Source organism: Lactuca virosa, chromosome 2 (assembly GCF_052849685.1).
Source record: "Lactuca virosa cultivar CGN04683 chromosome 2, Lactuca_virosa_CGN04683_v6, whole genome shotgun sequence".
NCBI classification, from domain to species: Eukaryota; Viridiplantae; Streptophyta; class Magnoliopsida; order Asterales; family Asteraceae; genus Lactuca; species Lactuca virosa.
Genome location: NC_136427.1, coordinates 295,125,334 through 295,269,512, shown reverse-complemented (window position 1 = coordinate 295,269,512; position 144,179 = coordinate 295,125,334).

Below are 144,179 nucleotides of genomic sequence, written 5' to 3'. Positions count from 1 at the left end.
CCGCATAGGGTTGTTGGATTTCAGAAGTACTATATGCCAAAATGGTCCTGCCCTCCGGTGTTTTATCTCTGGCCCCTGTCTGTACATAGTGGTTGGAAAATATTGTTTAAACGCTTATATAATAATAATAATAATAATGCTAAGACTAATAATTAGTCACGGAAATTTTAGACTAAAATTTAGCGATAATAATGCTAGGTTTCGTCGAAGGAAAATAGAATCGTTAAAAGTGAAGCGCTACCCGAGTTTGGAATCATCACTTTAACAAGTGAGTGCATAGTTAATTTCATCTTACACATAGATATGAAGTATTTTATATAAATTACGTGCTATGTGTGCATATTGTCTGAATACTTGTTGTCTATGCTGGATGAACGATTTTATACATGTTTTGAATGATTTAAACTGTATATGTATTTTATATCTACAAAATATGTTAGGTAAAACATGGGTAGATGAAATATGAGTCGGATGAAGAGGTGAGGGGTGAAATAGACTATGAGGTGAGGGTGATAAGTGAACGATGTGAGAAGCCTTTTACCCAAATGCTGGCCCCTTCATTTAGCAGAGTATGGATGACAACCACAGACTATTCTAGACAGTCCAGTGGAACACTAGCAGGCTCACAACCTGTAGGTGTTGTGAACGATGCGTTCACCGGTGTACTCTAAAAACCCATTGACATGTATTGCGATTGGACTCTCGAAAATGATACTGTCAATAAATGAGATAACCCTAGCAACTGTGCCCGAAGGACAATACCGGCAGCTGTGCCTCATAGAGAATGTCACAATTCTGGCAGCTGCGCCTAAAGGATAGAACTAGCAGATGTGCTTGACAGCCGTGTCATAGGCAAACGATGGACTTCATGCCTACTCCTTAGGATAATCCCTAGGAATAAATGAACGAGAAATTGCTGAGTCTTAGGGTGGATCCTTAAGAGTAAAGAAGATAATGGGGATGGGTAATTGGGTTGATTGTTTGATGTTTAAACATAATAATTATATTATTGTGGGTTGAAAACCCTATGTACTCACCAGGTTTCCCAACCTGACCCACTCAGTTTATTTGTATCACAGGTGTCTATATGAAGTTACATTACACTGAGAGATTAAGGAGATGTAAATCACTAGTGATAATGAAAGTAAGTTATGTTTATGCTTGTGTTTCTGTATTGACGATGACACCCCAATGTTTAAAAATTAATAAAACACATTTCTTCGGAAATGCTTGATAACGTATTTATCATGTTTTTCTGGGAACAAATATCGCAACACTTTTATTTAAAAGGTTACTCTGATTTTCATAATAAAGCATAAACAAATCGGTCTTTTCTAGCCGTGAAAATGGGGATGTCACAAAACACTAGAGCTCAACCCGAGGAGGAAACTCCTGTTGAACCAATTGACGAGTTCGTACCTCTGATACGTTCCAGTAGAGTTAGTGTTCCACCTGTGTTATATGGTTTCCATATTACTACTCAAGGTGATACGTTTATCAGTGATAGTACACTGGTAAATTTGGATGAACCTAACAACTACAAGGAAGCCATGGTAGGCCCCGAGTCTGCAAAATGGAAAGAGGCTATGGTAGCGAGATTCAGTCCATGTGTAACAATCAGGTTTGAAACTTGGTTGACAATGTAACAGGTCGCAAGACAGTCGAGTGCAAAATGGATCTTCAAGAAGAAGACCGACATGGATGGGAAAGTACACACATATAAGGCACGACTGGTTGCGAAAGGCTTTACTCAAACTCATGGAGTTGACTATGTTGAGACCTTCTCACCAGTAGCGAAGATTAAATCTATAAGGGTTATGTTAGCCATAGCTGCATTTCATGATTATGAAATATGGCAAATGGATGTCAAAATCGCTTTCCTTAATGGAAAGTTGGCTGAAGATGTTTACATGTGTCAGCCAAAGGGTTTTGTCAATGCAAAGTACCCTAATAGAGTGTGTAAGTTTGAGAAATCCATCTATGGATTGAAACAAGCATTTCACAGATGGAATCTTTGTTCTGATGAGAAAGTCAAAGAGTTTGGATTTTCAAGAAGCGAAGATGAGTCTTGTGTATATGTCAAAGCTAGTGGGGGTATAGTTAGCTTTCTGGTATTGTATATAGATGATATACTGCTCATAGGAAACGACATCCCAACCTTACTGGAGGTGAAGTACTGGCTTGAGAAGTGTTTCGCTACGAAGGACCTTGGGGAAGCTGCTTACATTCTAGGGATAAGGATATTGAGAAACATGAGTAAAAGACTAATATGACTTAGTCAAAGTACCTACTTGGATAAGGTGTTGAAACGTTTCAACATGGAGAATTCTAAGAAAGGTGCCTTACCTATCCAGAGCAATACAAAAACTGAGCAAGGCTCAGAGTCCGCTAACTGTTGAGAAGATAGCGGATATGAGTCAAGTGCCATATGCCACCACTGTTGGATCAATCATGTACGCTATGACGTGTACTCACCCTGATGTGGCTTTTCCTTTAAGCATGGTTATTCGATATCAAGGGAACCCTGGTAGAGCTCACTGGACTGCAGTAAAGAACATTCTTAAGTACCTGCGGAGGACTAAGGACTGGGTCATTACCCTCGGTGGGAGTGATGACTTGAGAGTGACAGGGTATCGTGACGCCATTTTTCAGACCGACAGAGATAATTTACGCTCTTAGTCGGGCTGGGTGTTTACCCTAAATGGAGGAGCAGTAACATGGAAAAGTTCCAAGCATGAGACTGTAGCTGATTCAATGTGTGAATCAGAGTACATAGGAGCGAGTGAAGCATCGAAAGAGGCGATATGGTTGAAAAACTTCATCGGACACCTTGGAGTTGTACCATCCATAAAGGAGCCTGTGGAGATTTTCTGCGATAATGAAGGGGCGGTCGTCTTAATCAAGGAACCGAGAGATCATGGAAGATCCAGGCATATCGAAAGAAAGTACCACTTCATAAGACATCGAGTAGAAGAAGGACTCCTCTTAGTTAAGAGGGTATCGTCGGAGGATAACCCAACAGATTCGCTTACGAAGGTACTGAGTAGGGTTAAGCACTTGCAGCATGCTAAGAGTATTGGAATGAAGGACGATATTAGTTTTAATGATTAGATAAATATTTAGAAACTTGTAATAGCTAAAATGTAATTGAAATTTTATGATTGAATAAAATGAGTTTTATTTATAAGTAAAGTTACTATCTTGTGTCAATTGTTTACTATTGTTTCACTTTTGCATGTTTTGACTTCCGGGATAATAAGATTATTCAAACTATCCACATTCGATCATACTTTGGGAGTAGGTTATGAGGCTAGACTGTCATGAATTGACTTGTAGATTGTCTAAGGTGTTAGACATAGAAAAAGTTTGTTACAACATTCATGAGTGCTCTTGAAATAAGATTTGAGTATTGGATTAAACCCACGCTCACATGAATCACTTCATGGAATTTATCACGAGTGATTATCAGACGATAATATCATATAGTCTTCAAACCAAGATATATGAGTTGTTGACTACGAGTTGGTTGTGCATTGATGGTATGAAAACGCATCAGTAACTTGATGTTATAAAACGTATCGTTGTGCATGATTTAACGAGTAGTTAGTACAAGCATATAAATCGAAGTTTATCTGTTCCTTTTATCCTAAGAGGATTAAAAGCGATATCTTGGGCCCCTCGATGATTTTGTTTTGGCTTATGTGTCGGGCCCGGTCAGGACTCAATTGATGTGTTCAATTATGTTCTATGTCAAACAAATCAGAAATCGGGAAACAAACTACAGGACAATAAGTATGACTATGTTGCATGTATTTGTCCGCATGATATCTTGAAGAACATAGGATTATATGATCCCTTATCTAAAGGACGCGTCACTGACTAGGTCAGAGTTCGACAACGGCTTTTGAGAGTTACGATTGCTAATCAGATTTTGAAGTTTCATTGGCAGTTATAGTTATTAGACTTATCCAAGTGGGAGACTGTTGGATTAGGTGTCTAAGCCCATAACTATAACTGATATGTATGTGACCCGATAGTAGCATGGTCCTTTTGGGTTGCCTTCACCAGAACAATTTGATAGGATGGACTTTTGAGAAAGAGGTTATTTGTGATTTATTAATATATTATAAGTATAATATATTAATTGAGAAATCATATTATTTAACTAGTATTGATCAAGAATTAATTTGGAATTAATTTAGTGATCAAAAGAGACTGATTAAATTTACGGGGACTGATTAAGTAAATCAATGATACTTATAGTATGGGCTAATGATCCATGGTTGATTAGGATGGGCTAAACCTATATAATAGCCCATGAAGGTTTAACCCATGGGGCCTAAGAAATAAGAAGGGTCATGGTGTATTAGGGTTTGCATGGATGAAACCCTAGTCTTTGCCACACGATAAAAGCAACCCCTTAACCCCTAAAATCGGCCCCATGCATTCTTGTGAAGAGTCATAACCGATTTTGTGCTATCTAGCCACTTCTCATAAGCCTCCTCTTGCATTTGGTGTTTATGACACATTAGAGGCATCACATTTGAGGTGCTAAAGCTTTTGAAGGCCAAGAACTACAAGCTACACTAAGAGGTATTCATCTAACTTTGTTTTATGTTGTATATCTTCAATTGTATGCTAGTTAGGGTGTGTGCTTTGGAAAAATGAAATTGCATGTATAATTAGAGAAAACTTAGATCCAAAGCATCTATGGTTGCATGTGCACCATAGGAGTGTTATATTGCTTAAAACCCAACACATAACATCCCTAATTCCATCTTAGATATATGATTCCCTTTGTCTAGATGATGATTGTTTAACAGTTTCATGAAATTTAATTTGATTTGATTTTTTTAATTTGTTGTTTAGATGATGATCATGAAGTTAAAGCTCACGTGTCCTACTGGAACTGGTACTGCATACCTTATCAACATCTTTCATACTCCCAAAGGTGCAAAATTCCCTGGTGATATTAGGTATGTTTCTATGCATTTAATCAATTTTCTATTGATATTGCAGTAGACATAAGAATCTAGCAGAAAAGGGATGGTGGGATATAGCTGAGATGATGGTAAAATCTGATAGGCAACTTCTTGAATATTTGGTAGGCGACTTCAAGTGTTTGTCATGTTTTTATCGTGTAAATAAACTTTTTATTGACAATTTGTTTCTCTTATAATAATCTGTTGAAGGTTTATGTTGGAACAAAGTTCTAGTAGGATCGATAGATTCTAAGCAGAAAAACAATAAATAACGTAATAAAGAATACAGGAATGGTTTAACTGATGTCGAATGATTAAAATTTAACACATCAAAAGAGCTCGATTAAGAACTTCGACTGTAGTGGTGTTTAGGGTTACAAAAGCAATAATGATCAATAATCACGTTAGTATCTAAGGCATACATGCATGCACTATTTATAGCTTAACCCTAATTAATAATCACGGATGGACAGGCCCAGTCCGGATATACAAAACTAAGCCCATGACGCAACATAGAATACCCAACAATCTCCCCCTTTGCGTCAATGGAGCCGAAAGCTCAGTTCGGTTGAGCTATAGAAGACTTCTTGACAGTCTTGAACATCTTCGGTATAATGGCCAGTAGATTATGACGAAAAGTAATGTACCACCGAAGCATGTCCGTGAAGTTCTTCTTGTCTGCCTCAGTGTTCTGCTTGCATCGATGGATGATATTAATTATATGCTCCAAGCAGTCCGTTGAGAATAGATGCTTATCAACAAGAGCGAAAAGAAATCTTTTAGCTTCGCCTCTTGTGAACATCACCGTGAGATGTGTAGAATCAATTTGACCCATCTTCATCTTGTTCACATCTCCTGGTTTTGCAGTTGGCTTAACAGTTGGTTTCTTGTTCAAAACTCTAGCAATCTCTTGATCCATTGCAGCAACTTCATGGACGTAAGAAGCCAACATCCTCTTCAGATGATCTAGGATCAGCTCATACTCCTTCTCATTAGTGAGTAAGATGTTGAACAACAAGATCCAATCATGAGGATTCAAGTTAGGAAGATCTGCCAGGGATATCACAGAGACCGAGTTGTCTGAACCTCGGGTTATCTTGAAATTAACATTGACAAACTTCCCTGCAGGCGAAGGTTTCAGCACCTTGACAATTATAATCTTCTGTGCACTCCAAGTCAGGTACTGAGGCTGACCGAACTTGAGATAAAAATCGATAAGTTCACGATCAACTTGAGGGTGAAGTGAGGGAACTTGAACAGTTGAATCAAAGCAGTGAAAAGTAAATGCCTTTCGTGTTATAGGCATATCAAACTGTGAGTCCCTCGTATTCTCACAATCAAATGAAGCCACAGGTTCCAGCCAGCACATGCTTGGAAACTCTATCGCTTCTTTGATGAGCATCTCCCTGGTCCAAGGAGGAAACAAGGCCTTTTTGCAAATTAAGGCATCTTGCCTTTCCTTGTTCTTTCGCTCCCTCTCTTCAGCTTCCTTTGCAACACAAAGAGTTTTATCTAACTCCTTATCCCTTTTCTTTCGTTTCAGGGCCTCAACAATTGTTTCTTCTTCATCACTATCATCAGCAAATCCCTTCTTCTTATTTTGATTACCAGAACCCGAAGCTTCATTACCCTTCGGTTCTGTTTTGACAGTGACCTTCGGTTGAGTTGTCTGAGCACCTTCTCCCCCTTGTTTTGGAGGTACGAACCGCTCCGAAACACCCTTCATTTCATGTAAAAGTGCAAGGGTAGGAAGAAGCTTGGAAGTCAGATGATACCGGATGGTCAGGGTAAGAATCAGATCATGAGCACTAAGAACATTGTTTAGTATATTCTGAACATCCCCAGCACAACTCCGGAAAACAGCACGCTCAGCCTTTAACAATGAAATCTCCCTTTCAGCTTGAGCCAATTGAACCTTCTGGACTTCAATGGTAGAGGTTTGTCGTGCAAGATCCTCCCTTAAGGCGCTCTCCTTTGATAAATCAGCATGGAGTGTTTCAAGCCGAGAATTCATTGAGCTAAGAAGAGAAGTGTTCTCAGCTTGAATTGAAGAACGAACATTCTCAAATTTGGCTTGCTCCGCTTGAAGTGATTTTGATAAAGAGTCAACTGAAGCATTCACTTTAGCAGCATTTGAATCAGCATGACCCTTAAGGGATTCAAGAAAAATCTTGGAACTGTGAATAAGTTCTGCAACTTCAGTTGTAGCCTTCTGGCAAGAAGATGTTGATGCTTCAACCGCCTGTGTGGATTTGTCAATAGCTCCTGTATACTGCTCAAAAGCGGTGTCCAGAAAAGCCTTGAGCACAACATCGTTGTATGTCCTAGTAGAGGCGAGCAATTGATCAAGCTTGGCATCTAGACTCTGCACTTGTTGTCTGGTGACAGGAGCCTCTTCATCTTCATCAGTGGGAAGTCGATAAGGACTGTAATAAGTCGAGTCAAACTCAACATTGTCACCAACGAGAGTATTACTAGAATCAATGGAAGGTGAGGGTGAAAGAGGGTTGGATGTAACAGGAGGTTCGGTTTCAGTATTGGCCCCCGTATCAGATACGTTGACATTTACTGGAGGTTCGGTTGTTGTGGTGGTAGGAAGAGTTGTGGTAGTTGTTTGTAAAAAGATGGGAGGAGGTAAAGAAGTTGTAGAGATTGGTACGGTACTAACTGGTGGTACAGAAGTTGTGGTTTGAGATGTAGAAGGTGGAGGAATTGGAGCAACCGAAACTGGAACAGTAGATTTCAGTGGAGATGGAGGAGGTGTTGGAATCTTGTCATGAAGTTGGTCAGTAGGAGTTGGAGAAAGAGGAGGTGTATTACCACTTGGTGAACCATGATGCTAAACTTCTTCTTCCTCATCTGCCGATCGCTCCTCATCATGTTCTGAGCTTGAATGAGAAGGACTTTTGGATTTCCTTGCCATCTTCTTGACTTTCTTTGGAGCTGAAGAATCAGGCTTTTCAGCCTTTCGCTTTTTAGACTTGACAGGCTTAGACGAAGGACCTTCGGTTGCAACCTTCTTGGTATCTGTCCTTTTTCCTCGCTTGGCTGGCTTCTCCACAATATCTAAAGCAGCTTGTTGTTCAGGAGTCAGTTCTCTTGGTCCTTTGGGAGGAAGCTTTTGGTAGTCAGCCATCAATGTACTTTCGGTTGTCACTCCCCTGTACATCGTCTCAGGTATTGAACGAGCGTGAGAGAACTTGGTGGCATCTGAGAAGATGATCTTCTTTGTATGAAAAGCAGCCACAGAAGAGACCAATGCATCTTTCATGACTGGAATCTGTAAAGTATCAATGGCCCGCCTGGTGACGATGGTCCAGAAACGACCACAAGAAATCTCGGAATGTCTCGTTGATGTGTTGAGACTTTGCACCAGTTGCGACCAAATAATCGAGCCATAATCGAGGTTAATGCCATTATAGAGACCATAGAGAATGGTCAGAAAACCTTTACTTGTACCATCTGACCCAGCAATCCGTTCCGCCAAACCCTTGTTTATAAGAGTAAGCAACCCATTCCACTGTGGCGGCAAACACAATTTCTTAACCTTCATCACGGTGGTAAGAACATCAGTGTACCCCATCTCATAAAGCATCGTAAACAGTTGGGTTGTGGTTATGAAATTATGAGAGATAACAGAGGCATCGACGGCAAGCTGTAGCAGGGAACATAATCGCCCTTTAGAAATTGATGCCTTGTGAGAAAAGATTTCAAAATAGATCCTCTACTTGTTCTTATCATAGGATGCAGTAGAATAGACTTGGGATAGTAGAGACATTGGAACAGATTCCATCTTCGTGAGTGCAACAACCAGAGGAGAGTACTTGAGACATTCGACAACTTGGAGCATGTATGAATCATACAGAAAGGGGTTTAGTTGAATGAGCATATTCTGATTGGGTTTGATCACAAGCAAAGAAGAGGAAGCTGTTTGATCTTGAACAGATGATGATTCCGCCATTGTTGATGTAAAGAAGAAGATGAACAGTGGCAGATCGTCTTGTGTATTTGAGAGAGGTTGCAGAATGTAAGAAGGTATAATTCGTGCGAGAAACCCTTTATATATCGTTGCCAGGAGAGAGAAAGAATCTTCGTGATAATGATGCGATCACTGAAACGTCGCCTGAAAAAGCGCGATGTGACAGGTTGGTTGCTCTAGATAGACGTCATCAAGCGTGGGTTTAGGAACCGTTCAAATTCACGCGCCTAAAATCTTATCCACATATCGTCGTTTGAAATTCATCTTCGCTCCAGATGGTAAAATAACCATTTTCGCGCCTAAAAGAAACTTTAAACAAGCCATAAGGAACATCAACCAGATTTTTGGAAAATCACAAAGTATTTTCGTGTAAGAGTGTGCGAAAAATAAAGAAATAAAGCAAAATGTGTATAGGATGTGAGTGATGTCTTGAAGAAGACATAAAGCAGACGATTCCGGGCAAGAATCTCTTCCTTCAAAGTCAAGAGAGACTTGAAGTGCTTGTGTGGTTCCCCGAGAAAATACGATCGAGTGTTTGTAAACAAACATCGAAAGGCTTCTTTTCAAATAATGGCTCTAAAAGGGTGGCTTATCTTCAACCGAACATCGATACTTAACATAAGACCGAAAGTTGGATGAAGTACTTGTGAGACCGATATGGTCTGTTGAACAAGTAGGTTGGATAGAATTTGGTGTGACTGAGGATATCATAGAAATCTCTAAAACAAAAATCAAATTGGATCTTTTTGGGAAGAAATGCCATGGTGTTAGACAATGTCATAAAGACCACGCAAAAATAAAATAAAATGAGATTTCGTTAGGTAACAAGTGAGATCTTGAATAAAATAAGATTTCCACCGGTACGCCTAAGTGTTTTGCGGCAAAATAAATGTGTGGCTGAGAATGATTCCCTCATTTTCAACTTTTTTTTTCTCAATTGAACCCTCATATATATATATATATATATATATATATATATATATATATATATATATATATATATATATATATAGAGAGAGAGAGAGAGAGAGAGAGAGAGAGAGAGAGAGAGAGGTAAGTTCAATTGAGAAAATAAAAAAGGTTGAGAATGGGGGAATCATTCTTAGCCACTCATTTAATCTAAGCATAAAAAGACATGGTGACAAACTTGTAAATATGATAATAACCTTCAATCTCAAATATGTAACTGTAGAGAATTAGATAACAGTTCGTTCATCATCAAAATTTCTCCTCCAACCTTCAACAATCATCCAGATTTCTTCAATTAAACCATCATCAATGTCATCCAGTGTTAATCAATCATCGATCTTCGTGGCTGGGAGGTTCGCCGTTCAAGACAGATTCGCAACCCAAATTCATCAATTTCATCGATTTCTTTGTTGAATACTTCGAATGTTCGTAGCTTGCAAGCATTTGTTAAAGTTCGGATTTGGAATTGGAATTTCCCAGATTTGCAAACGAACTCAGTTGGAATCGGAATTTCTTCGCTGTTCATGAAATTGGAATCGGAGTTCTGGACTCGCAGTCACAGTCGACATTGAAGGACTCAGAATCGGTACTCACAGGTTCCCAATCGGATTTTCGGAAATCAAAATCAAAATGAGAAATCGATCAGACATAGGATGTTGCATATGAAGTCGAAATCGGAAGTATATGATGATTTGGAATTGATAACTTGAATCGGAAGTATCATGTTTTTAACATTTTTAAAATAGTTAACTTGTATGCACTCCAACTGTTTGATGAAATGCATAAACTAAATTACCACGTTATATTCACATATGAATATGTTTTCTCACCTGAATCAATATATGATTATTAAAAACACAAAATAAATATGCAAGTTTGTATGTTATTCATATATGAATAACATATAAAAATTATATATATTTGTGAAAATACCTTGCAATATTCATATGTGAATATACTGTGTAATATTTATAAGTGAATATATCATCTAATATTCACAAGTGAATATACTATGTAATATCCACATGTGATATACTATGTAATACTATGTAATATTCACATATGAAAATATCATTTAATATTCATAAGTGAATATACCATCTAATATTCACAAGTGAATATACTATGTTAATATTCACAAGTAAATGCATCGTCTAATATTTAAATATGAATATACTATGTTTATTATATGCTATATTCTTATATGAATGATACTTAAATTGTAAAAAAAATTAATCATATTTTTTATGTATAAGTGAATAACGAATGTACTGTAATAAAAACCTGATGCATTTTTATTCACTTATGAATAACGATAGCTGAAAATATAATTTTTTTTTTATTTTATCTTAAAACTATATCAATATGGATGTCTATTTGTAGTAGGGATGAGTATATGGACCGGGGAACCGGTACCGAAACCGGAACCGGCACCGGAACCGGTACCCGATGGAACCGGTCGGGCCGGGACCAGGACGTTATTTATGTGGATTTTTGGAACCGGGAACCGGTAGGAACCGGAACCGATATAACCGGAACCGGTAGAACCGGCAAAAACCGGAACCGTATGATGCTATTTTTCGAGGACCGGTTCCAACATTTGAAGACACGACAAGAACCGGTAGGAACTGGGAACCGGTAGAACCGCCGGGCCGGTTCGGTTCTTGATTTTGGCCGAAGCCGGTTCCCGGGTCGGGTCCGGTTCGGGCCGGTTCCGACCAGTTCGGTCCTTTTGCTCATCCCTAATTTGTAGAGAATAAAAAATCATGAATTTTGGTATATTTAAAATCATTTTTCGATAAAAATAGCTTCTTAAAAATTAAAAAAAAAAACAAAAAAACTATGTTTTTTGTATATATTAAGGTAATGATTAACATAGTTTAAGGAAACATGTTTTGTTGGAAAACACATGTCTATTCCTTTCTCATTTCTGCTGCTACAACGGAGGCTTTTGCGGCAAAAATAAATGGGTGGCTGAGAATTATTCCCCCATTCTCAACCTTTTTTTTTCTCAATTGAACTCTCTCTCTCTCTGTCTATATATATATATATATATATATATATATATATATATATATATATATATATATATATATATATATATATTAGTAAGTTCAAATAAAAACAGTAAATAGTGTGAGAAAACGTAAAAACACTATGTTTATGTTATTATTTTGTAATGAATGTTGTATATGTATATTGTTGAAGTAATTCTAATATGAATATTAACGTTTGATTATTCATATATTCAATAAAATGTTATTATTCTATTATAAATTATAAATTTATGTATGTTTATTTTTGTAGTTAATTCTAATTTTAGTTTTAACATGCGACTATTCATTTATTTATCGCTGAATAATGACATAAAGCTGTGAATATAAAATTCATTGCATAATAATAACATAACAATAATGTTTTTACGTTCTCACACTATTTACTGTTTTTTGTTTGAACTATCCCCGTATATATATGAATTTTAAGAATTGTGCTTGTACCTATCATAAAGTTTAAGTATATTGTGGGGATCCTGGAAACATAACTAGGTATGTTATGTCAGTCGGAGGAATAAAGAAAACTTTCAAGTTTGAACGTCCTTTTCTTTCTATTTCATTTTTCTATCAATCTATAATATTTTGGAAGTAATAAAATATAATAGATTTTTGCTTTTTCTCATGAACAGCAAAACTTTACAAACCACAGAGCTAGCCGGCAACTCACAAAAACAAAACACAAAGAAAACCAAACTAAAGTCCCACAATAAAAAATAAAACCATTAGCCTTTGATATAAAATTCTTACGTCCATTCACATGAAAAACTAGCTTTAGCTTATAAACTACTAGTATATAAGTAAGTTACTTCAAACAAAATTTTCAAACTAAATTATAAACTCTTTATAAGCTATGATAAACTATTTTGTAATTTTATCAAACATTAAATTGCAATAAATTAATCTATGAACTAACATATTTTTGTCAAATAAAGCACCACCTAGAATTCCAAAAATGTCTCCCAAGGTTGAGAAGATATACCATGATAAGCATCCGTAACAGATATGTACAACATCCAAATCAATCATTCAAAAGATAGAATTCGAACAAATTAAATCCATTTATTGTTAGCTTTCACCATTGAAATGAAGAGAGAAAACTTGGAAGAGATGATAGAGTGCAAACTTTCTCATCAACCAAAAATGAATATAAAGAAGAGAAGTTATACAACGACAATAATTAACCGTCTCTAACTAACACTCTATGTAACACCCCCTTTCTGGTATGTAAATTTAATTAAAGTACCTTCTTTTCTTAAAGGGTACTCGACGAGTCTGTAGCCCGACTCGTCGAGTAGAAGCGGGATGATCACACGATTTAAGTTGGCTACTCGGCGAGTCCATATGTTGGGACTCGGCGAGTCTGCCTGTCTGGATGAAACCCTAAATCCCAGGGTTTGTACCCTATTTAAACGTCATTATAGCCTCCCACCCCAGCCTCCAGCACCTTTAGAGCATTTCCCCTGTAAACCCTAGCCCCCATTGTTGAGCTTGAGTGTGTTTGTGCTAGTTTGGAAGCTTTGGAAGAGAAGGAAGGGAAGAAGGTCCATAGAAGAGAAAGGAGATACAAGAGTTAGCTTCCATTTGTTTCTCATTTAGGTAATAAAGTTATTACCTTGTGTATTCCTCCATTAAACCCTCTTTTATGATTGTTATGTCTCTTTTGGAGCCTTATATGATTCAAAAATCGAGATATGGACTCCCCTTTGGATGGAAACCTTAGATCTGGACGTTATTGAACTCCAGGAGCTCAATATAGCCACCTTTATGCAAGCATGGCCTTGTTCCAAACCCTAAGTGCTTAGTATTTGATGATTTTGGTATTTTAGCCTCATACTCTTGTGCATGCACGTAAAGTTGGAAACTTTACGTGTAAAACCAGTCCTAGAAGCTCAGATCTATGATTTGGAAGCACTGAAATCGATTAGAATCGACTGTATAGTAATAGCATGCTCGGGACTCGGCGAGTTGTTCTTCAGACTCGACGAGTTGTTCTTACGACTCGGCGAGTCACAGACTGGACGTGTTCATATGATGAAGGAGAACTCGACGAGTTGTTCATACAACTCGGTGAGTCGGATGAAGTTAGAATCGATGTTAGTATCGAAGAAGAACTCGTCGAGTCTTTGCCAAACTCAACGAGTAGAAGCGGGTAGAGGATTAGAATGGATGATAGGGACTCGGCGAGTTGGCGGCCCAACTCGGCGAGTCCGGTTAACTGGAAGTTGACTTTGACCAGGAAGTTGAATTGACCAGGGGTAAATAGTCATTTTACCCTGAGATTAGTTATCAGTATTTGATTTAGTGTTTATGGGATTTGTAGCCGGGGAGTTCCGGAACAACAGTCAGGCAGTTTCAGATTTAGCATCTCGGCAGCCAGCGTTACGAGGTGAGTTTCCTTCTAGTAGGAACGGGTCTACGGTCACAATGCTGACCCGTCTAGTTAGCAGTAGTTCCGGACTTCGGTCCGATGCAGTAGTTCAGTGTGCTTGATGTCTTTGTGATTCAAGCCTGTCTTTGTGTTATGTGTTTCGGGCTTGGGTCCGATGCAGTATGCAGTATATGTGTTTATGCTAGTAGTTATGATTATGCTATGCTATGTTCAATCAGATTCCGTACTTCGGTCCGATGCAGAGGGCAAGGCCCTGGTTAGTTCCGGACTTCGGTCTGATGCAGTTTCCGGACTTCGGTCTGATGCAGAGGGCAAGGCCCTAGTTAGTTCCGGACTCCGGTCCGATGCAGTTTCCGGACTTCGGTCTGATGCAGTAGGCAAGGCCCAATATGTGTCTATATGTTGTTGTAAGGTATGTGGTAGTTTGGGGGAGCTCACTAAGCTTCGTGCTTACAGTTTCAGTTTTGGTTTCAGGTACTTCCGCTAGCAAAGGGAAGAGCTCGGGTTGATGGCATCGCACCCACCACAGCTTTAGTTTTATCCTGGGAGTTTTATTCAGATATCTTGTTATGATTGATACAGTTTTGTTTTGACACAGTTACTATGACTTTTGAGTACTCATTCCATGGTTCTTATTATATATGACATTGGATGATGTGACTTTTAGTAATATTAAAACAAAAATTTTTGGGTCGTGTTTTGGGTCGTTACAAGTTGGTATCAGAGCCTTGGTTTGAGGGATTCAGGCATACTTTCGAGTGTGTCTGAACTCAAACTAAGGAAATGGTGAAAGATTTTTAAAAGAGAAACGTTTTCGAAAAGAAATTTTGAAAAGAACTTAGAAAGAAAAAGAGTCTTCTTAAAAAGGGGTGTGGTGCATGCGATCAGCCGAGCTCAAGTAAGTACTCCCAAATTACCCATACAAGCTTATGTTATGATTATCAGTTTCAGTTTCATTAGAACAACATGCTAGAATAGGACTAAGGATCTAGGAGGATGCCTTATGTGCCTGTTATATGTGTTTCAGCTTTATGAGAATTGCATGCTAGTATTGAGTAGACAGCAGTAGGATAGCCTGTTTAGGTTATGCCTTATAGTATGAGCTTAGCATTGTATGCTAGTACAGTTTCTAGTTATGATGATAGAAATTTTTTAGTAGTTCCCGGATCCGAATGATGCTTGCTTTGTGCTCTGTGGGACTCTGAGTGATGGGAGTTAGCCATTAGGTGAATACGTCACATCACATGGGATCGGGGTTGAATAATCTCAGAATGCTGGATTTGGCCTTATTGCGCAACTCTTGTTTGAGTCCAACCGTTGTAGGGACGAGTCTTTTACTCGAAGGATTATCTGAGCCTCGTCATATGTGATGGTATTCAGGTGATGATTAATTGGCATTATAAGGAGGCCTTCAGCAGCTGAGGACTGGATTTGATTGAGTCAGGGATTTCCCTAGGGCAAGCCTAGGATGAGAGTAGCAGAGATCAGTAGCAATAGTAGTGACTTGGTGGAGTTGAGGCAGTTCTTGAGGAAAGTACGGATAGATGTGGAAGGTAGTAGGGGCCCATACTACTGAAAGCAGAGGATCTGTACTTGAATCAAGGAAGGCCAAGGCGAAACCAGGAAACTTGTAGTAATAGTGATCCCTCGAGATATATATCAGTATTTCTGACGTTGTCGCTATGTGTTTCAGAATGGTGGTTTTACGCCCTAGACCAGCAGTCGGCAGTTCAGGTGCCGGTGAGGGATCAGGACCAGGCTCGGGAGCCGAGCATTTGGATGATCAGACTAGGGAGTTTCTCTCTTCAGAGATTACTCGCATCATACTCGAGCAGACTCCTGTGATCTTTGGTTCGATCAAGGAGGGTATTTTGGAGCTGATGGATGAGAGGTTGAGCACCTTTCGTGCTGAGGTGGCGACCATGATGGGGTCGCGCACGCTCACCTTCAGGGAGTTCAGAGCTTATGGAGCTCCTGACTATCATGGGGCACGGGACCCCATAGCGAGTACCAGGTGGTTGGCGGATGTCGCCAATGCTTTCCGCACCAGCAGATGTCCCGAGGGGGACAAGGTCAGACTAGCATCCTGTCTTCTGAAGGACAGGGCACGAGATTGGTGGGAGGAGACCGGGCATGTCATCGGGGATGACACAGCACTTGATGCGATGACTTGGGCTGATTTTACTACCAGGTTCAAAGCCGAGTTTGCACCGGTTATCGAGGTGCAGCAGTTAGCCAGGGAGTTTCAGGATCTCACCCAGACTACCGAGACAGTGGCGGAGATTACCGCCAAGTTCAGGGAGAAGGCTCTTCTCGTTCCTCAGTACGCAGCTGATGAGGAAATGAAGAAGGCCCGTTATCATGAGATGTTGCGGAGTGATATTCGCCAGTTTGTGAGCAGGTCCAGCTGTAAAACACTGGACGAAATGATTGCTAGGGCTCGTGAGAGAGAGATTGATCTAGAGATGGAGAAGAAGAGGAAGCCAGAGGCGGTATCTGGCACTGGGATTTCGGGCAAAAAGCCCAAGGTATCAGATCACAGATCTAGAGGTCAGCAGAGCCACGGTCGGTGTGGCAAGTGTGGGAGATTGCACGATGGGGCGTGCAAGGCAGGGAGTCCCGGTTGCTACAAGTGCGGCCGGACCGGGCATATGAGCAGAGATTGTACAGCTACTCCCACCGTTACCGCGGTATCTGATCTGATTTGCTTCCATTGCAATCAGAGGGGACATAAAAAGTCCCAGTGTCCGAGTTTGACAGCATCAGCAGCAGGGAAGGTGGCAGCACCTGCCCCTGCAACATTGAGGATTACAGACGGCTGGCAGGGCCGAAGTGAGGCGCCAGTGGCGAAGAGTAGGGCTTTTCAGATGACAGCAGAGGAGGCACGAGCGACTCCTGATGTGGTGACGGGTATGTATCTTCCCTTCATCTCTTTATTAATTTTGATTGTTTCTTATGGTTATATGTTTTTATATAGGGTCGTTCTTAGTGAACGGCATATCAGCTACAGTATTGTTTGATTCGGGGGCTACCCGATCATTTGTTTCACTTGCGCTTAGCAAGAGGTTCAGCAGAGCTCCGAGGGAGCTGGACTGTCTACTTGAGGTTGAGATAGCTGATGACAGGACCGTCAGGGTCGCGAGAGTACATAGGGCTTGTTCGCTGCAGTTATTTGATGAGCAGTTTTCAGTGGACTTGGTTCCCATTCCCCTGCGAGGGAATTGTTGGATTAGGTGTCTAAGCCCATAACTATAATTGGTATGTACTTGAATTGATAGCAGCACAGTCCTTTTGGGTTGCCCTCAACCTAGCAACTGGACAAGGAAATTATGAAAGGAGAGATATTAATTTATAAGATTAATAAATTAATATATATATAAATGATTTATTAATATGTTAATGGATTAATATATTAATTAGAAATCATTATGTTTAATTAATTGTTAGCCAGAAATTAATCAGAATTGATTTTGGGGTTAAAAGAATTAATTATAAGGTGCAGGGACTAGTTTGCAATTATCTAATAGTTGAGTGGAAGGCTCTAGAACCCCCTTGGAAGAGGGTGGACGAAATCTTTAGGGGAAACCCTAATAATTTCGTCCATAGGGGCTTGGATAAGGCCCTTGGGTTTGCTTAGGCCCTAAGCAAAGGATAACTAGGGTTTCCCTTAAACCCTAGATCCCTCAGCTATATAAGGAGCCTCCTGGTTCATGTTTTTGGTCACTCTTTCTTTTGAAGAAACCCTAAGGCCGAGATTTTGCATACTCCCTCTCCCCTCTCTCTTCTACTTTCCTTCTTGCTAGTTTGGGTGTGATTCCATTAGAGGCATTACACTTGTGGTGCTAAAGCTTCCAAGAAGATCAAGATCAAGATCAAGGGAATATCAATTGTTTGCTATAACAATTGAAAGGTATGTAAACCCTAAACCCTAGTTTGTTAATTTCGAAATTAGCCTCTCTCCTCTAGGGTTCTTGTTTTGCAATTCAAAGTTGTATGTTCAATAGTTAAAATATAGATCCAAAGTAGGTTGCATGTGAACTTAGGAATTGTTTTCTAGTTTATTTGTTGTACCTAAAACCCATCAGTGGTATCAGAGACATTGTTGTTTTAAATTGAATTGCTACAATTGTTGAATTGCAAATTAGGGTTTATAGCTATTAAACCCTAAAGGCCAAATTTTCGATTTCTAGGGTTTTGGATCAAAGGGTTTTTTCGAAAACCCTAGCCTCCAAAGAACCCTAATCGAAATTAGGGTTAGGGTTTTGAAAACCCTAGCCTCCTCCCTTATGAATTTCGAAATATGCTAAGAGGATAACTAGGGTTTCTTGTTTTTGGATAATTGTTACTTAATTAGATTAATTGGATAATTATCCTTACCCTATTTTTCGAAATTAGAGGGATAAGGATTAGGATTAAATTAATTGATTAATTTAATTAGATAATCCTTACAAGATTTAATAATTTGATTAATAGTTAATTAATAGATAAATATTAAATCTAGTTAATTGGTTTATTTAAATTTGAATTTAACAGCTTAAATTTCGAAATTTATATAAACCCTTGAAGTTTTAAAAAGTTTTAAAACACACCTTATATATATATTATAATTAAAGGTTTAATATTATATGTATAAGAATATGGTCAGTCAAATCGCTAGTATGCCTCATTCACGAAGCTAATCTATAAGGGGGGTATAAGGAAACTGCCTATAAAATGGTAGTTGAATGGGTGTCCACTCTCACCCACCGCTTCCTTGATTAGTGGAGGGTCGTTAGCAGAATGGATTTGATAGGACAACTACTTCTCATTAAAAGTATAATGATATTAAAAGTACTAGAACATTATTTTCAAAAATCCCAACTCTAGTTACTTTAGGAAAAATGTGAAAAGTATGCTAATCCATGAAATTGCACATTATGCTTTATTGGTCGTTAGTGGAGCGTGTGTGGTTAACCAGCACACTAAAAGGCACTAATAAAGAGTAGTAATGGGTATCTCATAATTGTCATTTTGATGGAGCGTGTGTGGTTTACCAGCACATCAATAGTTAATGATAAAGACAATGAGGTTACCAAGCACATTTGCATGGTTATTCACATCTTGTTTGTGATCCTCGGCATCTCAGTCACAAATAGAAGAGCATAATCTGAGATTAAAACATGCCATTGAATAGTTTCAATGTATCTCAAAAGAATTAGGAATTTCACTTCGTTTGTTTCGTCTAATGGTGGAATTGGTGAATCGTCATTCGCCTACCTTTATGAAATTTGCACTTGGATCTCGGCATCCCATTTCTGAGTTGTGAATCTTCATAGTTGGATCCTAACCTTGATATTATATCTTTGGGTTATTCTATTAAGGTATCTTGAAATCTAACTAAAACTTTCTTTCTTTTCAGATGTCTACTCCTGGAAACACTTCTACTTCATCCTCCTCCAACCAGAACTTCTCCTTGCTCAATATATGCTCCAAAGTCGTTATGGATGGCTCAAACTATAACGATTGGATGCGCAACATCAAGATGGCTCTTCGTTTCGAGAACAAAGAATATGTTCTTGAAAAGGAGCTCAAAGAGCTTGATGAGAATGAAGCTACTCCTGAAGATCTTGCTGCCTACAAGAAACATTACGATGATGCTACCAAAGTGGCATGCATCATGGTGGCAACTATGTCCCCAGAACTGCAAAGGTACTATGAGGACTACTGGCCTTTCGAGATGAACAAGGACCTTATGGAAAAGTACCATAAGCGAGCTCGTCAAGAAAAGTTCGAAGTAGTCAAGTCACTCATGGCTTGCAAGATGAAAGATGGGGAGTCGGTTGTGTCACATGTGCAAAGAATGCAACGCTACATAGAGCGTTTGGTCAAGCTCAATATTCACTTTGATGAGGAATTGGCCATTGACATGGTCTTGAACTCACTTCCTGAATGTTATGGTCAGTTTATTCTAACTTACCATTTGAACAATACAGAGCAGACCTTGGCCCAATTGCACAACCTGTTGCAGACAGCTGAGGCAGGGATGAAGGGTAAAAGTATACCCTCCACACCTACGAGTGCCCCTGTTTTGGCTATTGGACAGGGAAAGGGGAAAAAGAGGAAAGGTCCTCCCAAGCAAAACTGGAAGAGCAAGGCTCAAGCTGGGTCATCTAGTAATGGCCCAAAGGCTAAGCCCAATGGTTCCACTCCCCATGTTTCTGATCCAAAAGAGGCAGTTTGCTTTTACTGCAACCAAAAGGGGCATTGGAAGAGATCTTGCCCACAATATCTGCAAGATATCAAGGATGGCAAAGTGAAGCCATCTTCGGCAGGTATTTACACTATTTATGCTAATAACTCATTATCTTCTCGTTCATGGGTCCTTGATACAGGATGTGGTTTTCATATCTGTTCTGATTTGCAGGGTCTAAAGGAAAGTGAGGAGATAGAGCGAGGAAGGATAAACCTGATCATGGGAAACAGAAAGTCTTCACCAGTAACCAAGATCGGAGTTTATCAGCTTCTGCTTAGTAATGATGTTAGATTAGATTTAATAAATTGTTGCTATTCGTCTGAGATGACGAGAAACATTATTTCATTTCATGCATTGTTCAGACAAGGTTTTACATATTCTTTTAATGATTTGAATGGTTCAATTTCTGTTTATAAGAATGGTGTTTTTATGTTTGAAGATTTGCCTTGTAATGGTGTGTATGAAATAGTGACTTGTGTTGATAGCCTAGGAAATAGTGTACTTAATATCGACTTGTCTAATAGTGTAGACAAGGCATGCTTGTGGCATTGTCGTCTTGGACACATTAACAAGAAACGCATAGCCCAACTCCAAAAGGATGGAGTGTTGGAATCATTTGACCTAAAGTCAGATGATATGTGTGAATCTTGTCTTTTGGGAAAGATGACAAAATCACCATTCACAGGGTCTTGTGAAAGAGGTGAAGGTCTGTTGGATCTCATACACACAGATGTGTGTGGGCCCTTCAGATCAACTACAAGAGATGCTAATCGATTCTATGTGACTTTCACTGACGATTATAGCAGATATGGATATATCTACTTGATCAAGCATAAGTCAGAAACTTTTGAAAAGTTCAAAGAGTTTAAGCATGAAGTCGAAAATCAATTGGGCAGAAAGATAAAGATACTTAGATCCGATAGAGGCGGGGAGTATCTTAGTATCGAGTTTAACGACTATCTGAAAGAATGTGGGATAGTCTCACAATTGACTCCTCCTAGGACACCACAGTTAAATGGTGTAGCTGAGAGGCGCAATCGAACCTTGTTAGACATGGTTCGTTCTATGATGATTCGGGCTTCGCTTCCTATTCACTTCTGGGGGTATGCCTTAGAGACAGCCGCCCACATCCTCAATCTTGTCCCTACAAAGAAGGTTGCCAAAACACCTCACGAAATGTGGACAGGGAAAGTTCCCTCGTTAGCACACATTAAAGTCTGGGGTTGTGAAGCTTTCGTAAGACGAGAGACTCACGACAAGCTAGCAGCTAGAAGTGAGAAATGTGTTTTCATTGGTTACTCAAAGCAGTCTTTTGGATATTTGTTCTACAGGCCTAGTGAGAACGTGGTCTTTGTAGCACGAAGAGGAGTCTTTCTTGAAAGAGAGCTCATATTCAAAGAGGACAGTGGGAGCACTATTGACCTTGAAGAAATTCAAGAGTCAGCCAATGAAGGAACCTTAGATGACACTAGCACTCAACCAGAGGAAACAGTTCCTGTTGAACCAATCGATAACTCATTACCTCTTAGAAGATCCACTAGGGTGAGTGTGCCACCTGAGTTATATGGTTTTCATATTACTTCAGATGGTGACACATTCATAAGTGACAGAACACTGGTAAACTTAGATGAACCTGTCACTTATAAGGAAGCAATGGCAGGCCCAGAGGCTTCCAAGTGGAAAGAGGCAATGGACAGCGAGATTAAGTCCATGTATGACAACCAAGTTTGGAATTTGGTTGATAGTGCACCAGGTCGTAAGACAGTTGGGTGCAAATGGATCTTCAAGAAGAAGACAGACATGGATGGAAATGTGCACACATTCAAGGCTCGACTGGTTGCAAAAGGTTTCACTCAAACCCCAGGGGTTGACTATGATGAGACCTTCTCGCCAGTGGCTAAGATTAAATCTATTAGGATATTGCTCGCCATAGCTGCCTTTCATGATTATGAAATCTGGCAGATGGATGTCAAAACTGCTTTCCTTAATGGAAATTTGGCTGAAGATGTTTACATGAGTCAGCCAGAGGGTTTTGTTGATGCGAAGTTCCCCAATAGAGTGTGCAAGCTTGAGAAATCCATTTATGGATTGAAACAAGCATCTCGCAGTTGGAATCTTTGCTTCCATGAGAAAGTCAAAGAGTTTGGTTTCTCTAGAAGTGAAGATGAGTTCTGTGTGTATATCAAGGCTAGTGGGAGTATAGTAACTTTTCTGGTGTTGTATGTCGATGACATATTACTCATCGGTAACGACGTTCCAAACTTGAAAGAAGTTAAGTCTTGGCTTGGAAAGTGTTTTGCCATGAAAGACCTTGGAGAAGCTGCCTATATTCTTGGGATTAGAATATTGAGAGATAGAAAGAAGAGACTAATTGGACTTAGTCAGAGCACATACTTGGATAAGGTACTAAAGAGGTTTAGTATGGAAAATTCCAAGAAGGGAGAGCTACCTATCCAGAGCAATACCAAATTGAGTAAGACTCAATGCCCGAGTACAGATGTTGAAATAGATGACATGAGTCGTGTACCTTATGCTTCCGATGTCGGATCGATCATGTACGCTATGACATGTACTCGTCCTGATGTGGCATTTGCTTTGAGCATGGTCAGTCGCTATCAGGGAAACCCAGGTAGAGCTCATTGGATAGCAGTTAAGAATATACTCAAGTATTTGCGAAGGACAAGGGACTGGGTCCTTGTGCTTGGTGGCAGTGATACTTTGAGAGTAGATGGTTACAGTGATGCCAGCTTTCAGACGGATAGAGATAACTTCCGTTCTCAGTCGGGCTAGGTATTTTTAATGAATGGAGGAGCAGTTACTTGGAAGAGTTCCAAGCAAAATACGGTGGCTGATTCTACTTGTGAATCAGAGTACATAGCAGCAAGTGAAGCGTCGAAAGAAGCAGCTTGGTTGAGGAACTTCATCGGGAATCTCGGAGTTGTTCCAACCATCCAGGAGCCTATGGAACTGTTCTGCGATAATGAAGGAGCGGTTGCCTTGACAAAGGAACCGAGAGATCATGGTAAGACCAGACATATCGACAGAAAGTACCATTTCATCAGACATAGAGTTGAAGAAGGCCATCTTATAGTAAAGAGGGTGTCATCTGAAGATAACCCAGCAGATCCCCTCACAAAGGGTCTGAGTAGGGCTAAGCATATTCAGCATGCTCGGAGCATAGGACTGAAAGATGATATTAGTTTTAGTAGTTAGATTAGTTTTTGAAACTTGTAACAAAGTAAATGTAATTGACCTTTGGTGATTAAATAATAAAGTATTATTTATAAGTTTGGCTACTACCTTTTGTCAATTGTTTATTATTGTGTTTCATTTTTTGCATGTTTTACTTCCTGAATAATGAGATTATTCAAACTCCACATTCGCTCGTACTCTTGGAAGTAAGTAGTGAATTAAGACTGTCATGAATTGGATTGCAGATTGTCTAAGGATAGACATGGCAATAGAATTGCTGCAATGTTCATGAGTACTCAGAAATTGAGATTTGAGTATTGGATAAACCCTCGCTCAGAGTATTACTTCATGGAATTCATCACGAGTAATACTGAGACGATAATATCTTATAATCTTGAAACAAAGATATATGAGTTGTAATTTACAAGTCGGTTATGCATTGGTGATGCGAAAACGCATCAGTAACTTGGTGTTATAAAACGTATTGTCATGTATAATTTGATGAGTAAAAGATACAAGCATATGAGTCAACGTTTATTCGTTCCTTTTGCCCTAACAGGAAAAGCGATATCTGTGGGCCCCTCGATGATTTGGTGTTGACTTATGTGCTGGGCCCAGCCAGGACTAAATTGATGTGTTCAATTAGAAGTCCTACATCATCACAAATCAGGAATCGGGAAACATAGATTCTGGACAAAGAGATTGATTACATTCCATGTCTTATGTCTAGGGATATCTAGCAGAACGAAGGATTATATGATCACTTATCTTAGGACACGTAACTGACTGGGTCAGAGTTCGGCAGCAGCTTTTGGAAGCTACAATTTGCTGGTCAAATTTAGAAGGCATACTAGCAATTATAGTTATAGACTTATCCAAGTGGGAGACTGTTGGATTAGGTGTCTAAGCCCATAACTATAATTGGTATGTACTTGAATTGATAGCAGCACAGTCCTTTTGGGTTGCCCTCAACCTAGCAACTGGACAAGGAAATTATGAAAGGAGAGATATTAATTTATAAGATTAATAAATTAATATATATATAAATGATTTATTAATATGTTAATGGATTAATATATTAATTAGAAATCATTATGTTTAATTAATTGTTAGCCAGAAATTAATCAGAATTGATTTTGGGGTTAAAAGAATTAATTATAAGGTGCAGGGACTAGTTTGCAATTATCTAATAGTTGAGTGGAAGGCTCTAGAACCCCCTTGGAAGAGGGTGGACGAAATCTTTAGGGGAAACCCTAATAATTTCGTCCATAGGGGCTTGGATAAGGCCCTTGGGTTTACTTAGGCCCTAAGCAAAGGATAACTAGGGTTTCCCTTAAACCCTAGATCCCTCAGCTATATAAGGAGCCTCCTGGTTCATGTTTTTGGTCACTCTTTCTTTTGAAGAAACCCTAAGGCCGAGATTTTGCATACTCCCTCTCCCCTCTCTCTTCTACTTTCCTTCTTGCTAGTTTGGGTGTGATTTCATTAGAGGCATTACACTTGTGGTGCTAAAGCTTCCAAGAAGATCAAGATCAAGATCAAGGGAATATCAATTGTTTGCTATAACAATTGAAAGGTATGTAAACCCTAAACCCTAGTTTGTTAATTTCGAAATTAGCCTCTCTCCTCTAGGGTTCTTGTTTTGCAATTCAAAGTTGTATGTTCAATAGTTAAAACATAGATCCAAAGTAGGTTGCATGTGAACTTAGGAATTGTTTTCTAGTTTATTTGTTGTACCTAAAACCCATCAGGAATAAGGTCATAGTAGGTATGGATTGGTTGAGCCCCAATGGGGCAGTGATTGATTGTGAGATACAGTTAGTGAGGGTCTGCACCCCTGGTGGGGGAGAGTTAAAGATTCAGGGCGAGAGGCCACATCGCGGACCGATTCTTTGCTCGGCAGCGAGAGCTCAACGTTACTTCCAGCAGGGTTGTGCGGGGTACTTCGCCTATGTTTTGGATGCCCGGGAGAAGGGCAAGGTGACTGTTGACGATGTACCTGTGGTACGTGAGTACTCAAATGTATTCCCAGAGGATCTGCCTGGGATACCTCCGGAGAGACAGGTTGAGTTTCGGATTGACCTGGTTCCGGGTGCGGCTCCGATAGCCAAGGCGCCGTATCAGTTGGCTCCTCCAGAGATGCAGGAGTTGTCTACACAGCTGCAGGAGCTGCTAGACAAGGGTTTCATCAGACCGAGTAGTTCACCATGGGGAGCCCCGATCCTGTTTGTGAAGAAGAAGGATGGGTCGTACCGTATGTGTATAGATTACCGGGAGTTGAACAAGGTAACGGTGAAGAACCGTTACCCCCTCCCGAGGATAGATGACATGTTCGATCAGCTTCAGGGAGCATCTTGGTTTTCCAAGATTGATCTGCGCTCCGGTTATCATCAGATGCGGGTCAGAGGTGAGGATGTTCAGAAGACAACTTTTAGGACCCGTTATGGTCATTATGAGTTTGTGGTGATGCCGTTTGGGCTCACCAATGCTCCAGCCGCGTTCATGGATCTCATGAACCGCGTATGCAGGCCGATGCTGGATCGGTCTGTGATAGTGTTCATTGACGATATCTTGGTTTATTCCAAGACTCAGGAGCAGCATGAGGAGCACCTGAGGGAGGTGCTAGAGACTTTGAGGAGGGAGAGACTTTTCGCGAAGTTCTCCAAGTGCGAGTTCTGGTTGCGCGAGGTGCAGTTCCTTGGACACCTCGTCAACCATAAGGGGATATTGGTGGATCCGGCAAAGATAAAGGCCGTGATGCAGTGGGAGGTCCCGAGGTCTCCTTCTGAGATTCAGAGCTTCCTAGGGTTGGCAGGGTACTACAGGAGATTCATCCAGGACTTCTCCAAGATAGCAGTTCCACTTACCCGACTGACTAGGAAGTCGGTGGTGTTTCCCTGGGGGCTTGAGCAGCAGACAACATTTGAGACCCTTAGACAACGATTGTGCGAGGCACCGATTCTTACCCTGCCAGAAGGAGTGGATGACTTTGTGGTCTATTGTGATGCTTCGATCACAGGGATGGGAGCAGTGTTGATGCAATGAGGGCATGTAATAGCATATGCCTCTAGACAGTTGAAGCCTCACGAGGCTAACTATCCGACGCACGATTTAGAGCTGGGGGCAGTGGTGTTTGCCCTCAATATTTGGAGACATTACCTTTATGGGGTCCGTTGTACCATTTACACGGATCACAAGAGTCTGAGGTACCTCATGGACCAGTCGAATTTGAACATGAGGCAGCGTCGATGGTTAGATGTGGTGAAGGACTACGATTGTGAGATCCTTTATCATCCGGGCAAGGCCAACGTTGTGGCCAACGCCCTGAACCGCAAGGCTATGGCGGCGCCGATTAGAGATATATGTCTGAGGATGACGGTGATTACTCCATTATTGGAGCAGATTAGAGAGGCACGGGTCGAGGGCCTGAAGGAGGAGAGGCAAAAGTGTGAGAGGATTGTGGGCCGAGTAGCTTCTTTCGATTATGACAGTCGAGGATTGTTGACCCTTCATGGGAGAGTCTGGGTGCCGTATTGGGAGGAGTACGGCAGGTGTTGATGGATGAGGCCCACAAGTCCCGGTTCTCCATCCATCCAGGGGCGACGAAGATGTATAGAGATCTTCGACCCGATTATTGGTGGCCCTGCATGAAGCGGGACGTAGCCTGGTACGTAGAGAGATGCCTGACCTGCAGGAAGGTCAAGGCAGAACACTAGAGACCCCACGGCAAGATGCAGCCGTTAGACATTCCTGTGTGGAAATGGGAGGATATCACTATGGATTTCATCACTAAGCTTCCCAGGACCGCACGTGGAGTTGACTCAATTTGGGTCATAGTGGATCGGCTGACCAAGAGCGCGCATTTCATACCGATTCAGGAGAGCATATCGGCCGAGAAGCTAGCCGATATTTATGTGCGCGAGGTAGTGGCACGACATGGGGTGCCTGTATCAGTAGTATCAGACCGAGACGTCCGTTTTACTTCCAGGTTTTAGAAGCGGTTTCATGACGAGATGGGGACTCGTCTTCATTTTAGCACCGCTTTCCACCCCCAGACGGACGGCAGAGCGAGACGACGATTCAGACTCTCGAGGACATGCTTCGGGCATGTGTCCTAGATTTTGGTGGCAGTTGGGATACATATCTTCCTTTAGCAGAATTTTCGTATAATAACAGTTACCACGCTAGTATTGACCGCCCTCCTTTCGAGATGCTCTACGGGAGAAAGTGTAGGACCCCGATTTGCTGGGGCGAGGTCGGTCAGCGAGTCATCGGGAGTACCGAGGTGGTGCTCAAGACCACAAAATTGATCCACCAGGTCCGTAGCAGATTACAGACTGTGCAGAGTCGACAGAAGAGTTACGCCGACAGGAGGCGTTCAGACTTGGAGTTTCAGGTGGACGATATGGTCCTCCTGAGGGTATCACCTTGGAAGCGTGTTATTAGGTTCCAGAAGAGGGGCAAGTTGGGCCCCAGGTTCATTGGTCCTTTTAGGGTTTTGGCCCAGGTGGGTCGGGTTGCTTATCGGTTGGACCTTCCAGCAGAGCTTAGCCATATCCACAACACTTTCCATGTTTCTCAGTTGAGGAAGTGTTTGGTGGACGAGTCAGCGGTTGTACCCTTAGAGGATATTCAGGTTAATAGCAGCTTAAATTATATTGAGAGACCAGTTGTGATCTTAGATCGGAAGACGAAGACCTTGAGGAACAAGGTGGTTCAGTTAGTGAAGGTGCAGTGGCAGCATCGAAAGGGTTCAGAGTGGACGTGGGAGACCGAGGGGGAGATGAGGGAGCATTATCCTGAATTATTTTCGGAATCAGCGGCAGCAGCCTTCGAGGACGAAGTCTAAGACAAGTGGGGGAGAGTTGTAACGCCCCCTTTCTGGTATGTAAATTTAATTAAAGTACCTTCTTTTCTTAAAGGGTACTCGACGAGTCTGTAGCCCGATTCGTCGAGTAGAAGCGGGATGATCACGCGATTTAAGTTGGCTACTCGGCGACTCCATATGTTGGGACTCGGCGAGTCTGCCTGTCTGGATGAAACCCTAAATCCCAGGGTTTGTACCCTATTTAAACGTCATTATAGCCTCCCACCCCAGCCTCCAGCACCTTTAGAGCATTTCCCCTGTAAACCCTATCACCCATTGTTGAGCTTGAGTGTGTTTGTGCTAGTTTGGAAGCTTTGGAAGAGAAGGAAGGGAAGAAGGTCCATAGAAGAGAAAGGAGATCCAAGAGTTAGCTTCCATCTATTTCTCATTCAGGTAATAAAGTTATTACCTTGTGTATTCCTCCATTAAACCCTCTTTTATGCTTGTTATGTCTCTTTTGGAGCCTTATATGATTCAAAACTCGAGATATGGACTCCCCTTTGGATGGAAGCCTTAGATCTGGACGTTATTGAACTCCAGGAGCTCAATATAGCCACCTTTATGCAAGCATGGCCTTGTTCCCAACCCTAAGTGCTTAGTATTTGATGATTTTGGTATTTTAGCCTCACGCTCTTGTGCATGCACGTAAAGTTGGAAACTTTACGTGTAAAACCAGTCGTAGAAGCTCAAATCTATGATTTGGAAGCACTTAAATCGATTAGAATCGACTGTATAGTAATAGCATGCTTGGGACTCGGCGAGTTGTTCTTCAACTCGACGAGTTGTTCTTACGACTCGGCGAGTCACAGACTGGACGTGTTCATATGATGAAGGAGAACTCGACGAGTTGTTCATACAACTCGGCGAGTTGGATGAAGTTAGACTCGATGTTAGTATCAAAGAAGAACTCGTCGAGTCTTTGCCAAACTCGACAAGTAGAAGCGGGTAGAGGATTAGAATGGATGATAGGGACTCAGCGAGTTGGCGGCCCAACTCGGCGAGTCCGGTCAACTGGAAGTTGACTTTGACCAGGATGTTGACTTGACTAGGGGTAAATAGTCATTCTACCCTGAGATTAGTTATCAGTATTTGATTTAGTGTTTATGGGATTTGTAGCCGGGGAGTTCCGGAGCAGCAGTCAGGCAGTTTCAGATTTAGCATCTCGGCAACCAGCGTTACGAGGTGAGTTTCCTTCTAGTAGGAACGGGTCTACGGCCACAATGACGACCCGTCTAGTTAGCAGTAGTTCCGGACTTCGGTCCGATGCAATAGTTCAGTGTGCTTGATGTCTTTGTGATTCAAGCCTGTCTTTGTGTTATGTGTTCCGGGCTTGGGTGCTAGTAGTTATGATTATGCTATGCTATGTTCATTCAGATTCCGGACTTCGGTCCGATGCAGTTTCCGGACTTCGGTTCGATGCAGTTTCCGGACTTCGGTCCGATGCAGAGGGCAAGGCCCTGGTTAGTTCCGGACTTCGGTCCGATGCAGTTTCCGGACTTCGGTCCGATGCAGAGGGTAAGGCCCTAGTTAGTTCCGGACTCCGGTCCGATGCAGTTTCCGGACTTCGGTCTGATGCAGTGGGCAAGGTCCAATATGTGTCTATATGTTGTTGTATGGTATGTGGTAGTTTGGGGGAGCTCACTAAGCTTCGTGCTTATAGTTTCAGTTTTGGTTTCAGGTACTTCCGCTAGCAAAGGGAAGAGCTCGGGTTGATGGCATCGCACCCACCACAGCTTCAGTTTTATCTTGGGAGTTTTATTCAGATATGTTGTTATGATTGATACAGTTTTGTTTTGACACAGTTACTATGACTTTTGAGTACTCATTCCATGGTTCTTATTATATATGACATTGGATGATGTGACTTTTAGTAATATTAAAACAAAAATTTTTGGGTCGTGTTTTGGGTCGTTACACTCTAACAAACTTTGAATAAAAAGATGAAAAATGCCTTTAGGCTTATCTAACTGTATTAAAAAAATCTACCCCCACCCTCGCGCGCACAAGTTGTAGCATGTAGATGCAACTTGGAAATAACTTTGATGTGAAGATTCTCATTTAATGCTTTATGAAACATCTGCTAATTGTTTAACAGATCCAACACGAGACAAAGAAATTAATCTTTCTTGTTACTTTTCTCTCACAAACTGGCAATCTATTTCAACGTGTTTGGTTCTTTTGCGAAACACTAGATTGGTTGATATATAGATTACAACTTGATTGTCACCTTTGAATGGGATGAGGGTAATATTGTCAACACTGAACTCATGAAATAATTAGCTCAACCAAGCCAATTCAGAGCACACCCTCACATTGATTTATAGTCTGCTTCAGCAGATGACAATGAAACAATAATATGCTTCTTGGATTTCCATGAGATTAGAGTTCCACCAAACATGATGAAAAACCACTGACTGGTCTCCTTGTAATGGGACAAGTTGCCCAATCTGAATCACACCATACTTCCGTTTGATAATTTGGAAAATTATTAAAAAAGTACTTGAATGATTGTTCCTTTAAGGTATCTTAAAGTATGCAAAACTGCTTCATAATGTGATTGTGACGGTTGTTGATTGAATTGGATCAAGTATTGTACTAAATTAGCAAGATCTGGTCTTGTATGAAGTAAACAATTCAGCTTCCCAATTAATTGTCGATATACAGTAGGATCTTGAAGTGAATTATCCATCTTTGAATAAAGTTGAACTTTATTGGGCAAAGGAGTGGAAAATGAAGTAGTATCCTGTACATAGTACAAAGATAACAATTCCCTTATAAACTTGCTTTGACGAACAACCATACCATCTCTAACTTTTTGAAATTCAAGACTAAGGAAAAAATTAATTTGTCCCAAATCCTTCTATAGCATGAATGGAGTGAAACTAACCCCCAAGACTACATTTTTATGACTTAAGACCCCTCCTAAGGTCTGAAAGGACGACTTATTGGGTCAAGAACATGCTATGCTCAAGAATCACCACATGTGGGACAAAAAGAACCTAAAATCAAGCCCAAAACAAGATCTAAGTGAAACTTCACCAAGTTCAGAACTTTATACCTCCCAATGATGCCAAATGATGGTGTGATTCTGGATCTAAAGTGCTTCACTCCTCCAAAATGGTCTCTACTTTCTTCCTTCTTCTTCAAAGACACAAAACACATACACTCAAGCTTAGAAATGCTTCACAAGGTGGATTAGGGTTGCAAAGACATTTGAGAGGATGGAGGCTAATGAAAGGAGCCAAGGTTGAGAGTTAATGATGAATAAATAGGGTCCAAACCCTAAATATTAGGGTTTGGGACTTCACCCCGTTCGCCCTGCGTACGCAAAACGTACACCCAACGTACGTGGCTCCGCCCCAAAAAGCCAAAAGTGGCAATATCAGTCCCTCCCAGCCACAAGTCTTACATTATAAGGACCAAAATCCAATAAATCTCAATATAAGGGTCAAAAATGAAAGTACCTCAGAACAAGATGTTACAATTCTCCCCCACTTGACTTAGACTTTGTCCTCGAAGTCTGCTGCAGCGAGTAACTCGAGATAATGCTCCCTCATCTCAGCCTCCGGCTCCCAGGTCCATTCGGAGCCTCTTTGATGCTGCCACTGAACCTTTACCAAAGGTATCTCCTTGTTGCGCAAAACCTTCATCTTTCTCTCTAATATAGTCACCGGACTCTAAATATAATTCAGACGCCCATCGACCTGAATATCATCCAAAGGAACCACTGCCTCATCGTCCAACACACACTTCAGCAACTGAGAGACATGGAAAGTGTTGTGGATCTGACTCTCACTCGGAAAATCTATCCGGTAGGCCACCCTGCCTACCCTGGAGATCACACAGAAGGGTCCAATATATCGGGGTCCCAATTTCCCCCTCTTCCTGAAGTATATCACACCCTTCCAGGGTGAGACATTCGGTAATGCCAAATCGCCGACCTGAAATTCCAAATCTGATCGGCGCCGGTCGGCATAACTCTTCTGCTAACTCTAAGTTGTCTACAGTCTCTGCCTGATCTGATGAATAAGCCCCGTGGTCTGAAAGACTACTTCGGTCCTTCCTATGACCCAGTGACCAGCCTCTCCCCAACATACCGAAGTACGACATCTCCAACCATACAAGAGCTCAAAAGGTGGCCCACCAATGTTGGATTGATAGCTGTTGTTGTAGGAGAACTCCGCAATAGGTAGGTAGTAATCCCAACTCCCACCAAAGTCTATGACACAAGCCCACAACATATCCTCAAGCGTCTGGATGGTCCACTCACTCTGATCGTCGGTATGCGGGTGATATGTAGTGCTGAAATGTAGCCTCGTGTCCAGTTCCTCGTGGAACTTCTACCAAAAGAAAGAAGTGAACCGAACATATCGGTCTGAAACAATGGAGACCGGAACCCCATGACGAGCTATAATCTCCTGGACATACACATCGGCCAACTTTTTAGCCGAAGAGCTCTCCTAGATGGCCAAAAATTGGGCACTCTTGGTCAATCGATCCACGATGACCCATATAGCATCAAAACCCTTGGTAGTCTTCGACAACTTTGTGATAAAATCCATGGTGATTTGTTCCCACTTCCACATGGGAACCTCTAAAGGCTACATCTTGCCATGCGACCTCCGATGCTCGACCTTGACCGTCCTACAGGTCAAGCATCTCTTGACATACCAGGCTATCTCCCTCTTCATACACGGCCACTAGTAAACTCAATCTCAAATCCTGATACAGCTTGATGGCTCCCGGATATATAGAAAAAGGAGACTTATGAGCCTCCTCCAAAACTATCTTCCTGATCCCACCGGAAACTGGAACCTAAACCTGACCACACCGGGTCAACAACCCTCGACTATCAGTGAAAAACCTGTTGATCTCGCCCCTGATCCTCTCCTAATTCCAGTTCTCCTTCCTAACTCCCTCTGCTTGTGCCACTCTGATCAAACCCAAAAGCAGAGAATCAACGGATATCCTCATACACATCTCCCCCAACTGAAGATCCATCCGACTTGTGACTCAAGGCATCCGCTACCACATTCACCTTACCCGGATGGTAATGGATCTCACATTCATAATCCTTAACTATGTCTAGCGACCTGCACTGTCTCATGTTCAGGTTCGGCTAGTCCATATGATATCTCAAACTCTTGTGATCCGTGTAAACAGTACAATGGACCCCATAAAGATAATGTCTCCAAATCTTGAGGGAAAACACCACTACTCCCAACTCCAGGTCATGAGTATAATATCGCGCCTCATGCGGATTCAGCTGCCAAGAAGCATAATCAATCATTCGTCCCCTCTACAGAAGGACCGCCCCCAACCCAGTGATGGATGCATCACAAAATACTACAAAATTCTCGACACCCTCTGGAAGGGTCAACACCAGGGCCTCACATAACCTCCGTCGCAGCGTCTCAAAAGCAACCTGCTGCTCAAGGCCCTATCGAAAATCCACTCCCTTCCTCGTCAGACGAGTGAGGGGTGCTGCGATCTTGGAGAAATCTTGGATAAATCTCCGATAGTATCCCGCCAAACCCAAGAAACTCCTGATTTCTGAGGGAGATTTCGGAACCTCTCACTGCATCACTGCCTCGATCTCGGCCGGATCGACTAAAATCTCATCTTCGTTAACGAGATGTCCTAGGAACTGGACGTCTCATAAACAAAAATCACACTTCGAGAACTTGGCATACAATCGTTCTCGCCTCAACACTTCCAGAAGCTCTCGAAGGTGCTCCTTGTGCTTCTCTATGGTATTGGAATACACCAAGATGTCATCAATAAACACAATAACAAATCGGTCGAGCATCGGCCTGCACACCCGATTCATCACATCAATAAACACTGCAGCCGCACTGGTGAGTCCAAATGGCATCAACATGAACTCGTAATTCTCATAACGATTCTGGAACGCGGTCTTCTCCACGTCCTCCTCTCTCACTCTCACCTGATGATATATGGACCTGTGACAACCGTCAATTTTTGGCCAAGTCAAACCGGTCAACTCATCTAACCCTTATATATTAGGGTTTCCATCATGACTCTTATTGTACCTACTCGCAATCTTAATATAAAGTATCACTTAGAGTTTTCACGTGTTCGGAAATTCTAAACCCTAATCAGGGTAAGTGATGAATCTACTCGATAAAACATTATTCCTTAACCCTCAGGGGCATATAACAATCATAACAAGACTTAACGAGGTTTACAAACCTTGAATTACGGAGCCAAACACTCAAAAGGGTCACAAAAGAAGTCTCTCCCAATCTCTTCCACTCTAACTCTCCCAAAACTCTCTAAGTAGGAGAAATCGCTACAAGTGTGTGTAATCTCTCCCAAATCTCTCCAAGTATGTGAAATCTCTCCCAAATCTCTCTCTGTATGAGAAATCTCTCCAAGAATGTGAAATCTCTCCCAAATCTCTCTCTGTATGAGAAATCTCTCCAAGAATGTCAAATCTCTCCCAAATCTCTCTAAGTATGAGAAATCTCTCCAAGAATGTGAAATATCTCCCAAATCTCTCTCTGTATGAGAAATCTCTCCAAGAATGTGAAATCTCTCCCAAATCTCTCTCTGTATGAGAAATATCTCCAAGAATGTCAAATCTCTTCCAAATCTCTCTAAGTATGTGAAATCTCTCCCAAATCTCTCTAAGTATGCCAAATCTCTCCAAGTATGACAAATCTCTCTCAAAATCTCTCTCAACTTTTTAAAATCACTCGGGGCATCCCGACCCTCGAATTTGACGAAAACAGCTCGAAAACGGAAGTCTACGCGAAAAACAGCCTAAAGGAGCCGAAACTCATCTTAGGAACCGAAACTCCTCTTAGGAGCCGAACCTCCTGAGAACCGAAACCCTATCAACCGAAATGGACCGAGCGGTCGGTCTATTTCGGTCCTCTGACAAATCCGAACCGAGACTCTCCCCTTCCCACCTTCGGCCCGAGAGGGCTTGACCTTCGGTCCGAGAAGCGACCCGCACAGCCAAACCTCCACTCTCGGTTCCTCTTATACTCTCGGTTCCCATGCACTACCGAGCCTCGCCTTCGGTTCTAAGCTCCTAAGGAGCCGAACCTTCGCATCCTCGGCCAGAACTTCGGATTTTGACAGTTTTTACCCGGTTCCCAATATTTTTAGCGTTTTGAGCCCGTTTTTCGAGATTTTAACACGAGATTTTCACCCAAAATCATATTTTAATATATAAAACCCCTTATTTCCTAATTAATCACGTTTTGGGGCATAATCCTTATCCAAGAAGAGTTGGTGGGATATTATTGGTGGAGTGTTGACTTTGATTTAGTGTATGACACAAGCAACCACCCATACCCACTCCATGACCAACCCACACCCCTTCCCACCATACCTAGTCACTTCCTTGTACTTTTCCATCAATCTCCAGCCATTCCCACGTCCTAAGAGTAGGACAACCCACCCTCTCTCCTCACACTTCCTTCATTCTCTCATTTTTCCTCCAAGGATCACACTCCAAATTCTCTCACCATTCTCTCTCAATTTCGAGACTTCCAAGGCTGATCATCAAGCTTTCTTCCACTCTTGGTAAGTATAATTCATTCTTCTTATGATTATTACACATCCTTCTACTCAAAATCATAGGAATCTTACACAAACATCGTCACCTTCATGTTAGGTTCTCGATTCATCAAGGCATCTTCTAAGTGTTCTTGAGTTGAACACTTCTCTTCTCCAACATCCATCCTCTAAGAACACAAAAGGTGAGTTCATACCCCTATCTTTTCATGTTTTTCTTAAGTTTGAAGGGGGGGGGGAATACAAGTTAAAACACCAAGAACACAACTAAACTCATTTAACAGCCTTCATCAGAAAAGTTCAACTTCATTCACGGACTGTTTTGGTCAACTTAAACATTTTAGTTTTTAAAACTGTGTTAGATGCAAATAGTTCAGGTTCATACCTTTAAAATGACTACTTGCACATCTCCATACGATTTTTCTACGATTTATGGTGATTTTTACAAAATTGCCTATCATTTCAGAAACAAATTCGGACCAATCTGTGAATATGAACATTTTAACACAAGTTAAAGACTTCTAAAAATCATAATAAAAATAATGAATAAACTAGACACATTTTGTGAACTTTCAGAATTTACGGAATCAGGTTTTGACTTCGTATGATTTTTCTATGATTTTTCTAAAACAGTGTAGAAAATTAAAAATCTAGATAACAGCTTATAACTTTCATCACACTTTGTAACGTGTTGAGCAAAGTGTTAATATTCGAAGATTTCATATTTTACATGTGTTTCTTGTTGTGGTATAATTATATAACAGAAAATACTCACTGAATTGTAAGAATCCTCCATTATTACCATTAGTACAAAAATAAGGCATGATAACACATAGTTATATTTTGCTATACATTCGACTTACGTAGAAAAGGGTCCTTATACATCACAAACAAACACGCTAGAACTATAATAGGTATAGTTTAGGTTCACTACCACTACCACCATTTGATAAACTATAATATGCATAATTCAGGTTCACTATCACTACCACTATTTGGTGAATTATGATATGTATAGTTTATGTTCACAACCACTACCACTATTTGATAAACTATAATATGCATAATTCATGATCACTATCACTACCACTATTTGGTGAATTATGATATGTATAGTTTATGTCCACTACCACTACTTGACGAATTATGATAAGCATTGTCTCGGTCTTTGGTTTTTAAGACTACATTCTATCTAGCATTGTTAGTTTTCAGCCATAATTACTAAGTGTATATGCTCGAGTTATATAGAACTTAGTCATGATCGACTTAGAATTGGTGGGTCCGCTTTATTTCCTGTTCCTTGTTTGGTTGTGGGCCTAGGGCAGACCCATTACATTCGACGGTCTATTTAACTTAAATTTTATATAACTTATATACACTTAGAGATTATAGAAGGAAACTATAGGAAATTCTATGATGCACTATTTATTAATATAGAAACTTACGATTCACTCTTTAAGGAAAATATCAGATTTTCTTTGGAAACATATCTCTATTAAGACTACATTACGTCTAGAATTGTTAGGCTTCAGCTATAATTGCTAAGTGTATATGCTAGAGTTATATAAGAATCTAGTCACAATCGACTTAGAATTAGTGGGCCCGCCTCATCTCCTGTTCCTTGTTTGGTTGTGGACCTAGGGCAGACCCATTATATTCAACGGTTTATTTAACTTAAATTTTATATAACTTATATACAATGGGCGATTGTAGAAGGAATCTATATTTCCCTCTAGGGTTCATTATCGCATAACATAGAAGCATTCATTTCACTAAATAAAGAAAATATTGGATTTTCTAGAAACATACTTTGTCGCTTTTACAAGGAACACGATTTCTTTCTCAAACAAAACTCTTATGAACTCACCAACTTAATTGTTGACACTTTTTCAAAACTACTTGTATTCTCAGGAAATCAGTGAAACAGGAAAACCAACAACATTTTGAGGATGGGACGATAAATCGTCAAATAGTTCATTTTGTCATCATAATGTAATTGATTTTGAAACATGTAAACGTATTCTATGGTGTAACCTTTTCAATTATATTTATGATGGTTGTATTTACTTTGAGCACTATTATACTCGTTGTTGTGATACTATACATGAAGTCCTCCACCCCCGGACGTTTCCGCCATCCTTGGTTTGGGGGTGTGACAGATTGGTATCAGAGCATTGTTTATAGTGAACTAAGTATGTCGAACCACATAAGATATACAAACTATAAATGCATTGGGACTAAGGTCTCTGATGTAACATTTTCAAATAACTATACTTTTAGAAATAAATAGTTTCTTGTTAAAAGTATACATGCATGGATACATATTAAGGTCAGCATCATACTAGGACAAAACAAAAGTTTTGATTGTTGAATGGCACGAGTAGGCTTGGGGATGTATGGTCAGGTCTGGGAATGACATAGCCTGATCAACTATGTCTAACCCAGAAGTGATTAGCATATGCCCAAGAAAGGTTGTGTTGTTGCAACAAGTCTAAAAACTTAGCAACTCTATCTACAAACAAACATTGAAAAACATAAGTCAAACATTAAAATACTATAGGAGTATTTGGTGATACTATAACCAACTTATGTGAAAACTAAAGACCCCTATTAGTAGGACTATGATAACTGAGTACATACGCCAAGGTTATACATAATTAAAGATATTATAGACTCAGAATCTATGACTATTGCTCTACTTCCTGTTCCTTGTTTGGTTGTGGACTTAGAGTAAAGTCATTTATTCGAAGGTCTATTCTATCTCATATTATGTATAACTGGTATGCACTACATGATTATAGACGTGACTAATAAGGATCACCCCTATAAGTAATTATAGGATTAGGCGTCTATTAATTATCTCTTCTACCCCTATTCTCGCACGAGCAACATGATGGGTAGATCTTAACACACGTACAAAACCTACTTCTACCCACCACCATAACACCGTCTCAGGGACGTTATTACGAACGATTTGCTTATGGTAACTCTAAGATTACTTAGCGTATATCTCCAGGTTATGTGTAATTAAGAGACGATCGGCTTAGAAATGGTAAGTCCGCCTTAGGTCTTGTTCCTTGTTTGGTTGTGGGCTTAGGGCAGACTCATTAAGTTCAACGGCCTATTGGACCTTAATTACACACAACTGGTATACATTGGGTGATCTTAGGAGTGGATCGGGCATGGAACAAATCACAAGATTACATTCGAGTCATTTCTACTAAATTCATAAGTTTATTTATATAGACCTCTGGTATGAATTGTTTTCCACATTCGAAAAATCGGGAAATACTATACTTAAAAACTAATAATCATTACTGAAAGACTTATGCTCATTACGTCTTTGAAATTCTATAACAGAAAGATGCCGCCTCGAAGGTCTGTTAGACGCACTAGCGGAACGCAAACAAATCCACCACCGCCGCCTCCTCAATATGATCATGTTATGTTCCAAGCTGCGGTCACGGCCGCGGTGGCAGCTGCTATGTCCCAAATCAGCACTGTTGGTTCAGGACGGACAGGGAGCGGTACTAATAACTCCACTCAAGGAGATAGCCAAGGGCGTTCTAGAGAATGCTCCTTTAAAGACTTCACCAATGCCAGACCCGACTCATTCAATGGCAGCGGGGGAGTCATCGATTTGATGCAGTGGTTCGAAAAGACCGAGTCTGTCTTCGAGATCTGTGCGTGCCCTGAAGCGGTCAAAGTCAAGTTCGCAGCTCTCACTTTCTCCGGCCGGGCCCTTACTTGGTGGAACGGCCACGTTAAGTCACTGACGCTTACAGTGGCTAACTCGATGAGTTGGGAGGACTTGAAGGCAAGGATGCTGAAAGAGTATTGCCCAGGGGGCGAGGTGCAAAAGCTAGAGCAAGAACTGTGGAACCTCAAAATGACAGGCTCTGACCTTGCAACTTATACCGCCCGATTCTGTGACCTAGCACTCCTTTTCCCGCTATGGTCACCCGGAAGACAAAAAGTTGGAGCGATACCTCTGGGGATTGTCCTCTGAAATTCAAGATAGCGTGTTGGCCTCAAGACCAACTACCTTTGAGAGTGCCAAGGAATTGGCACAACAACTCATCGACCATCGTGCCAGCCATGACACGGTGACAACCACTCCGGATCAAGCAAGAGGAGGAAACAACAAAAGGAAGTTCGGGGACAACAAAAAGGACCAACCAACCCAGGACTTCACTAAGAAACAATAGAGCGTTGTTGTTCATGCTGCCACAACCCTCGCCACGCCAGCTCCCATAAATCGATATGCTGGAACCCTTCCGAAATGCAACAAGTGTAGCTTCCATCACACTGGGGCTTGCCGGGAGTTGCATTGCATAAATTGCAACAGGAAGGGACACACTACCCGTTTCTGTAAGGCACCAGCACGACCCATCAACCAGGTCCCTGGCATTGGAGCAAGCCCAACTTGTTACGAGTGCGGTGAAACGGGACACTTCAAGAGAGACTGTCCAAGGACAAGGAATGTCGGTGATGGTGGAAGGGTGCTTGCGATCACCACAGGAGAGACCACCCCGGAACCGCCCGTAAATATCAGTACGTGTTTCTAACATCGACGTTTAAATTCTAAATTTCTTTTTATTACTAAAACTAGCATCGATTAAAGTATATCAACCATGAATCTCGAGAACACGACAAAACCCAAATAAGTCTTATCATCTATATAAAAACGCAGGGTTTTTACTAGGGAATCTATGATGGCTAGTGTAAACATTATGGTCATATATCATTAAGATTCTATGGACTTAGAATGTGTGATTCCGCCTCATTCCCTGTTCCTTGTTTGGTTGTGGGCTTAAGGCGGGGTCACCCATCCGAATGCCCTTGCAATCTTAATGATATACGGCTAGTTCATACCAAGCGATTATAAAAGAACTGGTAGGACTTATATTGCAAATTTCATCCCAATTTGTTGAAACATTCGTAATACTGGAACTCGCTAACTACATTATAGGGTACTCATAGTGGTAATGCCAAATATAAATCAGAGAGCATAAAGACACACATAGAATACTCTATCATTCCAAAACAATAACTCCTTTTAAATCGACTCAGCACAAGTTACAATAAGAAATTCCAAGGACGTCATTTAACACCGGGCGGGTTATTTCCCCACCATATCAATTTCATATACTACGAAAAGTTCCCCCATCTTTCCCCCAAATTCTTGATGTCCCATTCGAAACACTAATTTCGGGACGAAATTCTTTCTAACGGGGGAATGATGTGACAACCGTCAATTTTTGGCCAAGTCAAAGTCAACTAAAGTCAACAAGTCAAACCGGTCAACTCATCTAACCCTTGTATATTAGGGTTTCCATCATGACTCTTATTGTACCTACTCGCAATCTTAATATAAAGTATCACTTAGAGTTTTCACGTGTTTGGAAATTCTAAACCCTAATCAGGGTAAGTGATGAATCTACTCGATAAAACATTATTCCTTAACCCTCGGGGGCATATAACAATCATAACAAGAGTTAACGAGGTTTACAAACCTTGAATTACGGAGCCAAACACTCAAAAGTGTCACAAAAGAAGTCTCTCCCAATCTCTTCCACTCTAACTCTCCCAAAACTCTCTAAGTAGGAGAAATCGCTACAAGTGTGTGTAATCTCTCCCAAATCTCTCCAAGTATGTGAAATCTCTCCCAAATCTCTCTCTGTATGAGAAATCTCTCCAAGAATGTGAAATCTCTCCCAAATCTCTCTCTGTATGAGAAATCTCTCCAAGAATGTCAAATCTCTCCCAAATCTCTCTAACTATGAGAAATCTATTCAAGAATGTGAAATATCTCCCAAATCTCTCTCTATATGAGAAATCTCTCCAAGAATGTGAAATCTCTCCCAAATCTCTCTCTGTATGAGAAATATCTCCAAGAATGTCAAATCTCTTCCAAATCTCTCTAAGTATGTGAAATCTCTCCCATATCTCTCTAAGTATGCCAGATCTCTCCAAGTATGACAAATCTCTCTCAAAATCTCTCTCAACTTTTTAAAATCACTCGGGGCATCCCGACCCTCGAATTTGACGAAAACAGCTCGAAAACGGAAGTCTACGCGAAAAACAGCCTTAAGGAGCCGAAACTCATCTTAGGAACCGAAACTCCTCTTAGGAGCCGAACCTCCTGAGAACCGAAACCCTATCAACCGAAATGGACCGAGCGGTCGGTCTATTTCGGTCCTCTGACAAATCCGAACCGAGACTCTCCCCTTCCCACCTTCGGCCCGAGAGGGCTTGACCTTCGGTCCGAGAAGCGACCCGCGCAGCCAAACCTCCACTCTCGGTTCCTCTTATACTCTCGGTTCCCATGCACTACCGAGCCTCGCCTTCGGTTCTAAGCTCCTAAGGAGCCGAACCTTCGCATCCTCGGCCAGAACTTCGGATTTTGACAGTTTTTACCCGGTTCCCAATATTTTTAGCGTTTTGAGCCCGTTTTTCGAGATTTTAACACGAGATTTTCACCCAAAATCATATTTTAATATATAAAACCCCTTATTTCCTAATTAATCACGTTTTGGGGCATAATCCTTATCCAAGAAGAGTTGGTGGGATATTATTGGTGGAGTGTTGACTTTGATTTAGTGTATGACACAAGCAACCACCCATACCCACTCCATGACCAACCCACACCCCTTCCCACCATACCTAGTCACTTCCTTGTACTTTTCCATCAATCTCCAGCCATTCCCACGTCCTAAGAGTTGGACAACCCACCCTCTCTCCTCACACTTCCTTCATTCTCTCATTTTTCCTCCAAGGATCACACTCCAAATTCTCTCACCATTCTCTCTCAATTTCGAGACTTCCAAGGCTGATCATCAAGCTTTCTTCCACTCTTGGTAAGTATAATTCATTCTTCTTATGATTATTACACATCCTTCTACTCAAAATCATAGGAATCTTACACAAACATCGTCACCTTCATGTTAGGTTCTCGATTCATCAAGGCATCTTCTAAGTGTTCTTGAGTTGAACACTTCTCTTCTCCAACATCCATCCTCTAAGAACACAAAAGGTGAGTTCATACCCCTATCTTTTCATGTTTTTCTTAAGTTTGAAGGGGGGGGGGGGGAATACAAGTTAAAACACCAAGAACACAACTAAACTCCTTTAACAGCCTTCATCAGAAAAGTTCAACTTCATTCACGGACTGTTTTGGTCAACTTAAACATTTTAGTTTTCAAAACTGTGTTAGATGCAAATAGTTCAGGTTCATACCTTTAAAATGACTACTTGCACATCTCCATACGATTTTTCTACGATTTATGGTGATTTTTACAAAATTGCCTATCATTTCAGAAACAAATTCGGACCAGTCTGTGAATATGAACATTTTAACACAAATTAAAGACTTCAAAAAATCATAATAAAAATAATGAATAAACTAGACACATTTTGTGAACTTTCAGAATTTACGGAATCAGGTTTTGACTTCGTATGATTTTTCTATGATTTTTCTAAAACAGTGTAGAAAATTAAAAATCTAGATAACAGCTTATAACTTTCATCACACTTTGTAACGTGTTGAGCAAAGTGTTAATATTCGAAGATTTCATATTTTACATGTGTTTCTTGTTGTGGTATAATTATATAACAGAAAATACTCACTGAATTGTAAGAATCCTCCATTATTACCACTAGTACAAAAATAAGGCATGATAACACATAGTTATATTTTGCTATACATTCGACTTACGTAGAAAAGGGTCCTTATACATCACAAACAAACACGCTAGAACTATAATAGGTATAGTTTAGGTTCACTACCACTACCACCATTTGATAAACTATAATATGCATAATTCTGGTTCACTATCACTACCACTATTTGGTGAATTATGATATGTATAGTTTATGTTCACAACCACTACCACTATTTGATAAACTATAATATGCATAATTCATGATCACTATCACTACCACTATTTGGTGAATTATGATATGTATAGTTTATGTCCACTACCACTACTTGACGAATTATGATAAGCATTGTCTCGGTCTTTGGTTTTTAAGACTACATTCTATCTAGCATTGTTAGTTTTCAACCATAATTACTAAGTGTATATGCTAGAGTTATATAGAACTTAGTCATGATTGACTTAGAATTGGTGGGTCCGCTTTATTTCATGTTCCTTGTTTGGTTGTGGGCCTAGGGCAGACCCATTACATTCGACGGTCTATTTAACTTAAATTTTATATAACTTATATACACTTAGAGATTATAGAAGGAAACTATAGGAAATTCTAGGATGCACTATTTATTAATATAGAAACTTACGATTCACTCTTTAAGGAAAATATCAGATTTTCTTTGGAAACATATCTCTATTAAGACTACATTACGTCTAGAATTGTTAGGCTTCAGCTATAATTGCTAAGTGTATATGCTAGAGTTATATAAGAATCTAGTCACAATCGACTTAGAATTAGTGGGCCCGCCTCATCTCCTGTTCCTTGTTTGGTTGTGGACCTAGGGCAGACCCATTATATTCAACGGTTTATTTAACTTAAATTTTATATAACTTATATACAATGGGCGATTGTAGAAGGAATCTATATTTCCCTCTAGGGTTCATTATCGCATAACATAGAAGCATTCATTTCACTAAAGAATGAAAATATTGGATTTTCTGGAAACATACTTTGTCGCTTTTACAAGGAACACGGTTTCTTTCTCAAACAAAACTCTTATGAACTCACCAACTTAATTGTTGACACTTTTTCAAAACTACTTGTATTCTCAGGAAATCAGTGAAACAGGAAAACCAACAACATTTTGAGGATGGGACGATAAATCGTCAAATAGTTCATTTTGTCATCATAATGTAATTGATTTTGAAACATGTAAACGTATTCTATGTGTAACCTTTTCAATTATATTTATGATGGTTGTATTTACTTTGAGCACTATTATACTCGTTGTTGTGATACTATACATGAAGTCCTCCACCCCCGGACGTTTCCGCCATCCTTGGTTTGGGGGTGTGACAGATTGGTATCAGAGCATTGTTTATAGTGAGCTAAGTATGTCGAACCACATAAGATATACAAACTATAAATGCATTGGGACTAAGGTCTCTGATGTAACATTTTCAAATAACTATACTTTTAGAAATAAATAGTTTCTTGTTAAAAGTATACATGCATGGATACATATTAAGGTCAGCATCATACTAGGACAAAACAAAAGTTGTGATTGTTGAATGGCACGAGTAGGCTTGGGGATGTATGGTCAGGTCTGGGAATGACATAGCCTGATCAACTATGTCTAACCCAGAAGTGATTAGCATATGCCCGAGAAAGGTTGTGTTGTTGCAACAAGTCTAAAAACTTACCAACTCTATCTACAAACAAACATTGAAAAACATAAGTCAAACATTAAAATACTATAGGAGTATTTGGTGATACTATAACCAACTTATGTGAAAACTAAAGACCCCTATTAGTAGGACTATGATAACTGAGTACATACGCCAAGGTTATACATAATTAAAGATATTATAGACTCAGAATCTATGACTATTGCTCTACTTCCTGTTCCTTGTTTGGTTGTGGACTTAGAGTAAAGTCATTTATTCGAAGGTCTATTCTATCTCATATTATGTATAACTGGTATGCACTACGTGATTATAGACGTGACTAATAAGGATCACCCCCTATAAGTAATTATAGGATTAGGCGTCTATTAATTATCTCTTCTACCCATATTCTCGTACGATCAACATGATGGGTAGATCTTAAGACACGTACAAAACCTACTTCTACCCACCACCATAACTCCGTCTCAGGGACGTTATTATGAACGATTTGCTTATGGTAACTCTAAGATTACTTAGCGTATACCTCAAGGTTATGTGTAATTAAGAGACGATCGGCTTAGAAATGGTAAGTCCGCCTTAGGTCTTGTTCCTTGTTTGGTTGTGGGCTTAGGGCAGACTCATTAAGTTCAACGACCTATTGGACCTTAATTACACACAACTGGTATACATTGGGTGATCTTAGGAGGTGGATCGGGCATGGAACAAATCACAAGATTACATTCGAGTCATTTCTACTAAATTCATAAGTTTATTTATATAGACCTCTGGTATGAATTGTTTTCCACATTCGAAAAATCGGGAAATACTATACTTAAAAACTAATAATCATTACTGAAAGACTTATGCTCATTACGTCTTTGAAATTCTATAACAGAAAGATGCCGCCTCGAAGGTCTGTTAGACGCACTAGCGGAACGCAAACAATCCACCACCGCCGCCTCCTCAATATGATCATGTTATGTTCCAAGCTGCGGTCACGGTCGCGGTGGCAGCTGCTATGTCCCAAATCAGCACTGTTGGTTCAGGACGGACAGGGAGCGGTACTAATAACTCCACTCAAGGAGATAGCCAAGGGCGTTCTAGAGAATGCTCCTTTAAGACTTCACCAATGCCAGACCCGACTCATTCAATGGCAGCGGGGGAGTCATCGATTTGATGCGGGTGGTTCGAAAAGACCGAGTCTGTCTTCGAGATCTGTGCGTGCCCTGAAGCGGTCAAAGTCAAGTTCGCAGCTCTCACTTTCTCCGGCCGGGCCCTTACTTGGTGGAACGGCCACGTTAAGTCACTGACGCTTACAGTGGCTAACTCGATGAGTTGGGAGGACTTGAAGGCAAGGATGCTGAAAGAGTATTGCCCAGGGGGCGAGGTGCAAAAGCTAGAGCAAGAACTGTGGAACCTCAAAATGACAGGCTCTGACCTTGCAACTTATACCGCCCGATTCTGTGACCTAGCACTCCTTTTCCCGCTATGGTCACCCCAGAAGACAAAAAGTTGGAGCGATACCTCTGGGGATTGTCCTCTGAAATTCAAGATAGCGTGTTGGCCTCAAGACCAACTACCTTTGAGAGTGCCAAGGAATTGGCACAACAACTCATCGACCATCGTGCCAGCCATGACACGGTGACAACCACTCAGGATCAAGCAAGAGGAGGAAACAACAAAAGGAAGTTCGGGGACAACAAAAAGGACCAACCAACCCAGGACTTCACTAAGAAGAAATAGAGCGTTGCTGTTCATGCTGCCACAACCCTCGCCACACCAGCTCCCATAAATCGATATGCTGGAACCCTTCCGAAATGCAACAAGCGTAGCTTCCATCACACTGGGGCTTGCCGGGAGTTGCATTGCATAAATTGCAACAGGAAGGGACACACTACCCGTTTCTGTAAGGCACCAGCACGACCCATCAACCAGGTCCCCGGCATTGGAGCAAGCCCAACTTGTTACGAGTGCGGTGAAACGGGACACTTCAAGAGAGATTGTCCAAGGACAAGGAATGTCGGTGATGGTGGAAGGGTGCTTGCGATCACCACAGGAGAGACCACCCCGGAACCGCCCGTAAATATCAGTACGTGTTTCTAACATCGACGTTTAAATTCTAAATTTCTTTTTATTACTAAAACTAGCATCGATTAAAGTATATCAACCATGAATCTCGAGAACACGACAAAACCCAAATAAGTCTTATCATCTATATAAAAACGCAGGGTTTTTACTAGGGAATCTATGATGGCTAGTGTAAACATTATGGTCATATATCATTAAGATTCTATGGACTTAGAATGTGTGATTCCGCCTCATTCCCTGTTCCTTGTTTGGTTGTGGGCTTAAGGCGGGGTCACCCATCCGAATGCCCTTGCAATCTTAATGATATACGGCTAGTTCATACCAAGCGATTATAAAAGAACTGGTAGGACTTATATTGCAAATTTCATCCCAATTTGTTGAAACATTCGTAATACTGGAACTCGCTAACTACATTATAGGATACTCATAGTGGTAATGCCAAATATAAATCAGAGAGCATAAAGACACACATAGAATACTCTATCATTCCAAAACAATAACTCCTTTTAAATCGACTCAGCACAAGTTACAATAAGAAATTCCAAGGACGTCATTTAACATCGGGCGGGTTATTTCCCCACCATATCAATTTCATATACTACGAAAAGTTCCCCCATCTTTCCCCCAAATTCTTAAAGTCCCAGTCGAAACACTAATTTCGGGACGAAATTCTTTCTAACGGGGGAATGATGTGACAACCGTCAATTTTTGGCCAAGTCAAAGTCAACTAAAGTCAACAAGTCAAACCGGTCAACTCATCTAACCCTTGTATATTAGGGTTTCCATCATGACTCTTATTGTACCTACTCGCAATCTTAATATAAAGTATCACTTAGAGTTTTCACGTGTTCGGAAATTCTAAACCCTAATCAGGGTAAGTGATGAATCTACTCGATAAAACATTATTCCTTAACCCTCGGGGGCATATAACAATCATAACAAGACTTAACGAGGTTTACAAACCTTGAATTACGGAGCCAAACACTCAAAAGTGTCACAAAAGAAGTCTCTCCCAATCTCTTCCACTCTAACTCTCCCAAAACTCTCTAAGTAGGAGAAATCGCTACAAGTGTGTGTAATCTCTCCCAAATCTCTCCAAGTATGTGAAATCTCTCCCAAATCTCTCTCTGTATGAGAAATCTCTCCAAGAATGTGAAATCTCTCCCAAATCTCTCTTTGTATGAGAAATCTCTCCAAGAATGTCAAATCTCTCCCAAATCTCTCTAAGTATGAGAAATCTCTCGAAGAATGTGAAATATCTCCCAAATCTCTCTTTGTATGAGAAATCTCTCCAAGAATGTGAAATGTCTCCCAAATCTCTCTCTGTATGAGAAATATCTCCAAGAATGTCAAATCTCTTCCAAATCTCTCTAAGTATGTGAAATCTCTCCCAAATCTCTCTAAGTATGCAAAATCTCTCCAAGTATGACAAATCTCTCTCAAAATCTCTCTCAACTTTTTAAAATCACTCGGGGCATCCCGACCCTCGAATTTGACGAAAACAGCTCGAAAATGGAAGTCTACGCGAAAAACAGCCTTAAGGAGCCAAAACTCATCTTAGGAACCGAAACTCCTCTTAGGAGCCGAACCTCCTGAGAACCGAAACCCTATCAACCGAAATGGACCGAGCGGTCGGTCTATTTCGGTCCTCTGACAAATCCGAACCGAGACTCTCCCCTTCCCACCTTCGGCCCGAGAGGGCTTGACCTTCGGTCCGAGAAGCGACCCGCGCAGTCGAACCTCCACTCTCGGTTCCTCTTATACTCTCGGTTCCCATGCACTACCGAGCCTCGCCTTCGGTTCTAAGCTCCTAAGGAGCCGAACCTTCGCATCCTCGGCCAGAACTTCGGATGTTGACAGTTTTTACCCGGTTCCCAATATTTTTAGCGTTTTGAGCCCGTTTTTCGAGATTTTAACACGAGATTTTCACCCAAAATCATATTTTAATATATAAAACCCCTTATTTCCTAATTAATCACGTTTTGGGGCATAATCCTTATCCAAGAAGAGTTAATGGGATATTATTGGTGGAGTGTTGACTTTGATTTAGTGTATGACACAAGCAACCACCCATACCCACTCCATGACCAACCACACCCCTTCCCACCATACCTAGTCACTTCCTTGTACTTTTCCATCAATCTCCAGCCATTCCCATGTCCTAAGAGCTGGACAACCCACCCTCTCTCCTCACACTTCCTTTATTCTCTCATTTTTCCTCCAAGGATCACACTCCAAATTCTCTCACCATTCTCTCTCAATTTCGAGACTTCCAAGGCTGATCATCAAGCTTTCTTCCACTCTTGGTAAGTATAATTCATTCTTCTTATGATTATTACACATCCTTCTACTCAAAATCATAGGAATCTTACACAAACATCGTCACCTTCATGTTAGGTTCTCGATTCATCAATGCATCTTCTAAGTGTTCTTGAGTTGAACACTTCTCTTCTCCAACATCCATCCTCTAAGAACACAAAAGGTGAGTTCATACCCCTATCTTTTCATGTTTTTCTTAAGTTTGAAGGGGGGGGGGGGAATACAAGTTAAAACACCAAGAACACAACTAAACTCATTTAACAGCCTTCATCAGAAAAGTTCAACTTCATTCACGGACTGTTTTGGTCAACTTAAACATTTTAGTTTTCAAAACTGTGTTAGGTGCAAATAGTTCAGGTTCATACCTTTAAAATGACTACTTGCACATCTCCATACGATTTTTCTACGATTTATGGTGATTTTTACAAAATTGCCTATCATTTCAGAAACAAATTCGGACCAGTCTGTGAATATGAACATTTTAACACAAGTTAAAGACTTCTAAAAATCATAATAAAAATAATGAATAAACTAGACACATTTTGTGAACTTTCAGAATTTACGGAATCAGGTTTTGACTTCATATGATTTTTCTATGATTTTTCTAAAACAGTGTAGAAAATTAAAAATCTAGATAACAGCTTATAGCTTTCATCACACTTTGTAACGTGTTGAGCAAAGTGTTAATATTCGAAGATTTCATATTTTACATGTGTTTCTTGTTGTGGTATAATTATATAACAGAAAATACTCACTGAATTGTAAGAATCCTCCATTATTACCATTAGTACAAAAATAAGGCATGATAACACATAGTTATATTTTGCTATACATTCGACTTACGTAGAAAAGGGTCCTTATACATCACAAACAAACACGCTAGAACTATAATAGGTATAGTTTAGGTTCACTACCACTACCACCATTTGATAAACTATAATATGCATAATTCAGGTTCATTATCACTACCACTATTTGGTGAATTATGATATGTATAGTTTATGTTCACAACCACTACCACTATTTGATAAACTATAATATGCATAATTCATGATCACTATCACTACTACTATTTGGTGAATTATGATATGTATAGTTTATGTCCACTACCACTACTTGACGAATTATGATAAGCATTGTCTCGGTCTTTGGTTTTTAAGACTACATTCTATCTAGCATTGTTAGTTTTCAGCCATAATTACTAAGTGTATATGCTAGAGTTATATAGAACTTAGTCATGATCGACTTAGAATTGGTGGGTCCGCTTTATTTCCTGTTCCTTGTTTGGTTGTGGGCCTAGGGCAGACCCATTACATTCGACGGTTTATTTAACTTAAATTTTATATAACTTATATACACTTAGAGATTATAGAAGGAAACTATAGGAAATTCTAGGATGCACTATTTATTAATATAGAAACTTACGATTCACTCTTTAAGGAAAATATCGGATTTTCTTTGGAAACATATCTCTATTAAGACTACATTACGTCTAGAATTGTTAGGCTTCAGCTATAATTGCTAAGTGTATATGCTAGAGTTATATAAGAATCTAGTCACAATCGACTTAGAATTGGTGGGCCCGCCTCATCTCCTGTTCCTTGTTTGGTTGTGGACCTAGGGCAGACCCATTATATTCAACGGTTTATTTAACTTAAATTTTTTATAACTTATATACACTGGGCGATTGTAGAAGGAATCTATGTTTCCCTCTAGGGTTCATTATCGCATAACATAGAAGCATTCATTTCACTAAATAAAGAAAATATTGGATTTTCTGGAAACATACTTTGTCGCTTTTACAAGGAAAACGGTTTCTTTCTCAAACAAAACTCTTATGAACTCACCAACTTAATTGTTGACACTATTTCAAAACTACTTGTATTCTCAGGAAATCAGTGAAACAGGAAAACCAACAGCATTTTGAGGATGAGACGATAAATCGTCAAATAGTTCATTTTGTCATCATAATGTAATTGATTTTGAAACATGTAAACTTATTCTATGGTGTAACCTTTTCAATTATATTTATGATGGTTGTATTTACTTTGAGCACTATTATACTCGTTATTGTGATACTATACATGAAGTCCTCCACCCCCGGACGTTTCCGCCATCCTTGGTTTGGGGGTGTGACAGGACCTCAGATCAATCTTAGAGAACCAAGATGTACCCTACAATTGATCAAACAGGTCATCAATATCAACGCTCCCCATGGCGAACTGATGAACCATCCTTCTTCTTGATGAACAATATCAACGCTCCCCATGGTGAGCTGATTGGTTTGAGGAACTGCTTGCCTAACAGCTCCTGAAGCTGAGATGACAACTCTTGCATCTCAGGTGGTGCCAAGCGGTACGACACCTTGGCAATAGGATTCGCACCTGGCACTAGATCAATCTTGAACTCAGCCTGCCTTTCGGGAGGCACACCGGGTAACTCCTCCGGGAAAACATCGGCAAACTCCCTGAAAACTGGTACCTCTGAAACTGAAGTATGCTCCCCAACCCGAGTATCAACCGCATAATCAAGATAACCCACACACCCATGTTGAATATATTGTCGAGCCCTGGCTGCCGAGCAATACTCTAAACCAACCCTGGTACCCTCTCCATAGATAACCAGTTCTCCCCCACTTGGGGTTCAAACTACGATTCGATGGCCCTCACAATCGATCATGGAACCAAACCTGCTCAACCAATCCATACCTACTATCATGCATATATCCCCCATGGGGATAGGGATCAGATCAATCGGATAAGGCACCCCGAAGATCTCCAATACACAACCCTAAAATACACTGGATGCAGAAACCCCATGTTCGTTGGTGATAGAAACCCGCAACGGACACTCTAACTCCCTAATAGGCATATCAAACTCCCTACTGAACATTTGAGAGACAAAAGAACAACTCGCACCCGTGTCAAAAAGCACAAGAGCGGGCAAGGAATTCACTAGGAAGGTACCTAATAGAATCATAAATATAAGCATACCATAAAATAATTGACATACCAATAAATAGAAACATACCCATCATGACATCTGGTGCCGCCCTGGCCTCCTATGTCGTGAGCTGAAAAGAACGACCTCGAGCCCTCAGGGGCTCCGCCCTTCCCTGGCTCCCATCCGCGATCCTCATAGTAACTGGCGCTGGAGCCTGCATCGACCTAATAGAAAGCAAGAGAAAGTTGGCCTTCACATGGCCAACCTGATCGTAGTGGTAGCAAATCTTGGTGTTGGGTACTGGAGCTTGTTGACGGCAATCCCTCGCAACGTGGCCCTGCCTGCCACATTTGTGGCATCCAAAAGAGAATCGACAAGCACCATCATGAACCTTGTCGCACCTTCCACAAGTGCATCCCCTCTGACTCCCCTATCTAACATCAGTGGCCTTGAACCGCTTTGGTGCAGGTTACGACTGTGTCGGGGACTGCCTCTCCTCCCACGTCTGGAGCTCCATCTCGATCTCCCGCCGCCTAGCAGCCTCCTGTAAATCCACTAGTGAACCATAATGCTGCGTAGACACAAATTGATGGATGTCCGTCTTGATCATGCTCAAGTACTGAGTCATCTGATCTTGCTTGAAAGTAGCAAACTCTGGGCAAAACATGGCTCTCTCCGTAAACATCTTGGTGATCTCCGTCACCGACTTGGTCCCTTGCCTCAAATCCATGTACTCCTGAGCCAACCTCTCTCGCTCTACCAATGGAACATATCTCGAGCGGAACATATCAGAGAACTGCTCCCATGAAACTGCAGCTTGTTGCTCTGGGGTGTATGAAATAGTAACCAAACTCCACCAATCTTTCGCTATAGACTAAAGAAGGTTCAGAGTGCACTTGACCTTCTGGTCAGTTGGGAAATAGCACGAAAAGAAACATTCCTCGATGTCAGATAGCCACCTCATGGCTATGATCGAATCCCAAACTTCTTCAAATACCGGGGGCTTCGTATTGTCGATGTTCCGGTACTTGAATGCTCTCCCAGTGCCAATCCCGCTCGTAGCAGCGATAGTCTCAGAAAGTGCAGAGTAACGGTCATCGAATAACTCCATCATAGTGATCTTGATAGACCCAAATAGCCCCGGTATCTTCTCCCGGACAATAAGAACAACCTCCTCACGAAGGATCTCCCTAACCCGGTCCTCATTCAATCCTGACCCATCCTGGCCACTTGTTCCGGCTCCTGATCCGGATCCTGACTCAAATCGCCTCGTAACCACCATACTGAAAATAAACCAGGGAGATATCAGATAAAATACATATCATACCATAGGAATCATTCCCAAACAAAACCCTAGGGATTGTGACTTCCGTGATATGCGTACAGGTCTTGTGCTTCCGGTAGTACGGGCCCATGCTACCTTCCACACCTACCCATATTTGTTTCATAAGATCATCACAATAACCCTAACAACACTCACTGGAATATGCATACACCATATTCTCACTTCCTAGAGAAAGGGTAGACATCCCTCAACTAGTCGGCTGACCCCACATAACTCATTGATGAAACTTCCACCAGCCCTGCAACACTCGTGTATGCTAATCATACATAACATCGAATCTTATACATAGTCTAATACTTGATTCTACCCTAAGCCCACAACCATACAAGGAACAGGAAATGAGGCTATATCAAACATTCTCACGCTATAAAATCTTAGTTATGTACAATTTTGATGCATACTCTAAGCAACTACAATAATGATGTCAATTTCATATAAGGAAGAACTCTAGGCTATCGGGCATCATATAATTAGGCAATTCTATCATGCAATTCCTAAAGATTCCTAGCCTATCACTAGCATATTGTTCTAACATATCATAATATTAAATAACAGTGTGGTAACTTGGGGTCTACTTACTGGCTACAGTTGATCGTACACATCACATCCTTCCTTGATCACTTTTGAAACAATTTTGAAAATCATTTTTAAAACCTTTGCAGTTCCTTAGTTTGAGACTGGATTCACACGGGTGTTCCTCCAATTCACTCAAACCAAGGCTCTGATACCAACTTGTAACATCCCAAAAATCACAACAAATTTAAACTTTTAAAAACAACCCATAGTCATCAAATGTTTACAAAATCATTGTTTCCAAATTTATCATTATCAGAGTATCCCAAAATCATAAAGCCATAAAACAGAGGATGTGTACGGTTACGCCTTCGCCTTCCCGCGATCTTCATAAGTACCTAAAACAATAACTAAAAACTATAAGCCAAAGCTTAGTGAGTTTCCCAAAGTACCACCACACAAATACATAACAAAAATGAACAAGCATGGTGGGTCCAATCAACCATCAAGCTGGAATACCCCAGGGTCCACAGCCATCGGTCTGGATTACCCCTGGCCCAATCAGTCATCGGACTGGAATGCCAATATACAACATGTCCACTCAACCATCAGACCGGAATACCCTCGGGCCTTCTGTAGGATTCTGGCATACCAACCAGCCCTCAGCTCGTATCTGGACTGCTCTCGAGCCCTTAGTATGAGTCTGGCATGCCAATCGGCCCTCAGCTCATATATAGAATGATCCCAGGTTTGTTGGCTATAGAAGAAAGCAGTACAACCTCAACCCAGCACAATATGTCGACATATACATAACAGATAAACATATAATCAGTCAACAGGAAAACAGACAGATCTACAGATCACTACCACATAGCAACATCTTATAACTAGGATACAGATCTAACGGATCACTACAACATAGCAACATACGGTAAACCAGGATATAAATCCAATGGGTCAGCCTTGGTACCTTCGACCCAAAAGTAAGTGAGGAAGACTCACCTCACAGTCTGAAAAATAGTTGATGAGGTCCCGACTCCGAATCTCAGCTCTAACCGTCACCTACCCATCCAAATGACCAATTCTCAAACACCATCCAAAATACCCAAAATACCCAATGGTCAAATTTGGTCAAAGTCAAAGTCAAAGTCAACACAACCAAGTTGACTTTAGCCTCGTACGCGGGGTGTACTCCTGAGGTACGCGGGACGTACAAGCGTCTGAGGCATCGAGGCCATATATGTGTATGCACAATGTACCATGCGGTACGCCTAGCGTACGCAGCTGCCTACTTCTTAACCAATTCATCCTTTAACTCTTCGATTTAATGCATCCAATTTACAGATACCAGGCTAAAATGTCCCCAAGAATCATAAATTTTCCAACTTTATGACCTTGCATGTCCATTAAGTGATTAAAACACAAAAACCCAACATCTAAATGCATTAAGACCTTCTATAGCATGCATAGAGTGAAACTAACCCCCAAGACTACAATTTTATGACTTAAGACCCCTCCTAAGGTCTGAAAGGAAGACTTATGGGGTCAAGAACATGCTATGCTTAAGAATCACCACATTTAGGACAAAAAGAACCTAAAATCAAGCACAAAACAAGATCTAAGTGAAACTTCACCAAGTTCGTAACTTTATACCTCCAAATGATGCCAAATGATGGTGTGCTTTTGTATCTAAAGTGCTCCACTCCTCTAAAATGGTCTCTACTTCCTTCCTTCTTCTTCAAAGACACAAAACACACACACTCAAGCTTAGAAATGCTTCATAAGGTGGATTATGGTTCCAAAGACATTTTGAGAGGATGGAGACTGATGAAAGGAACCAAGGTTGAGAGTTAATGATGAGTAAATAGGATCCAAACCCTAAATATTAGGTTTTTGTACTTCACTTCGTACGCCCTGCGTATGCAAAACGTACGCCCAGCGTACGTGGCTCCGCCCCAACAATCCAAAAGTGGCAATATCAGCCCCTCCCAGCCACAAGTCTTACATTATAAGGACCAACATGCAATAAATCTCAATATAAGGGTAAAAAATGAAAGTACCTCAAAACAAGATGTTACATTGTGCCTTTCAACAGAACCATCAACTTTATACTTCCGTTTGTACATCCATATACAAGAAATTAGCTTCTCTCCTTTAGGAAGTTTGACAATGTCCCGTGCATTATTTGAGACGAGAGCCTGTAACTTGTTTTGCGTAGAATATTCCTAATGTAAATTGCCCTTAGCTTGATGATAAAAGGTTGGTTCTCGGATTTGTAATTCATCATTAAAGGCAAAAAAAGTAATAGGAACTTGTTTAGTTCGAGGTTGAAACTTTATTTTTGAAATACACATTTTTGTGATAGTGAGACAACAATGATGACCAAAATCCACTTGATTTACATATGCAATCTTAGAATCGAAGTGTAGGTTGTCTATATACAGTATATCTTCTATGTCAATCAGGATGATGATCTTCATTGGAATGAGAATTAGATTAGTGAATAAGTTGTGAAATTGATGATTAAGCAGTATGGGTATAATTGGAATTAACTGGTGAATTTGCCGAATTAACTAACATATGAGAAGAGTTATGTTCCAAATGAGGTTTTATCATTAAATGTAAAGGAAAAAGATCCTCAAAGAAAGCAATATCCCTAGTAATGTGAATTTGCTTTATGATAATATTTAACACTTTATAAGCTTTTTGACTAGTGAGATACCCAATGAGAACACGGGGATATGATCTAGACATGAACTTGTCATGACCAATAGATGAAGATATAATGAAACAAAGACGAACAAACACCTTCAAATGATATAAATTTGGTTTATTTTCAATAAGAATTTCATAAGGAGTGACATTGTAAATGACTTTTGTGGACATTCAAATGATAAGATGAACTACTGTCTTTACATATTCATTCCAATGTGATGATCCTAAACTAGATTAAACGTATAATGCTCTTGAGACTTCTAAAATGTGTATATGCTTCCTTTCAACTAGACCATTTTTTAGGTGTGTGATGAGAGAACTTTTGATGAATTATGCCCATGGTTTGAAATAAAAGTGTGTATTCATGACTGGAATCAAGCTCAAAATCATTATATGTTCTTATTATTTTAACAACTTTGTGAAATTGGGTCTTGACATATGGAACAAAGCTTTTTTATTAGATTTAAAGCATAACTCTTACGTGTTAATATATGAACCCAAGTGTGTGTGTTGTAGTCATCCACAATATGCACAAGATCAAATGTTTATATGGCCCCCAAAAATCAATATGCACAAGATCAAAATGGTGATATGTAGCATAAATGCTTTTGGGAAAAGGTGTTATGTATTGTTTGGATTTAAAACAAAATATCACAGGACTGAATGAGAGAATTATCAGAAGTATAAACGAGAGAAAGCAACTTATTAACATGAATATGAGCGTATCTCTTATGCCATTTCATAACATTAGTGGAAGAGTTCAGAACACTCAAACAAGTATTTTTGTGACAAGTAATAAAAAAAACAAAATGAAATAGAATTATGTATGACATAATGGCTAAAAACATAGAGATCATTGAACCTTTTGCCAAAATAGCCAAGAGCAACTTTATTCTTTACTGAAGGGTCATGCAACAAACATTCATTATCAGTAAAAAGAACAAAAGTTTAGAGTCGCGAGGTAATCTTGGGAATAGAAACAATATTATACTTGAAAGAAGGAATATATAGAAAATTTTTAAGAGTAAGAGACTGATGCAAAGGTACATTACCACCAAAGGAAATAGTTGTGTCATTTCTATTAGGAAGATCAATGAATTGAGTCTTTAAAAGTTTAGACAAGGATGAGAAAAGGAATTCGTTGGAACATATATGATATGTGGTTCCAAAATCAACAATACAATATATATGTGGTTGTAATAGTTCTAATGAATTATAAACATTTTCTACAAAATGTTTAAAGTAAAAAAAGTATATTCATTTTGTATGGCATCATTTGTAACAAAAGAATCATGAGCAGATGATGAAGATGTGGAGGCAATAGAATTGTGTTAAAGGAGTTGAAGTAACTAGATATACTAATCTTGAGATATCATTGGAGAATTACTTTTGATTACATTTTTCACACTAGACTTAGGCTCTTCCTTCTTTGTAGGGATGTCAACGGGACCAAATGGCAACAGAAATAGCTGTCCCCGTGCTCGTCCCCAAAATTTTCTATTTTCTCCAACCCTCAATCACCCCCCCCCCATTTCTATGCCCTCAATCCCCCCCCCCCCCCGGGAATATGAAGACCACCCTTGATCCTGATCCCGCCTTCGTTTATCTGTTTCCCGTGCTCAACCTTAATTATCGTGATTTTAACTCGTTTATTTCATTTAGCTTTACATATTATACTAATTATTCAAATAAAACATATATATTACACAATGACTACTCTAATTTTAGTTTTTTATTTTTATTAATAAAATATTTAAATATAAAGTAATTATTTCGGGGGGGCTCTGTGAGGTATTCGAGACGGAACTCCCTTCCCCTGTCCCCGAAAACTAAGCGAGGGTAAAACCCTCCCTTAAACTCGAAGATATTGTAAAAATGGAGTCCCACGGAGTATGGGGTCCATAGGGGTTTTTAACATCCCTACTTCTTTGTCTCTGTAAATTTGAAATTAGCAGGGAATTCGTTTAAATTGTTACATTGAGGTTTTGTGTGGCATGGTTTCTTACAATGATTGTAGGTTAACTTCTTAGAAAGTTTTGAAGAACCATAAGAGAATTGCACAGAAACATAATCAATCGCAATTGAAGAAGGAAGATGAATTCCTATTTGGCGTTCCTCTTGAATAGTAGGTAAAGGTTTCATCATTAAAATATGACCTTTGATGATTTTATAGGACTCATTTAATCCCATAAGAATTTGAATGTGTTGCTGATTTTGAAAGAATTTGTTGATTGTGGAGGCAGCTCCACAAGTGGAATTAGGAATCGACTGGATCATCTGAAGTTCATCCAAAATTTTGGTCAATTTCGTGAAGTAAGTGGAGAATTCCTTATCACCTCGAGACAAAAAATACAACTGTTGTTCATCTGGTAATTAACAGCTCCATCAGACTATGCATATTGTGTTGCAATTCATTCCATATCGCATTAGCAGTTAAGAAGAATATCAACAATTGTTTTTGAAATGGAGTTCAAAATCCAGTTGATGACCATGGAATTAACATGATGCCAAGAATCATAATGAGAAGAAGTAAGATCAGGTTGAGAAATCATGTCAAATGAAGCCAAGATTATTATTTGAAGAAATGGAAATGATTATTGACCATTTCCATGAATTGAATCCAGATAGAGTAAAAACAGTGGAAACGAGAACATAATTTGTATTATTAGAAGATCCAATAAAATATGGACTGGAAATAGCATTGGCAATGGGAATCTGAGGAGTTGTGGAACTAGAATTTGCCATGATAGAAGAGAAAAAAGAAATGAAAGGAAAAACATAGTAAGAATCTGGAGAGAAAGAAGAATCGTTTCGATAATGAAGATCGAACTTGCTTTGATATCATGTTAGCATTCACCATTGAAATGAAGAGAGAAACTTGGAATAGATGATAGATTATAAAATTTTCTCATTAACCAACAATTAATATAAAGAAGAGATTATATACAACAACAATAATTAACTATTTCTAACAAGCGCTCTAAAAAACATTGAATAAAAAGATGAAAATGCCCTTAGGCTTATCTAACTATATTAACAAAATATAACATTTATTGATTTGTATAAGACCATGAAACCCCGATAAACAACTATACAAGGTGATTACACCATCATAGCCATTCATCGAGCTTTATGATAACATCTTAAACCGAATTTTTTTTAGACTTTTTACCGAGATATTCTATCTCCCTTTTAGTTTCAAAAGAATGGTTGATTAATAATTTTATTCCATGTAAGTTTTATTTTTGGAAATGGACAAATCATGTTTATCTCACGACCCCCCAAGGCCCCGATATCGTGTCTAAAGCACGAAGCAAGCCCCGGAATTCTCGAGAAGTTATCCTCTCTCCAGTCGAAACTATGCCCAATTTGAGCCGGTTTCTCGCCAAATAAACTCCTTTTCGGGAAACGAAACGCTGCCCGAATCACCGCTTATCAAAGTGAGTTCATACCCCTATAATATACCTTTTTAAATGGTTTTATATGCTTTTTAGGGGGAAATACAAGTTTAACACAATATTAAATTGTGTTAATAACTCTTTGTGTGATGTTTCCGTATGCTTTTAAGAATTACCAAATACTTCCAAAATGACTTAAAGCCATGTTAAATCTTTAAAGTCATGTAAACTCCGTTAAATTCTTTGAAAAATGTTTTATAAACTATTTTAGATTATAAATGCCAAAATCATGTTTATATATGTATAAATATATAAATAAGATTTGAAGGGCTTAGGACTAATGAATTATCTTATTTCCTTTTCCTTGTTTGGATGTGGAATTAAGGTTGTGTTATTTGTCCGAAGGTCGTTTCCTTCTTAATTATATATATATATATATATATATATATATATATATATATATATATATATATGAGTATAAAAGGTTACTCCTTTTGGTGTCATTACATTTGTATCAGGCTGAGCAAAGGTGTTTATCCATGAGAAATCATGCTAATCAGATAGAACATATAAATTATAATAGGTATAATTTATGATTCAAAACTAAATATACAAGTATGATTCACGACTGTATACTTTCCAAGGAAATTACCAAAATTCATTCAACTATAACAAGATATGTATAATGCCTTTAATATACGAACAACATATTAAAGAAGTAAAGATACATCATACCGGGTTTGCATTAACAAAGGTACTATACAGAGTACCCGGGTTAGCAAACACGGGGTAATAATACATCATACCGGGTTTGCATTAACAAAGGTACTATACAAAGTACCAGGGTTAGCAAATACGGGGTAATAATACATCATATCGGGTTTGCATTAACAAAGGTACTATACAGAGTACCAGGGTTAGCAAACACGGGGTAATAATACATCATACCGGGTTTGCATTAACAAAGGTACGATATAGAGTACCAGGGTTAGCAATCACGGGGTAATAATACATCGTAAATCTCGTTGAAACAATAAATTTGTGAGAAACTTCACGGTGTACTTATCTACGTACGACTTTAAGTCCTGACCTATTAACCAGAATCTCTTGTAGGGAGAGCGTGAATTTGTGTATAGATCTATATGAGACTGACAATCCCGCACCTCTACTGTTCGCTACAGTTTGGCCGGCATGCCTAGGGTGTCAAATATCATACAATTCTGACGCCCGAAGAACGTCGCCGCAGGCATATCAGTCATATTAGTATGGTTAATAGAACTCACATGGATAAAACAACGAGTGAATTAGTAAGTAATATACTTCTCTTAAAACAGTAAGAAAAGATACTTACAGTAAAAGCTACGTATCATGAAATCAAGTATGATAAATATACTTGTACTTCTGGTTTTGAACATTTAAAACCACAAGGCAGTATTATGGATAATATAATATATTCCAGGATTAATACTAAGGTTTTTACTATAGAACAGATATAACTAAGAACACTTTTACAAAGGAAACGGTTTATGGAATTAAACCACTTTTACAAATGAAACGGTTTATGGGATTAAACCACTTTTACAAAGGAAACGATTTATGGGATTAAACCACTTTTACAAATGAAACGGTTTATGAGATTAAACCACTTATACGAATAAAACGGTTTATGGGATTAAACTACTTTTACAATTGGAACTTAGTCAACTAGTAATACATAAAAGAACTTTAGTGGTTAATTCTATAATTCCTTAGTTATTACATCAGAGTTATACATAAGTAATATCCGATTGACAGTGAAATGTGTGACTTCCGCCTTACTTCCTGTTCCTTGGTTGGTTGTGGGCTTAGGGTAGATACACCCATTTAACTTTCCATTCGATATTGGGTTATATATAATCAGTATAAACTAAGTAATTACAGAGGGAAACTATTGAGGTTATGTTGGGTCAAAAATATGGTTTATACTTTACTTTTCCAGGAAAATGTATTTTTGTATCTTGAACCGTAAACGCGTTTACGGCCCATGTTCCCCAAGTATATATATAGGTGTTAGGGGTGAGGAGAAAAGGATGAACAAGAGGGGGTAAGGTGTTCTAGAGAGAGAAACTAGAGAGAAGTTTTGTGTGTGTGAATCTTGTGTAAAGGAACTTCAATCATATTCATCAATACATTCCAGATTCAAGTTATTCTTCTTCTCCTTCTTCTTCTATTTGATCTGACATCATCCAATTGATTGGGATTCCGCACCATCAAACGGATTTGATTGATACACAAGCATTTTGGGGACTTACAATTGGTATCAGAGCTTGGATTGTATCAGTCATTTTTGTCAGATCTGGAGTATATTTGATCTTATTTTTGAAAAATTTCAGCGTTTTTCGATAGATCTCTGAAAATTAAGGGGGGTTTGTTCTTCGCGTTTTTGATAAAAACGAGTTTTTGATAAAAACGAGTTTTTGATCGAGTTTTGGAGCAAAAAGATGCGAAAAACGCTGTTTTTCACGTAATCTGCAAAGAGTTTACGGCCTTTGAAGGGTTTACGGCCGGAGTTTACGGTCGTCGGCGGCGGCTGCGTTTACGGCTAGGGTTTCTCGGAGTTTGCGGCCCGGCGGTTTACGGTAGGCATGCACAAACCGGTTCATTTTTCAAACCGAACCGGTTCTTTAAACCAGTTCGGTTCACTCCCTAGCCAAGCAAAACCGGTTCAGCCTCAAACCGGTTCGGTTCAAACCGGTTCACTCAAAAAATTAGTCGAACCAATCTAAACCGGTTCACACGATATAAACCGGTTCTAAACCGGTTTCAACGACTAAAATCTCGAACGGGTGTAAACCGGTGGTTCGGTTCTCAAACCGGTTCGGTTCACTGTGGACCGGTTCAGCGTAAACCGGTTTACCGGTTCTTTGACCGGTTCGGATATTGAACCGGTTTTTTTGTGCATGCCTAGTTTACGATCGTAGTTTACGGCGACGGTCGGTTTACGGCCCAGCAACACCTCAGCCCATAGAGTGCGGCCTATACTTAAAAAAAACGGAAGAGGAATTTTCGAGGCTACAAGGATTCGAACTCGGGTCCTCTAATTTTTCAAATCAGCGCCTTACAAGTTGAGCTAGAAAGACACACGTTAAACATCTCGCTTTTATAAATCATATAGCTTCATAGCAGCAAATATTCAAAAGGAAAGTGGGACTGCCAAGATTCGAACCCAACTCATCTGGTTCATCAACTACACATGTTACCAACTCATCTAGCTTACCAGATGCTCTACTCTTCCCAAATTTTATTCATAATGCGTCCTTATTTCGATTCACCTTTCGATTTTTAACACTTTTAACCCCAAAAACAATTTCCTTTTAATTTTAAATTCCTTTTATAAAAAAAAAATAATAAAATAATAAATAATAATTAAAAAAATGACTTTTAATTTTGACTTTGTACTTAAAGTTTTGACTTTGACTTTTAAAATTTAACCTTTGACTTTAAACTTTGATTTTCTCGTTTGACTTTTAAATTTTCAAATTTCGCTTTTCGGTTTGCCTTTTAAGTTTGACTTTTTAAGTTTGCCTTTTAAGTTTGACTTTTTAAGTTTGACTTTTAAGCTTGACTCTTTAAATTTGACTCTTTAAATTTGACTTTTAATGGTTTTTGAGGTCTATGAGGGAATTGAAGACATGAAAGAGAGTCGTCAGGATATGTTAAGACAAAATTTCAACATGTTCGATTATATCCCTGGAGAAACCCTGGAAGCTCAGTTGCAGCGATTTACTACACTTACTACTGAGATGAATATAGCTGGGATCTTCTTGACTAAATCTTAGATAAACAAAAAGCTACTGAATGCACTTCCAAAGTAATGGGATATAAACGTGGCTGTCATCAAGAAGACAAAAGATCTCAATCGTCTTAGTCTTGCTGCTGTAATTGAAGAACTTGACGCTTCGAAGTGTGGAAAAACGATGAGTTCTGCAAACATCCCAGTCAATGAAGTTTCATGTACTCCATCTTGTGAAGATACGATTAAATTTCTTCGGGAACAAATTGATTTATTAAAAAGAGTAGTTGAGGACCTGAGATATGAAGGATATCAACTCACGAAAGGACAGAAGCCCCTAAAGGCTGAATTAGAAACAAAAATAAAGGACTTTAAGAGAATTCAGGAAGACTACAGTAACAAATGTGAAAATTATGATTATATCAAGAGACAAAATGTTGAGTTAATTACTGAGCTTGATACATTAAAAGGGCAATTTGAAACTGCAAATCTTGATTTTAAAAGGTTTGATGTATCAAGCGAGGTAGTTGCCAACATGATTGACCATTGCCTGCAGTTCAAAAATAACCAGCAAAAGGGTTTAGGATAGATAAAGTGCCTCCTCCTTTCAATCATAATTATCAGTATCACCCTGTGTCTAAAGAGGAGATTGCCAACGAGACATTCATGGTTTATGGCAAACCAGCTGGTTTTGTTTCAGGAGGTATTCAGGTTGAAAAATGCTTCTACTTCATGTGCAGGTAAAGTAGCAGAAGATGAGAATAAGGAGAAAACCATTGAACAAACCAACATCTCCTTGAGCTCTGAATCTGTTGCTTCGAACTCAGCTGCTTCTGATCAACCTGCTGTTGAGAAATACAGACCACCAATTCCAGTGAAACAAAGTGCCTGTTGTAGTTGTGCTTGTGGGAAAAATAAGAGACAAGGCAAGGATACGCCACCAGGGGCGGGAAGAAACAACCTCACAGTGAAGAAAAATACATGTTTTCACTGTGGAACACCTGGACACATTGCCCGAAACTGTCCAAATCGCGCATACGTTCCTTACTATGCACAAGGCTGGCAGAACGCGCCAAGAAGGAGATACTTCAAAAGAAACCCCTCAAGGTCACGTTCAGACCATGGTGACTGGAACACGTAGAAGGCCAAGAATCAAACTCACAAGGCCAAGAATCCGAATCCCAAGGGCAAGAAGGGAATGTCGGCCAAGAAGCCCAATCCAAGAGATGCTCCAGTGAAACAAAGACCGGTTAGGTCAAAGTCATCTCAACGGACGACATCAAGTTCAAAATCAATTGCCTAGGCACCCATCAGATCGATAAAGATATGGGTTAAACCCAACTACAAATGGGTTCCAAAGGCTCACTCTCCCAAATCTTCTAATGATTCTAATATTTCTACATATTATGTTTGCGATAAGCAGGATATGTCATGGGAGAGAGTACCATGCAAGGATGAAAAAGGTCAACCCAGTTTCAAAATGGACTGGGTTCCAAAGACCAACTAATCCCGCTCTGTGTCGGAACAGGTATGGAGGCATATCATCAGACTTTGGTTTGTTGGTAGTGGCTGTTCCAGGCACATGATAGGGGACATCTCTCAACTGTACAACATTAAGATCTTTGTTTGAGAGTATGTGTCCTTTTGCGAGAAAGGAAGAAAGGAAGGGATCACAAATGGGGTTAGTGCTTAATGACATGAAGAATTTTCGGATCTGTTTTGAGATTATGCGTGCTGTTCTCAGACCTTCTGGATGCAAATTCAATCGGTGAATTACGGTTTGCGTTTTCTTCTCTATACTCCTGATTTTATCTTACTCTGATTCGTTTTAAAGACAATTTTTCATTTTCTTAATAGTTTTTCGTTAGTAGGTTAGTATTGGGAAGTGATATGAAGTCTAGTGCTAAAGGGCAATATGCAATTCGTGTAATGCACTAAAGCCGAATTGTCTAGACTCTGTATTCAATGTGCTGGTAGGCACAAAGGATTCAAATGGACTAGACATTGTTTGACCATGAAAGGACTACACAATATAGACTTAGATAGTTTCATTTGGACTGACCATACGACGCTCGGGTAGATTGAGCAGTGAGATAAACATGGGAACCTGTGAGATACACTAAAAGTTAATTATCTAGCACTGTGGCTCAACATTTCCTTGATGTATGGACTTATGTCCTTAATTCCGGCATTGATAGGGCAACTGGGGGGTTCTGATAAAGTAGGTCTGTAGGAAATTATTTTCTTGCTTTCTATCTGTCAGTAATATGTTGCTTCCTTTGCGTGATTGGAACATATCCGACCTGGATTGCAACATATGCAACTCTAATTCTACGCACCTCCTTATCCATGAAATTCTTTCTATCTGTTAGCCATATGATGTCCCCTCTGCGTGATCGGAAGATCCGACCTGGGACACAACATATGCAACATTCTACCTTTCAATCCCTCTATCTATGTTAGTCATATGTTGTTCCCTTTGTGTGATTGGAAGACATCCGACCTGGGATACAACATATGCACTTCTATATCTGACTTCTTTCTTAATGATTGAATACTCACCTAAAGTAAGGAGTTCTTTGGAAGTTCTTGATTACTGGGGTATATCAGGAAGTGGGAAACATGTTCTAGTACATCTAAAATTTAACCATTTAGTAGGTTGTCTGTAAATCTTGCTGCTTAATTTAAGTGGACAACAATATCCTTGGTCGTCGTCAGCTAAATGTTCATTTAGGAATATATATATCACAATGACTTGTCACCTATAATCTGTCCAAATTGTCAACATCCTTTGTGTTTAAGTGGACCACAATACCGGTGATTGACCAGATCTAGACATGCAGGTGTGTGCTGATAAACGATATTGGATTGCGTGACAACTTTGATCCCAAATATTTTTGTTTTTGTTAAATTTGTTCATAGTTTTCCTCTATGCACAAATTTAGGAGGAGAATTAAAAAAAAATCAAAAAAAAATCAAAAATCGAACAAAAATCAGAAAAATGAAAAAAAATCCAAAAAAATAAATAAATAAATAAATAAAATAGTGTTATATTCTGTTTTGTTTCTTGTTCTAGAAAATCAAAAATCCAAAAATATTTTTGTTTCTGTTTTTTTTTCGGAAAATATGAAAAATCCAAAAAATATTGTGTGCTAATTTTTCTTTTAGTTTTGTTTTGTCTTGAAAAGTGAACTCAGGTGAAGATGAAACTCATGGAGTTTGTGTTGAAGATTTCTGAGCCAAGGCTTCATCCGTGATCATCGAAGAATTCTCATTCGAAGGAGCAAGAAATGAAGATTATTCTTTCGACATTCAATCTTTCAACCCCAGAAGCAATGTGAAGTTGTACTTGAAGATTAGGTGACGGATTGCATTGAAGCCTCCTCAATCAGTCTGCTGCTATCTTGAACCTGCTGAAGTGATCAAGAAGATTTGTTCTCTCTGATGTTCTCTCTGAAGATTCTCAAGCTGAAAGCGCTATCTTTCAAGAATCAGTACGTCAAGCCTCCTCACCCGACGTGCGTTCAAAGCCAAATTCTGAAGAAAAGCCCAACTGCTCAAGATGAAGTCATTCATTGAAGATTCATATGTTCATCTTGAAGTCATGAAGATATCGAAGATTAAAGCTGAAGCCAAAGCTCCCAATGAAGATTAACAAGAAAAGCCAGCTACTTTTTAGGGGGAGCTTGTTGGGTCAATTAAAAAAAGAAAGCTATAAACCAAGGGGGAGAGTGTTGGGTCAAAAATATGGTTTATACTTTACTTTTCTAGGAAAATGTATTTTTGTGTCTTGGACTGTAAACCCATTTACGGCCCATGTTCCCCAAGTATATATATAGGTGTTAGGGGTGAGGAGAAAAGGATGAACAAGAGGGGGTAAGGTGTTCTAGAGAGAGAACCTAGAGAGAAGTTTTGTGTGTGTGAATCTTGTGTAAAGGAACTTCAATCATATTCATCAATACATTCAAGATTCAAGTTATTCTTCTTCTCCTTGTTCTTTTATTTGATCTGACATCATCCAATTAATTGGGAACCCGCACCATCAAACGGATCTGATTGATACACAAGCATTTTGGGGACTTACAGGTTATCAATCTATCACCTCAAGAAATATAGGATTTTCTGGAGAAACTAGTGAACTTATCCAAAGAACTTAGGGTATACTTAACAGAACTAAAATACTTATGAACTCACCAGCTTAAATGCTGATCTACTCTTTCCAAATAACTTGTGTTCTCAAGAATCCAGTAGACAGGTACACTCCTGAAGCTTTTGAGAAGACTACCTACTACCGTACTGCGACTCTTGTCTTCTACTGTACCTACTTTGGTGTTTGAATATGTAATGTTTAAACACTTATGTAAAACTTATACTTATTAATACACTGGTTGTTTGTACTTTGATTACTATATTGCATGTGTTGTGATACTTACCTAAAATCCTCCGCCCCCGAACATTTCCGTCGTTCTAGTTTGGGGGTGTGACACCTACACTCCTCAACAAAACAATATAGTTGAAAGAAGAAACCAAACTCTTGTTGAAGTCGCTCGATCGATGCTGATCTTTGCAAATCTACCACTCTATCTCTGGGACGAAGCTGTGTCCAATACCTGCTTCACTCAAAACCGAAGCATCATCAATCGCCATCTCAACATGACACCGTATGAAGCCATGAATGGTAGCAAGCTGAGTATCTCGTTCCAACATGTTTTCGGTTGCAGATGCTTTATAAAAATCAACCATGATCAACTCACCAAGTTTTAACCCAAAGCCGATGAAGCAAAATTTTTGGGATACTCAACCAAATCCAAAGCATACCGAATTCTGAATCGTCGAACTTGTGTACTTGAAGAAAGCTTTGATGTCACTTTTGATGACAACTTTGTTCCGAATTCTAGTCCAAATCATGTTACAACTCACATCATGGAGTTCGATGCTCCACCTCCAAGATCTCCGAATTCCCAAATCATCTATGAAGTCGACTTCGAAAGCCTTTTCGGACCTTTAGAAACTGCTCTTGATTCGGAATCTCGATCAAGACCGTCCTCATCTACTGCAACTCTAATTTCTCAAAATGTTTCAGGTCCGACACCCACGTTTCCTCCATTTGATTCCGATCCATTTAAACCTTCTCAAGTTGAGGGGGAGAATAGGCATCCTTCCCTCGAATCAAATGTTGATGGACTTCAAGATGCATCAGATCAATTTGCCGAATTCGATCCCATTCCGAACAAAAATGAAGACGATGCTAACTTCTTTGACTTTCTGAATGATGACGACGTCGACATATGTGGTTCAGAAGTTCAGGTGGAGCATCATCCTCAAATTCAAATTGTTCAAGAGGAGCAACACAACCCCATTGTTGAGATCGCATCATTTGCTGCACAAGAACTTTCGAGATTACACATTTGGACAAAGGATCATCCTCCAACTCAAGTCATCAGAAATCTCAACACTGGTGTTCAAATTCGTTCTGCTTCCAACATCCAAAATGAGTGTCACTTCTCGGCATTCATCTCAATGGTTGAACCAAAATCATCAAAGAATATTTAGAACATGCTGATTTGATTACAGTCATGCAAGAAGAATTAGCATAATATAACATAAATGAAGTATGGACTCTCGTCCCTCCTCCTCAGGATCACCCTATTATTGGCACAAGATGGGTCTTCCGAAACAAGCTCGACGACGCCACAGTTATAATCAGAAACAAAACGAGATTGGTGGCCAAAGGATTGAATCAGATCGAAGGACTCGATTAAGACAAGACTTTTGCTCCTGTTGCTCGTCTTGAATCCATCCGAATCTTTCTTACTTATGCAAATCACAAAGGCTTTAAATTTTACCAAATGGACGTTAAAAGTGCTTTTCTCAATGTTGAACTGGATACTGAAGTGTATCTTCAACTGCCCCTAGTTTTGTAAATCTTTCATATCCGAACTGTTGTTATAAACTCCAAAAAGCTGTTTATGGCCTTAAGTAAGCTCCACGCGCCTGATACGAGACTCTCACTGAATTTCTAAATCGTTCCGATTTTCAAAGAGGAATTCTTGATCCTACCCTATTCCGAAGATCGAATGGAAACCATCTCATGTTAGTCCAAATTTATGTTGACGACATCATCTTTGACTCCACGGATTCAACGATGGTTGCTGATTATGCCAAGTCAAGCAAACACACAGAGGAATATTTGTTCATTAGGAGAAATACATTTCCGAACTTCTGAAAAAGTATTCAATAGACACCGGTGCCTCAGCACAGGTTCCTATGGGTTTCAGACACAACATCTTCTCGGACACATCAGGTGTTGCTGTTGTTCAAAAGAAGTATAGGGGAATGATTGGATTGCTACTCTAACTTACAGAAAGTCGACCAGACATCATGTTCTCAACATGTCTGTGTGCCAGATTTCAGGTTAATCCGAAGATGTCTCGTCTTCTGGCAGTCAAGCAAATATTCCGATATCTCAAAGGAGCCAAGAACCTCAGAATTTGGTACCCGGGAAATGAAAGTTTCCTTATTCAGGCATACTCCAACTCAAACTACAGAGGTATTCAACTGGATAGAAAAATCACTTCAAGAGGTTGTCAATTTTTGGGTGGAATATTGGTTAGCTGGTCATCTAAGAAACAAAATTGTATTGCTCTCTCAACAGCCAAAGCAGAATACATCGCTGCTGCAAGCTGCACTTCACAATTTCTTTGGATGAAATCTCAGCTCCTGGACTATGGTTATCGATTTCAACAAATTCCAATCTATTGTGACTCTCAAAGTGCAATTGCGATTTCTCACAATCCAATTCAGCATTCCATGACCAAACACATTGATATTCGGTACCATTTCATTAAAGATCATGTTTTAAAAGGAAACATCGAACTTATTTTTGTTCCATCTGACGATGAAATTGCTGATCTCTTTACTAAGGCATTGGACGAAACCAAATTTAATGGGTTTCTGAACAAAATGGGTATGATGATGCCTGGTCCACAATTCTTCCAAGAGGCTTGTACTCTCTGATGGAAACATCAGAAAGTAAAGAAATTCCGAAGTCAAATTAGTTTCTCCTCGGAATTGCTTCCTCTCGGAAAATATAGGATCATTTTATGTGTATTTTTGTCTAACCTCTTCTTCTAGTTTTTAAGTTGTACAACTTTCCTCGTCTTTTCAAGCTTTTTACCAATATAGTTACATTGGTGTTTTTTCATTAATCTCATCTCAGAATTTATTTTAAAATGAAGTGTTATAAAGTTCACATTGGAATTCAAATCTGAAATGGTAATGTGCGTTCATCTCTTATCATTGTCCGAGATCTGATCCTTCAAGTCTCAGAATCTCAATCTTTTGAAACAAGTCCCCTAAGATCTTCATACATTTTTACCTCTGATATTCAGTTTGAGATTGTGCCATCTGGAACTCTATACCATGTACTAATGATGTGTTTTTATTCTTTCTGAAGTATCTTATGACATTTCATCTCGGAATCCAATTGTTCTGAGATCCTCACTTGTAAAAGAATTTCAAAGGTTTTCATTAAAACAAAATTTAATCCGAAACGTTTTCTCATTTATATTAGTGGTAATTTTTCTTGATGATTATCCTTAAATTCTCAATAAACGTGCTTTGGCACACGTTCCTATAAAGTGCAATGTCAACTCAAAACTGAAACAACGATTTTCTTCTTTGGAACAACAGACGTCCCATATTTTGCTTATAACAGTTGATAGGAATGCCATTTTCGACAATGAATTAAATGCGACCTATTTTGTGTTCGGGTGTCATCATTGCTTTTTACTCGACCCGACCCGAAATATCCAACTTATAAAAGGATTTTGAATCATAATTGTTCCTATTTTTCACCTTTATCTATCTTCTTCCTTAGAGCTTTCTCTGTACTTTGTTCTTCGAAGCATTCAAACACTCATCAATGGCGTCACCACAAAATGTTCCTGAAATTCCCAAACTTGAAACCAAGAAGAAATCATCCAAGGGTTCCGCCTCTTCGTCATCAACTGAACCCATTCTGAGAGAAACTACCCAACTTTTCTCACTTGACCCCATGGATTATGACGAATCCATTCGAGTTATGATCGAGTTCATCTCCCATCACCCCATTTCTGGCCAACTCACCAAAATCCCAAATCCTATACTTTCTCTTCACGTTCTTCTTAAAGATTTTGAGAGAATCAAGATCGAGAATGATGTTCTTGAAATTAAAATCCTCAACGACAAGATTGTTTCTCTGCATAAGAACACTTTTATCAAAGCCATTGGTATTCCACAAAAAACCCCCAAGGGTTTTAGTGTTCAAGAACCCTCTTCTGAAGAGTTTCAGACCTTTCTAAATGAAATTGGGTATAGTGGTGAATTCAAGGCCAAGAAGTTCGAGAAATTTGTTTTTCCTGTTCGATGGACTGTTTTGATGCATCTAATCCTTTGAGGGTTGTCAGGAAAGCATGGTGGAACAGACACCATGAGCAAGGACTGGTTGTACGTCGTGTACAACATCTACTATGAACGAAGCAATGTTGTTGACTTGATCGAGGTGCTATGGCAAGATTTTCGGAAATTTGCCATTAAAAGGAAGCCAAACGATATATCAAGTTAGAGATTCTGGGCTCTGACGCTTCAATAACTGTATCAAGAAATACAAGAAGCCATTCCTTAAAGTTCCGATCCCAAAGAGATATATCTTTCTTTTAAGGCCATTAAAACTTATAGGCTTCCGAACCAATCTGGTTTTGGACCTATTCATCGCTTGCCACAACACATGTTGGCAGCCGTTCCATCCGACTCAATCTATCTCAAACACAATCTTGAGACTTCGATTTTGTATGACCCCACACAATCTACCCCAGTCTCGGATGAGCAGCCTTCGGATGCTAACAAACTAGTTTCTACTGGTGACCGAAAGAAGAAAATAGCTAAATGAAAAACATCACCCTCCAAAGTTCGAGCCAAAAAGAGAATCAAAGTCGGTGAATCCTCTCAAAAGGAAACACATGTTGACATTCGATCTGAATCTGGATCACAGCCTACCCCACACATCCACTCTTCTGAAGTACCCTTCAGAGTTTCAAAATCACAAGCACATACTCACAAGGAGTCTACACACAATCTACCCCCATCTTCCCAAAAAGGTGGTGCGGGTATTGAACATAATCCCTTGAACCCCCCCTGGGACACACCCACGAGTCTTTTTGGATATCCTTCTTTCTTCTACACATGCACTGCGACAACCCAAAATTTCTATCTTGTAAAGCCAATCAATTCAATCAAAAGTCAGACTTGTTTCTGTTAATTTTTAGCCTTGTTAAGGGCCTGTTTGAGAATTCTAAGCCTATTACACTCAAGGATTCTGTGTTAGGAAGTATTAACTTAAGATCATTGAGTTGCAATCGAGCCGGAACCACCTTCATAAGGAGTTTACGGCCGCAAACTAGGGTTCACGGCCGTGAACCCCTCTTCATTTGTAGGGTGTTCCTTCATTATTCCTTCATTTCTCACATCTTCAAGTCAAGAACTCTCAAAACTCTCTCAAGTATCATCAAGAACACTCTCCTTTCTCTTCAAAATCGTAAGTGATTCTTCCATATTTACTTGATATCCTTCTTATTCACGTGAAGCTCTTTGATTTCATCCATGAATTCCACACTTTTGGTTTAGATCTTCAAATCATCATCTTTTCACCAAGAACACCAAGAACACACACTTTTTCTTGGGCCGTGAACCCTTCTTAGATTGAAGGTTGGGCCGTGAACCCTTCATCCATGGCTGTAAACCCTCCATAAGATCAATTCTTGGCCGTAAACCCTTCATAGGATCAAGCCCTGGGCCGTAAACACTTCATGTGTGGCCGTAAACTCTCCTTGGCCATGAACACATCTTTGTGTGGCCGTGAACACCCTTTCATACAATCATATGTGATTGTAACACTTCATTACAAGTGTTTCCTAGTACCTAAGGTTGTTCCCTTACATGATTAGTTGTTATATACAATAATTATATACATATATGTGTCATTATATGCTTAATAGGATCCGTTTGTGCTCGAGACTTCACTTGGCATACTTAGCATCCTATATCGATCTTTCACTCGAATCACTCACTACAGGTGAGTTCATACCCCTAAACTTATCTTTTAGTGATTTTAAATGCTTTTATGGGGGGAATACAGGTAGAAAACAATATAGTTATAGTATCAATCACATGTGATTTATAACTATCAAACAAAAGGATTTCTTAGACTTCAAAACTATGGTATCAAACAAACTGTTTCAAATCATTTTATAAACTTCTTTTATACCAAATCATATTTGTCTATCTATTTACCTATACGTATGCTTTAACAAACTTAGGACTATTGCTAGATACCTTGAATCTTGTTCCTTGTTTGGTTGTGGGCTCAGGGTAGGATCACTAGTTCGAATGTCGGTTAAATCATAGTTATACTTATTAAATACATATGTGGATACTAAACTCATTTTTTAAGGATTATACTTAACTTAGTTGCTTGGTAAGTAATTGAGTCTCTTCTATACATCAATAACAATCAAACAACAGTACTATTAAACTATAATAGGTATAGTTTAGATGATTACTACTTACTATTTCTAGCACAATGAAACTTACAAGAGTCAGTTCATACATGAGCCAGTTCAAACATACTATAACTAGAACAGAAGTAACATACTACACTAGAACAGAAGGAACATACTGTACTAATACAAGAACAAGATAACATTAATGTGAGCCACTACTTCATGGCATGACATTATACTGCTGTGTCACGTTTTGTAACCAGAGTCTCCTGGAGGGAGAGCATGAGTTTGTGTATAGATCTATACGGGATTGACCATCCTACACCTTGCTGCTAGCTACAGTGGGACCTGCAGGTCTACGGGTGACGAATGTTATACCATTTCGATGTCTTTGATCGTCGTGTTTTACTAGTCAATCAAGTATGGTTATAACCTCATCACATTTTACCTTAATTAAACAATTGGTTTAAGGTAGTTATTACATCAGTAGTTACTTTATACAATACTACTGTACATCTTCATTTTCCCATTACATTCATATAGTGATCTTCTCACATAAAAGATAATGTAAACTATTTTCTGGTAATGATAGTCATACTTGGGAAAACACTCACTTTTACAAAAGAATAAACATACAAAACAGTCGGGTCTTGGTAGAAGACTACTTTCCAATTTAGTAGAAAATAGAGGATTTTCTAGGAAGTATACAAACATTTACATCAAACACTTACAAACTTTACATCAAACACTTACAAACATTTTCATCAAACTTATACAAACATTTGACACTAAAATACTTATGAACTCACCAGCTTAAATGATGATCTACTCTTTCAAAATAACTTGTATTCTCAGGTCACCAGTAGACAGGTACCGATGACCAGGTTTTGAGAAGACGGAGCATGTTCAAAACTCGTCTTTTATTTTGATTCATATTTTTGGTGTCTTTCAAACTTTATACAGAACACACTTGTATTAAATTATATTATTAATGCAATGGATGATGTTGTTACTTGTTTTACTATTATGCATTGTTGTGATACTGTACATGACGTCCTCCGCCCCCGAATGTTTCCGCCATTCTGGTTTGGGGGTGTGACATGCACAATCTGGGGCTCCTACCTCGAATTCTAAGCTTTCCGAGTCTGGAGTTGTTCCTTATACTTAGAAAGCCCCAACCGGTCTGATACCTGGTTCAGGTAAAGGACGATTGGGTGTTACTGATAAAGATTGGTATGATTTTGTAGATAGGGCTCATACTCGCCGTCCAGAGCTAACAATACCTCAAGTGGAGTACACTCTTCTTTCGATGCGACATCGAGCTATTCAAAGCAATCCGCCATTCTCCTTTTCCAAGTGATGCAGAAACGAATCAAGAGCTTACCCTTTCCGAACAAGCTCAAAAAATTCCTGCAGGAGATGTTCCTGATTCAACAATTGTTTTGGATGATCCTCCTCCGAAGTTCCCAAGTGAAGAAGCTTCCATGCCTCCCTCCGATGAAGAACATTCTACTGATGTCATTTTCGATGATGACAACTTTATGTTGGTGCTCTTCCAGTTCTTACAAATTTCAAGTCGTTGCAGAAACCCTCCTCTTCCAAACCGGTATATGATTTCAGCCTTTCATCGTCCTCCTCGGAAGAAGAAGAAGAAATAAAAGTTGATTCCAATACTCAAGGCATTCAAGGCTACGAAGCTGAAACCAATCCAGCTGTTAACCCAGAGCCTTCCGAACCACAAAATGATGATGATAATGGTGATGATAATGATGATAACAATGATAAAAAGTTTGAGAGCTCTACCTTGAATACAGACTCCTCGGGTGAAAACATTGAAGATCCCTTTACATTGTTAGAACTCCGAGACAACTTCGCCAGTGCTTTTTCCAAGGTTGACTCTCATGACAAGTCTATTGCCCTACTTGATTCAAAGATTGATCAAAAGGTTACCAATCTCGACTCCAAGCTCGAACTTATTCTATAATCTCTCTCCGAGATCAAAGAATTTGGCCCCTCAGAAGTCAATTGAGCAAATCAACTCGACCAACTTTTTTATCCTCGAATCAAGCATACTCTAGAAGAAGTGGAATAGAAATACAATGAAAGCGTTGATCATCATATCTCCACCACCACTACCATTCTCAAGATTCATGACGACATGATCAATGCAACCAATTAATTGATCAAACAAATTCATGTTCGTCATGAAAAACAAATCCAAAGGCTGTAGAAGGAGATTCGGAAGAAGGATAAAATGAACTTGATTATGCAACAGATCCTCATCAAACTGCTCCGAGCATGCTGGAATATTGTTGATGTTCCGAACAATAAGTTTGATGAAATGATCTCGATTTTGGGCTCGTTGTTTGACCATCTTAAAGCCCAAGCCCCCATCGATGAAGCCTACGAGTCTCTCTCTAAACAAATCAATATGAGCTTTCAGAAAGTTTTCAAATGCCAAGTGATTTTCAAACCAATTCAAGACTTTCATCGGATGCTGGGCATCCAACACAATAGGGGGAGAAGGAACGAGTCGAAGAGATAGAACAATCCGGTGGAATCCTGCCTCGGAATTCATACTCCGAGATGAATCCGATGAAGAAGATTTAATTGAGGTTGAACCCATGGAACCTGTGACAACCGTCAATTTTTGGCCAAGTCAAAGTCAACTAAAGTCAACAAGTCAAACCGGTCAACTCATCCAACCCTTGTATATTAGGGTTTCCATTATATTTCTTATTATACAACTCGCAATCTTAATACAAAGTATCACTTAGAGTTTTCACATGTTCGAAAATTCTAAACCCTAATCAGGGCAAGTGATGAAACTACTCGATAAAACATTATTCCTTAACCCTCGGGGGCATATAAAAATCATAACGAGACTTAACGGGATGTACAAACCTTGCGTTACAAAGACAAACACTTAAAAAGGTCGCAAACGAGATCTCTCTCAAATCTCTCCCAAGTCTCTCTAAGTATGAGAAATCTCTCCAAGAATGTGAAATCTCTCCCAAATCTCTCCAAGTATGTGAAATCTCTCCCAAATCTCTCTCTGTATGAGAAATCTCTCCAAGTGTGTGAAATCTCTCCCAAATCTCTCCAAGTATGTGAAATCTCTCCCAAATCTCTCTCTGTATGAGAAATCTCTCCAAGTGTGTGAAATCTCTCCCAAATCTCTCCAAGTATGTGAAATCTCTCCCAAATCTCTCCCTGTATGAGAAATCTCTCCAAGTGTGTGAAATCTCTTCCAAATCTCTCTCTGTATGAGAAATCTCTCCAAGTGTGTGAAATCTCTCCCATATCTCTCTCAAAATCTCTCTCAACTTCTTATAATCACTCGGGGCATCCCGACCCTTAATTTAGTCGAAAACCGCTCGAAAACGGAAGTTTACGCGAAAAACAGCTTTAAGGAGTCGAACCCTCTTAAGGAACCGAACCCTCTTAAGGAGTCGAAACCTCTTAAGGAGCCGAACCCTCTTAAGGAGCCGAAACCTCTTAGAAGCAAAACCCTAAGAAGCCTCCTGGACCGAACAGCCTTAAGAACCAAACTAGGAAGGACCGAACCCGAAGCTGCTGATCCGATCTGCTGAGCCGAACTCGAACCTCCCTTTCGCTCCATTTCGCCTTCGGGTCAAGCCACTTCGGACCGAACTGACTTTCGGTTCTCATCAAGCAAACGAACTAACCTTCGGTTCTCAAGCTCCTTAGGACCGAACCTTCGCAATCTTCGGCCCCAATTTCGGATTTTCGCCTCTTTGCCCGGTTTTCGACCACGACTTCATTTTAAGCCCGTTTTCGATGATTTTCGCACGGGATTTTCATATAAATCCATATTTTAATATTTCTAAACTTCCAAGATCATAAATTAAGCACATTTTTAGGGAAATCTTTATTTAAGAATAAAGATCTAGTGGGTGAGATATTTAGGTGGAGTGTTGACTTATCCTTTGGGCAATGACACAAGTTACCTCCCATACCCACTCCATGACCATTACCAGTCACTATTCACCCATACCTAGTCAATCATTGTCCTTTTCCCACTCTTTTCCAGCCATAATCTTGATCAAAAGCTGGAGAAATCCTTATCTCTCCTCCCACTTTATCCACTCTTTCTCAAGGAGAACAAACACATTCTCTCTCACTTCCTCTCACCAAGAATTCGAGATTCAAGGCTAATCTTGAGCTCTTCACACACCTTGGTAAGTAAATCTCTTGCCACACTTGATTTCCTTACACTTCTTCACTCAAATCACGGGTTCCTTACACAAATATCGTCATATTTGTTGTTAGATCTTCGAATCATCAAGCATCTTCTAAGTGTTCTTGAGTTGAACACTTCTTTTCTTCATCATCCATCTTCTGAAATCACTCAAGGTGAGTTCATACCCCTACATTTTCATGTTTTCTTCAAGTTTTAGGGGGGGGGGGGGGGAATACAAGTTAAAACACCAAAAACTTAACTAAACTCAAACAACAGCTTTCATCAGAAAAGTTGAGTCTTATTCACGGACTGTTTTGACTATCTTAAACTTAATATATTTCAAAACTGTTTAATATGAAAATAGTTCAGGTTCATACCTTTAAAATGACTACTTTCACATCTCCATACGATTTATCTACGATTTATGGTGAGTTTTACAAAACTACCTATCATTTCAGAAACGAGTTCGGACCAGTCTGTGAATATGAACATTTTAACACAAGTTAAAGACTTCTAAAATTCATAATAAAAATTATGAATAAACTAGACACATTTTATGAACTCTCAGAATTTACGGATTCAGTTTTCGACTTCGTATGATTTTTCTATGATTTTTCTAAAACAGTGCTGAAAGGTTAAAAACTAGTTAACAACTTATAACTTTCATAACACTTTGTAGTATGTTGAGCAAAGTGTATAACAATAAGTTCTAAATATTGAATGTAATTTCTTGTTAGTTTATCATCATAAACTGAAATTTAGTCATTCATGATAAGAATTCTTCATTCATTTCGAACACATGTAATAAACTATAATAAACTATAATAAGCATAGTTTATGGATTTTTACTACATGAGAAAGGTTTTACTCTCAAAACAAATGGGTTTTCATATACTACATAATAGTAATATTTTATGGACTCATAGCACTAATGTATTTTCATAAAAGGGGTTCTTTTACATTACAAACGTTTTGGATAAACTATAATAGGTATAGTTTATGTTTCATTTACATTTCAAACTCATTTACCAAAGATTTTCAGTTCAGTTCACGTAAATCTGTTAATGAATAAATTTGTGAGACATTCGCTTCGCGTTACTTCCAAAGTAACGAAATCAAAAGTCCTGTAAATTGTAACCAGAGTCTCTTGTAGGGAGAGCGTGATAGTTGTGTATAGATCTATATTGGGTTTGACGAACCCACACCTGAGATGCATGCAACAGCTAGACCGGCAGGTCTGGGGTGACAAGTATCATTTAACTTGCGACGCCTGAAGAACGTCGTATTACGAGGCCGACTGAGTCATAGCATGGTTATAATAACTCACATGGGGTATTAACAAAACATAAGATTTACGGGTTTTACTTCTAAATTAAACGAGTTTATGTCGATTTAAACTCACATGAATTACTTTAAGTATGGAAAAATACTTGTACATTTCGGTCTTGACATTAAAGAATACATAACTTTTATAAGGAAAATATTGGATTTTCTTTGGAAACATATTTCTATTAAAACTACATTTCATCTAGAATTGTTAGACTTCAGCTATAATTGCTAAGTGTATATGCTAGAGTTATATAAGAATATAGTCACAATCGACATAGAATTGGTGGGCCCGCCTTACTTCCTGTTCCTTGTTTGGTTGTGGACCAAAGGCAGACCCATTATATTCGACGGTTTATTTAACTTAAATTTTATATAACTTATATACATTGGGTGATTATAGAAGGAATCTACAGGTCTTTCTAGGGTTCATTATTGCATAACATAGGAGCATTCATTTCATACTTAACAAAGAAAATATTGGATTCTCTGGAATCATACTCTATCGTTTTTACAAGGAAAACGGCTTTTTCCTCAAACAAAACTCTTATGAACTCACCAACTTAATTGTTGACACTTTTCAAAACTACTTGTATTCTCAGGAAATCAGTGAAACAGGAAACCAACAGCATTTTGAGGATGGGACGTTAAATCGTCAAACGGTTTATTTTATCATCATAATGTAACTGATTTTGAAACATGTAAACATATACTATGGTGTAACCTTTTCAATTATATTTATGATGGTTGTATTTACTTTGAGCACTATTATACTCGTTGTTGTGATACTATACATGAAGTCCTCCACCCCCGGACGTTTCCGCCATCCTTGGTTTGGGGGTGTGACAGAACCCCTTGTGTATGATGATGAAGAAGATGAATACCTAATTGAAAATGTTGCTCTAGGAATTCAAACTATCAGGGAACAACCAATGAAGGTTCTCTCGGAAGAAGAAAAGAGGATTTGGTCTGTTGTCTCTTGGCCATCATCCCAGACAGAAGTGGTCAAGCACAATCGTGAAATGTCGAAGCTCAAAATAAACTAACTATTGACGCCTTCCAAGCTACACAATCCATGCTCTTACCAATCCTTGCTCTGAGAAAAGTTCTGATCGATGAAGGTTCTCCTACCATGAAACCCGATGATCTCCCTGAAGCGTCTTTACTTCCTCCTCCACCTGAATTCATCATCTCCGAAACAGTACAACAAGTCATTGCTGACTTAAACGAGCCACCACAAGACAAAGGGAAGAAAACTGCTACTGAACCTGACAGCCCAGTGAAGACATTCAGAAAGTCCGAGGGCTGGTCCCAAGAACAGATAGATCAAGCCTTGGAAGAAAGCATCAGGATTCAGGCCCTAAAACACAATTCAAATCCGATGTTGGGAATATCTCCTCTCTTCCGAGAAGGAATTATTCACGATATTGATCTTGTTCCCTTCATGTACTACGATCTTCCAACTCAGGATTCTGACCAAATTGATCTTCCAATCTCTCCTCATGAAAAATTCTACATCAAATTTGCTCCTCTTCATCCGAATGATGATCCACAAACAATTATCAGGACAGAGCGTGAGAGATTAAGAACTTCCTTCTCCAGCCTTTGGATTTGTTTTTCATGACGAACATGAGTTTGTTTGATCAATTAATTGGTTGCATTGATCATGTCGTCATGAATCTTGAGAATGGTAGTGGTGGTGGAGATATGATGATCAAGGCTTTTATTGTATTTCTATTCCACTTCTTTCTATTCCACTTTTTCTAGAGTATGCTTGATTCGAAGATAAATAAGTTGGTCGACTTGATTTGCTTAATTGACTTCTGAGGGGACAACTTCTTTGATCTCGGAGAGAGATTGTAGAATAAGTTCGAGCTTGGATATCCTTGCAAACTAGAAAATGATGATGATAATGGTGATAATAATAATGATAGCAATGATAAAAAGTCTGAGAGCTCTACCTTGAATACTGACTCCTCAGGTGAAAACATTGCAGATCCCTTTACATTGTTAGAACTCCGAGACAACGTCGCCAGTGCTTTTTCCAAGGTTGACTCTCTTGACAAGTCTATTGCCCAACTTGATTCCAAGATTGATCAAAAGGTTACCAATATCGACTCCAAGCTCGAACTTATTCTACAATCCCATAGCCTTCCAAACCAGAAAATGATGATGATAATGGTGATGATAATGAAGATAACAATGATAAAAAGTCTAAGAGCTCTACCTTGAATACAGACTCCTCAGGTGAAAACATTGTAGATCCCTTTACATTGTTAGAACTCCGAGACAACGTCGCCAATGCTTTTTCCAAGGTTGACTCTCTTGACAAGTCTATTGCCTAACTTGATTCCAAGATTGATCAAAAGGTTACCAATCTCGACTCCAAGATCGAACTTATTCTACAATCTCTCTCCGAGATCAACGAAGTTGGCCCCTCATAAGTCAATTGAGCAAATAAACTCGACCAACTTATTTATCTTCGAATCAAGCATACTCTAGAAGAAGTGGAATAGAAATACAATGAAAGCCTTAATCATAATATATCCACCACCACTACCATTATCAAGATTCATGACGACATGATCAATGCAACCAATTAATTGATCAAACAAACTCATGTTCGTCATGAAAAACAAATCCAAAGGCTGGAGAAGGAGATTCGGAAGAAGGATAAAATAAACATGATGTCACAACTAGAAATTTCAGGTCAAAACCAAATCCAAGAGCCTTGTATATGCAAGCGTTTTGGCTAGGATACAACTATGATATATAATTTAAGTTCATATTACCCTAAGCCCTAATGATTATATCAAATCAAATAAGGATCATGATGTAGACATAAAAACTTGTGTATATGTTATAATCTTGAACATTTGAATTATAAGGCCAACATAATTAAGTTTCTATGACCATGAACCTCCTTAGTGGACCCCTTTGGGGCGTAAACACCCTTAATAGATCAAAGTTAGGCCATGAACACCTTCCTAGGAAGTGTCTTGGGCGTAAACTACTCCATGATTGGATGTGTGGGCGTAAACTACTTCATAATTTGAGGGTAGGGCGTAAACTCCTTAAAGGGGCAAGGCTTGGGCATAAACACCCTTGGTGGACCACACATGGGGCGTAACCTCATGTGTTTATGCCTAGGCTTGAAGGATTTGAAGTCTTTACAGATTATGAATTGTCTTTTGCCACTTTCCCATGCAAATCTCAGTAAAACATGTATTAACCTTCAATAGCAAAGCTTTATCCATCAGTAATCCAAGCAAATATCAAATCATCTCCTTATCCTTTAAAATGAACGTAAACCCCACTCCCTATTTCACCAAACTCATTTTCACTTATTTAGAAGTCCGTGAACACTCTCAAAGAATTCAAGCCAAGTTCCAGGAATCTTATTTCTTCACAAACTCTTCTAAATCCTTGTAAGTATTTCGTGCCCAGCTAGGGATTTTACACATTACTTTGTTGAAATTCTTCCTAATCACACATAAATTTATGTGTTAATGACCTTAGGGTATCAAAGTCTCTAATAGATTCATCAAACACTCCAAGTGTTATAGGTTCCAAACTTTCACCTCATCACTTACACTAAATCTTTTCTCTACCCAATGTGAGCTTCATACCCCCTTGATTCGAATTTTACTATCTTTTGGGGGAGAATACATGCTAGTTTTGTGGTTAATCTTAGTATTATGCATGTATGTGTGTGTTTTCATGTTATATGGTGTGAATATGTGATGAAAACTTGTTAAACACTCACAAAATTCGAAATACCTTCCAAATAATTGTGATATTTGTAAGAAAGCTGTTAGAAGTAACTTTGTAAAAGGTTGAAAAGATTAAAAATGAAAAAGTTACTTGAGAACCCAAAGAATGTACATAAAAGGACCATTCTTGACAATAAAGATAAACGATATGGGTTTTTAGTGTCATTTTTGGTTTTTAAATGGACTAACTTCACAACTCACAGTTTTATGGGCTAAAAATGTCATGTTTCAAAAACAAATGGGCCTTATTTGGACATTCACAATTTCATGGGTCTAAAATGTAATTTCGGTCTTAAGGGGGCAAAAATGTCATTTTGACAACAAGTGGGCATTTATTGTCAATTTTGGTTTTGTCGGACCAAAATGCTATCTTTAATAAAAGTGGGCCTTTTATATCATTTTGAATCTATTTGAGCTAAAACGATCATTTTGATAACGACCAGAATACTTACGACATTACATGCTTATTGGACCTTTATACCCATTTACATCCTAATTGGGCTTTAATTGGTCAATTACCTTCTTATTGGGCCATCCCAACACATTCTATGTCAATCGGATCGATACCCATAAATATTTGACATTTTGAAATGAACAAATATATTTTTATCACCGATGCTTGGTAATCAAATTACACACACGAAACACTTTTAAATAGTGTAATACAATGTTCGCGTAAACTTAGTTAAGGCTCTTGTGAGACACGCCTTCATCCGTACCTGCCTCGTGTACACCATAAGCCTCGTAGTTATAACCAGAGTCTCCTAGAGGGAGAGCGAGAGTTTGTGTATAGATCTATACGGGGTTGACACCCCCGCACCTGAGCTGTTCGCTACAACTAGACGGGTCAGTCTAGTGTAACACCCCGTTTATTTAATAAATAAATAAATTAATTAATGATTGTATAATAGCCCTAAAATCAATAATTACATAGCAAGGAGTAAGTTCTGGGAGTTACTTTGTAAAGATTCTTAGAAGACAGGGGGTGTTTGGTATACTTTAGACCTAATACGGAAGGAATTATGGAAGAAGGGGCTAAATAGTAAATTTTGGACTTCATTTGAAAATAAATGTTGAGAGAGGGGCTACTTGGTAAAAGTTGGACTTAATTTGTAAAGGTTTTAAGAGGCATGGTTCAAATGGTAATTTATGGGTTCATTTTGAAAGAAGAAGGGTAGGGAGGGACTGTTGTTGTCATTATGGCAAACTTATGAGATGGACACAGGTATTTAAGATTTTGCAAACCCTAAACCTAATTACCCATCTTCATCCGCCACACCTCTTCACCTTATACCTCCCTCTTCGTCTCCGAAACTGATGTCACCCTTGTACCTCCCTGCCGGCGCCGCTATCATCCCATCTCCGATTAGCAAGCAACCACCGTGACCACCGGACTCCCATCGTGTTTGCGGTCGGCGTATGAGTTTAACGAGTTGAGGGTTTGGATGACAGGGCTGTGGGAGTTGAATGGGCGACATACCATTCATTAGGTCCGTTCTCCGACCACCTAGCACCATCGGGCAGCCTCCAGACGTTGCTACTTCATCAACCGCCAATGGAAGCCGTAACCACCGCCATGCGTGCACTTATGCTGCTGCCCTCCGACGACGACAAGGCCGCCGCCTACTACCTTGATTACGAGTGCCTTCACGGCGTGGTCGCCGGAGGCATAACTGAATCGTGAAGGTGCCGCCGCCACCTCCCTCGTTCCTGTTGCGTCGTCACAGGTCCGCTGCCGCCGGAGATTTCGTGAACCGTAAGGACTGACCACCGCCACCACCGTGAGGTGGTGGCTACCATCGCCGTAAGCCACCAGGTGGGTGGCTAATCCCTTTGAACAAATCAGAATCACGTATATGGGTTGTAGATGACGTTGATGGCCAGAAGACGGGATAGATATCCACCATGGCCGCCAGCCATGGTGGCTGCCACCATCTACCACCACCGGCCACCATAAGGTGGTTGTGTGTGTGTTTATTTTGTTAGTGTGTGTTTATTTTGAGATTTATCATTGTAAAGTGTAAATTACAAATTGGAATAATGAAAAGAAAACTGAAAACCACCACCGTAGGGTGGTGGCTGCCGCCACCAGCCGCCGTGTTGGGTGGCGGTGTGCTTGTTGTGTTTAATTAGTCGGGATATTTGGACAAAGGGACTAAAACCCTAATGGGCCTAAGGGAAATCCTAATGGGCTTAAAGATTTAGTTTTGGGCCTATTTGGCAATGACTGGGTTGGAAACCCTAATTAGGGTTTAGAAACCCTAATATTGGATATTTAGATTTGGACTTATCGGGACCCGCATTTTGGATCATTGGAGTGAGGTGATGACTCAAACCCGATTTCATTATATGGACTTAATGGATTAAGTCCTTAATGAATTAAGTCCTTAATGGGTTAAGTATGAACACTTAACCCCAATCGTCATTTTATGTGAAAAACCCTAATTAGGTTTGGATGCTTGTTGGGCCACTTATTGGACTAAGCTGCGGTGGGCCTTTGTGGGCCAACTGGGAACACATTTATGGACTAAGGGAAATTATTGGGCTTCAGGACAATACTTATTAAAGAGGCTTGGGCCCAATTTGGAAAATTGGGCGATAAGGGGGCCATATGTTGGGCCTTGGTTGACTATTAGGCTGTTGGGCCTTCAGGGTGTGAGTTTGGGCCTTGGTTTGTACCAAGCTAGGTTAGGGGTAAAACGGTCCATTTACCCCAAGTGTAGATTACAGTTGTATATTGGAACCCAATTATTAATTGGGTGTCGTTTTGATGATTGACAGTTCGGGAACCTGTCAAGCAGCAGCTAGGGTTTATCCACGGGACTTCAGCAGTGCGAGGTGAGTCTTTTCACCATACCCATGGGTCTAAGGCACCAAGACCGGCCCATTATGTGATTATGGTATATGTGTTAGTCATTTATGTGGTTTGATATGCTATGTGATTATGTGTTATTGCATGGAAGACCCCGGGGGAAGCCCGTGGCATTGGATGTAAGACCATGTGGGGTAGCCCATGGCATTCCTAGGTAAAGACCATGTGGGGTAGCCCATGGCATTACTAGGTAAAGACCATGTGGGATAGCCCATGGAATTGGATGTAAGACCATGTGGGGTAGCCCATGACATTCCTAGGTAAAGACCATGTGGGGTAGCCCATGGCATTGGATGTAAGACCATGTGCGGTAGCCCATGGCATTCCTAGGTTAAGACCATGTGGGGTAGCCCATGACACAATGGTGTAATACCCTGGGGGGAGCCTACGACATCCTTACAGGTTTATGTATGCATGGCTTATGTGGTATATGTAGCTTTTATAGCTAATATGATATGTGTTATGTAGATTGTGTGTGGGTTATGCTTTGGGGAACTCACTAAGCTTCGTGCTTATGGTTTTCAATTTTGGTTTCAGGTACTTCGTTTTCAAAAGAAAGGAGTTGGCTCGATCGCAGCGCATCACACTATGTTTTCCGCACATGAGATCTTTGGGATTATACTCTGATATTATTTTATGATGACATGTTTGATTATTGACACATTGGTTTTGACATGATTTAGAATTATTGACACACTGGTGGAGGGCATGCGACCAGAGAACTGGAAACTGGAAAGGATTAGGGGTGAGAACACCCGGTTTGAGCAGGATAGTCAGGGATTATTGACCCGATGCGGTCGGGTTTGGGTTCCGATGTCTGGTGGGGTCAGACAGACAGTCATGGAGGAGGCTCACAAGTCTCATTTTTCTATTCACCCGGGGCCACCAAGATGTATAAAGACCTGAGTTTGAGTTACTGGTGGCCATGTATGAAGCGAGAAATCGCTTGGTACGTCGAGAGGTGCCTAACCTGTAGGATGGTCAAAGCCGAGCATCAAAGGCCGAATGGCAAGCTGCAGCCCCTGGAGATTCCCATGTGGAAATGGGATCAAATCACGATGGATTTTGTTACCAAGTTTCCGAGAACGGCGAAGGGGTTTGATGCTATATGGGTCATCGTGGATCGATTGACCAAGAGTGCCCATTTCTTGGCCATACGGGAGAGTTCATCGGCCGAGAAGTTGGCCGACGTGTATGTTCACGAGATTGTTGCTCGCCACGGAGTCCCAGTCTCCATTGTCTCTGATCGAGATGTTAGATTTACCTCCCGCTTCTGGCAGAAGTTCCTCGAGGAACTGGGCACGCGGTTGCATTTTAGCACATCATTTCACCCGCAGACCGATGGTCAGAGTGAGCGGACCATTTAGACCCTTGAGGACATGTTGATGGCGTGTGTTATTGACTTTGGTGGGAGTTGGGATTCCCACCTACCCCTTGCAGAGTTCTCCTACAACAACAACTATCTTTCCAGCATTGGCGCTCCGCCTTTCGAGCTGTTGTATGGGGCAGAGATGTCGCACCCCAGTTTGTTGGGGTGAGGTCGGACACAGGGTGATGAGTCGGACGGAGGTAGTCTTGCAGACTACCGAGAAGATTCAGCAGATTAGGCAGCGGCTGCAGACCACTCAGAGTTGGCAGAAGAGTTACGCCAACCGGCGCCGATCGGAGTTAGAGTTTCAGGTCGGTGATATGGTACTCCTGAAGGTCTCGCCCTGGAAGGGTGTGACCCGCTTCAGGAAGAGGGGAAAATTGGGTCCCCGATATATTGGATCGTTCAGGATTGTTGCCAGGATTGTCAAGGTGGCATATAGGCTACAGCTTCCGGAGGAGCTTAGTTGGATTCACAGCACTTTCCACGTTTCACAATTGCGAAAGTGTGTTATAGACCAGGAGGCGGTGGTATCCTTGGATGACATTCAGGTCGATGAGTGCATGAACTATGTGGAGAGGCCCGTGGCCATACTAGAAAGGAAGGTGAAGATTCTACGGAAAAAAGAGATACCTTTGGTGAAGGTACAGTGGGAGCATCGGAGGGGTTCCGAGTGGACTTGGGAGCCAGAGGCTGAGATGCGGGAGCACTATCCGGAGTTGTTCACCGCAGCGGACTTCGAGGACGAAGTCTAGTTCAAGTGGGGGAGAATTGTAACGCCCCGATTCTCAAGTATTAATATTAGGGCTTTAATTTTCAAGTTTCAAGGTCTACTCGACGAGTTGGATGCCCTGACTCGTCGAGTAGCAGCGGGTTTGGGGCCATGTGTTTAAGTGACCAACTCGTCGAGTCGGAAGAGTGACTCAACGAGTTGGAGCTGGAGGCTGAAACCCTAATTTCTAGGGTTTTGCACCCTATTTAAAGGATCCTTTGCCCCCTTAGCCTTCCCTTACAACCCCTGTGAGTCCAGAAACCCTAAATCTCCATTTTCTCTCCATACTTGTGTGTTTAAGCTTGAAAGGTGGATTTTGGTGAGGAAAGGTTTGAAGATTAATAAGCTTTGAGCAAGGAACAGTTGGGGATCTGAAGTCTACCTCAGTTTATTATCATCTGAATGTATCAAGTCATCACCTTGAGCTTCTTCTAGCTAGATCCCTTTTATATTTGAGTTTTGGGACCATTTTGGGCATTTGGTGTTGCATTTCGAGTGATGAACCAAGATCTGAAGTTGCAACTTCAGATCTAGGCTCATCTTGGCTCTTATCATCATAAAGTTTTAGTCCTTAGCATGTTGGTGAAGCTCTTTTTCCTAGAACCTCTTCTTTATCTTGATTTAAGTTATTAGCACCTTGCATTCACGGCAAGTCCGATGAAGATTGCCTTGGGCTCGGCGTGTCAGACGAGCGACTCGACGAGTAGGCAAGTTATGCAAGGAACTCGACGAGTAGATAAGAGTACTCGATGAGTTGAGGTCAACATAGGTTGTTGACCGTGGAAGTTGACTTTGACTTTGACCAAGGGTTGACCAGTTGACTTCTGAGGGTATTTTGGTAAATTGAATATTGATAGCAAAGGACATTGGTGAATATAGGTGTTGGAGTTGGAGCTACATCTAGAAGAGTTTGACACTACCTTCCGAGCTACTTGCGAGGTGAGTTATCCTCACTATACTCAAGGGTCTAAGGCACCAAGGCCGACCCTTTGGATTGTTATCTGGTTATGTTATACTAGTATGATATGTTAAGATCGGTATCCTAGAGGGTAGGATAATATTATATGGTAAGTGGTATGACTTGTTAGATCGGTATCCTAGATGGTAGGATAATATTATATGATATGTGGTATGATCTGTTAGATCGGCATCCTGGTAGATAGGATGATGTCATATGCTATGTGGTATGATCTGTTAGACCAAGTATTGTCTATAGACTGTTATGTGATTATCTGTTATATGTGCACATGTTCGTTTAGTGGTTGAGGTTTATCTGCTTTGTGCGGAGGGCAATAGACCTGGGCATTCCAACCTGTAGGTTGTGGGCCGTGAGTATTCCATCCCGAGGATGATTGGAGTCATAGTATGTGGGCATTCCAACCTGTTGGTTGTGGGCCTGGGGTATTCCATCCCGAGGATGATTGGGCCCATAGTATGTTGGCATTCCAACCGGATGGTTGAGGGCCTGGGGTATTCCAACCCGATGGTTGACTGGACCCATAGTATGTTGTTTATGATTATTATGTGTATTGTTGTGGGTATGGATATTTTGGGGGAACTCATTAAGCTTTCGGGATTACAGTTTCAGTTTATTGTTTCAGGTGGATCAAGGGATCGTGGCAAGTGTTGAATCATGAAAAGTGACCCTTTTGAACTTCAGCCACCGCAGTCTGCAAGCATCCGCAGTCAAGGCCTCATCAGCAACCTCTCCCTAAGTCGTCATCAACCGCAGTCACTCTTAGTTACTAGATTACTTTACTTTGTCTACTTTTTGTAATACTCTCTATTCTCCATTATGCCTTGCATGGCTACTCTTAGAAACGTAATCTAGTGTATTTCTTGAGACTCTATAAATAGAGCTCATTCTCATTTATTCAAAAAAACTTGAAGCTATATTTTCTATCTCTCTATCTGATTACGTATCTCTTCATACTCTCAAACTTCTCTAGAATATAACTGATCACAATCTCTCTTCGGAGCAAGTCCTTTGTGACTTAATCACTAAGTTTGATCTCACTTACTAACTTGGTTTGAATGCATTCCTCATTATGAATCAACTTATGTGTATACTTGATATAACAATTGTTGTCATTTCCATTTCTTTACTTTTCCGCAACTAACACTCTAACTATCTAACTCTAACTTATTAATATTATTGTTGAGCTTTTAGATCCTTCGAGATTAACTATTCCACAACTATACTTGTTCTAACGTTTGTTCAAGTGTGTCTCAAAGTTTTTCTCTCAACAATTGGTATCAGAGCCATAGTGGTTGCTTTTTGAAAACAAAACTCTGATTTTCAAAGGGCCTTCTATACCACTGAAGCCCATTTCTTAAAAAAAAAACAAATGGCACAATCGTTTTCTCTGAATGTTTCCAACAGTGTTGGTGGTTCTAATCGAGCCCCAATACTGGTAGCAAATGAATATCATCATTGGTCATAAAGAATGGAAAGATTGTTAGAACAATGTTCTTTTAGGATCGTTAGATTATATGCAAGCAAACAGTTAAGAATGTAATCAAGAACACAAGAATGGCTTTGAATATGTCGTATGATTAATACTTCAACGCCTCAGAAGAGCTCGATTAAGAACTTCAACTGTAGAGGTGTTTAGGGTTACAAAACAATAAACGTAATTATCAACACCGTCTAATGCATACATGCATGCATATTTATAGTATAACCCTATCAGATAAACACGGATGGACAGGCCCAATCCGGATACAAAACATAAAGCCCAAGACGCAACACAATTAGACTCAACAATCTCCCCCTTTTCGTCAATGGGACCGAAAGCTCACTTCGGTTGAGCTGCAAAAGTCTTTTTTATTGTTTTGAACACCTTCAGAATGATAGCCAGCAAATGATGACGAAACGTTATGTACCACCGAAGCATGTCAGTAAAATTTTTCTTGTCAGCTTCTGAGTTCTGCTTGCACCGATGTATAATGTTGATGATGTGCTCCAAGCAGTCAGTTGAAAATAAATGTTTATCAACAAGAGCAAACAAAAATTTGTGAGCTTCGCCTTTTGTAAACTTCACAGTGAGATGTTTTGAATCTATTTGGCCCATCATCATCTTATTCACATCTCCTGGTTTCGATGTTGGCTTGATGGTCGGTTTCTTGTTCATTACTTTTGCTATCTCTTGATCCATAGCTGCAACCTCATGGATGTAAGAAGCCAACATCCTCTTCAAGTGCCCTAAAATCGGTTCATATTCCCTCGGATTTGTGAGCAGAATATTAAATAATAAAATCCAATCATGAGGGTTTAGATTCGGAAGATCTGCTAGAGATATAATCGACACCGAGTTTGCAGAAGCTCGTGTGATTTTGAAATTGACATTTACAAATCTCCCAGGAGACGTAGGTTTCGGTACCTTGACAGTGATTATTTTCTGTGCGCTCCATGTCAAGTACTAAGGTTGTCCATACTTCAGATAGAAATCAATAAGCTCTCGGTCAACCTTTGGATGAGGAAAAGGAACCTCAGCAGTCGAATCAAAGCAGTGGAACGTGAACGCCTTTCGTGTGATTGGCATGTCAAACTGCGAGTCCTTAGAATTATCACAGTCAAAAGAAGCAACAGGTTCCAACCAATAAATACTTGGAAACTCTATAGCTTGATTGATAAGTGCCTCTTTAGTCCATAAGGGAAACAAGGCCTTCTTGCAGTTCAAGGCTTCTTCTTCTTCCTTGTTTCTCTTTTCCCTCTCCTCTGCTTCCCTTGCAACCTTCAAGGTTTCATCAAGCTCTTTGTCTCTCTTCTTTCGCTTGAGAGCCTCAGCAATAGTTTCACCGGATTCGTTACTGCTATCATCATCAATCTCCTTTTGCCTTTCTTGTGAACCAGAACCTGAAGCTACATTATCCTTCAGTTCGGTTGTAACTTTGACCTTCGGTTGAGCAGTTTCGGTTTCAATCTTAACCTTCGGTTGAGGAGCACCCTCTCCCCCTTGTTTTGGAGCAATAAATCTCTCCGAAACACCCTTCATCTCGTGTAACAATGCAAGGGCGGGAAGAAGTTTTGTTGTAAGATGATTCCGAATGGTCAAAGTGAGGATAGGATCATGAGCACCAAGAATGTTGGTGAGCATATCCTTCACATCCCCTGCACAGCTGCGAAAAACAGCTCTTTCGGTCTTTAACAAAGAAATTTCCTTTTCTGCTTGGGCTAGCTGCACCTTCTGTACTTCGATCATGGATGTTTGGCGAGCAAGATCTTCCTTCAAAGCACTTTCTTTCGCCAAATCAGCGTGAAGAGATTCAAGTCGAGAATCCACTGAACTGATAAGTGAAGAGTTCTCGGCTTGGATAGAGGAACGCACAGCCTTAAACTTAGTTTGTTCTTCATGAAGAGACTTGGAGAAAGAATCCACAAAAGCATTTACCTTTGCTGCATTTGTATCAGCATGCCCTTTAAGTGACTCAAGAAAAATCTGAGTACTATGTACAATTTCAGTAACATCAGTGGTGGCCTTTTTGCAAGAGGAGGTAGACTCATTAACAGCTTTGGTGGATTTTTCAATGGAATCGGTGTATTGTTCTAGAGCTGTATCCAGAAAAACCTTGAGTACAACACCACTGTATGACTTGTTGTCCTCAAGCAATTTATCAAGCTTGTCGTGAATGCTCTGCAGATTTTGTCTTGTGACGGGAGCATCATCATCCTCATCAGTAGGAAGCCGATAGGGACTGAAGTATGTAGAATCATACTCATCATTAGCACCACCGAGAGTGGCACCGGAGTCAGTTGAAGGTGAGGGTGAAAGGGGTGTAGAAGTAACTAGGGGTTCTGTTTTAGTAGTCGCCCCCGTATCAGATACGTTGACTCATACTGTCGGTTCAGGAATAGTGGTGGTAGTGGATTGGGAAAAAATAGGAGTTGGGATTGGAGTTGTAGAAATAGGAATAGACAAAAATGGTGGTGGTGGTAAGGAAGTTGTTGTTAGAGATGTGGTAGGTGGGGGAATAGGAGGAATCGAAACTGGAACTGTATGTTTCGGTGATGGAGGTGGGGTTGGAAGTTTGTTATGAGGAGATTCGGTTGGAGTAGGAGATCGGGGAGGAGTGTTACCTCTCGGTGATGCTCGACGAATTTCCTCTTCTTCACCTTCCTTGTCATTTTCTGAGCTAGGAGGAGTAGGACTCTTGGACCTTTTTGCCATCTTTTTAATTTTCTTTAGTTTAGAAGAATCCCCTGTATCAAACTTTCGCTTCTTGGACTTGGAAGTCTTAGACTTATCATCCTCTTTTGGCTCTTTCTTGGTAGAAATCTGTTTACCTCGGTTACTCGGCTTGTCAACAGCATCTAGGGCAGCCTGCTGTTCAGGAGATAGAACTCTCGGTTCCTTGGGAGGAAGTTTTCGATAATCAGCTATGAGTTTACTTTCGGCTGTAACACATCTATACATTGTCTCAGGGATAGAGCCAATGTGAGGAAACTTCAGAGGATCAGAAATTATGATTTTCTTGTTGTGAAACGTAGCAATAGACGCAACTAGGGCATCCTTCATCACCGGAATTTCCAAAGAATTTATCGCCCTTCTGGTAATGAGAGTCCAGAATCGTGCACATGAGATTTCAGAATGCCTCGTTGTAGTGTTGAGGCTTTGCACCACTTGAGACCAGATGATCGTCCCATAATCAAGATTGAGACCATTGTAAAGGTCGTAGAGAAGGGTTAGGAAAGCCTTGCTGGTGCCATCAGATCCAGCACTTCTCTCCGCCAAACTCTTGATAAGAAGAGTAAGCAGTCCATTCCATGGGGACGGTAGGCAGGACTTCTTAACCTTCGTTATTGTTGTAAGCATGTCAGTGTATCCCTTTCGTACAGCATCGAGAAAAGTTGAGTAGTGGTGATGAAATCGGGTGAAATCACAGATGAATCCACAACGAGGTGCAACAAGGAACAAAATCTCCCATTTGAAATAGAAGCCTTTTTAGAATGGATTAGAAAGTAGATTCTTTCCTTGTTCTTGTCATATGAGGCAGTAGAATAAACTTGTGATAGAAGGGACATCGGAACGGCTTCCACCTGTGTTAGGGCTAGAACCAGTGGAGAATACTTCAAACACTCAACCACCTGCAGCATATACGAATCGTACAGAAACGAATTGAGTTCAATAATCATGTTCAGATTGGGCTTGATCGAAAGCAATGTGAACGAAGCAGTCTGATCGTGAACGGATGAAGAAGTCGCCATTGTTGATCGAAGGCAGAAGATGAACAGTTTGAACTTGCTTTGTAATTGGAGAGAATTTGGGGCTGGTAAAAAACAAATAAAATTAGAAACCCTTTATATACCGTTGCTAGGAGAGAGAAAAGTCATCATGATAATGACGCGGTCACTAAAACGTCGCCTGAAAAAGCGCGATGTGACAGGTTGGTTACTCCCAGGTATACGTCAACACGCATGGGTAGTAAGACCGTTCAAATTCATGCGCCCAAATTCTTATCCTCAATCGTCGTTTGAAATTCAGTTGCGCTCCAAGATATAGAATTACCCCTGTTTCGCCAAAAGATAAACACAAATCGAACTAACAGCAACCAGAATGTTGGAAAATTAAAATTTTCGTGCAATAGAGTGACAAAAGATAAAGAAATAAAGCAAATGTGTATTGGATGTGAGTGATGTCTCATTATAAGACAGAAAGCAGGGGATTCCGGGCAAGAATCGCTTCCTTCAAAGTCAAGAGAGACTTGAAGTGCTTGTGTGGGTTCCCGTGAAATAACGATCAAATGTTTGTAGAGAAACATTGAAAGGCTTCTTTATAAGTCATATGCTTAAGGTAGCTTATCTTCAACTGAATGTCGATGCTTAACATAAGACCGAACATTGGAAGAAGTACTTGTGAGACCGATGTGGTCTGTTGAACAAGTAGGTGGGATATATTTTATAGTGACTAAAGAAGATATAGAAATCTCAAAAACAAAAAGAAACTGGATCTTTATGGGATGAAAAAGCCTTGGTGTTAGACAAATTCATAAAAGATCACTCAAAAATAAAAATGAGATTTCATTTGGTAACCAGTAACATCTTGAATATGACAATTCACCGTCAATTCGTTGTTGGTGTTGGATTGTGGGTTTCACTCAGTACGTGGTATACATATCTAAGATCATAAACATAGATTTTGTGCAACCATAAACCTCAGTGGTAAAGACTGAGAGTCTCAAGGGTTACATTGATGAACCGAAGGTTGATGGAGAAAGTAAGGAGGGTGGTTAAGGAACCGAAAGTACCTTCTGCTATAAAGACGTGACTAAGCAGAAAAACTCTTAACTCATATGAGAAGAGTAAGGTAGCTCTAGACTGAGTGGATCTGAACAGCCTGATTGGGAAGAAACGATAGGTAGAGATCGAATCATTAAGGCCTTGCTCTAAGTCGTAGAGGCTTTGGTCAACATGCAGCAGCATGCTTCTAAGGACCCTTAACTAGTTCTTATGGAAATGATTATACCTGTCTTAGCTCCAAATTCTGTTGCACTTATACACGTGTGACCTAAAGAAAGGAACAAACAAACAAACACACCACACAAAAAAAAATATTTTTTTGAAGTTTTGAAATTTTCTGAAAAATAATAAAAATAGAAAAAGAAAATATTTTTGGATTTTTGAAGTTTTCTGAAAAATAATAAAAACAGAAAAAGAAAATATTTTTGGATTTTTGAAGTTTTCTGAAAAATAATAAAAACAGAAAAAGAAAATAAGGTTGCATAAAACACTCTTTGAACAAAATGTACAACCGAAACCTTATCTAAAAGGAATGAAGCGAAATAGACCGAGCGGTCGGTTCATTTCGGTTCCTTAAAATTCCAGAGCCGAAATAGACCGAACGGTCGGTTCATTTCGGTTCCTCAAAATTCCAGAGCCGAAATAGACCGAGTGGTCGGTTCATTTCGGTTCCCGAAAAGTATGGAGCCGAAATAGACCGAGCGGTCGGTTCATTTCGGTTCCTCAAAATTCCAGAGCCGAAATAGACCTAGCGGTCGGTTCATTTCGGTTCCCGAAAAGTATGGAGCCGAAATAGATCGAGCGTTCGCTCCATTTCGCTTGTCTAATTTTTAGGTGTTGAGTTAAGGATTCGGTACCGACTCTGCTTCCATCATTTCCAAGCCTTGCAGAATTTTATTGAAACTCGCTTCAGGTAAGGCTTTAGTGAATATGTCAGCCAATTGATCAGAGGATCGAACAAAATGCACTTCCACGTTCCCATCTTCTACGTGATCCTTGATGAAATGATATCTAAGTGCAATGTGCTTAGTCTTTGAGTGTTGTGCTGGATTTTGACATATCCTTATTGCACTTTCTGAGTCACAATAGAGACGAATCTTCTTCATACTTAGCCCGTAATCTCTTAGTTGACTTTGAATCCAAATGACTTGAGAAGTACAAGATGCTGCAGCTATATACTCAGCTTCGGCTGTTGAAAGTGACACGCAGGTTTGTTTCTTAGACTGCCAGCTAACCAGTTTTCCGTCAAGAAATTGGCATCCACCTGTAGTTCTTTTTCGGTCCAGACCATATCCTCCAAGATCAGCATCAGAAAAGGCTTGAATGAAGAATCCAGATCTAGCAGGATACCAGAGACCGAGAGATGATGTTCGCTTCAGGTAACGAAAAATATTTTTCACCGCCACCATGTGAGGTTCTCTTGGATTAGCTTGAAACCTAGCACAATAACAAACAGAAAACATAATTTCCGGTCTACTAGCTGTTAGATACATAAGGGACCCTATCATTTGTCGATATAGTGTTATGTCAACAGCAGGTTTTTCCAGAGAAGGAGTTAACTTGGTGCCAAATGCTATAGGAACCTTCACTTTTGAGTCTCCTGTCATGCCAAATTTTGTTAGCAGGGTCTTTGTATACGCCTTCTGGTTAATAAAAATACCTTCTGGTCCCTGTCTAATATTCAAACCAAGGAAAAAATTAATCGGACCCATTGCGCTCATTTCAAATTTAGTCTCCATCAACTTCCTAAATTCAGCTGTTAAGCTAGGATTCGTGAAGCCGAAGATGATGTCATCGACATAAATTTGAACTATCATTAGATGTTCGACTTCTTTCTTTCGGAAGAAGGTTGGGTCAACCGAACCTTGCTTAAATTTCGACATTTTCAGAAAGCGAGTTAAAGTTTCATACCAGGCTCTTGGTGCTTGCTTCAAACCATATACTGCTTTATCCAGCACATAGCAATGATCAGGGAATTTCTCATTCACGAACCCGGGAGGTTGCTCAACATACACTGTTTCTTCTAGTTCCCCATTCAAGAAAGCGCATTTGACATCCATTTGGAAAACTTCGAAGTTTTTATGAGCAGCATATGCCAGGAAGATTCTAACTGATTCCAACCTAGCTACTGGAGTGAAGGTTTCCTCATAATCTATCCCTTCCTCTTGTCAATAACCTTTCACCACCAACCGAGCCTTGTTGCGAATGACATTCCCTTCTTTATCTAATTTATTTCTGAAGACCCATTTTAAGCCGACTACTGAAGCATCCTTTGGTGTAGGAATCAGCCTCCAAACTCGGTTGCGTTCAAACTCATGGAGCTCATCTTGCATTGCTTGAACCCAATCAGAATGATCAAGTGCAACATTAACTGTTTTCGGCTCGACCTTGGATATGAATGAACTAAACATACAGAATTCAACTTTAGAGAATAATGCCGTTTGTTTCGCTTTCAACTGTGAGCGAGTGAGTACTTTTTCAGATGATTCTCCAATAATTTGAGCTTTGGGATGGTCCTTGGTCCATTTGACTAACGGAGGATAATTTGGATCATATGTTGGATCCAATTCAGCATTCACTTCCTCTTCAAGATCTGATTGATCACCTTCGCCTTCGTCAGTTGCATTCTCTTTCTCCCCCTCGACTGGCGAAGTGTAACCTGTGGCAGCATCAGAATATGCATCCTTTGTGGGAGTTGGATTCTCTCCCTCGATTGGACTACTATTGGGTGGGTTTAGAGCAATATGTTCACCCTCACGTGGACCTTTAGGAGTTGGGGATAGAATAGGACTCTCCCCCTCGAAAGACATTTCGGTTGTCTTTGGTACTGAAGAACTCTCCCCCTTGAATATTGAGTCATTGATGGGAGAGTCAGTTGAGGATTGAACACCTATAGTTTTAGGAGGTTCACTTTCCATTTCTTTGGCAGCTTCATCTATGATCTTCTTGAGATTATCAATTTTGTTATCTGCTGCTTTCGCCTCTGAGTGTGCCGCTTTCTCTAGTTCATCAAATAACCGAATGTACTCGTCAAACAGGTTGGATATTGGAACCGAGACCTGTCCAGATTCAGGAAATATTTCACTTAAGTCATTTGCACTCCTTTGCACTTTCTTCATATAATTATCGTTAAAGGTGACGTAATATGTTTCTTCAATTCGTTTGGAGCGTTTGTTCAACACTTTGTAGGCTTTTGAAGTGAGTGAATAACCAAGAAAAATTCCTTCATCTGCTTTGACGTCAAACTTGTTTCGGTTCTCCTTTGAATTAAAGATGAAGCACCTCGAACCGAACACATGGAAAGATTTGACGTTGGGCTTTCGATTGTTTATGATCTCGTATGGAGTGATTGAGAATCTCTTGTTGAGCAAGGATCGGTTCTGAGTGTAGCACGCGGCTGCAACTGCATCAGCCCAGAAGTATAACGGAAGAGAAGCGAAACTGAGCATGGTTCTGGCTGCTTCACACAAAGAACGGTTTTGTCTTTCAACAATCCCATTCTGTTGTGGTGTATAAGGGGCCGAAAAATTGTGAGTTATCCCCTTGTCAGCCAGAAAGTCCTCAAAATCGTTATTCTTGAATTCCAGACCGTTGTCACTTCTGATATTCCTCACCGTCTTTCTCAGCTGCACTTCCACTTGCTTGATAAATGTCTTCAACTTGGGAGTAGCATCTGATTTCTGCTTAAGAAAGAAAACCCAGGTGAAGCGAGAAAAATCATCTACAATAACAAGAATGTACTTACTACCACCGATGCTCTCGATAGCCGAAGGTCCACATAAGTTAATGTGTAATAGTTCAAGAGCTTCAACAATCTTTGTATTAATTCGTGTAGGGTGGCTCTTTCTGCTTTGTTTGCCCATCTCACATGCAGCACACAGATGTTCCTTGTTAAACTTGAGAAGAGGGAGGCCTCGAACGTGATCATCAAGCACCAACTTATTAATGTCTTTGAAGTTCAGGTGCGATAGTCGTCGATGCCACAACCAGCTTTCATCAGTGTTCGCCTTTGACAGCAGACATATTGCTGGTTTTCCTTGTATTGGGTTGAGATTTAAAGGATACATTTCTCCTTTGCGTTCAGACTTTAGCAGAACCTTTTTCTATTGCTTTTCTATTATTTCAGAGCCCTCATCATCAAATGATACTTTCAGACCTGTTCCCACAACTAATTGTGACACGCTGATGAGGTTATGCTGCAATCCTTCCACATACGCCACTTTTCGAATTGAGAAATCTCCATTGGTTATCATACCATATCCCTTGATTATTCCATAGGAGTTATTTCCATACTTTACACACCCACCATCTTTTAGGGACTGAAACTCCCTTAGTTCTTCCTTCATTCCTGTCATGTGACGCGAGCAGCCACTGTCTATATACCATTCATCATCGAACTGCTCGTCACTGTTTACCTGCAAATTTAAGCAGATTTAGGAACCCAAAGTTTCTTGGGTCCTGGTGAGTTTTTCACAGAAAAAGGAAGTACAGAAGAAATATCAACTAAATATGTTCTTTTTACTAGAGTCGTTTAATCTTTTCTTTTAATGGTATACACCTTGATTTTTGTTTTATCTTGTTTAATTTTTGGTGCATTAGTTGGTGTGTCGTTAGATGGTTTAGGAATATTCTTTTGAATCCTAGGTTTAGCTGACTTTTTCTTATTATTGAACTCAGAATCAAGCTTTCCCTTGCCTTTGATATCCTTCATTGAAGTTAAGTTTCTTTGGGAGTTAGAATGACCGAAACTAGACTTAGGATCGAGACTCGACTTTCGGTTCTGAGTGCTGTTGTTGGGACCGAAAGTAGGCTTTTGGTTGTTAGCCTTGGCGGTTGGACCGAAACTTGTCTTTCGGTTCTGTGAGTCCATGCGGGGACCGAAACTTGTCTTTCGGTTCGGTACGCTAGTTTGGGAACCGAAAGTAGACTTTCGGTTCTGAGATTTGGAATAGTAGGAATTTGGGCTGAAGTTTTCTTTTCCTTTCAGTTTTTCCTTTCCTCTATCCGTTGATTCTTTCTTAGGAGGTACGTAGTTGGGATTTTAGGATTCCCAGTGACGTTTCCGCTCATTCAGATTCCTTACGTATCTTTGATTTCTTAAGCGTTTCTGTTCAACTAACTCCTTCTGTGATTTGTGGATATTGAAGCTAGCCTTTGGCTTCTCCTTTTTAATTTCGGTTGTATTTGTTGGAACAGTTGGTTCTGTCATCGGTTCTTCAGGGATTTCTTTGGTTCCACTTGTGCTTGGTTTGTCGAAACTTGAGGGTTTGTTGATGGGTTCAGCAACATATCTTCCTTTAACCCTCCATGAAGTTTGCTCATATAAGCCTACGGTTTCGTCTGCGTTGTCGATAGGGGCAGACCAGAAGTAATCGTCGCATCCTTCAGCATTGTCTTTGTCGACCAGGATTTGTAATTATGTTGTTTGTTTAACAGTGATTCCTGTAACTGCATACACCTGATTCGACACCGTTTGAACCTTTTGTAGACCATAGCTTTTTCCTTGAGTTTCTTTGTCTTGTCTTTTGACAAGCGAGCGAACTCAACCGAATTTTCAAAAATGAGAGGTTTCTCATTCTTGGTATCGCTTTTCATAAACTCTAAGCAATCAACTACATCTTCCACTGAGATTTCGCTCATCTCACTTTCCTCATCAAATTCAGACGTATTTTCTAAGTTCATTTTATTTTCTAAAATCAATTTTGCGTTAGACGAGTCAAATGATTTGATAGTTTCGGACTTTATTTTTAACCTATCATTTTCATCTAAAAGATCTTTGAGCATACATTTATGTTCCTTAGAGTCAATGAAGGTTTCTATCTTGTCCAGTCCGATTTTGTAATGAATTGACGTTTATTCTGAGGACACTACTGATTCACATTCTGCTATGACCTCATCCTCCTTAAATTCAAGGAAGGGTAACATCATCTTATGAATCTTCTTTCCTATCTCACAACTTAAATGCAATTGTGCAATATGAAAGTATAAACGCTTAGCAATTAAACAAAAAACATTCCTTTGTTTTAAAAACTTTAAATTGTCTCTTTGGAAATAAATACTTTCATCCCTAGCCCTAATTAACTCCGCCTCCTTCAGCTCAATCCACATCCTTCTCTCCTCACTTTTTGAAGACACCCTGCTGAGTTGGTCAGTTAGGTTAGAATTCGCTAAGCGAGTTTGCATGAGACTACCACTTAAGTTAGAAAATTTAAATTTTAATTCATTTAATTCTTCTTCGTAATCTGTTATTGGAACTTTAAGTGATTCAAGGATGGATTGTACCTTTTTGATCAACCGATCGCAGTCGTTGATCTTCTCACTCACAGGCTTGGCCGCAAAACACTTGTCCTCAGTCAGGTTCGGTTCCTCACTTGCACTTTCGGTTGATGAACCAGCTGTGACAATTAAACACCTTCCAGCCGAACCTACTTCCTTTGCCACATAAGCCTTTCCATGAGTGGGCTTTCTCACCTCTTCATCTTCAGAATCGGTTGACCAAACTTCGACGCCACCGAACTCATCTTCACCTGCATTCTCCTGCACAATCAAGGCATTCATAGAGCTGTTAGTTGCCTTATTTTTCTTGATCTCTTCCAACTTGCGCATGTAGTACGTCTCATCATCTTCACCATCTCTTTTCTCAGCCATTTTCCTTAGCATGCAGTCCTTGGCAAAGTGGTTCTTGTCGTGACAGTAGTTGCAGTCGAACCCAGAGTCTCCTGCAAGTTTGCTCTCCTTTTTGTCTTCATCCTTTTGAGAAGAGACTTTCGCTTCGTCCTTCACCTTCTCAGAACTGTAACTTCCCTGCCAGTTTCGGTTCTTGTTGACAGGAAATCTTCTTCTTGCAAACTTCTTTGGATTGGTGACCATCATAGCATACTCCTCGCTTGTAAGGTCACACTCAGACATATCATACTCTTCTTCTTCTTCTGCAATGCTTTTTGCTTTTGAGACAAGGGCCAGCGATCCCACACCAGAAACTACTCTCGCTTCTTTGGTTACTACACTTTCATGGGACTTAAGTATTCCCACAAGTTTCGCCAGTGAGTAAGATTTAAACTGTTCATGCGCTTTCACGGTTGAAACCACAGCCATCCATTCTGGTCTCAGACCGTTCATGAAGGTCACCTTCTGCTCGATCAACTTTCTTTCTATTCCATGCTTGATCATCTTACTTAAGAGATGATTGAACCGATCGAAAGTTTGTATGAGTTTTTCTTCTGGTTTCTGTTCGAAAACTCCAAATTCTGACAGCAGCAAGGTTTGAATGGAGTGTTCCAGATCTTCATCAGTTGAATAAAGTTCTTTCAACCTATCCCAGATTTCTTTGGCCGTCGTGCATGATCCAACCAATCGAAAAGTGTCAGATTGCAAGGCGAATCTGATCATTCTCATGGCCTTCACGTTACACAGCAACGTGTCTTTCTCATCCTGTGGCATCTTCTCTACATCCGCCACCAGCTTGTTATATTCCTTTTGGGACTTAACTGTCGTGTTCGTTCCTGAATGAACAAACGGCCCAAGTGTGATAGCTTCCCAGATGAGATATCCATTATCTTCAGATCCAACCACGTAGTCTTCAAAGTGATGCGCCCATACTTCATAGTCTTGAGTGTATAGTATGGGTTTTCTGGTTGTTGATCCAATGCTGTTTGAGATGTTGATGGGATTTGTTTGCGAATCTTCGTGAGACATGGTGAGCTGCTAGAATCAAACCTGTAAACTTGAGATTAGGGTTTTATCTGAAACAGAGTTGCCGTCGATACGAAGAAGACGGCTTCTATTTATACGATAAAAGCGGAAACCCTAAAGAATTCTGAATACAGAAGGAATGTGTATTGATCACACAGTCTCCTGCTCTGATACCAATTGTTAGAACAATGTTCTTTTAGGATCGTTAGATTCTATGCAAGCAAACAGTTAAGAATGTAATCAAGAACACAAGAATGGCTTTGAATATGTCGTATGATTAATACTTCAACACCTCAGAAGAGCTCGATTAAGAACTTCAACTGTAGAGGTGTTTAGGGTTACAAAACAATAAACGTAATTATCAACACCGTCTAATGCATACATGCATGCATATTTATAGTATAACCCTATCAGATAAACACGGATGGACATGCCCAATCCGGATACAAAACATAAAGCCCAAGACGCAACACAATTAGACTCAACAAAGATACTTAAGAAGACTTGGTAGAGATGTATGGCGCTCCGTAGAAAAAGGACCACATGTCCCAGTTCTTACACCAGTCCAAACTGACGGCACTACTGCCAGACTAGGCGGAGGTCAACCAGTCATGAACCGTCACACCAAAGATGATCTCGATAAAATGGAAAATGATGCTATTTCCTTTTATGAAATCTCTTGTGGAGTTGCTCCTGACAACTTCGACATTATCATAAATTGTCAATCAGCAAAAGAGATCTGGGAAGTTCTCAAGAATTTGTACGAAGGCTCAGAACAAGCACAAGACAAGAAGCTGACAACCGCACTCAATGAGTTCAACAGTTTCAAAGCTCACACCGGAGAAAGCTTGGAAGACTCCTTCAAAAGATTCAACTTGATAGTCACCAATCTATCTAATGCTGGCACCATCCGCAGCAACCATGAAACGAATCTTCAGTTTCTTAATGGCTTGGGAAGACACTGGACTACGGCTAAGATGATAGTCCAAGGCGATAGAAAGATTCACTCTTTGTCTCTCTACAAGCTCTCTAGAGAACTGCAAGCACAAGAATCCACCGTACTCAAAGATTGTGCTGACTTCGGAGGACCACTTGCCCTCGTAGCACAAGCTCTACACAATCACTCCTACTCTCCCTCGTATGACACCCCTCCGCAGTCATACGAAGCTGACTCAGAGTATGATGATGAAGAAGAATTTCAAAAGGCTATTACTCTTGTTAGCCAACAATTCAATCGATTACCACCCACCTCTTTTCGTAAAAATCAGCAGTTCAATAAACCTCCATTCAATCGTAACTTCAACCCGTAGTCATACCCACAAAATAACCATCCTCGATATCCCAAAAGTTCTCATCCACTACCGCAATCCCAAAATCCTCAACCGAAGGAAGCACCACAGTCCACTGACTCTGGTACTACAGAAGACAAAAGTGATATTGTAATTTGTCACAAGTGCAACAAAGAGAATCACTTTGCAAAGGATTGCAAGGCCAATGTAGTAAAAGACAGAGCATTCTATCTGAGAATGGCTCAAGAATTTGAAGATAAGGAAAAGGCAAGGGCATACGTAGCCCATGTCAAAAGAGACCATCAAGTTTGGTCATCCGGAGATGAAGATGAAGCCATCAGCAGTATCAAAGGAAAAGGCAAAATCTGCATGCTGGCAACTGCGGATGATGATGAGTCTATAAAGTTGGAAAAGAACTACTGCTACATGGCAAAGGATGGAACTCTAAGCATCGTCGAATAGGTAAAACTCATGATCCAAACTCTTAACTATAGCATGCATGACTGTCAACCTTTCATAGATAATCTTAATGACACATGTGTTGCTGTCCTTACAGACTATAACAAAGCCTTAGATGAGAAGAACATTGCGTCCCAAGAGATGTTCCATGTAAGAGGACGACTGGATAACAAAAGACTCAAAATGGCTATGTTAGAAAAGGACTTAGAATTAGAAAAAGATGCTAGAATGTTGAGTGAAACACAATTAGAGATAGCTTTGAACCAGAGAGATTTAGCTCAGAGTGAAATTGTACGCTTAAATCTTTTAATCGAAAAATTGTTCAATGAAAGTGAAGCTATTGAAAGTTTGGTAAATAATGGAACCGTGGACAACACATACAATTGGGGTTGGTCAAATGGATATCCTACCGCAATGGATTCCTCACCCCGGTTTAACAAAGATAGACTGTATGTCCCTCCAGACCTAGAATTTCATTTCCCAGTCAATGACAAGACTTTTACCGAAGACATCAGAACACACTTCGGTAGACTTCATAATCTAAGCAATAATTGTGTCATTGAGGAACTTATGTCTGAGGTTTCGGGTCACACAAGTGATCAAATTCCTATCTTTGGCACCATTTACCCAAATTCTCAAACCTCATCCGCAGTTGATGAAGAAATTGTTGTTGAGGGTCCGGAAGTCTCGCAAAACTTTCCATCTCTACCCTCAGACCGCAGTGTCTCTCACTGTAGTCATGAACCACAAAAGTCCCACAAAGGTCTCACTGAAGTCCCAGCTAAGACTTACTCAGCGGTAGTCAAATCATCCTACCGCAGTCCTTGAACAAGAGTTATGCGACTCTTCAAACAATCCATCACGAATTACCCATAGAAAACTTTGAAGTAGGTCAATGTTCCCAAATCCCTGAATCTTCAAGTTCGGATGACTCAAGTCCTCGTTTTCACAAATTTTCAAAGGGTTCCAGGAAACCGCAGTTGAACACCAAAGACTGCGGTTCCCCAAAAACCTTAGCTAAAAAGGCTTTCAAAGAGGATATTCGATCCCGAGGCACAAATAGACAAACTTTTTCAAAAAACAAAAAGCATGTCAGATTTCCAAAGTCCAAGAGTCCTGAAAAATTGTTTTTCTCACACTATTTCTCAAAAAACTCTCCCATCAAGAAAACTTACAAAAAGGAATGTACAGTTTCAACAGTTATTCCTAATTCATCCGACACAATCCAAAAGAGTGTAAAGTCTTTTCGAAACAATGGTTTTCAAGTCTATTCCTCAGATGATCCAAAATGGAAGGGCATCTTACCCACTCCAACACTTTTAAAGTCACATCAAAACTTTAACAAGTGGAAGGGTATTCTACCAAATCCAACAAAAAGGATTCAAAGATCTACACATGCTAAACCTTTTTCGAAACAAACTTTTTCAAAGCCCAACAACACTCATGTTAGATATTATCAACCTCGGACCAGTCACAAATCCAACTCATCCTCTGGACCGCTGACCAAACATGGTGTCAGAACAAAAGACAAAATCTCAACCTGTAAATGTCAGTGTAGTTGCCAAAAAGATTCATCCTATGTCAAATCTAGATGGAGTCAGAAACCTCGTAATTTTTCAAAAAAACCCAACACTCCAAAACTGCACAAACACCCAGGACTAGGATTAAAAGTTGACAAGAAACCCGTCCCGTGCAACCTCAGTCCATGCATCATTCAAAAATTCACCTATTGCCTTAGGCTCCAAACTAGTTTGGATGCCTAAACTAACCGTGTAATTCTCAAGCTTTGTGCAAGGAGGAACAAGAAGATGAATGGTTAATTGACAGTGCCTGCTCCTTGCACATGACCAGAATGTTAGAATACCTTCGGGATTTCAGGCCAATTTGCAACGGTGGAAATGTCACATTCGGCAACAATGTGAATGGGGTCATCCGAGGTTATGGTGTTCTCACTACGGGGAACTTCTCCATTCAAAAGGTTGCTTATGTAGAAAGCCTTAAACACAATCTCATCAGTGTTGGCCAACTATGTAAGGCAGGCCATCGTGTTGAATTTGATGATCAATTTTGCTATGTAATGACAAGTGATAGGAATGTTGGATTAATGTCTAAGTCCATAACTATATTTGGTATGTACTTGACCCGACCCGACATGGTCCATTTAGGTTGCACTTCACCGGCACAATTTATATGGATAGTCTTTTGAGAATAGTATATTTATGATTTATATTAATATATTATAAGTTCTAATATATTAATATGGAATCATATTATTTAATTAGTATTGATCAAGAATTAATTTAGAATTAATTAAGTGATCAAAAAGAACTAATTAAATATGGACTCTTATATATATGGAATGGGCCAAGTTCATTTAGGTTGGGCTAAGCTTTCATGGATGGTCCATGGAGCTTTTAACCCATGGATCCTATGTAAATGAAAGGTCATGGGTATTAGGGTTTACATGGATGTAACCCTAATCCTCCATAATATATAAAGGGGTCCTTGGCTCACAAAATCGGCACAAGTGTGTGAAAATAAGAGTGGGCCGATTTTAGTGTGCATACATATTCTATCAAGTTCTTCCAAGGTGTTTTGGTGATTTGTGATTCCATTTGAGGCTTCCACACTATTGGGGCTAAGCTCTTAAAGCTTAAAGACATCAAGCTACATCAAAAGGTATGTCATCTAACTAGAACTTTGTAGTATAGGTGCTTCATAATATGCTAGTTAGGATGAAACCTTGGAATAGTTAATATTTGCATGTATAATAGAGAAAACATAGATCCAAGGTTTATAGGGTTGCATGTACACCATAGGAGTGTTAGAATGCTCAAAACCCAACAGTGGTATCAGAGCCATGGGTTGTTTTCTGTTATATTGATGCAAATGTTTTATTTTCAAAGTTGAAAAAAAAAGGAAAAAAAAAATGATGTTTCTCAAATTTTAAGATAATTACTTGTTTTTGTGAAAAACTAATTATTTGTAAAATTTGAATCATTTGCTATATGAGTTGAATTAGGTCAAATTTAATAAAAGATAAAATGATATGATTATTTTATTAGTTTTAAAAGTTTGATCTAAATGTTTTAAGGAGTTAAAAATTTTGTCATAAAATTTTGGAGCTCAAAAGTTTTTTTTAAAGTTGTGATCTTAAGAGTTTTGAAACTTCCATAAGTTATGGATATGAAAGTTTTTTTTTAAAAAAATTGATTCAAAGTTTTTATGGAGTTACAAAATTTGGAGTTAATGTTTTAAAGAATTCCATAACTTGTTCTTAAGTTATGGAACATGAAAAGTTTCATCATAAAACAAGTATTTAACTCCATAAGTTATGGAATCCAAAGGTTTTCAAGAATTACAAAATTTGCCCTCAAGTTTTGGAATTTGAGAAAAGTTTTTTATGAAAAAAAGAATTGAATTCTAAAACTCTTGGGTTCATAACTTAAACAATTAATTAAATGGTTTTAATTTTGAATTTAATAATTGGAATTATGATGTTTTTATTGAATAATTCAATTAACTCTTATGGACTTTATTAATAGATAATTAAAGTGTTTAATTAAAAGAGAATTAATAATTCCATAATGACATGGTTTAAATTTAATTAAATTAAGAGTATAGTTTAATTAATAGATTAAACCACCAAGTATTTTAAATGTCTAAAATACACCCTTATACTATTATAATATTAAAAGTTTAATATATTATATGTATAAGAGCAAGTCGTCTTACCATTAGTAGGCCTCATTCACGAAGTCGGTCTATAAGGGGGGTATAAGGTTACTGCCTATAAAATGACAGTTTAATGGGTGTCCACTCTCACCCACCATTTGACTGGTGGAGGGTCGTTAGCCGAACAGGTAGGACAAGGACTATAATTCTCCCTTCATTAAAAGTATTAATGGTAAATACTAAGTAACTAAACCTTTTATAAATTCCCAATCTTAGTTACTTAGGAAAATGTGAATAAGGTGCTAATCCATGAAATTACACTTTGCACTTTGTTTAAGCTGTTAGTGGAGCGTGTGTGGTTAACCGGCACACTAACCTGGACTTAACAAGGTAGGCAAAGGGTAACTTAATGTTTATCATAGTATCGTTGGAGCGTGTGTGGTTAACCGGCACATCGATTGAGGGGTAAATATTAAGGGTACCAAGTATATTTGCATGGTTACTTCACACCTTGTTTTGTGATCCTCGGCATCCCAGTCACAAAACCTGAAGGGCACACTCGAGATTGAAACATGCCATTGAAAAGTTCAATGAATCTCAAAAGAATCTAGGAGTTTCAAAACCAATTAAAACCTAATAATACATTTCGTTTATCTTGGTGGAAATTGGTGAATCGTCATTCACCTACCTTCAAATATTTTATAGCTTGGATTACGGCATCCCTCTTCCAAGTTATAAAATAGTTTGTTGGGTCCTAGCCTTAATATATCATATTGGGTGTTATATTAAGGACTTAAATCAACTTTACGTGAATTTCTCCCATTGTTGATGTCTGGTTTAGACAACAATGATCTTCCCAAACCAAGCTTTCCTAATGAATATGACTTCCCGATTTTGGCTCATGGAAGTCATACTTCTCTTCCTCCACATCCTCCAATTATTCTCCCTAACCCACAAGTTCAAGGTCACTCAAGCACTAATGGCAAGCAAGGTCTATGTGTGATCACATCTTAGAGATGAAGTCACATATTGACAAGCCGAGAGAGTTGGGTGTCAAAGTCTTGAGAAAGTTGGATGTTCAATCACTTTCTAAGTCACATAGTGAGTTCCTTTGGGACTACTATGAAACAGACTATGACATGAACCTTAATGATCATATCTATTTGCTTGGTGCTGCTGAATCAGCAATGATTTGGAACGATAGTAAAGCAAATTTGATTAGAAGATCAACTTCCCAAAAACTTTATGGACAGTGACAATGGTGACACTGGAAATCCAGAAAAAGCATTCTCTTCCCAATGGAAAGGGATTGGCCATAGTCAACCCGGTTGACCAAATGGTAAAGAGAAAGGCTAAGTCTGAGATAGTCCCATTACCAAAGGGTCCATATGTTTATTTTTCCAAAGGAAGGGGCGTTGATTGCAAAGCTGCCAAATTTACCTAAGGATGTTAAAGTCAATAAGTTTGACTCTACATCAGGTAGAGCCCATTATCTAAATCTGTTAAGTTCTATTCTGAGATCCTCATTACATGATGTGACTAGGTCACATGTTGATGTTTTAAGAATCAAAGAATAGAGGGAAATCTTAAAGGAAGTATATGTTGATTCTGATCGCGAAGGTGGATTTCGATCGCATCAGAATTTTGAGCAGTTGCTTAAGAAGTTATGATATATTGCTAAGGAATAGATAACAACAATTTTCCATGTGGATTGTAAGGATAAGTTTTTCCGCAAAGTTTTAAAATAAAAGAAAATTGTTTAATTTTATTTATTTGAAGTATCCTTACAATGGCATTTGTGGAAAATTGTTGCTTATATGATTCCACTGACAGCAATATTGGAAAATGGATTTGATTCTTTCATTTGTGGTAGTGTCTAAATTTACCAAATCAGGAAAGTTCCTCATCACCCAAGTTTCAATTGGACCGAAACTTGGAATCATGCAAGTTGAATAGTATGATGAATGAGAACTTTCAAGCATTGGAAAATCAAGACTAATTACTTGTTCACATGGATGTGTGAGTCAAGTGAAGGACTAAAGGGATCGAGTACACATTCTTGTGCACTGGTCATGTCTACCACAAAGCTCGTTAAGACTATTTGATTTACTAAAGTTTAGTAAATATGGTTATACTTACAAGTTTAAGTATAATTCTGACACATTGGAAAACTCTCAATGTATGGCAGAACGAATGGGAAGAATCAAATTAGGCAGAAAGATAAAATTTTCTCAAATCTGAAAAGATGGGAGAGTACTTTAGTATCATGCTTGTGATCATCTTAATGATTTAGAATTCATATCACAATTAGTCCTCTAAAGGTCATCTTAGTGCATTCTTATGACTAAGAAGAGGAGTCATGAATTGTTGAAATGGTTAGATCAGGAAGATGAGTCATACTTCGTTCCAAAACAATTCTTAGAGTCATACTCCAAGATTGTAACTTGAGTGACATATCTTAAAGAAAGGTTTAAAACACTTGTCAAATGTAAGAGTAAAAGTGTCCTACTCTTGTACATTTGAAATTGGTAAGTTGTGATGTTTTGGATAAAACAAAGACCAACTAAGGCCAATTGTGTGAAGTATTTGTCTTGATAAAGAATCCGCACTATCTCTTGAATATTTGGCAAGATAGTCTTATATGTCAAGAGGATAGTTGGAGTCTTAAAGATCCTAAAAAGAATTTCAAGAACTAATCAAGAATAAAACCCGAGTTTCTTCACTAGCACACGACTTGAGGTTTATAACCTATCGTGTTGACATATTCTGCGCCCATTCCAGTTAAAGTTGGCTTTGCATAGGAGTTCTGAAAGTTCTCAATTGGTTGCATAACAACTTGGAAGCAATGGCAGGCCCTGTACTGCCAGGTGGCAAGAAGTTAAGATTGCATAAGTTCAGTCCATATGAGTTTGGATTTGTCATTATCCTTGTCTTGTGACTATGGTTTTGACGATTCACATGGATAAGAACACATACACCATAAAATCTAAGGGTCATAAGGTTTCTCTCCGATTCATGAAAATGATGGTGAGGAAACACTTCCACCAAGTAGATTTGAAGCAGATGGCAAAAGGTCTAAACAATTGAGACTATGATTACGGCATCCCTTTTCATAGTTCTGAAATTGTTTAGACACACATGCATGCTATCTAAGGAAAGGTGTATGATTTTGATAAAGTTTTATCAAAGCATCTCGTATTAGAAATCTGAACTTTGGTAAGAAAGTCAATAAAGTATTGATTTCTAGAAGTCCAGCTGATTTCTGAGTACATGTCAAAGCTAGTGGGAGCATAAGTGTTATGCTAATAATCATCATGTTAGTGGGAGCATGATAATTATTGTTAGTGTTGCAAGTTAGCAATGTTAATTATAGAAAACAAAAGTTTCAATTCGTGAGGCTACAGGGATTGAAAAAGTTGTTTTGCTATAATTAAGGGAGAGGATATACTTCATTTCAGTTCTAAAGGCTTAGATTGAGACCTTAATCATCTTTAGTCAAGAATATATATATGAATTTCATGTTGGATTGGTTCAACTTAAGGAAATTCTATATATTGCGTTCTCAAAATTCGATTATGATTACGGCATCCCTCTTCATAGTCAAATTTTGAAAACATGGCAAATAAAAATATTGTAGCAAAAGACTGGTCTAGAATCATGTCTTTATGTGAGACATCATGAATCGTGTACTATTTGCTTTGGGTACAGGACTGATTGCATGTGCTATAATATTTGTCATTTCTAAATTTTTCCAAATGCCCAGAGGCATTAAGAAGGGAAAAGGTCTAGAATTGGATATGACTAAAATGATTAAGCAATTGTCGAGGACAATCTGAGGTTTACCAAAGATTGGTTGCTCAGGGACAGTTGGAAGTATAGTGCTAATTTTGGAAGGACCATATTGACATATTCTGAAAAGAGGCATCTCTTATTCAGAAGTGATAGTCAAAATGAGAATATGGAGTTGTCTCCATAGGTGGAAGTTATCTGTGTAAGATTAGAAAACTTAATGCAAGAAGCATGTCCAAAGCAATGTACTTTGAATATGAGACTTAGTTTCCATGGAGTTGATCTCCATTGGAATACCTTATAATGACTGTTGACAAGTCTTTGTGACTTTGTACATATTCATTACAGGAGGGTCAGTGCATATAAGTTTAAAATCTAAACAGATTTCGATAAATGATAGGAATTTGAAATTCTCACATTTTTCGATAAGGATTTGGGAGTGTGAAATTAGAATCATTGAAATTATGTTCAATTGGTTTATTTCACAAAGTAAGGATCATAGACAAACATAGAGTGCATACTTGGTGTATGGCAAAGCTATTGTTTAAGAAAAACATAGTGTACATGCTTGGAGCATGGGACAACTAGTGTTTTTAATTCAAGTATAAAGTTGATAAAACCGAAACAATAAATAATGAGTAATCAGTATGGTGATAAATAAAAGTGTTTATTTATATTCATAGGGTTTGATACCATATTTGATTCATTTATTCTTGTGTTTCACTTTGCATGTTTTGACTTCCAGAATAACTAAGTCGCTCTTCCTGAATGATTAAGTTATTCAAACCATCCACAGTCGGTCATATGTTGGAAGTAGATATGAATCAAGATTGTCATGGGTTGGTTTGTAGAGGTCCAAGTTGGTGGACAAATTGGTGCTACAACACTCATGAGTGCTCATAAGTTCTGAGTACTGGATTCAACCCCGCGCTCATTTGAATCACTTCATGGATTTTATCACGAGTGATCATGAGACGATAATATCTTATATTCTTCAAACCTAGAGATATGAGTTGTTACTATGAGTTGGTTATACATTGATTGCAAGAAAACGCATTTGGTAACTCGATGTTATAAAACGTGCCTTTGTGTATGATTCAACAAGTAGTAGAACAAGCCATATGAGTCGAAGTTTATCCATTCCTTTTACCTTCGGAATAAAAGCGATACCTGTGGGCCCCTCGATGATTTAGCGATGACACATGTGAGTGCTTGGCTAAGCCAGGACTGATTTGATTTGTTTAATTAGTCAGTCATCATAAATCGAAAATCGGGAAACAACAAATGGACAGAGAGAATGATTATAATCCATGTCTCAGTCCATATGATATCTAGAATGGAGGAATATATGATCCCTTATCTAATGGACAAGTCATTGACAAGGTCAGAGTTCGACAGCGGCTTTAAGAGCTACGATTGCCAGTTAGGTTTTGAAGTCATACTCAATAATAGTTTTAGACTTATCCAAGTGGGAGACTGTTGGATTAATGTCTAAGTCCATAACTATATTTGGTATGTACTTGACCCGACCCGGCATGGTCCATTTGGGTTGCACTTCACCGGCACAATTTATATGGATAGTCTTTTGAGAATAGTATATTTATGATTTATATTAATATATTATAAGTTCTAATATATTAATAGGGAATCATATTATTTAATTAGTATTGATCAAGAATTAATTTAGAATTAATTAAGTGATCAAAAAGAACAAATTAAATATGGACTCTTATATATATGGAATGGGCCAAGTTCATTTAGGTTGGGCTAAGCTTTCATGGATGGTCCATGGAGCTTTTAACCCATGGATCCTATGTAAATGAAAGGTCATGGGTATTAGGGTTTACATGGATGTAACCCTAATCCTCCATAATATATAAAGGGGTCCTTGGCTCACAAAATTGGCACAAGTGTGTGAAAATAAGAGTAGGCCGATTTTAGTGTGCATACATATTCTCTCAAGTTCTTCCAAGGTGTTTTGGTGATTTGTGATTCCATTTGAGGCTTCCACACTATTGGGGATAAGCTCTTAAAGCTTGAAGACATCAAGCTACATCAAAAGGTATGTCATCTAACTAGAACTTTGGAGTATATGTGCTTCATAATATGCTAGTTAGGATGAAACCTTGGAATAGTTAATATTTGCATGTATAATAGAGAAAACATAGATCCAAGGTTTATAGGGTTGCATGTACACCATAGGAGTGTTAGAATGCTCAAAATCCAACAAGGAACACGTGTCTGATCAAATCACGATCCGCAGGTACTATGTATCCTCTGGATGTCTCTCTGATCATAGGCAAACCGCAGTTATGTTTCCTATCCAAAGCCGTATCCGAAGTCAGCTGGCTATGGCACCACAAGCTAGCTCATCTCATATTCAGGTACATCAACAATTTGGTCACCGAAGAACTAGTCAGAGGACTCCCTATTCTCAAATTCAGCAACGATACTCTCTGTCCTGCATGTGAATGTGGAAAGCAATCCAAATCAATTCACCCTATGGTGATTGACTCTTCAATTTCTGAACCACTAGAGCTCTTGCACATTGATCTCTGCGGTCCATCCACCGTAGCCAGTCTCCATCACAAGAAATACATACTGGTTATAGTAGATGACTTCACCCGCTTCACATGGGTTTTCTTCATTAGACTCAAGTCAGAAACACCGCAGATTCTCATCAATTTCATCAAGGAAATAGAACTTCAGATCAAATTACCAGTGCGACGTATCCGAAGTGACAATGGAACCGAGTTTACCAATCATCTTCTAAACAATTTCTTGGTTTCAAAGGGAATCACTCACAACTTCTCCGCTCCCTACACACCGCAACAAAATGGGGTAGTAGAGCGAAGGAACCACACTCTAGTAGAAGCAGCCAGATCCATGCTCAACTTCGCACACCTTCCTCTCTACTTCAGGGCTGAAGCAGTAGCCACCGCATGCTTTGTACAAAACCGAAGCATTGTGTGCAAATGTCTCAACAAAACACAGTATGAGGGCCTTAACAACCGCAAGCCAAATGTCCGCTTCTTTCATATCTTTGGGTGTAGATGTTTTGTGATCAACAACAGAGATCATCTTAACAAGTTTGCACCGAAGTCTAATGAAGGCATCTTCCTTGGCTATTCCACTAACAAAGTTGCTTACAGGGTTCTCATTAGACGTAGAAGGCTAATCATTGAAAGCTTCGATGTGAAATTTGATGACTATCACATCCGCAACACCCCTCCATCCACTGAAACCACAGCAATCCTGGAAAGTGATATTCCTGTCTCTTCAGGTCCATTAAATCTAGTTGAAGTCAACTATGACGATCTCTTCGACCCTGTTGAAACAGCGGAATTATCCGAAGTTCTTGTGTCTCCAGAAGCTCAACAGCAACACGCTAATGTATCTGGTCCATCAGTATCCGAAGTAACATCTCTCAATACTTCCACCTCACCGGTTGAGGGGGAAAACTCTACTCTGGACCAAGCAACAACCATCGAGGTTCCAGTATTTGATGTAGCTCAAGTTCCTATCCGTAGAGAATCATTACCATCAAACGTATCCTCCGATTCGGATGATGAAAACATAGAGAACATTGCCACAAGAACAGACTCAAGAGTTATCACTCTCCCGTCCGCATTCCAGGGGGAACCTTCTCAAGTTCCAGAGGAACTCCCATCAGCAATCCAGGGGGAACCTCTTCTATCTGCTCAAGAAAATTCAATTCTCGCTCCAACAATCCAAGATAATTCCGCAGGATGTTCTCAAATCCAAAGGGAACTGCCATCTCCAACCGCAGAGTCTTCTGATATAGAAGACATTCCCTCTACCGCAGCTGCTGATTATCTGCAACCCCGTCTACACGTATGGACGAAGGACCACCCACCAGGTCAAATCATTGGCAACCCATCCACAGGTATCCAGACTTGATCTTCCAAGGACTTATCTGATCATTGTCACTATGCAGCATTTATGTCCTCGGTCGAGCCCCGAACGATCAAAGAAGCATTACTAGAATCTGATTGGATATCCGCAATGCAAGAAGAGCTAGAAGAATTCAAAAGAAACAAGGTGTGGCAGCTCGTCCCGAAGCCGCATGGTCACACCATTGTTGGTACTAGATGGGTGTTCAAAAACAAGCTGGATGAATCTGGTGCGGTAGTCAGAAACAAGGCAAGGTTAGTTGCAAAGGGATATAGTCAACTTGAAGGTATTGACTATGATGAAACGTATGCTCCGGTAGCACGCATGGAAGCTATCCGAATCTTCTTAGCATACGTAGCCCAAAAAAATATCAAGGTTCATCAAATGGATGTAAAAAGTACCTTTCTCAATGGGGAACTAAAAGAGGAGGTTTATCTTCAGCAACCTCCGGGCTTTGAAAGTGTTGAATTCCCAAACCACTGCTACAAGCTTGAAAAAGCAGTCTACGGTCTGAAGCAAGCCCCAAGAGCATCGTACGAGACTCTTTCTGAATTTCTTGTCTCATCCGGGTAAAAGAGAGGTGTGATTGACCCCACTTTATTTAGAAAAGCAAATGGTAATAACCTTATGCTTGTATAAATATATGTGGATGATATCATCTTCGGATCAACTGATCAAGGAATGGTGAATGAATTTGCTAAGCTCATGACCAACAAATTCCAAATGAGCATGAATAGAGAGATTAACTTCTTTCTAGGACTTCAAGTGAAACAAGTTCCTCAAGGAATATTTATTCATCAGGAGAAATACACCACATAACTATTAAAGAAATATTTAATGGACAACTGTTCTTCGGCTAAGGTTCCCATGGCCTTCAGATATAAGATCTCTGCTGATCCCTCTGGCGAATCAGTGGATCACAAGACTTATAGAGGTATCATTGGCTCTTTGATGTACCTCACCGCAAGCCGACCAGATATTGTCTTTGCAACAGGTGTATGCGCACGGTATCAGGCTGACCCAAAAGTGGCACACATGACCGCAGCCAAACAGATTCTAAGATACCTGAAAGGAAGCAAAACTCTCGGTTTATGGTACCCCGCAGGCAATGACTTCAGCCTACAAGCGTTCACAGATGCGGATCACACGGGATGCAGCTAGATCGAAAAAGCACCTCCGGTGGATGTCAATTTCTGGGAGGAAGACTAGTCAGCTGGTCATCAAGAAAACAAAGTTGTGTGTCACTGTCTACCGCAGAAGCTGAATATGTGGCCGCAGCCAGCTGTTGTTCACAAGTCTTATGGATGAAAACACAACTTATGGACTACGGATACAGAATGTTGAAGATACCAATTTACTGTGACTCTGAAAGTGCTATAGCTATTTCTCACAATCCAATTCAGCACTCCAAGACAAAGCATATTGAACTACGGTATCACTTCATCAAAGACCACATACTGAAAGGTAATATTGAACTAATTTTTATCCATACTCATGAAGAGATTACTGACGTGTTCACAAAGGCACTTGACTCCACAAAACTCAACATCTTCTTACAAATGTTAGAATGATGAATCCGGACCCACAATTCTTCCTGAATTGATAGGTACCGCAGAACATTCTTGGTCTCTGTTGCGGTCCTAACTGAAAGATACTTATGATAGATGGTTTTGGTATATCCTGTGTACCGCAGTCTATGTACCGCAACCATATATCATATTTATCCTTCACTGGTCCTTATTGTTTGTTGTTACTAACTTCTTGTACAAGTGTTCTCCTCAGTTCTTCTACTGCAGATACCCATCCATCCATCAGCAATAATAAATGGTCCATCCGCAATGACAAATGATCCAACCGCAATGAAGTCTCAATCCGCAACCACCTTGATAGTTTCTCAACTGTTTCATTAACCTTTGAATCATGGTGTGCTATTTAATGTTCCTTCATTAAATAAGAAATCTTTAAATAAAAACATTCCTTGAGAAACTGTCCCATCTCCTTTTTGAATAAACCTTGTGTGACACCTATTTTAGGTATGATGACAAAAAGAATGTTTTTCAATAAACAAATCCTTTAATCTATCTTTTCCTCTTACCCAGCACGTCCAATCCGTTACAACTTCTCTTTGCACAATGGATTAAACCAACCCCCACCACACGATCACCAGACGTGATGTACGTCTGACATTTCATTAATTGCAAACCCTTTTTGGTAAATCTCAAAAATAATTTAAATCTTTTCTAATATGTGGCTGAGATTTCACCTCCCAAAACAAAAGAACCCCCAAACGTCCTTTTTACCTTATCCTTTTCACTTAGGGTAAAATCAATTTACCGCACAAATCCATTCCTATAAAACCCTTTCTTCTTCCCAAGATCAGTTTACGCTCTCTGAACAATCTCTCTCAAACACTCTCCCTTGCACTCTGTTTCTGCACACACACACTCTCTCTCTCTCTCTTTCAAACTCAAAAATGGTGAAATCAGGCGTTTCGAAGAAAATCTCCAAGGTTTCTGGCTCTGCGAACCCAACTGGGTCTGATTCTGTAACTAGGAATCAAATGCCTACGATTGCTTCAAGCAATTTTAGGGCAGTGTTCGACGAGCATTCCTCCTACAATGCTCCTATCAAGCTCATGATCAAGTTCTTGAACAATCATCCCCTATTTGGCCCCTTTGATGCATTCACAGACGTTGTTCCTCTATCGACCCTGTTCAAATGTGCATTTTTTGCATACAGACCACTCGAGAATCCTCAAGAAGTACATCTGAACTTAGTGAACGATTCTTTGGTCATTCTGAACAAAGAAAAGTTCCTCAACGCCATTAATCTACTGGTTTATCCTTCAACCAAGGTGTTCACTCCAAGTACAGCAGATATTCTCTCAGCTCTCTACCAAATGGGCTATCAGAAAAAGATCAAGGGAATTGGCGAATTCAAGAAGAATCAACTGCCTGCGGTGTGGCAATTTGTTTGCCACTTCGTCATCCGCAGTCTGTCAGGCCGCACCGGAGGCACTGACAATATAGGTCTTAAACTTTTGGAATTAGTTTGGAGCATTTTCACTGGCCATGACGTGAACTACGGTCAGATACTGTGGGATGACTTTCTGCAATACATTCCCAAGGAGAGCCCAAGGGAAAACCCTACCGAGCTCACATTTGCAAGGTTTCGGTCCCTCTGCATCTCAGATCTTCATGCGGATGCAGGAATCAGCATGGACAACGACACCAACCTCTTCATCACCAAAGATCTCAAATGGTACAATCCTTCCAAAGATCAATCTAACTTCGGTCCTATCAGACGACTACCTGTTCACATTTTGACATCACTTGGACTTGAAACCCCTGATGTTACAGACCATATTGAGGCTACGGAAGGTATTAGCCCATACCTTTCTACCCCGCCTCTACAAGCCTCATCCGCACTTACCATTGCTGGTAGTACCGCAGTCCCATCATCCACCACTCTCTCTTCCCAAAGACGGAAACAGTTAGCCTTTGTTCGTCAAGGCCCCCGCAACGTATCAAAGAAAAAAAGAACCCCAAAGAAGGATGCTCCCAAACCAACTGAACCCTCAAAGAAAAGGAAAATCCCACCAAGTGACGAATCCTCTTCAACTGATTCTAATGAGGATACACTACCTATTTCAATCCTTAAGAAAAGGAAAACCGATCACACTGGCCAAATGTGTGACCGGACAGATACCGCAGCCTCTCAAAAGGCTCCAGTAGTCCTTGGGGTGGCCGCAGACCCATTCAACACCACTATCATCTTCCAATCAGACACAGAAAGTGTGTCTGATTCACCACATCGTGGAGACTCCCCCCCCCCCAGTTCACTCCCTAGAGGATGACACTGGTTCCCGCCCTAAAGTCTCCAGGGCTTCCCGACTCCATTTCTTTTCTCCTGAGGAGTTGAACTCCATCCTCTTGAATGTAACCCAAACACTTCAAACACCTTCCCAACCGCAGGGCAATTCTTCCGCCCTTGCCAGAACTGAGCCGAGGCCAGACTTGACTACGGGTCAAGGAGACTGAGGAAGCTCAGGAAATCCTACTTTTCTTACATCTGTAACAGGTGGTTTAGGCACGGTGAGCACTAATGTGCAAGGATCTGTGAACCCGAAGGACACTTCGGTGCGATACCAAGGATTTGACGGAGAAGAATCAAATGACTCATGGTTACATTACACTCCGGTGTCTGATTCAGATATCAAAAAGTATGCCGATTTCCGTAGGGCATTCCAAGCAAGAAAGGAGCAGCAAATCAAGAAATTGCAGCAAAAGGAACAGGAAATCCAATCTGTGGCTAAGTATTGGTCAGACGCAATTAATAATGTCAATACCGTAGCCACCATCCTGAAAGTCCAAGATTGGATGTCTAAGATGGATGAAACGTTCCGCAAGACTCATTCCACTCATGAAGGTGCAGGTCCCTCCAATGTCACTCCAACTCCAACTCCAACTCCAAATCCAATCCCAACTCCAACTGCTCGAGAATCACAAGAATAGGGCACCGCAATCGAAGTCAGCTCAGCTCCCACCCTCGGCTTCGATGACATCGATCTTGATGAGGTAAATCAACCCCCCCCCCCTTCTGACGATGACTTAATGATTTTTGATGAAGATGAAGAATCCAGTGGATCTCACCACTCCACTTCCAAGCCTAAAGCGAAGAAGAAGAAGAAGAAGAAGAAGAATGCGGTCACAAGAAAAGAATTCTTAAGCCTGCAAGCAAAGGTCGATCAGATTCTTGCTGCGGTCAAGCCAACACAACCGCAACCAGAAGATATTCCCGGACCGCAGTCTTTGATCGAACGGCTAGAAAGATTGGAAACCTGTGAGAGATTGGCTGCTGAGCGCATCTCCCTGAAGGTTGAAATGGGAATCCGGTCCCTGGACAATAATCGCCAAGCTGATCACAAGCAATTCATGGCTGCTGCGGAACGCCTCATCTCTGAGGTAACCACAATCAAGACAGACTTACAAGTAGCCATTGCGGACCAATCCACTCAATCTCAAAAGCTGATAGCTGAGACTCACACTGCCTACGAGTCCACTATCTCAGTCCTTCAAGCTACAATCAGCAGATTGCAACGATCCTTATCATCAAACTTCCATGGTCCCGAAATCCTTCAACTCACTAAGGAAATTCACAGGCTGCTCTTCAACTCCTCCATCCCCAACACTCAACAACTGGCGGATGCTCTTAAAGCCCAGTTCCAGGAAGTCTATGCCAAGGTTGATGGTCTCAGACAATGGCTTGAGGATGCTCATGTGTTGCATTCCTCAAGAGGGGGAAGTGAAGAAGAAGACCATCACTCCAATAATTCCAACAACATTTCGCACCATCAAATCCCCCCCATCATAAATGACAAAATTCCCTCACCAGAACCATCTCTTCACTCAAGTCCAAGCCATCATACTCCACCGCAACATCAGTCTCCACCGCAGAAGGAAATCACCCAAAACCCTCCCTCTCCTAAGCGACCAGAGACTCCTCCCCACTTCAAAAATCTTGCCTCAAACATGTCATCCGAACACTTTGATGACTCCCCCGCAACCGAACAAAGAAAGAAAGATTGGAAAGCAGCCAAGTTTGCGGAGCTCATCTGGAGAGAAAATAGACTTGACATCACAATGGATGAATCCCTGGTGAATTCCTGGATCAACCCTCACCGTAGACTACTTGATGATGACTACAAACCATACCTCACCTATGTTGAACCCCCTTCTGATGGTTATTGGGATGCCACAATCTCTCCCAATGCCAAGTACTTTACTGTATTCGAGCCTTTTGACCACAACCTACCCGACCACAAGAGATTGCCTATGGAATTCGAAAGACTGAATCGGTTCTATACCAAACATGCGTTTTCCATAGAGAAAATCTGGTCTAACGATAGACCATCCGCAGTCAAAAACTACAAAACCCGGAAATTCATGAAGGCTGACTTCATTCAATACACTCTCACAAGAAGGGAAGACGACTATGTCCGCACCCAAGCAAACTTCCCTTGCATGAACCCTGAAGAAGTCTTCCTCATAGCCAAGGTGTTCCAGAACAAGTCGGAGAAGCATCCGAAGATGAAGGTAGCGCTTGAAAAGGCAAGTACATTTTTGAAGGAAACTGTCTGCGACTTTGCCAAAATTGATGCAGACATTCATCCTATCTTGGCCACAAAATTTAATCTTCCACCACTTGACCCCGCACCCATGATCACTGAAGGATTCCAAGAAAGGTCCTTAGGTGCTACAAACTTCCCAGACCTCGGAGTCATCTTCAAACGGAAACTCAACGATACAAAATACTTCATTCCGTTGACTGCCATGAACCGCCTCATAAGGAAGCAGATCGAAGTTTGTAGAACCACAGTTGAAAAGTCAAAACATACAACTGCCGAAGTCAAGTTCGAGATTTTGAGAAGGATCACCTGGTTAGAAAATATCAGGAAATTTTGGTGGATATTAATCAAGTTTCTAAAACTTGACAACTGAAGAGAAGTTAAAGAGGTCACTTAGGGGGAAATTGTTGAATCATGAAAAGTGACCCTCTTGAACTTCAGCCACCGCAGTATGCAAGCATCCGCAGTCAAGGCCTCATCAGCAACCTCTCCCTAAGTCATCATCAACCGCAGTCACTCTTAGTTACTAGATTACTTTACTTTGTCTACTTTTTGTAATACTCTCTATTGTCCAGTATGCCTTGCATGACTACTCTTAGAGACGTAATCTAGTGTATTTCTTGAGACTATAAATAGAGCTCATTCTCACTTATTCAAAAAAACTTGAAGCTATCTTTTCTATCTCTCTATCTGATTACACATCTATTCATACTCTCAAACGTCTCTAGAATATAACTGATCACAATCTCTCTTCGGAACAAGTCCTTTGTGACTTAATCACTAAGTTTGATCTCACTTACTAACTTGGTTTGAATGCATTCCTCTTTATGAATCAACTTATGTGTATACTTGATATAACAATTGTTGTCATTTCCATTTCTTTACTTTTCAGCAACTAACACTCTAACTATCTAACTCTAACTTATTAATATTATTGTTGAGCTTTTAGATCCTTCGAGATTAACTATTCTGCAACTATACTTGTGTTAACGTTTGTTCAAGTGTGTCTCAAAGTTTTTCTCTCAACAGCAAGGCAAATGCGTGATCATACAGCTCCTCACTTTTTATGACTTTGTTTCTGGGATACTCTTATATGATACATTTTGAAAACAAGTTTTGTAATGGTTAATAGATTTGAAATGTTTTTAAAAGTTTAAATTTGGCATGATTTTTATGGGTGTTACAAGTGAGCTTAGTAGAGGCAGTTCAGTGATGTTGGGAGCCTAGTAGGTGCTTCGGTGAATATTATGTCGCTGTTTGGCGGACATTTAGTACATAATGGGAGTAGGTGACCTAGAGGATCCGGGATGATTTCGGAGGAAAGTATGGATGTGTGTGGAAGGTAGTATTGGGCCCGTACTACTGAAAGCACAGGATCCATACTCGAATCAGGGAAAGTTTTGGAGAATCTAAGAAGCCTGGGAAGGATAATTCTTGATTATGATTGAACCATGGGGATAGTTGTTGTGCAGAATATGGATGAACGCGAAAGGAGAAGGACCAGGGTTTAGTCCCGGCTCCGGTGGTGAGCCATACAGCGCAAGGACTGCCACGATTTTGAGTTCGCCTTGGATCTCTTGTATCAATCGGCAAGGATTGATTATGCGATCTATTTCACTTTTGAGATTGGAGACTATGTCTTGGGGATAGTTAGTAGCCTGGCGTAGAGCAGAGGTTGCTCCAACTATTGCAGTTCAGCTATTGACAATTGAGCTGGTGAGTGTGCCAGGGTACGAGACCCTGATTGACATGATTTCTAGAGCTCGAGAGCAACGATTGATTTGGAGCACGTTGGGAAGATGGGACCAGATCGGGTGCCTATATTGGAGGGTCTCGAGAAGAGACCCAAGAGTTCGAGTCAGTTTTGAGGGGCTAGCAGGGCCGGATTTGGTGCGGTATTTGTGGGAAACTGCACGAGGGAGTTTTCGTTTCGAGGATTTTAGTAAGTGCATCTCTGGATTGTTGCCCTGCTTGTGTTTGGACCATCCATTCAAGCATTCATTATAAGTCGATTGCATACCATGAGTTACGGGGTGGTTACAAAAAGTTGCTTCCCTCTTCGCTGGCTTGGAGCATTCAGGGTAATCTGGGTCTAGGGTCGGGATCGGTTCAGAGACATGATGCGGAAGGTCTACGGACAGGATTGATGACTCAGCCATGGTGCTCTAGTCAGCTTCTGGAAGCGCCATGGGAAGTGGTTTACTGTAGAGGCTTTGATCTGGGCATCGGTTATTTGGACTTCAAGATATAGGTAGGGCATCATTTCAAGGCGTCTGAGATTATTAGTCTCGCTGGGATTCGGAAAGTATTTGTTAGATCTTTAGGAGTTACGTGGTCCTTGGGGATTTGAGCCAGTAATAGAACACTCGCACGGACAAGAAATAGGTTGGCAGCAGTTGGTTATTAAAGAGTAAAAATGATCGGGAATCCTTCAGATCCATTGTACTATGAAGACTTAGTCGAATCTAAGTGGGGGAGAATCGCGCAGGTATTCAGGACAAGAAACAGGTATGAGACCGGGATGGGTTTCTCGTCCTCATCGGGAAAAAAGGGGCGACCCAAGTAGCTATTTGATTTGAGGGTTGTGCGAGTCTGGAGTCCGGTAAGACTCCCCGTCGTGTGAATCGCGTCTTCTTGGGGGCTTGATAACAGAATTTGGTGGAAACAGGTTGGGACTCCAGTCATGAATCGAGTTTAGTTCGGGTGATCGGTTGAGTGTGTAATTGACTCCGCATGCGTTTGAATTGATAGATTGCACCCTCGGCCTGAGCCTCCCTAATCAACCCAAAAAGTGGAGAATCCACTAATATCCTCATACACGATATCCCATATGTAGACCTAGCCGACTTGCGGCTCAAAGCATCCACCACCACATTCGCTTTACCCGGATCGTAAAGGATCTCGCAGTCATAATCCTTGACTATGTCCAGCCACCTGCGCTGACTCATGTTCGGGTTCGCCTGAACCATAATATGTCTCAAACTATTGTGATCCGTGTAGATAGTACAGTGGACCCCATTAAGATAATGCCTCCAAATCTTGAGGGCAAAGACTACTGCCCCCAACTCCAGATCATGCGTGGGATATCTCGTCTCGTGCGGCTTCAGCTGCCGCGAAGCATATGTTATCACCTGTTGTCACACCCCCAAACCAAACGGCGGAAACGTCCGGGGGTGGAGGACTTCATTTGTAGTATCACAACACATGTAATATAGGAATCATAGTACAAACAACCATTGTATTAAAAAGTATAAATATTTACATGTGTTTCAAATTGTATACTGAAACCAAAAGTTTTACAAAAGTTAAAGACAAAACATAAACTACTCCATCTTCAAAAGCTCGGGTGTACCTGTCTACGGGTTCCCTGAGAATACAAGTAATTTGAAAAGAGAGTATCAACATAAAGTTGAGTGAGTGCATAAGTATTTATGTTTTGTATGAGTGTTTTCTGTTTCTTGAATATGTAAACTGTTTCCAGAAAATCCTATATTTTCTGTTGTATATGAAAAGTAGTTGTATATGTATAAAACTGTTATGTTTGTAAACCAATGTTCTGTACTTGTAATCTTTATGTAAACTTGTATCTTGTCAACTGTATACTGTAAACTGTATCTTGTAAACTATATCTTGTAAACTAGTACTTTGAAAGTGTACTTAAGTTTAGTAATTATACACTAACGTATTGTTAATATCTTTTAATGAGTTATTATAACCATACTAACTAGATGGCCTGACCCAACGCTATGTATGCGCTGAAAGTTGATGATAACAATTGTCACTCACAGGCGTGTATGCCTGACTGTAGCTAGCAGTCCGAGTGCGGGGTTGTTAATCCCAATATAGATCTATACACATATTGTTTCGATCCCCTGCTGGAGACTCTGGTTATAATATCAGGACTTTACTGTATTGTTTAAAATGAATTAAACAAACTGAACTACTTGACTCATAAAAGCATATAACGTTACATGTATAACTGTTATGAAAATCCAATCATTTTGAAATAAATGATTGATAGTATATCCTTGAATTAGTATTCTTAACATGTACTTGAATGAATGAACACACTTGATTAGTTTTGGATTAAACCTTTGTTTTTGTAAAATAATGTACTCTAGTATACTAGTATCATGAATTAATGTTCTGTGTAAATTATACCTATTATAATTTATATGTACTTTCTGAGGTGATAACGAGTATTCATGTATGGGATCCTTTGCTCAACATGTACAAAGGATAATTGAATCTAATTGAATAAACTTTTATACTTGTATACATATACAAATATATATAACTAAAATTTAAATGACACTTGGACAAACAACTGATACTTGTGATCCCACATCCAAACAAGGAAAAGGAACCAAAGTGGGTTGTCAGTCCTAAGTCTTTTAAACCTTATTTATATAAATATATGTATACTAGTATGATTTTTGGGGAAAATATAAGTTTATAAAACATTTAAAAGAAGTTTCATATTTAAAAATCCATTTTGGTAACTTGATGTCTTTTTTAAATAACCACTTAAAACCACTTGATTTGATAAGATGTTTGAAACCATTTGTTTTGAATAACTGAATTTCATTTGAAATCATTTGTTATAACACAATATCTTTGTGTTATACTTGTATTCCCCCCTTAAAACAGTAAAAACTATGAAAATGTGGGGGTATGAACTCACCTGTTGTAAGTTACTCAAATGTAAGATTGGTGTAGGATGCTAAGTGTCAAGTGAAGACTTGAGCACACACTAATCCTATTGAACATATAATAACACATATATGTTTATTATTAGTGTTTAAACAACTAATCATGAAAGTTAACACTTTATTAGACTAGGAAACACTAGGATTTAAGTAGTACAATCACATATGATTGCATACTAAGGGTGTATGGCCATTGTAATGAGTTTATGGCCAACATGGTAAGTCTAATAGGAGTTTACGACCTAGAGTTTACGGCCGTAAAATCATAGTATGTTGCACTATTTTGTGTTTTAAAGTCCTATGTTCTTCCTTGGTGTGTTCTATACTTAGTTCCAAAGCTTAGAAAGGAGTTTAGGGTTCATTTACACCCTTAATTAGGGTTTACGGCCCAAGAAGGTTGCCTTGGCCGTAAACACCTTTTTTTTCATGATTTCTTGATGTTTTGAAGTAGTATAACTAGTAAGTGTTACACCAAGGAAGGTACTTAAGTGTTTGGAAGCCTTAAGAAGTGTTTAAAGTCAACTTAAGCTCCATTATATGGGTTTACGACCAAGGGAGATTGCCTTGGCCGTAAACTCCCTTTGTCCTTGATAATTGAATGATTCTTAAGTGTTCTTTAAGTATTTCATGTTTATAGTAAGCTTAGGAGAGAGTACTTACAATATAGAAGCTTGATTGGGTGATTAAAGTCCAAAAACACTAATGTGTGTTCTTGGTGTTCTTGGTGAAATGAAGAACACTTGAGAATCTAGCAAAATGGAATGATTTCATGGATGAAATCATGTAGAATCACTAGATAAAGAGATGTAACAACAATTCAAGTGAAAGAATTCTTACATTTTTGGAAGATCAAAGTGAAGATCTTATGATACTTGAGAGAGAATATTGGGTGTTCTTGGCTAGAAATGGAAGAAAGGAATGAAAGATAGTGTAAACTCATGCATATAGCATGAGTTCACGGCCCTAACATGAGTTTATGGCCCAACCATGTGTTGGCCATAAACTCCTCTTAATGGATGAAGAGTTTGATTAGGGCACAATGGAATCAAGTTGATACTTCCTAATACCCGATTCTTGAATACACTAGGCTTAGAACACCCAAACAGACTCTAAAACAATGCTAAAAGATAGCAGAAACAAGTTTGTCTTTGATTGATTAGACTGAGAGTACAAGATAGAAATTTCGGGTTGTCACACCTGTCCTCTCTGCATGAGGACCGCCCCCAAACTAGTGATGAAAGCATCACAGAATACTATGAAATCCTTAATTCCCTATGGTAGGGTCAAAACCGGGGCCTCGCATAATCTCTGTCGAAGGGTCTCAAATGTTGATTGCTGATCAGGTCCCCACCGGAAATCCACCCCCTTCCTCGTCAGACGAGTGAGGGGTACTGCAATCTTGGAGAAATCTTGAATGAATCTCCGATAGTACCCTGCCAAACCCAAGAAGCTCCTAATATCTAAGGGAGATTTCGGAACCTCCCACCGAATCACCGCCTCGATCTTGGCTGGATCGACCAATATCTCGTCCTGGTTAACAAGGTGTCCAAGGAACTGAACCTCTCGTAACCAAAACTCGCACTTAGAGAACTTAGCATAAAGCCGTTCTCGCCTCAAAACCCCCAGAAGCTCACAAAGATGCTCCTCATGCTACTCTCTGGTCTTGGAATACACCAAGATATCATCAATGAACACGATAACCGACCTATTGAGCATCGACCCGCATACTCGATTCATCAAATCCATGAATACTGCAGGTGCATTGGTGAGCCTAAATGGCATCACGACGAACTCGTAATGTCCATAACGAGTTCGGAACACAGTCTTTGCCACGTCCTCCTCTCTCACTCTGACCTGATGATACCTAGACCTCTAATCTATCTTGGAGAACCAAGATGCACCCTGAAACTGATCAAAGAGGTCATCAATCTGAGGTAGGGGATAACGGTTCTTCACCGTTAACTTGTTCAACTCCTGGTAATCAATGCACATCCGGTGTGAACCATATTTCTTCTTGACGAACAAAATTGGCGCTCCCTACGGAGAACTGCTCGGTCGGATAAACTGCTTGCCTAGCAGCTCCTGCAGCTGAGATGGCCACTCATGCATCTCAGGCAGTGCCAAGTGGTACAGATCCTTGGCAATAGGGGTCGTACCTGGCACAAGGTCGATCCTAAACTCGACCTACCTCTCGGGAGGTACTCCGGGCAACTCCTCCGGAAACACATCGGCAAATTCCCTAAAAATCGGGACCATTGCAACTGAAACCTGATCCCCAAAACACGTATCCACCACATAAACCAAATAACTTGCACACCTGTGCTGAATATACAGTCAAGCTCTGGCTGCAGAACAAAACCCTAAACCCATCCTGGTGCCTTCTCCATAGATAACCAGTTCTCCCCCACTTGGAGTTCGAACCACCACACGCTGGCCCTAAAAATCAATCATATAACTGAAACGGCTCAGCCAATCCATACCCACAATCATGCAAACATCCCCCATTGGGATAGGGATCAAATCGATCGGATAAGGTACCCCAAAGATCTCTAGAACACAACCCTAATATACTGATGATGCAGAAACCCTGTGTTCGTTGGCGATAGAAACTCGCAACGGACACTCCAACTCCCCAACGGGCATATCAAACTCCCTACTGAACGATCGAGACACAAAAGACCGACTCGCACCCGAGTCAAACAACACTAGAGCAGGCAAAGATTTCACTAGGAACGTACCTAACAGAGGTACATAGATAAGCATAACATAAAACACAATCAACAGAAATAACGAATAGAAACATACTAGTCACAACAACTGGAGTTGCTCTGGCCTCCTCGGCAGTGAGCTGGAAAGCACGACCTCGAGCCCTCGGGGGTTCTACTTTGCCCTGACTCCCATCAGTGATCCTCAAAGTAGCCGGCGCTGAAGCCTGCGTCGGCCTAGTAGAAAGTGATGGGCATTTGGCCTTCACATGTCCAACCCGATCCTAATGATAACAAATCTTGGAACTGAGTGTTGGGGCCTACTGGGGGCAATCCCTCGCCATATGGCCCTACCGGCCACAATTGTGGCACCCAGAAGAAGATCAACTAACCTAAGCCCTTCATCAAACAAGAACAGGAAATAAAGCCAGACAAAACATTCTCAGGCTATAAAATCTTAGTTATGCATGGCCATAATTCATACACTAAGCAACTACGGTAATGATGTCAATTTCATTAGAGAATAACCCTAGGCTATCAGGCATCATATAATCAGGCAATTCTATCATGCAAAATCCTAAAGATCCTTAGCCTATCACTAGCATGTTGTTCTAACATATCACAATATCAAATAACAGTATGGTATTTTGGGGTCTACTTACTGGATCTGACTGATCGTACACATCGTATCCTCCTTACTTATTTTGAAAACCATTTTAAAAATCTTTTTCCTTAGTTTGAGATTGGATTCACACAAGTGTTTCTCCAATTCACTCAAACAAAGGCTCTGATACCAACTTGTAACATCCATAAAATTCATGAAACTTTTAAACTTTTTAAAACACCCATAAATAATCATTGTTTAAAAATAGTTTCCAAAAGAGGTTCATTATCAGACTATTCCTAAAATCATAAAAACAAAGCTCGAGGAGGTGCACGATCATGCCTTTGCCTTTCTGCGATCCTCTGAGGTATCAGAAACATAATCCAAAACTGTAAGCCCCAAAGCTTAGTGAGTTCCTCCAAAATACTAATACACAAGTAATTAGCACATATATAATAACAGCATGCAATGGGTCCACCGCTAATAGACTGGATTACCACTGAGCCCATAACATAAGTTTGGCTTGCCTTTGGCCCACAGCTTAGGTCCTCAGACTGAATACCACTAAGCCCTCAGTACGAGTCTGGCATGCCCTTCCCGTACCTTAACTCATATCGGGAATGCTCATGAGCCCTCGGTATGAGTCTGACATGCCCTCCCCGGCCCTCAGGTCATATTTGTCTTGCTCCAGGGTTTTTTGGCTACCGCATGGAGCAGTACAACCTCAATCCAACCCACAAAATATGTCGACATATAATAGATAATATCATATACAAATAAACAAACAATATCACAGGTAGTCCTACAGATGTACTAGACTAGCATCTCAATATTAGCATGCATATCTATTCCATACTCGGTATATCAACAATATCATGTTATCAAACCAATGGGCTGGCCTTGGTACCTTTAACCAGAAAGTAGAGTGAGGAAAACTTACCTTACAACTGAACAGAACTAATAAGGCCCGACTCCGAATCTTAACTGTAACATACACGTTCTGAAATCGTGTTATGTAATTCAAAAAGTTAAAAATATTATGAAATATTATGTGAAATTGAGTGTTGAGTTCTAGCAGATAGTTTTTACGAGAAATGAAGTAAAACTATGTTTAGAATCACTCATAAATTATTGGAAGTCTTATGAGATTCCAATTAAAAGCCAAATAGTGAAATTTAGCGAAAATATAAAATTTGAGATAAGTAAAATTTTATTATTAAAAGTTGTAGATAATCTCGTTAGAAACATGTAGGCGAAAACCTCGTCGAAATCCGAGTTATAACGAAGAAGTTATGACCAATCGAAGATCCGCGATAAAACCGGCACGGTGCCGAATGACGTAAAAAGTGAGTTTTTGATAAACTACTTTTTAGCCTTAGTGATCTAAATGAAAGTCGTAGTATTCGTTAAACCGAGAATTTTGATAAAAAGAACGCCAAAATCTGACTTCGTATGAGGAAGTTATGATTTTTACAAGTTTCAGCTTAGCAGTAGACAGCTAAAAACTCGAATTTTAGATCGAGTGATTTTTAGCCGAAACAACCTAAACGAGAATCGAAGGTCTCGTCATTAGTAGTACAACGGTAAAAAGTCTGACGAAAACAGACGTCAGATGAAGAAGTTATGAATTTTTAACGGATTTACCAGTCCCGGTCTGTTAATAATAATAATATAAAAATAAAGTCAAAATTTTCCGACGAATTCTAAACGAAAGTTGTAGAGCATAATTTTCTCTACGCGTGCATATAAAGAACGTCAAAAACGGAGCCCGTATGAGAAAGTTATGGATTTTACAAGATTGTGCACATTTTTCATTTAATTTTCGCATGAATAGTGTTGATCCACGTGGCATCTTCTGATTGGACCGCAGCCTCGCGTGGCACCCTCTGATTGGTCCGAAGTCGTCACCTCTCTCCCCATTGGACCGAAGCTCGGTCCACTAAGAAGCTTCCAGCCGTCCGAACCGAGGTCTCGCAGGTCCGACTCGTGTAGAAGCCACCTGTCCGATGCCAGCTGGTCCGAGCCTCGCATGCGTGCCTTCGCCTCCTGATGCCGCGTGTCCGAACCCCTCGCTGCCGCGTGTCCCTTCTCGGCCGACCATCAGATTTTCCCTCCTATAAATAGGAGCCTTGCGAGACTACCCGGGGAAAATGAGAAAATGACCATTTTCACCCCCTTTCTCTATATTTTCATTATTTTAATATCCCCCGAAGCCCCAGGATTATTTTCAACGCCCGAAACACGCCCCGAAGTGCCCGGAGACCCAGAAAATTTATCTTTTCGGTTTTGAAGTCCTACCTTCGCAAGGCCCGGTTTTTCAAGAAAACTCCCGGTTTTCAACGACGAAAGTCATATTTAGAGCCGAAGTGCTGCCCAAATTACTATTTTAACCCCCGGTTATTTCACGGTGAGTTTAATACATAGGAACAATTGTATGTTATTTGTTATATGTGGCATGTACTTTTCCATGTTATCATCTCGAGTTGTTGTATCCGCTATTTTTATAGCAAGGTTGTACCTCTGACTTGAAGTGTATGACATAGGCATCACTTGGGTATTGGTATGAACCGTTGACCATGAAGTGTATGACATAGGCATCACTTTGGCTTCGGTAGAATGATATTCCTGAGTATTTTCCCCGTGTTATTTTTATTTCTGCTATATATGATAGCAAAGCTATACATTTGACCATGTGATCAGTTTAAGAACTCAGATTCACAGTGGTACTGGTATGTAGCCTCTGGCCATGTAGAGCATGTCCTCTAGTAAGTGAATGACTCTATTCTATGGCATTGGCAGATGGTTAGATAGGGCGTGAAAACCTGAAATCTACCAAAAGGTTAATCCGAAGTTATATGTCTTCTGTGCCATTTGGGCCAAAGCGTTATTGATGTATATCAAGTATGGAAATTGTTATGTCTCAATGATTGTATATCTTTGAATCAAATCAATGATTGTTTGGGAAAGCTTATCACATTATGCCTTGGTTGTTCCTTGCTCCTATTTGCTTCTGCCATATTGGTATATATATGGCATAACGTTATATTGTATCTATTATTGAACTCACTAAGCGTTATCGCTTACCCCTACCAATGTTTAAACATAATGCAGGCAATAAGCACTCAGTATAGTTGGAAGACTTAGAATAGTTTGTAATAGTACTTTGTACTTCAGTTTATGTTTGTATAAAATTACAATATCCTGGGTAGTTATGTAAAATCTTAAAACATAGTCGGTTTGTATCCAATCTTTTGTAATGACTTTATCAATGTAAAAATATTGTTTTATGAATATGCATGTAGCATGTTTTGGAGTAGCTATATTGTCAAGTATGAAAGTTTGGGTCTTTCAGAAATATGAAAGTATAGAAAGGGGTCCTTTCAATCATGGTATCAAAGCAGTGGTTTAAGTGAACTAAATTCCATGGATTGGTATTTAGACTTAAACTATTGGAAGTTCAATATATGAACTGAATCATTGTAAATATATGGATACAAACCATAGGAAACACTTAAGTGGGGTATTGGGTAGTGATAAACCCTAGTATTCTAAGATATTAAGTTACTTCAAGAATTTTAGAGACTTAGTTTATGTAAACTGGAATTTTGAGAATTTCTAGATTTAGACATGAATTGTTAAGTGATGATACAATATGTATCTAGTATACTTTAGGTTGAATACCTAATGGGGTAAGCACTAGAATATTAAGAGGAGATATGCCTTATATTCTATTAAGTGCTAAATGATAAGTAAATATAGCATGCTTTAGGTTTCATACCTATATTGCTATTATTTGAGAAAGTTCAAGGTCTGTTGCCGACCTTGGTTTAGAAAATTTTATGTTCGGAATTCTAAGAATTTTCGTAATAGAATTTACATGAAACTTTTCGAAGTGATAAAGAGACTTATGATAGTTGACATCGATAAGTTTATAAATAAACGATTGCAGGATATCGTAAAATAATAAATATGAAGTGAAACCGTAAATAGTGTATTAATACCAATAAAGTGGTATTATGCATTTAAAATATGTAACATAATATAATAACATCTTTGGAAGAAAGATGTGCGTTTGAAATACATTTGGATGAGATAAATGTTTTGGCACAACCGATGAAGTTGTTCCACCGCTGTCCAGATTAAAGCAGTGATTGTTTATAGAGTCGGAAGAACCGAAGATGGTGACAAATACTTCGACAGTATCGAAATTTATGTGGTACCAGATTTAGAAGAATTAAACGAAGATCAAAGGAAAGGCTAATGAAGTTTTTAGACTCAATAGGCCAAGGCCTTGTGATGTAGTATGTAGTTCGAGTAGTAACCCTATACAGGATGCTCAGACTTAGTATTTAATAATATTGAGTGATGATTGACTTCTATCACATCCTTATGGAAGTTCCATTGTGTGTTAAGTCGACTTTAACATACAAGATTGGGATAGTGAAATAGGTTATTTGGTTGTGAAAAGGCTGAGTGGCTTACTTGTTAGAGTAAGGTAGAGCACTTAGTTGAAGAAGATATACACTCATATTATTATATGAGAAGAAATGTTGTAATTAAGAATGACAGAGAACCAAGTTTAAGCTAGTAGAGCTTGCTGAGATGCAGCTATAATGAAGACTTCTTAGGATAGACTCCTATGAAGTAGACTTAAAAGATACAACCATGAAAAGAAGACTTACTCAGATACAGGAATGACGATGTCATGAAAGGATAATGAAACCAACAAATATGCATGATGGTTTGCATGAGTTAGAAGATGATGTAAGTAGTTGGAAACTATTTGTCTTTACACTGCTAGAGGAAATTTTGGGTGTAGTATGTCTTGCAGAGTAGACACTACCCGAGAAAGAATTTATATGAAGAAATGGAAGTAAAATTTCTATCGACCTATGGAAAAGTATTAGGATATACTAAATCGAGCATATGCATGAGAAGAATTTTAGAAGGCGAGTATAAGTAATCCAAGATATGTTTGATAGAAACGCGAAAACCCTAGTTGAGTCTAGGAGAAGTTGTTGTATGTATTTGTTTGAACACACTCAGGTGTGAAAAGTTGCTTTGTGAAAACCTTTGAATGGTGACTTGGGAACTGCGAGACAATACTTGGGACGAGTATGAGTAGGTGTGAATAGTAGTAGAGGCCTATACTACTAGAAGCACAGGACTCACACTTGGATCAGGAAAAGTCACAAGGTTACCAAGAAGCTAGTAAATGATTCCGTTTTATTCATGTGTGTCGTTACCTTCGTTTCGGTAATGACTAAGAAGATAAGTATCGTTTAAATCTTAATGTCATAAAGAATCGAGTCCGATTAGTATAAATCCGCGAAAAGAGTTGATTGGTTCAAAGAACCATGTCTTGTATAGTGACGAAACTTCAGTAGGAATACTGAAGAAGTAAATGGCCGAGGTAGTCGATAGAAATATAACAATCTTCATTAAAGGATTGAGCAATCATTAGCCAGAGATGTGACTTGCTATGTGGTGTTACTGGCCACAAGAAATGTTTCCGCCCTACTCTTACTAGTCAAATGGCAGGGAGTCAAGTTTCCATTCAACAATCAAAGAGTACTCCAACTAAAAAGGAGAAGATGCCAAAAGCTAAAAGATGTATATGTCCGAAAGCACGAATTAGAGATACGTGGTGCTATTCTTTCTATTCCGAAGCATCCACGTGTTGTTCAAACTCTTTTTGTTTTCCTTATTCCATCAGCTTGATTTATTCGATCTAATTCTAATACAAGAGTTTGGTTCGTTATGTGTCTTGTGCGTTATAAAATCAAAAGTCATTAGAATAAGACCATACGAGTTGTTGTTATTTTGGGTTTAGTCTATAAACCAAGAAGGAGCAGGAATCTGCAATGAGAATTGAGTTTTAACTCAAGGATTAGGATCGAAGGCCCAATAGAGAATGATGAGCGGGTGCAGGATGGAGCACCGCTAGTAATTAATAAGTTTGAAGAGTTTGACAATAGTTTGGCAAACCAAAAGTTAAATATCATATATTTTAGATTACCACAGAGGAAGTAAGTTAGGACTCGAATGTTGTGACTAGTAATTTCTCGTAAATTTTAGATCTGCTCACATCTTATTTGATTGTGATGCCTCAGATTCTTTCGTGCCTTATAAATTCGCACATTCTTTTTAAATTGCTTGTTACGCAATTGTCCAATCATTTCATATAGATAACATAGGAAATATATCATTACTTGCTGATAAAGTCTATAGAGATAGTGTCATAGGAATTGAAAGTTATAATCTTCCTGCTAACCTAATTCCTATCTTCTTTCCCCAACTTTGATATTATTCTCGACATGAATCGATTGGTTGTTAAAGAACCACGCAGAACTCCTGTGCTACGAAGAGATGATATGCATCCCTATCGAAAGGGAAGATTCTATTTATGTCTACCGTGAAAATAATAAATTTCTTTCTTTCTTAAAAAACTCGTAAATTTATGTCGAAGGGATATTCTACTTATCCGGCTTATACAGTTAATACCTTGAAAGAGGAGAAGAAAACTGTGAATGATAGCATTTGGATAATTATCGACCGGCTGATTAAGAGTGCATATTTTCTCGCCATACGTATAACGGTTCTAATGAAGAAATATTCACAAGTTTACTTAGACGAAATTGTGGCGAGACATGGTGTGCCACTAAAGATTATTTCCGATCGTGATACTCGCTTCACTTCTCACTTTTGGGCGAGTATGAAAAGTGAATTGGGATCTCGAGTTGCTCCCAACACAGCTTATCATCCCCAGACAGATGGTTGGACGGAGAGAACAATCCAAACACTAGAAGATATGCTTCGTACATGTGTCTTAGAGTTCGGTAGTAAATGCGAACACCATTATGTTGGCATAATGTAGGACAGAAAAATCATTGGTGGTCCTGAAATGATTCATGACACCACTGATAAGATTCAAATCATACGAGAATGAATGAAAGTAGCCCAGGATCGACAAAAGACCTGTGTAGAAATGGAGGAGACAATCCATAGAATTCCAAGTGGGTGATACTGAAGGTAACCCCATGGAAAGGTATTATGAAATTTGAGAAGAAAAGGAGATTGAGTCCTAGATTTATTGGACTTTTCAAAATTATCTAACAAGCATACCGCTTGGAATTGCCTGAAGATTTGGCAGGTATTCATGATGTATTTCATGTAAGATATTTATGTAAATGCTTGAGCGTATATGATGAAACGGTTCCATTATCCAAGGTGAAACGGGATAATAAATTTATACTTAGGGAAAATAAGAATGGGATAAGAGCGAAATATCCTCATTTGTCCAAATCGTTGTGATTTCAGGGACGAAATCCTCAAAAGGAGGAGGTATTTGTAACATATACGTTCTGAAATCGTGTTATGTAATTCAAAAAGTTAAAAATATTATGAAATATTATGTGAAATTGAGTGTTGAGTTCTAACAGATAGTTTTTACGAGAAATGAAGTAAAACTATGTTTAGAATCACTCATAAATTATTGGAAGTCTTATGAGATTCCAATTAAAAGCCAAATAGTGAAATTTAGCGAAAATATAAAATTTGAGATAAGTAAAATTTTATTATTAAAAGTTGTAGATAATCTCGTTAGAAACATGTAGGCGAAAACCTCGTCGAAATCCGAGTTATAACGAAGAAGTTATGACCAATCGAAGATCCGCGATAAAACCGGCACGGTGCCGAATGACGTAAAAAGTGAGTTTTTGATAAACTACTTTTTAGCCTTAGTGATCTAAATGAAAGTCGTAGTATTCGTTAAACCGAGAATTTTGATAAAAAGAACGCCAAAATCTGACTTCGTATGAGGAAGTTATGATTTTTACAAGTTTCAGCTTAGCAGTAGACAGCTAAAAACTCGAATTTTAGATCGAGTGATTTTTAGCCGAAACAACCTAAACAAGAATCGAAGGTCTCGTCATTAGTAGTACAACGGTAAAAAGTCTGACGAAAACAGACGTCAGATGAAGAAGTTATGAATTTTTAACGGATTTACCAGTCCCGGTCTGTTAATAATAATAATATAAAAATAAAGTCAAAATTTTCCGACGAATTCTAAACGAAAGTTGTAGAGCATAATTTTCTCTACGCGTGCATATAAAGAACGTCAAAAACGGAGCCCGTATGAGAAAGTTATGGATTTTACAAGATTGTGCACATTTTTCATTTAATTTTCGCATGAATAGTATTGATCCACGTGGCATCTTCTGATTGGACCGCAGCCTCGCGTGGCACCCTCTGATTGGTCCAAAGTCGTCACCTCTCTCCCCATTGGACCGAAGCTCGGTCCACTAAGAAGCTTCCAGCCGTCCGAACCGAGGTCTCGCAGGTCCGACTCGTGTAGAAGCCACCTGTCCGATGCCAGCTGGTCCGAGCCTCGCATGCGTGCCTTCGCCTCCTGATGCCGCGTGTCCGAACCCCTCGCTGCCGCGTGTCCCTTCTCGGCCGACCATCAGATTTTCCCTCCTATAAATAGGAGCCTTGCGAGACTACCCGGGGAAAATGAGAAAATGACCATTTTCACCCCCTTTCTCTATATTTTCATTATTTTAATATCCCCCGAAGCCCCAGGATTATTTTCAACGCCCGAAACACGCCTCGAAGTGCCCGGAGACCCAGAAAATTTATCTTTTCGGTTTTGAAGTCCTACCTTCGCAAGGCCCGGTTTTTCAAGAAAACTCCCGGTTTTCAACGACGAAAGTCATATTTAGAGCCGAAGTGCTGCCCAAATTACTATTTTAACCCCCGTTTATTTCACGGTGAGTTTAATACATAGGAACAATTGTATGTTATGTGTTATATGTGGTATGTACTTTTCCATGTTATCATCTCGAGTTGTTGTATCCGCTATTTTTATAGCAAGGTTGTACCTCTGACTTGAAGTGTATGACATAGGCATCACTTGGGTATTGGTATGAACCGTTGACCATGAAGTGTATGACATAGGCATCACTTTGGCTTCGGTAGAATGATATTCCTGAGTATTTTCCCCGTGTTATTTTTATTTCTGCTATTTATGATAGCAAAGCTATACCTTTGACCATGTGATCAGTTTAAGAACTCAGATTCACAGTGGTACTGGTATGTAGCCTCTGGCCATGTAGAGCATGTCCCCCAGTAAGTGAATGACTCTATTCTATGGCATTGGCAGATGGTTAGAGAGGGCGTGAAAACCTGAAATCTACCAAAAGGTTAATCCGAAGTTATATGTCTTCTGTGTCATTTGGGCCAAAGCGTTATTGATGTATATCAAGTATGGAAATTGTTATGTCTCAATGATTGTATATCTTTGAATCAAATCAATGATTGTTAGGGAAAGCTTATCACATTATGCCTTTGTTGTTCCTTGCTCCTATTTGCTTCTGCCATATTGGTATATATATGGCATAACGTTATATTGTATCTATTATTGAACTCACTAAGCGTTATCGCTTACCCCTCCCAATGTTTAAACATAATGCAGGCAATAAGCACCCAGTATAGTTGGAAGACTTAGAATAGTTTGTAATAGTACTTTGTACTTCAGTTTATGTTTGTATAAAATTACAATATCCTGGGTAGTTATGTAAAATCTTAAAACATAGTCGGTTTGTATCCAATCTTTTGTAATGACTTTATCAATGTAAAAATATTGTTTTATGAATATGCATGTAGCATGTTTTGGAGTAGCTATATTGTCAAGTATGAAAGTTTGGGTCTTTCAGAAATATAAAAGTATAGAAAGGGGTCCTTTCATCAACTCTCGACTCAAATACCTACAACCACCAAGTTACCAATTCCATCAAAACCCAAAAAACCCAAAAATACCCTCAAAAGTCAAACTTGGTCAAACTTGGTCAAACATTGTCAAAGTCCATAAACCACATTAACTCGAAAATGGTTGATCCATGCGAGTACGTGGGTGTACTTCGGAGGTACGCACAGTGTACACAAGGCTTTGTAGAAACTACCATTGGGGTGGCTGACCGGGTACGCGGGGCGTACACCAGTCTACGCGGGGCGTACCCTCGTAGATCCATTTCCTTTCTTAAGTGCTCAATGGCTTTAGCAATTGAGCTCACACTTCAGATCCAAGGTGTAGAGGCATACTAGAGTCATAAAGTCCCTAACTTTCTGACTTTCCACGTCCAAAAAGTCCTTAATGCAAGATCTTAATCCATTAAGACCTTCTGCAAGAAGCATGGAGCCAAACTAGCTAACGGGACCTCATTTTTATGGCTTATAACCCTTCCTAGGGTCTGAAAGGACAACCAAAAATGTCCAAAACCAAACATGCATAGAAATGGGACTTTTTAAACAAGAAGAACATCATAAAGCTACCAAAATGAGATCCAATAAAACAAAGCATCAAGGTGGGAACTTTTTACCTTTTGGAGCTTCCCAAGAAGGTGATTATCCAAGATCCACAAGAGTGCTTCAACTTATAAGCTCCTTGATGCAACTCCTTCTTCCTTAAGTACACAAAGAACCCACTTTTAGCTCAAAACACTCTCTTATGTGGTTAGGGTTTTCCAAAAACGACTTAAGGGCTTGGAGGCTGAAAAGATGAGGGTAAATGATCCATAAAGATGCTTGAATACCCCACAAACCCTAAAAATTAAGGTTTCACCCGGACATAAGTACGCCCAACGTACATATGTGTATGACCAGCGTACTAGGGTGCACCCTAGTACGCTTAACGTACTCACATGTACGCTTAGCGTACACCACCTTCCCCAAAATTACCATTTTTCCACTAGGGCTTCTTAGGGCTACTCCTTCCAATCCAAGGACCAAAATGACATAATTTAACACCAAGGAATGAATTTAAGAATACCTGAAAACCGGGGTGTTACAGGCTTGGCTGAAGAAATTTATCGGAGATATCAGATTCGTTCCAACTATTCAGGAACCAATGGAACTGTTCTACGATAATGAAGGTGCGATTGCTTTAACAAAAGAACCAAAGGATCATGGTAGATCCAAGCATATCGACAGAAAGTACCATTACATTTGACATCAGATTGAAGAAGGGCACCTTCTGGTGAAGAGAGTATCATCAGAAGATAATGTTGCAGATCCTTTCACAAAGGATCTGCGTAGAGTCAAACACTCCCAACATGCTAGGAGCATAGGCTTAAGAGAAGATATTAGTTTCAGTAGTTAGGTGATATTTTGAAACTTGTAACAAACTAAATGTAATTGATTTTGGTGAATGAATAATAGAGAATTATTTATGAGTAATGTACTGCCTTATTCAATTATTTATTCTTGTGTTTCATCTTTGCATGTTACTTCCTGAGTAATTTGAATTATTCAAACTTCCAAAGTCGTTCATACTTTTGGAAGTGGTGAATTAAGAATATCATGAATTGATTGTAGATTGTTGATTGAGGTTAAGACAGTGCAACTAGAATTGCTACAATATTCATGAGTACTTTGAAAATAGAGATTTTAAGTATTGGATAAACCCACGCTTAGAGATTACTTCATGGATCTATTCATGAGTAATTATGAGACGATAATATCTACTATTCTTCAAACGGAGATACATAAGTTGTAATTTACAAATCTGTCGAATATTGGTGTTGCGTAAATGCATCAGTAGCTTGATGTTATAAAACATGCATCACATATGATTTGGTAAGTAAATGTTACAATTATATAGTCAAAGTTTATTCAGTCCCTTTTCCCTAACAAGAAAAGCAATAGGGTCAAATCCATCACTCTGAGATTAGCCAACCGTTGTCACATGTTACTTGACATATTCACTTAGCAGCTGACTCCCATCACCTAAGAGTTCCACAAAGTACAAAACAAGCAGCATTCGAGCAGTAGCACTCCAATCCCACATACTACAACTCATACTAGGAGCTTCCACTCCCACTACCGATTGCCTTATGCATATCAACTATACCCAACCTAGCATCCCATGATTCCTAGACTACAAGACATCACATAACAGGCCAACCTTTCACTGACTAATTAAAACTAGCATGCAAGTCTACAATCGCATATAATAAGCATACAAGGCATCTTTCCTAGCATTCTATCATGTAAAAACTGAGCAGATCCTTAGCCCTAACTAGCATGCGATTCACATATTCATAAATCAAATCGTAACAGATAACATGTATGGGTATTCTGGAAAAACTTACTTTAGTTCGGGTGATTGCATGCACCACACCCTTTTCTTGTCTTAGAAAAACTCTTTTTCCAAAATATATTTCTTTTTGAAAAACTTTACCAAATCCTTAGTTTGAGTTTAGACACACCCGAGAGTGTGCCTGAATCCCTCAAACCAAGGCTCTGATACCAACTTATAACGTCCCAAAAATAATGACATAAAATTTTCCATTTTTATGATTAATAAATCATTAATACATAACATTTCCACAAAACCAAGGTAATCAAGATTCATCAAAACATTATCAATCAGAGTAAATCACAGAATGCGGAAACATGTGGTGTGTGCTCTGCAATCATCCCGAACTCTTCCATTTTG